The 134,069-nt window shown below is 36.7% G+C and overlaps 1 protein-coding gene across 1 annotated transcript; it reads left to right on the forward strand.

Moving 5' to 3' along the window:
• The first annotated feature begins 24,957 nt into the window (after positions 1-24,957).
• Positions 24,958-101,284, forward strand: LOC149828837 (chaperone protein dnaJ 10-like). Its single transcript, XM_090017755.1, has 10 exons — positions 24,958-25,250; positions 48,363-48,422; positions 91,318-91,400; positions 91,564-91,723; positions 92,661-92,790; positions 99,927-100,085; positions 100,173-100,351; positions 100,435-100,515; positions 100,605-100,769; positions 100,870-101,284. Exons 1-10 carry the CDS (start codon positions 25,164-25,166, stop codon positions 100,975-100,977), a joined length of 1,212 nt encoding a protein of 403 aa, XP_089873881.1. The 5' UTR covers positions 24,958-25,163; the 3' UTR covers positions 100,978-101,284.
• The last annotated feature ends 32,785 nt before the right edge of the window (positions 101,285-134,069 follow it).

The following is a 134,069-nucleotide window of genomic DNA, read 5'->3' on the forward strand; positions in this document are numbered from 1 at the left end:
GATCATGTTGACATGGCCTTCCTATCTAGTTGAAAATCATAATTGCAAGCTATATCAACTTGACTTGACCCCATAGATGTATTCATTGTTGATAATGATTGCATATTGAGTCATGCTTTCTTGATGTAAAAATGACTTTTTATACATCATAAAATTTTGGTATATTATGATAATTAATCTTTTTAATCCATTCAAGGCTTGATTTGATAAATAAACAAATAGAAAAGGTATTTTTGCTAAAATTGTGTTTGAAAGCTTTGGATTTCAACTTCGAGGGGGATCCTTAGTTGTTTTATTGATAGTCCAAGGAAAAATCTACCTATCACCAACCACACATTGGCTATTCTTTGGTTAGTATAACCCTTGAGGTCCACCTACCCATCAAGGATTGCACCCAACTTCAACCTTGTGGCAAGAAACACCACCAATAAGTGTTGAACTTGTGATGTCTGGTCAACTTGGTGACATTCACAACTTTGTCTTATCAAAGGAGTAGAGCCCTTATGGACAATGGGACTAAGGTTTGAGATATGAAAAGTGGCCCTCCCCCACCTCAACCTATTTTTAGACCTAAGGATCTCATCTTTAAACCCTTCATATTTGGGATTGGAATTTCTTGATGTGGAATCCTCATTCCAATAGCCCCATAACTTTATAGGTCCATGCTACATTAGTGTGCCCCATGCCATTTTATAGCCTTGAAGATAGAGATCCAAGGCTTTAAAACAATCTCTAAATGTGGTGTAAAGTTGTCATGAGCAAATGCCCACAAGGGCTTTGCTCATATGGTAGGGGTGACTTACGAATGTTACCAAGTTGACGAGATGTCACAAGTTCAAAATCCATGGGTGGGGTGACGTCCCTTGCCGCATGGTTGAAGTTGGGTATACTCTCCGATGGGTGCGGAGGATCTTAAGGGTTTTACTAACCCGATGCTAGTCAATGTGTGGTCGGAGATGGGCGGGTGTTTCCCCTTGGATTATCCAAAACAAAATGCTATGCATCTGTTTGTGTGTATGAATGCACATGTGCGTGCATGTTTGTGTGTGCATGCCTATTAATTGTTACCATTGTTTATAATTATGGAAGATTTTCAAATACCCCTAAACTTTTTGGTATAATTCATACACGCCAAAAGTTTGAGAGCTTGTAAATTTTCACAATTTTTTTCTTATTTTTTAATCAAAAATTTCCAATCATAGACTAATATTGGGTTGCCCTTGGGCAAGGGCAGAGCAAAAATTTTAAGCTAAAGTGGGCATAAATGCACACTGACTCAGGAATCATCTCATCCACTAGTGACTCGAGACTCGAGTAGGTCAACTCAATGACTCAATTAGGTTTTGTTAACTTTTAATTTTATATAAAAATAATGCATTATTAGTCAACTAAATACAAAAAATTAAAAAATAACATTTCTTCTAAAATACTAAATAAATCAAATAACATCATGCTATGTTACAACTAAGCTACATCTAGTAATTTATTAACAAAAAATCAAAGTATCTAACAACTAAACTAGTGTCTCGAACTATAGATTATGTAACATAGTTCACGTAAGCAGTCTAATAACATCCAAATAACCCATTCTAACTTGGGGTCTTGCTTCGAACATTCATAAATTTATTCAAACACATTTTAATCTGCTCATCAAACATTCAAATATGTAACTTCATAACCTACCATCAATTCATTAAAAAATATAAATTTATTTCAAACATTCAAATTTCAAACACAAACATATATCATTCAAACATGAACATAAATTCCTTTTAGCATTTAAATACAAACTTAAATGCATTCAAACACATTTTAACTTTCCCATCAAATATTCAAACATGTAACTTTAAAACATGCCTATTAATTCATTAAAAAATATGAATTTATTCCATGTTCATAAATTACTTCAAACAGAAACATATATCATTCAAACACAAACATAAATTCCTTTTAACATTTAAATACAAATATAAATGCATTCAAACACATTCTAATTCTGTGTTTTTTAATTAATTACTTCTTTATGTGTATATTCAATATTTTTTAATTAATTGATTCTTTATGTATACATCTAGGTAGTTTGAGATGTATGGCCATATGCGTTCTTACAAAAGAAAGGGATTCAAAGGGGCCTGAGTTTTGAAGAGCAAGAAATAACCCATTGTACATGAGGTATAAGCAATATCCTAAATCAGGCGTGTATATTTAATATTAATCGTATATAATTTATTTTATTGTTAAGAACATGTTAATGAGAAAGAAAAAACTATAGAAAAGAATACCCCAGAGTTGAAATAGTATGAGTTTGGCAAAAAAACTCTCTTGGCAAGTGACATAGGTGTTAGTTTTGCATGTTAATTTGTTTATTTTTTTGTTACGTTTGCTTATAATTTTGTTTGTTCTTTTGTTACCATACTAGATTTACCATGTAACATCTAGCAAGATTCATAAAAATTCTCCAAGTGGCTCACAAGGAGGATAGGAGAAGAGACAACTTGTCGAAGACCCTTTAGCTTACATCATATTTTTGTGTGAGTTATAAAAGCAATGTTTATATTGTTTTACTATCGATTAATAAAAAGTAATTGGTAAACCTTGTCTATTCACAATAAATAGTCACAACTAAAGGGCAGGGAGGTGGGGCAACTAACTGCTTGGAGAGCAATGACTTGCCATATTATTTTCTTGATGCTGACATGGTATGTTTTTACACAACTTTGAATACTTAAAATTATATTTTCACGTGCACAATGACGTTACACTAGATTTATGTTGCAGCTCATAATTCCTTTCATATGGGGCAACATGTACTGAGTTTTTTTAGGAAATGGACATGCAGGAAAATAACTTTAGGCTGTATAATTCTACACCGAACACATATTTAGCATATAAAAACCTCTAACAAATAGTATGATAACATAACTTAATAATATACTCTTTTTTCTGTGTATATTTGTTATCTTTTTTTTGTGTATGTTTGTTATCTTTTTTTTTTTGCATATGTGTTGCAGGTTCATTTTTTTTGCGCAATTTGGATTTGATTTTTATAAAGATTGGACAAAACAGAGGATAGAAGGTATTCCTCAATAAGAGAATGAGTAATTACTTTGCATTTGTTTGTAAACTCATATGTATATATTTTTCACTTGGTATTTTCTTGTTTTACATTATAACTGTTGTATATTTGTTATATAGTATATGCAGTACTTTGGCAAAAATTGGAGATTTAACTTCATGCAGTTATGTGTTTATATATCAGTTGTTCATTAGTTTGAGATATTCATTGTAGTTAGTTGTTTTCTAATAAAGGGCTATTTGCAGCAAGATGTCAAAGATATAAGAAATCGTATTATCAAGTTCTATAAGCACACGAAGGAAAGGGCTTCCAAAGGTGCGAAAGACAATGAATAGGTGAAGACATCAGTTAAAGAGGTGCCAAAAGAGTCTATCTATCTAGTATGCACATTTATAATAGATCAAGTTAAACTTATATTTAATTAGATGGATCAAGTTAAACTTTGTAATTGAATGAATCAAGTTAAACTTTGATTATAACTTTGTAATGAAGCCCATGTATTGAATGTAACTTTATAATTGTTAAACTTCAATTTATTTGATTTCGTGCAAACCAACTATATTTAGTTCAATGTTAATCATATTGTCTTGTCTATACATGGAGAAATAATTTTGCAAAACTATCCAATTTTTGCCAATCAGTAGGATTTTCGCAAATATACTTTATGAGATTTTGGAATGTATATGCGAACAAGTATGATATACACAAATGAGTTAAAAATAGTTGTCAGGAGGGAAGCAGGTTGGGGAGAAAAGGCAAAAAAACCCTTAGATTATGCAAAAATAACTAGGTTTGGAACAACAATGGGTTTATATTAATTCAATAAATTCATAAAAAATAAGAAATGTCACATATTTATCATAGTTTCATAAATATAAAAAGTATGATATTTGTGAGATCTGGAGATTCCCAAATAACTTCATACGAGAGCGTGCAATATATGTAAAAAAATAAGTTATTTACGAAATTAGTGTAAGTGTTTTGCACATAAATTTATGTGATTTTAGGATATATGCAAAACAATGTTATTTGTGAGAGGTGTTTTGCAAATTTTTTATGCAATTTTTTGTATTATATGTGAAAGATTCAGATATTTGCGATTTTGGTAATTTCAGTTTCACCAAAAATTCACAAATAAATTTATGCTAGTTTGTGAGGTCTAAATTCGCATAAAAAAACTTGGGATTCTTGTAACATCCTTAAAAAATCAAACCTTTTAAAACTTTTTCCAAACTCTAAAATTTTGAGAAAATTTAAAAAAATTTGTTTGTTATAAAGTTTTACATGACTACCAAAAGTAATATGTCAACGAGTTTATCTAGGGTCATGTTTCAACTGTTTCAAATACTAGACAACCTGCTTGAGCCCAAGCACGAGCGTATATTCACCTCTCAATATCAGATACATTACAAAACCATCCATAGACACAAGCCAATTGGGTTTATTACTCTAGGAAAATTTATATAACAAAATTCAAAAAACAAAATTTATTTGTGGGTTAAGATATTTGAGGAGCTACGTAAAAGTTGAGATTTTGCAATCATGTTTTAAATTTTGCATATAGGAAAAGAACAACATCCACAAGTTCATATCATTCCAAAATATTTATAAGTCGTTGAAATATTGATGATCAAGAACATAAAGTTTAATATTTATAAGTCTATAAAAGGAATAAAGTCTAGATCCCTCCGGAATCGTAATAGGTAAAAGTGCTCCCTCCAAGTGAGCAACAACCTGTCTTTTGCTTTAATCTTACAGGATGATATATTTAATGTTATAAGGCATTAACAACATGCCCATAAGAAACCCAAAACCAAACTTGAAGAATACAAATCAAGTTTGTAATAGTGCAATCATAGTGTGATATACACTATTTATAAAATATGGCTCAAAGGAATCTAAATCAGAATATGCATTCATTGTATTCATTCAATCATTCACATCCATGACATTCATTAATTCATTCACATAAATGAATAACAATCAAGCATTTCATATGTAAAGTAAATAGGTCAAATTCCATTGACCATGTTCAGCATGAAATACATGCACATGCTTTTTAAACTAGTCAGGACATATGAGTTCCTCACAAATATAACATATGCATTTATAAAAATGACATATAACAAATAGGTCAAAATTGTATTCAACCACTCTTGTATTCCTTACATGCATAAGCTTTTCAAGTAAATAAGACATACAAGTCTATGACAACTAAGGCATTCACATACATTTTTTTAGAAATGCATAAACACGTCTATCTCATGACTATGTTATACATTATTATATTTTATAGGTAATCGATTAATTCTCATGACTACTTATGCACTTATGTATTTTTATCAAATGAGAATAGATACTTTCTTTCGACCTTTCTCGTGTGTTTCACACACACACATGCACCTCGTGCATATTATAATCAAGTCTGTGACTTGAATCATCAAGTCAATTACATGACCTTATATATGTCATTTTCATTACATGTTTACTTCTATATATTTATGCACGAAAGTGATTCAACGAATCTAATGCATTGTTTATCTTGATTATTTAAATTCATATGGTACAATAGAGGGTATAGCCACCCATAAACAACCATAAAAGTATTTATTATGCTATGTATTGTATTTTTTTCTCCTATGGCTTAACTGAGTCAATCTCAGGCAGTCAATCCTACAATGCAGTGACTAAGAGATGGACACAGAGTCCTTATACCAGCCTCTGCCCGCGTATGTCACTCGAGCTAAAAAATAAAGGGAACATCTTTCCTTAATATGCAGAGTTTTTTGCCATACACTATGAATCCTCGAGTAGGCCTATCCCCATAACCTTTGTGGGGGTAGAGATAAGGGACATATAGTCCTCCAACATCATAATACCCTACAAGGCTTGTACCACCTTTATCTCTCCATGGAAGATATGAGATCGAGATGGACCCAACCATCTCATTGAGATTGGGACAGACCTAACCATCTCTGAGAGTCTGGTTTCACCAACATTTCATTTGGACCCATGGCTATCTTTTATTAAAGTCATAGGTCACATTTCATTGCCATTATGTCACAGGATAACTCTCTCATGCTCTTATGCATGATTCATTCACACGTGCTTTCATGCATAATTTATTCAAAGCATATTTTTTGCATGATACGTGTCATATTCAATTCGTATGCATAATTTATTCAAAACATGTTTTTTGCATGATACATGTCATATTCAATTCATGCCCTCATGCATGATACATAACACATTCAACTATGCTTCAATGCATGATACATGCCATAATTCATTCATGCCCACACACATGATTCATTTATTTTACATTCAGATGCATGACATATTTATTGCATACATGGCATATTTTATATACAAACATTCAATTCTAAAATGCATTCACAACATTCATACAACATTCATTTCATGCATGAGCAAACATATACCTGCAAAAGTACTCCATATTTTGCTATCGAAAATCATGTCAAACATGATCTCCTGAACCACAACAAATGAACACTTCTATTTTCATACATTCAAATTATGCTTTGCATGATCTCCAAATTATATTTCAATAATTTGCATAATGCTTTGCATCAATATTACTTACCACGGGTAGTTTACCTGATTTTATAGCATTTGCATTAATTTGAATGCATTTGGCTTATAGTCGCTTGAGATACTAGCATTAGCATTCTTTTGAATGCGCTTTGACTTTTAGCCACTTGCAATACTTAGCATTAAGTATCGTATTAATTATGGTACCTGCATAACAATTCATATATTTGCATGGTATAAACACTTAAGCATAAAATACATGCCTAAATTGAATTAATACATGCATATACGCACACTCAATTGCGAATATAAACAATGCATGAGCACTTGCACAAGGTTAAATTTATAATGTGTGTTAACATAGTTAATTACACACATTTGTGCCTGCTTTCATGCATTTTTATGACTCGTTTTATACATAATCATAACCATAACTCTAATGTGTATAAAACCACTTTAAAATAGAGTTTTAAATACATATGATTGACATTTAAATACTATTTTTGAATCTCATTCAAAACTGCATTTAAATCTAACATTTTCTCTCTCTTAGGCATTTTACCGAACACTTGACATGTGACAATTCCTAATAAATTTTTAAAATTTTAAATATGTAGAACAAAATTAAATAACTAGTTTAATTATTCTAATAATATGTGCATTACACTAATTAATTTAAATTTTACATAATTATCTAATTAGGCATATCAAAAATCTAATTCACTAACATGATACTATGTTACATGCTTAGACTAACATAACGTTAAAACATGCTAGATTGTGACAAAACAAGCATGATAAGTATTCTAGAACTTTACTTAAGAGATCCTACCCTTGTAGATCTGATATATATGTGTGGCAAAATACAAAAATCCAAAGGGTTTCATAAACTCTGCAACAAATTGCTTTTTTGGCAATTCACCAAATACTTGGTGTGTGCATGCAACACCAAGCGAAAACAGTAAAAACGTGTTCAACTGGGGCGCTCTCATGCTGACAAAGAGTGATGCAGGGCTTCATGTGAATTGAGGAGGTGTTGGAAGGTAGATCCACACCTAAATCAACACAAAACAGGAATCAAGTAGGTCAATTTCTTCAAAATCAACACGAACACCACCAAAATTGGCAACAAAGGCTGGTTGACTATGGCTGGGCATCTTCCTCCAACTGCATGCACTTCGAGAACACCCACAATGCGGCTGCACATTTTTTGGGGCATGATTCCCAATGTAGAATCAATTTCCTTGAGAATATCAATCCAAAAGAGGTGGAAATCGAAGAGGAAGGTGGAGAAAATTAAATCCACTCCTATGTCGCTAAAGGAGATGGCACCAATCTGCTGGGATATGATTCCTAAGGCTAAAAATGAGCACAAATTCCAAGAAGCCCTAATTTAGGAAAATTGACTAGGAGAAATGCTCAAAAAGAGGAAAGAAATGAGGAAGATGAAGAAGAGGAAGGAAAAGGAGGAGAAACTCACCTTGTGGCGTCAATGGAGGTTGAAGAGAAGGCACAATTCCCAAGAAGATACTAGTATGGATCCCAATGTGGAGGTCAACTAGGGTGAAGAAGAAGAGAGATGGGTTTCTTTCTCAATCCCAAAAGAGAAAATAAGAGAGATGGGGATGTCGACCATGGTTTGAGAAGAAAAGGAGATAGAGGGGGTCGGGTGCCCTAGTGGGCCCCACCCAGCCTCTCATAAACCCTATGTGTGCTCACCTGAACCAGATCCAATTCGGGTCCGGTTCAGTCCCAAACCCTAAATCGGGTTCTATTAATATATATATATATATATATATATATATATATATTCTATGTAATATTATATCCACATATATCATTTCCATTTCATATTAGAAATAAATATATAAATCTCTTTAACCATTAAAATTCCTAAGAACCCTAATTTGGGTCGACCCATTGGGTCCAAACCCATATGGACTACGGGTCCATATTAAAATCTTTTTCTTTTACTTAAACGAATTCCTAGATTTTTCTAAAACAAAATAAACTATTCTAACTCTAAATAATTTATTATTTTAGCACTTCCTTAATTAATAATTATATTTGATTAAAATATTCACTTAAATTCTTTTTGATCAAAATACCCTTTTGATAAAATTTCTTTCATAAGCCATCAAAATATACTTAGTTAGGCTCAAAACACTTTGATAAGTTAAAGAGACACTTAAATATATAATTTTAATTATTAATTAACTATTTTTAATAGTTAATTGTCTGAAAAAATCTAAAAATACCAATTATACCCTCATTAACTAGAAATGAATAAAAGAACACAAACTTCATCCAAAAATAAAATTTAGAAGCCAGAAACACATTTCTAACTCTATCACAAAGATGCTCACTTTATTTATTTATAGTTCTAAAAAATTACAGATTTTACAATTCTGTATTAAGTGGGAGTTGGATTTAGCTGACGAGCAATATAATTTTATCGCAAAAAAGCTTCAATTCACTGTTGTAAAGGGTAAAAGGGTCCTAACGATGTCGGATATTTCTGATACCCTCATTAACTAGAAATGAATAAAAGAACACAAACTTCATTCAAAAATTGAATTTAAAAGCCAGAAACACATTTCTAACTCGATAACAAAGATGCTCACTTTATTTATTTATAGTTCTAAAAAATCACAGGTTTTACAATTCTGTATTTAAGTGGGAGTTGGACTTAGCTGATGGACAGTACATATTTATCACAAGAAGGCCTAAATTCAGAATTGTAAAGGGTAAAAGGGTCCTAACAATGTCGGATATTTTTTATTTTGGATATCGGGAGAATATAAAAAAATGGTATGGTTTTTAGGAAATTGGGTCAAATTACCCATACAATATGGTCATTTTCCAAAAAGTTAACCAAGTGAAATGATATTCGAAGTCTTGACCTCCTCGAAAAACAAGAAAAAGAAACTTGTTGTTAACCGTTTTTAGAAAAACTTTTTATATAATCCTGCTTAAATCCCACAAAGCCAATCAACCTGACAATTATCTAACATGTTGATACTACAACAGGGTTCTTTTTTGGAAACTTGAAAAATCATATATGGTCTGGTTCAGTTTCTCAATGACTGATGCAATAAATATCCGAACCCAAACTAAATCATCCTAACTAAATGCATCCTCATTTGACCCAGAAGACAGTCTGATTATAGTTGACGAAAGTTCTGCTAATTCAAGATCCAATTAGCTATTGTCATTCAAAAGAGAGAGACAGATTAGGAAGGTGAAAAAATAAAAACTTTCCTAAAAAAATAGGACTCTCTTATGGAAAAGGTATATGAGTAGCACAATAATTTTAACATATATATAGTAGAATTTATTAGAGATAACTAAATTGGGTGTCATTTGATTAACCCAAGTAAAAACTTTATCTGGATTTTGGAAAATTTTCAAATTTTGGTGTGCACTTGAATTAGAACAAAAAGTTTGGGAGTATTTAAAAATTTTCCTATAATTATTGTTATCACTGGTTGACATCAGGCCAAATTGGAGCTCAACTGATTTTTTGCAGCACCACATCTGAACTAATACCTTGTTGGTCTTATTATAATATGAAAAGGCACTAAGCTAACCACGAAGTCTTGTTTATGATGACTATAAGTTTGATTGAGAACACAAGAAAGCAGGAATGTTTATTAAATTTATGAAAGATTTCAATGGAAATTCAAACTACTATAAATTCATAAAAACAAAATTCATCACACACTAAAATTCACTTTTGGATTTTTCTAAAATCTATTCATTGATTTTGTTGTGTGTAAGCTTAATGGTTCATGACATGTAAAGAGTTATAGGGCTTTCTGATAATGCCTTTACAACTAAATTAATTGTTACTAACTTGCTAAGATGGTCTCAAATAATGTCTCTTTAGCTCTTTGAATGTCGACCCGGAGTGACAATTTATTCCTACTCTTGATATTTTCTGAAAATAAAATTGTCGTTTTACTAATGTGCGTTTGGACAGACCCATTTTTCTGGATAATCGAGTTATTGGAAAACAACTAAGTAATAATAAATTTCATATGTTTGGTTAGTAAAATAAATAGAAATAAAACTAGGTAATACACGGTCATATCGACCATAAATCATTGCACGGGTTATATCGATCCAATCAAACCTCAAAGGTGGATTTAACATGGTCAAAATGCTAGGAATGAGCTTTTGAATAATGCATTTTCAAGAAAAAAACACCATTCTATGAGCCAAGAAAATATTAGACATTGTAGATAGGGGTGTCAGTGAGCTTGGTTTACCCAGACCCGACCCGAACCAATATATATGTGTTCTACATGCATGATTTTATTGGAATGCACTCTTGGATCATTTGCTTCTAACACGTGGGTAGATTTTCATAATGTTTGAAAATATATGGTCTATAATTTTTCATAAATATTCAAGCTAAAAAATTCATGCTTTTTTATCGAAAAAATGATCCAAGTGTCATTCTCCATGCGGGGTCAGATTTATGAACCCCGCCCCCCCCAAAATTTTTTTTTCTAGGCTCCTAATTTTGGTAGGCATATTTTCCTTTCTCTCTCTCTATATATTTAGTTATTTATTTATATAGTTAATATTCAAAAAATGACTGTATTGTACGACAAATTTAATGAATTTTCCCAAATGCCCCACAAATTTCAAAATTCGCTTGATGTCCAATTTCGTAGATTCCCAACTTTTTAGGATTTTTTTACCCTTAGCATGAGCTGATCTTCCGATTTTTGTGTGTTACATTGCAACACTCTCTCGATCTTTCTAACTCTCACTAAAAATGAAATCTTCACGATATTTTTGAAAAAATCACAAATTTCACACAATATACAATTAAAAAATGACTATTTTACATCCCAATAAAGTAGATTCACATAATGAACATGCACATCTTCTATGCCTCGCACCCCCCAATGTGAAATTCCTCCTCTCTTCTTTTGAAACCACCACAAGGAATTATGAATTGCACGATACTTCTTGCGAAAATCCTTTTCCTTCAAATTTTGTCAAGAGTTTCATGTTGGTATTTGTGAAAGTCTACTTTTGACACAGAATTCACAGACTTTTTCATACTATCGACTTTAAGAAATATGAGATTCTATTTTAGTATAGAAATTTACTTATATATAAGCACTTGTGTTCATTTTTTTTTCATTTGTATGTCGAAAGAGTGGTAACCCTTTTCCATCTAGAACACTAACCCTTTTCTCTATACCCTTGCGATGATTCCTGTGGAAGTGTTTCGCTCTATTCTAACGTTCATCGACTTCCACGGTTAGTTTTTTTGCTCCATTCTGACGACTACCATTGTTTCTGAGCTTTTTTTATTTTTTTCTAGAGATGAGTAGTTAATAGCCTTTTAGTGTTTTTGTTTGGTTCTTGTTGTGGATGTATTATGTATGTTTCCATGTTGTAGATGTTTTATTTATGTAACCCTCTGTGTGGTTGCGAAATATACTTTGGATGTTAACCTTTATCCACCCCCCCTAAGGGGGTCCCAGTGTCGTAGGTGCCTTTGTCTAGTTGCCACTAGTTGTTCTTAGTTTTTGAGTGTACATCACCTGCTCCCTCACTTGTTGAATAGCATTCTTCGTTACCAGTTATAAGGTCTTGGTGTAATGCCTCAAAATTTTAATCTGAAAATCATGAGATTTTTTTAATACATAAATAAATGTGGGACCTTCACTATGATATTGCCTCAATAGAATGAAGCTTTAAAGAGTCAGCATGCTCATGCACCGACATTTAATAGCTTCTTAGAAATAGATTTAAGAAAAGACTACCATTGAGTTAGGATCCATTTTCAAATACTTTTTTAAAAGTAACAATGAAAATCATTTACGAATAAATTTGGTTAAAGAGATTGGGCAAGTTACAAAATTATCAAACCATACACTGAATTAAATTGAGTTTGCCAATCACATAAAATAGATTAATTCAGTCTCATAAATTTAAAATAATATCAGAGTCCATATAATGTCCCAAATAACAAATTAATGTCTAATCCAAAAGTGCTCGAGCAAGAAAAAGATTTGGCTCTCGACCTACCGCAACATCTTGCCATCACGAGGCATCCTTAATCAGTACCTTATGTAATATTTAGGGTCATACTCATCGAGTGTCAGTAGAGTCTACTAAAACCAACACAAGTAGACTGAATTAATATACACTAAATATGTTTCATTCACTTATAAACATTCCTTTAAGCAGACAACCATTTTACACATGCTTTCAATCACAATTTTATATCACAAATTGATTCAGACACAAATACTAAACTTATGCATGAATGCAATTGCATAACACAAATAAATTCATAAACAAATACTAACTTTATGCATAATCAAATAGATAATACATGCACTTACTAATATAAAACAGGTAGTTTTTTCATGTGTGTGATTTTAACTTTCTTTATTTAAGTTTTATTTGTAAATGATGCATTCCATGACTAAGTTAATGCACACACAATTATTATTTCACTTTTAGCTCTGTACGTACTAGCAAAGGTTTAACTTGAATCAAGGCCACGACTCAAGAGGGGTATATTCAAACAAATTGTGTCTTAACTTTGGATAGACACCAATCACCAATCTTGGGTGAGGGATGAACTTGTCGAGAGAGAGCTCATGTGTTCTTTATCTTCTACCCTGCGACTACAGTAGAGGTTTTTTCTAGCTTCGTGATTGAGAAGAAACAACCTTTTGTGCTTAAAACTTAGTCCCATAGAGCCGAAATATCGTTTATCCTCTCATTGTAAGCATAAATGGAATTAATGTTCATACTTAGTTCTTTTATTATATTAACCCTATTGTCTTTTCATGCACACACATAATAAACTTATCCCAAGGTTTCGTGCTTCTATTTTGAGCACTCTGATGCATAATTTCAATATCATTTTTACATTCATGCCATACATATTAACCTTAAAGCATTAGCATTCAATCATGCATTCAACATTGAATATAAATAACATCATGCATTCACATTGTCTGGTATCATAAACACCAATACACATGCATTTACATATTTCAGTAGTATTAACATTCAATCAGTAGCATGCAATAATAGGGTATTCAAGTGGCATGCTTTATCAAAACTTAGAACATGCATTCGGACAATCTCATAGTGTACAATTGCATATCCTACATTAATTATTATATCACACGTTCATTTTATCATTATTGAAAGCCTATGCTTCACGCAATCAAATCTGGCTCGTACTCGATTAAGGGTCCGGTTAGGTGGGAATTACCTTGATGTGCACATACTGAGTTCAGGGTTCATTTTTTTGTCATGGTTTTTTTTTGTTTGTTGCCTTTCATACCCCCACAAACCTTCGTAAAGACTCCTTGTAGATTGGGAGTTACGATCGATTTCCTGAGTAGTGGTCGGTTCCCAATTAGTACACTTAAATAACCAAAACAAGTAGATGCCTAATAAATAATTTTTTATTTATTTTGCAACTGTCACATGCAGTCATCAAAAACTAATAGAATTTTTTTTGTCTTGTTGAGACTGCAACTGAGCTGCGACAAGTCTGGTCGAGGTGCACCAGCAAGGTCTCACCTTGCTGGCCACCTGCGGACCAGTTAGACGAGTTGGGGTCAGACTCACCCCAGTCTGTTGTAGACCTTCAGGTGCAGCAACTGTTGTGCCTGCTCAACACTAGAATACTTATGCTATGTGCTGCAGGGCACTACAGCCAGTGACATTACAAGCACAGCCGGCTGGGCATCGGCAAACCTCAGCCGGTCTGTGTAAATTTTGTTTTTTTCTTTGTTTTATTTACACCTTCATAATATGTACTGTTTCAGATGCAGAAAAGACAACAACACGTAAACTACATGTAAGACAACGTTACACGAACGACAAATACAAAGAGTGAACAGGTTGACAACGAATGCTATTAGTAAACAACATGATTTAGGTCATGCTAAATTTTTCACAAAACTGAAACCGATTTCAATTTAAACATGAAAGTTACATTTGAATCATGTTAAGCAAAGGTCATGACTGATCCACAAGTGGATCAGTCTTTTCAACTCGTGCTTCCAAAAATGTTGGGAATCACTACTAGCATTTTTCTTTGTTTATTAAACCGATCAGTCCCAGCCCAATTAGGGAATGATCTGAACAGCTCCTGAGCATTGCCAAGAACTGATTCACAAGTGGATCAGTTCTGCACCCGTATTTAAAAAAAAATGCTATCCATACCCGGCATTCATATGGGTAGCATTGTATTCTTCTTTTTCATCTGATCAATCACGGCCCAGTTAGAGACTGATCTAAACTACTTCTAAGCCTTGCTAAGAAATGATCATGAGTGGATCAATTCTCGAATCATATCAACGATGCTAAAAAAAACTTATTTTCATACCGGAATATTTTTACCCATAATGACAATGCATTCATTTTATTACATAAATCATGCATTTAGGTATATTTTATTAGCTTACACTTCATGCTTATGATGTTTTAGGATTAGAGAAGTCATGGTTTAAATCTTGAGAATTTAGAGTTAAAATGAGAAAATTAAGGCCATTTTATGGTTTTGGACCGGATCTCAAGGCAATGTGGATCATGACCCAATCCAAAATTACTTGAATTGGGTCTTGGATCCAATCTTAAATGTCCAGCAAGCATTTGACCCAAACCCATTTAAAAAATTTAGAAAAACCCTCTTTTGAAAATGGTGCCTAGCATAAATTATTATTTTAATCTTTGTTTTAAAAATTAATAAAATTCAGGGCTTTAGTGTAAATTAGTATAAATAACCCACATAGGGTTGGCGTAAAATCATCTTCAGCTATTTTAAGCCTCTCTCTTTTTATCTCCTTTACCTCCTCTTGATCTCCCAAAGAAATCTTAATTGTTCTTGATCCAACTCTTCCTTCGTCCCTCGTTGTTGTTGTTGTTGTTGTTGTTCTTCTTCTTCTTTTTCTCACTTCTGTCTAGCAATGAAGATGACTTTGGGAAACAAATCAGAAGGGTGTGAATAGATCATCTACCATTGAAGATCATTCTTCCTTCACCTTCAATCGTCGAATTCACTGGAAGTGAATTTCTAGTGAGTTTTCTACACCTCCTTGTAAATTTTAGCATAGATAGTTAGTTTTTGTTCTTGCTATTGGATTGATTATCTTAGAGAGTTTCAAATTTTGTACTTCTTATTTTTTCAGAGGTTTGCATTTAGAATCCATTTCATTTTCAAGAAGAAAAATCAATTTCTTAAATAGCTTTTGTGCAATTAAAGAGATCAATTAATCTCATTGCATTAATTTAAGGATTTATCTTTTGAATTTTAGTTTTATTATTGTTTCTTAATTGCAATAAGATCACATCAGATTAGATCCAATCAATGGATCTAAATAAGATTTAGGTTTCTTTTTGTCTTATGGTAAAAAAAAAAAGAGAAATGATCTATGCTTAATTGAGTTCAATTCAATTACAGCCTTAGGTCCATCACTCTCATAGCATAGATTTTAATTTTAGCAAATAACTATTGTTTCTTTCATTTGATTCTGTAATTAGCATAATTAGATATTAGATTTGTGATTAGAGTTTGGATTGATTCATTCTTTGATTCAATCTAATGGATCAAAGAGGAAGAAATCCATAATTCTGAGTTTCTATTTTAGTTTCAAATTGCGTCAGATGTTTATTTTAGGATATCTGGAGAATTCAGAATCCAAATTATAATTCATAAATTAAATTTGATCCGTGTTTGAGTCTAGTTGCTCTCTACGAAAATTCAATACGGTCGGAGTCCGATTGATGGGCCGTTCTGAGTTTTTTCTGGCTGCATATTCCGATATCTTTATTTTCTACAACTTTCATTTCCTACATTTTTCTTAGTTTTTGTTTTTAGATTATCTGGAGTTTTCGGAATCCAAATCCAAATCCGTAAAATGGATTGGATTCATTAATGAGTCTAATTTCTACTATGAAATTTGTATTTATTTTCAATCTATTTTACTAGACTAAATCTATAAAATTTTGAAAATTGTTAGAAGTTCGACAACAATTTTCAGAGTTTTAAAGTTGTTCTTTCATTAATAAATCAAATTTTACTTTGAATTTTTCAATTATGTAAATTGGATTCTCTTCATTTATGTGTTTAGATCATATCTAAAAATATTGAAAAGAATTGTAATCCAATTACCATATGATTCTGTCAAATTACAGAAACATGTTCTGACAAGAATTTCTGCAATAGTCAATGGTAGAATTGTAAATTCAAGTAGAAGTTACATTTAGATTAGATTTTGCATTTTTGTGTGTTTGTTTTTGTGTTTATAGTAAGTGGTGCTATTTTCTGATTAAACATCATATATTTGAGGTGAATTTGAAGTTGAAGCGAAGAAGCAAAGGTGAAAGAGTTGTAATTTTAGTTTTGTTTCGTATTTTCAATTCGTAGTTAATTAGGGCCTTCTTGGCCACATTCAAACTTGTAATTAATTTTAATTTCAGCTATTTGGGGTTTGTAATAATTCTTTAATTTTTAGCTTGTAATTACTCTTAAGTAGTTTAATTTTTCTTTCTAAGGCAATAAATAATTAGTCTTTGTGAAATACTAAGTTTACTTAACCCGTTCCCCGTGTTCGATCTCGGTTCTTACTACTTGTGAGAGTTGTATTTTTAAATTTGGTAACCAACTTTGATAAACATTTTTCATAAAAATACCTTTTAAAAATATACTTCAAAACGATCACACCACATAACGTCTTTATTTTTTTGTTTTAGTATTATTTATTGTTTTTTTGACACATCAGTTCACTCCTAAAGCCCTAAGGACTGATATGGTGCAGTTCATGGGGTGAAATTCTATCAAACCATAGTCTACAAGTTTTTTCCCATTTTGGGGGAAACTTTAGTTCAATACCGAAATCGAAGTCTTTTTCCAAAAAATGATTTTTAGTGTTTGTGAAATCAAAACCTATATAAGTTCCAACAGTGTTAGGACTGATATAAGGTTCCTATATCAACATATTACCCCAAAATATGCTCATGCATACTTACCCTAATCTATGAGTATTGGTTTAGGACCCCTATGTCGAATCGTCAAAACTGTTGTATGGAAACACCAAAGATGTTAGTTCATTGGTTTGAACCGGGTTCTCCTCCGAATTGTAGTTGTACCTCCATGATCAACCGCTCCTCTAATGAAGTTCCAAACCTCCAAAAACATGTGAAAGAAAGAGGCGAAAGAGAGAGAATAGAGATAAGAGGAAAGGGGTTTGGAGAGAAGAGAGAGAATAAGGCAACATAGAAAAGGGGGTTGTGAACCCTCTCTGTTTTATATGTTCATTGGGGTTTCTAACCTCCAATGACATTGTTTTTCCCTCAATCATTTGCAGCCCTAGACTTTCCCCCTTTCCAAAAATCTTTTGGTATCTTAATTTATTTGATATTTAATATACATTTTAAAAACTTTAGTTTTTAAGTCATTTTAATTTATTTGGTATGTTTTAATATATATATATATATATAAAGGCTTGCATCTTGAAGAGGTTCTAGCCAATTTCAAGAAATCCCACTACGTCCCACCCTAGGTATGCCTATTACTAAAATATGAAACTTAGAAAAATACCTAAGTTAGCTATTATGACTTACATAGACTTACTTCTTTGACTTTAGGTTTAACGAGGTTCTCCTAAAAAAAAATTTGTTTTTTTTTTCTCTTTCTTTACAATGTAGGAGATCCATTAGGCTGGGCCCACTTAGGAGGGACGTCCATCCTATTGGACTCCTATAATTTTATTAATTATAGTTTTGTTCCAATTTTATTCCATAAAATTTCTGAATTTAAATCCTAAGAGCTTTTCTATTTTGGATCTCAACCCAACCAAGATCCAAACTCATTTAAGTAAAACTAAATTTAACCAATATCCATGCCCATTTACTAAAACCCATATCTAAATAAAAATTCAAATTCATATGACATTTTTCTCAAATTTAATTAAATTCTGCATGCAATTGAAATCCAATTTAGCTTTGAATTTAAATTCAATTTCAACCCTTGATTAAATTTTGATTCTTTTTAATATATAAATTCAATCTCAAGTTAACTTTAAATAAATTTTTTATTTTTTACCTAATTCAAAATTGTTATTAATTACCAAAAAATCATAATTATTATATCCAAATTAAAATTAAAATTTTAAAATCAATTTCAACAAATATTTAAATTAATATATAATTTAAATTCAAATTTGCATTCCAACTTAATTCTACTTTAGATGAAACTTCGAATCAAATCCAAATCCAATTATAATATCCAAGATCTATTTATTAAATATGAATTAAAAATCTCAAGTTGAAATTCAAATAAAAATTTGATTTCAAATATACACTCAATTCAAATCACAACTAAATTAAAACTCAAATTAAATTCAAAATAAACTCCAAAATTAAATCCAAATTATGTCCAATTTAAATCTAGATTAAATCCAGTCTAAAAATCAAAACCCAATTCAAAATAAATTTATAACTTGACATTCGTCCCAAATCTAAATTGGAGTTCAAATAACAATTAAATCTCAGCTTAGGTTCAAACAATATTTTAACATCAAAGTCATCTTTATTCCTCATAAAAATGTAAAAAACTTCACTAGTTTTACACTTGGCAATCCTTTAAAAATTGTCTATATTTGTTTGATTGTCATGTACTTAATATTTAGTGGTTTTGTCTACCCTATTGAAGATAGGGTTGACTACGTACAAACATTCAATTAGTTAGATGTGGTTGGGGTTGACTCTGCACAAACATTAAATAGGGGTTACAGTGGTTATTAGTTTTTTGAGTGGTGGTTGTTAACTAAATAATACTTTATGTGGATAGTGAAAGAAGTTATGATGACTTATGAAAGGGTAGGGGTATTTTACTATAGCACTGATCAACCGCTTTGGAGATCAATATTGGTCTCTAAAAACAACTATAAGGAATTTATAGTAATGATGTCTCATAAAACTGGATATGTGAAAGAGTCAATGATCTTATGATATAAGTGTTCTCCAAAATTAGATGACCAATATATGTGAATATATATCTCGAATGATAATGTTGTAGAATCAATGTTATATAGTGGTGATGTTTAATTATTTATTAGTAAATCTATAAGTGTTGGTAAAGGTAATCAATAAACCATTGTTTACGAAGTTAAACAAGAAGTTATTGATTGCAAAGTTATACAAGAAGTAGTCAGAAGTGATGCACAAGAAGCAGTCAGAAGCTATGCACAAGAAGTTGTTGATGATAATCTTGTGAATAATAAGCATCTATCTTTGGCACATTTATATATTGAGCTCAGTCCTTTGGAAAACATTTCACTATAACAAACAATTAATGATGAGAGGATCATTGTAAAGGATGCGGAACCATGTGGGCAAACCAGTGTTGGTGGTCTTCATCACAGTAAGTTGGATGACAGCCAACCTTCCAATAAAGATGACAAATCTAGGTAAATGTTGTTGAATTTTCTTATTTATGCTTAAATTTGAGGTGTTATTTTTACTACTAATCTTGAAAGTTAAAAATGCAAGAATGTTGCATGCACAAACGAAAGTAAAGAGAGTGATATATACGCTAAATTTTGATTTAGTATATGCAGTTGATCAGTTCATTTGAGGTAGTAGCAATGATAACCATAATGAAGAATCCGATGATAGCGATAATGATGACTATAGTATGTCGGTTGAGGAATCAGAAAAGATATGAGAAGATCGAGATTGTGATGATATGGGATAAATAATAGCAGGTGAGAACGATGCACGAATGACATTTAGAAAGTCAAATCCTTGGTTTTCGTTCAACGGTTTCTCATTCAATGAAGAACAATTAAAAATCAATAAAATGAAAGCATCTGAGTTGTATAACGAGTTGCACAATAAAAAAACTCAACGATTGCAAATAGTTTTAGTGGTTAACAACATACTCAAACGATGAAGAAAATGCTTGCAGTAAAAGACTTAATGATCTTGAGTAATGTCACAAGTTTTAAGAAATCATGTGATCAAGAATAACTATAAAGTAACACTTGTGAATAGTTATAGCAACAAAATAATTATCGTATGCATGAGAAAGAACCCACAAACTATGATTGATTGCTCCTGAGAGATCCATTATACAAAGATGTGCATAATACCATTCTATCTTTGATCTTGAGCAATGCTGCAAGTTTTAAGAGATCATGTAATCAAGAATAATTATAAAGCAACATTTGTGAATTGTTGTAGTAACAAAGTAACTATCGTATGCATGAGAAAGAACCCACAAACTATGATTGATTGCTCCTAAAATATCCATAGTATAAAGATGTGCATAATACCATTCTTTCTAGTAGGTATGACAGGGAGCATACATGTAGTAAAGCAGTGGGAAACTTTATAATTAAAAAAGTGCATTGCAAGTGGATTTCATGTGTTATTCACGAACACTTGCACGATAATATGAAGATAACTCCAAGAGAAATCATGAATGACATAAGTCACGAGAAAGGTGTTAAGGTTAATTATAAAGAAGCATGACGTGGACGAGAATTGACCAGGGAGGCAATGTATGGTTTATTCAAAGAGTGCTTCAGGATGCTTCTTGCCTATTGTGGTCATTTGATGACTACTTAGGAACGCTAGACATCACCAAAATAGATTTTAGTACATGTTCTTATCTTTCGTTCATGCATCAAAGGTTTTTTAAAAGATGCTCTTCGATTTTTATTGTAGAAAATATATTCTTGAAAGAAAAATATATGGGTATATTGTTGTTGGTTCATGGTATTGATCCTAGAGGCAATATATTTTATTTTCAATTGGCAATGAAAATAAGGTTATGAGAATGAAGAAGGTATGCAACAACGAAAATATAATGAAGTGCTTCTATTCAGAGAAGAAACATGGTTGGTCAGTGAAGTGAGTATATCACATGTTGTTTAGTTGTTTATTTATTATATTTGTATATGAATTCATTTAAATCTAACATGATTGTATCACTTATTTTGATGATGCAATATTTAGAAAGATTTATAAAGAAACTCAAAAAGTATCAAATAGAGAAAATACAAGCAGGATACCGACTATAAAAGACCATTTATTGTACCCCTATATTCTATTTTGATAATAAAAAATATAAATATAATTTTAACAGAATGAATAAAAAACCTGGATGTCATTTGGATATAAAGTTCATTCATGGTTGTATTTTAAAACTTTATTACAATTTTGCATGTAAGGTTGACAAAATTTACAGTTGTTTTGTTTTGTTTGTGAATGAATTTTAGTTTTATATTTCAAAAGTTCTGTTTGTATATATTGTTAAACAAGCGAATTTAGTTTTTAGCAGTAAAATTTTTAAAAAAATATCATATATTTGATAAAATTTCAGACATAAGTAGAAAATTCATATATATATATATATATGAATTTGCAAATAAAATTTACATATATACATGCAAATTTACATAAAGAATTCACATGTTTACATGTAAATTTGCTTAGGAAATTCAAATATTTAGTTAGAAATTCCCAAATTTAGGAGAATTTTGCATGTTTTGCATATGTGTGATATGTTCGGTATATGTGTGAATTTTCCACCCTTTTGCGAAATTTTGCACATAAGGAGAAAATTCGCCTACGTACAAATTTACATAGAAAATTTGCAAATTTAAGAGAAATTCATATCTTTTGTACATGTGTGAATTTCTCATCATTTTACAAACTTTTGCATATAAGAAAAAAATTTGCTGATTTTGGAGGAAACTCGCATGCAAATTTCTCATCCTTTTGCGAAAATGAAGTTGTTCATTCATTTCATTCTTTCACTAAACGAAGTTGTTCATACATTGCATTCATTCCATTCTTTCATAAAATAAAGTCACTCATACATTGCATTTATTTCATTCTTTCACAAAATGAAGTCGCTCAAACATTGCATTTATACTATTATTTTATAAAATGAATAAATGATAATACATTGAATTTATTTTTTTCCCATAAGAAATATTGTTTTTCATTGCTTGTTTCATGGAGAAAGAACATAATATGTATAGAGACACTTCCATCTATTGGGCCTCAAGAATGTTGCATATCACCAAATTTTTTATGAGAAAATAAAATAAATTATATGATCATTGATTCTACAGTCTGCGTTGTTCTCCTGATTTTTCTTATCCCACCCATATCATTTGATTAAATGCTGACTATGAGATACGTCGACTCTGTGTAGATGAGGAGAAAATATAGTATACCATCGATTCTACATCATCATCATCCAACACATCTATCTGCCTATTATAGTTCGTTAAAGCCACAGACACCCCATCAATTCTATATTATCATCGTTCATGTTCTCTATAATGAGAACATGTTTTCAGATAATTAACTATAACACTCACCAACAACTTACAAACTTTCATTTCTTATCCCACCCATACCATAAAATGCGCTTACCAGAAAAACTCACCATCGATAAATTTTTGCAAATGAAAAAAGTATCGAAAATCTTCTTACCATCGATGCTTGGCCATAAAAAAACAAACATAATTTTCCACTAATTGGAGATCACAAAACCCTAGTTTCTGTGAAACCCTAGCATTATTTTTATAATATGCTCATACTAAAATCCACAAATATGAAAGAAAATTATATTGTATTCATCACTATTATTTCCAATATATAAGAAATTTGCAAATCTAAAAAAAAGCCATATATAAAAAGCATATTCGCAATGACACGATTTATAAAGTTAGTGCCTAATTTATAATCATCTTTTCTTAATGCAAAATTAAAAGAAATTCATATCTTATTACTTGCATAGATCCACCATATTTGCAGATCTCCTTGATGATATTCATAAATATTCCATAATATTCACATATATAACTTAAGCATCATAAATATTCTACAACATTCCATAACTTAATATGCAAACTTCCTTTTTAAAAATATTAAATGCGACCCTCCCCACCTACTAGCAGTAAATGTGATGCTTCAATATTTAAGACAGTGCTTCAATATTTACAAAATGATACTTCAATATTTATAAAATGCCAGTTCACATATATTTTATGCAGGCTATGTGAGGTCTTCCTCATAAATATATGGAGACCACATTTCTCCTGTCTTTAATCATCACCTAAACATATATTCACACCTTGTTTTCACACTTGATTCACTCGTGAAAAACAAACTTACTAAAAAAACTATAAGGATTGGCTGAAATAATCACTGATGAAGTGCCACTAATGTGTGTTTCACCAAAAAAAATTGCCAAAATAGTCACAAAAAATAATCGTTAAAAATTTTGTTAGGGAGAAAGAGGTCTAAGGACAATCGATTGGTGACCACAAGAACCTTAGGTTATGCGAAAATAGCCCTAGATTGGGCATAAAAAGTTTTAAGAAACAAAATGTCACTTTTAATACTTGTGAAATTCTCAAATTGTAAAGGAATTTTGCATCTCCTCATGCAAAACTTTATGATTTTCGCAAACCTTTCAGGAATTCCATAAACATTTAAGAAATTTTGCAACCACCAATGTGAAACTCTTTACGAAATTCACATTCTAAAGGCTTATATAAACAGGTAAATTCACATGCCAAAACAAAATCTTGCATCACTTAAAGTGAACATCATAAAGTTCATGAATTTCACAAACTTTTTATGAATTCTGCATCAAAAGTAAACTTTCTTAACAACCAACGCGAAACTCTTGATGAAATTCTTAATAAAGAGATTTTCACAAGAAGTATCACATAATTCATGATTTCAGATGAGGGTTGCGAAAGAAGCGAAAAGGGATTTCACATGGACGTTGCGAGGCAGAGAAGATACATGTGTTCATCATGCCAATCTACTTTATTGGGATGTAAAGTACCCATTGTCACATTGCATATTGTGCAAAATTCATGATTTTTGCAAAAAATACCGTGCAAATTTCGTGAGAGGTAACGTGCAAAAATCGGCAGTTTGTGATGACGATGAAAAGGTCTTAAAAAAGTTCGAACCTCACGTCAAATTCATCGTATAGACTATCATTTTTCGTTAATATTTACTACCCTCGTTAATAAGGAGCTCCGTAGTTAAAAATTACAATATTTTAAGTTTTTTAATGTTTTTCGCACATCTGACCCAGGTTGTCTGGTCTACCGTCAACATGCCTGGGTAGCCGATACGCGTATTTAAGATTTTGCCCGCCAGGGGACCCGTCTATGACACATCTCCACGGAGGTAGACGGCGAACCCACATATAAAATGTGGCCATCTACGTGGAATTGAAACCAAAGCGCGTATAAAACTCTACCCGCCCCCCACCCCGATGACCTCTTTCTCTCTCTCTCTCTCTCCCTTGCTTTTCCTCTTCCACCTTTTGGTTCGCGAAACTCTTCTTCGTCTCTCATCTGCCTCATGTTCTTTATCTCAATCCAGTAATTCCCGGAGGGCGCTTGCTCAGGGCAGTGGTTTTCTCGATCCCAATCAGATCAGATCTGACTGCACACGAACACACGCATACAGACACACATACGCAGAGAATATGGTAAAGGACATGGAATACTACGACGTCTTGGGGATCAGTCCCACAGCCACGGATGCAGAAATTAAGAAAGCTTACTACATCAAGGTGAGACCAACTCCATCTCTCTCTCTCTTCTGCCATTCCGAATGATGAAAGCTTGCTCTTATGTGATCCGACTTGTTATGTGTTTATCATCACCTGCTTTTGGGCTTAGATTCGGTTTGTGGTACGGCCTGTTGAAATGGATCTGTCTTGCTTGTGTATGTATTGCGGAGTGTGACTGTCTCGTTAACTTTTGGGGCAGAGAGGGCAGATTAAAGAACTCACTTCCTTCCAGCTAATAAGCCCTACTGGTAGTTCAATTGGACGTGTTCTCGTAACCCTTTGCTTTCTTGGTTGGGTTTGAGGTATCCCCTGCAAAGCCTGGATCCCCAGTGAAGGACTTTTCTGGGAGGGACATGCTGTCATCGCCTACACCCTATTCTGGATCAGATTGCATTAACAGTTCTCAAGCTGTCATTGTTTCCCATCTCCGTCTTGTGCAGAAAGCCTATTTCATTTCATAGCTGCGGAGATCTGGAACGGAAAAGCACTTCCACGCTTCTCCTGCAACAAACTAGTATTTGTAAAAGGAGAAAAATTCACATGGTATGGAAACCTACTAAGTGGTAACTTCCAAATTCAGAGAAACAAGGCAATCTTGAGCCAAATTTTATATAGAGAGAATAAGGGTTCCTTTTTCTATAAAGTGAGGATTGAAAAAGGATAGGTGCAGAAACTCAATAGAAGCTGTTGCTACAAATATGGTTGAGGGTTGGTAGAAGAAGCTGTCGATTGGAACTCCCGGGAGATGATTGTATGTATTGGAATATCAAATGATTAATCACAACCTCTCCCAAAGGGGGCCTGTAGCAAATAACCAAATATAACACTTGGGATAAGGGCGAGGTAGGTAATTCTTCTTACATCTCTTTGCTAGGGGCCCAGGTATTATATGATATACTCCCAAAATAAAAAACCTTGGACACTATGAGAAAATCATCTAGACTTAACAAGATCTATGACAGACCACGGTTATCAGACTAGGAAGTGGACATGAAAAATGATACAAAAAGCGAAAATGAGAAGTGATGCATTTTAAAATGTATATGAAGCTAGAAACGAGGAAGAAAAAAGCAATATAAGAATTGAATGAGAATCAAAATGGAGCACAAATAAAAACTAAAATAAAAGTGACACTTCTTAAATTTCATGATTTTTTATTGTAAGAATTAAATTTTTAACAAAATTTAAAAATGATGATGGCCAATTTAGAGAAAGCACATGGAAGTGAGTGAGAAGCGTGAGAGAAAACACATGAAAAGTAGAATGAGAGAACATATAAGAAGAACAAATGAAGTGTGTGGAAAGCATAGGCGAAGTGTGGGAGAATCAAGATTCCATCAAGTTTTGGAATCGAGAAGTATCACGCCTCTGAAGCGAGTTTTCATAAAGCAGACTTCCCACCTATCTAAGAAGCTTTAGATAACTCTACTCTCTGACGGATGTAGAAAACACCTTATCATGTTAAGGAGTGAATTGGAGCTTTCCCACCTAGAAAAGATAGGCTTGAATAACCTTTGGAAATGCTTCAGCTCTGTCATTTATCACAAAAATGCAAAGTTCAAATCTTTGTTATCTATTTTAAATAATTATTTTCATGATGGCTCCATTTGAATGCATTTATAAATGTTTTTTGCTATTTATCTTTATTTTAGATAATTATTTTCATGTTTTTTCTGATAATCAAGTTGAGGGATAACCCTCATGGGATTGCAACCTTGATCCCTTGGTTAATGATCGTGTGACATAACCATCCAACTATCTCCTTCGACCCCAATTATTCTCATGTTTGACAGTTTTATTTGTAATTTTTAAACAAATTTTGATAAATAGAAGTACAAATTACCGGTCTCTTAGAAACAAGCGGGCCTATTTTTTTTTCTATTTCTATTTTCTCCCATTTCTCTACCATCACCACCGCCCCTAATTCACTATTACCACTATCACCACCACCACCACCACTCATTCTTTATTGCCGTGACCTCCATCCCTCCAAATTACCACCCTCATAATTACTTCTTCTCATAATCACAAATATTGGTCTCCGCTATATCTTGACAAGGCAATTTCTCGTGATAATATAGGCTTAGTTGATAAATTTCAGAAAAAAAACTCAAAATTTAAACATTTTGAAAAACATAAAGATAGTAGAAATAAGTAAGAAAATTTAGTTGCACATATAATAAATGAAATTAGTTAAAAATATAAAAGAAAGAAGAAAAAACATATTTAAGATATAAAAAAAGTAAAAAGATAAAAATAACTGATAATATCGTGATATATAAATTTTTTATATGTTCAAAATATTGCTAGAATTTGTCTTTATCATTTTATGAATTTACAATGATGTTTTCAAAATATTGCCTAGCTGTGAGTGTTTATTCATCATATCACTACTGCCATCACCACTACCAATCTACCACCATCTATTTTTACCACCATTGCCACCACCACTGACCCCTCCTCTTTATTGCCATGACCATCCCCAACATCACTGTTGTCATCTATGTCACATAGGTGCGGGTCCAGCGATGCGGCACTTTAAAAAAACTTGGGTGCAGGAGGGTATATATATATATAATTCAGTTAATGACAATAACACTAATTTTTAACAGTAATTTTTTTAAGTCTAGATTTGGACATTTATGACCCTGGGTGCGTTGACCACACCCAAGCTCGGCTTGACCGCACCAGATGCCACACCCGCACCCGAGTCACATCACGTCGACACAGGTGCGGCACCCTGCTGGCCGAATTCCTGTGACATATGTTGTCGTTCTTCACTACCACCGTCACTACTACCGGAACCCCTTTTCCATTGCCATCACGACCCCTTCTTTATCTCGATCACCAGCACCATTGTCGCCATTGCCTCTTCTTCATCACCACCACCACCACCACTTCTTTACCACCATCAACACTACTTCATAGCCTCCTATCCACCACCTATCTCTCCGACTCTCTCTATGCTATGTCATTAGGGACTCTTCAATGAGGTGCCGCACCCGATGTGGTCAACCTGACCCTGGGTGCAGTCCACACACCTAGGGTCATTTATGTCCAACTTTTGGACTGTGTATATATATATATATATATATATATATATATATATATATATATATATATATATATATATATATATATATTTGCTGCACCCCCGCACCCAAGTTTTTTGAAAGTGCCGCACTCGCACCCCCACCCATGTGGCATAGTCTCTATGCAATCAAAAGTGCTAGTCAGCTTGTAGCCGGTAGGCCCCTAAAAAGACTAGTTGAGGACTAGGTGTGATTAGTCAATATAAAAAAAACACAAAAAGTATAAAATGAAAATATAATACATACAATACAGTAAATAGCTTAGATTAGTAACATGTATACATACAATAAATAGATCAAATTAAACATTCATTCTTAATTTCCTATGCATGAGTCACATGATCAAATCAATAAATATTAGTGTTATTTTAGGTTTCTCACAAAAAAACGTGAAATCTATATTCTTCACATATTGCTCGCTTTTATTAGTGATTTTTTCAAAATATCACTTAAATTTGATTTATCACAACTATATAATGTTTTTAATAAAACACGACAAAACACTCAAGCATTTCAAACGTCTAGTGCCAAAATTGATTTAAAGTGAATATAGGCTTGAGGAACTTTTATAGGTAGATTGAGATAACTCTTCTCCATGCATGCCCAATATGGGATTGTTCCTCTTCAAACCTGCATAAACATGTTAGAAGCTTAATAGTGAACTTAGCACTTCTCTTTGCCATTATTGGTCACCCTTACCTTCTTTCCATTCTCCAAGTTGGATGTGTTATTACTATCTCCTTTGTGCTAGAGTTTCTTTGACACAGGATTATAACACCCATATCCCTTTTGTCCTTTCGGGTACCTTGTCCTTAAGAAACAACACTTCTTAGTTCTTGAAGACTACTTATCTCTCTGATGAGGAGGTATCAAAACAAAACATGTACTTTCGAAATACTCTTAGATATCCACATGTAGATATCTTATGATACATAGAACTTTTAAAATGGAGAAATTTTCTGAAGAGCACTTGGTGGTATATGGTTAATCAAGTAGACTGCTACACCAACAACTTCTACTCTATATCTTTGTCATACAACTAGTAAATAAGAGAACTCTAGTGTTCTCAAGAATATGCTTATTTTTTTTTCGGCCTCAACTCTGTTTGGGGATATGTACATGACTTTTGTTGCACAATCCTATTTCATGAAAAAATGTTTGGAAGTTATGTCTAATATATTCCCGTCTTGGATTTGAGTGAAGGTTTTTTATTTTAGCAGAGAATTTAGTATCAATGAAAATGCAAAACTTTCTAAAAATTTTAAACAATTCACTTCGATTTTTTATGAAGCATATCCATATAAATCTTATACAATTATCTATGAAGGTAAAAAGGTAGGAAGATACTCTTTATGAACTAATAGGTGAAGGTCCCCATGCATGTGAATGTACAAGATTAAGGGCTCTATCAGATTCAACTTCTCTAGACCCAAATGAGAGAGCGTGAATCTTACTTAACTTGCAACTCTCACAGTATTTAATTTGATCAGATTCCAAAACCCTGACCCACCAAGAACTACTTATGACAATGCATGATGTAGCCTAGAACTAGACACGTGACCCAATAGATGATGTCACAAATTTGAGGTGTCCAAAATTGCAGCACTAAAGCTTGATTTCGAAGTACCTTGAGATTCCAAATTCAAAGAGTTCAAGTAGTAGAGTTGCTCTCTCCTGGAACCAGTCCAACCCTTCTCCCTTAAGACCAATTCTGCATATAAGAATTGTTATGAGTTAAAACAACATTACAATCCTGTTGTGTAATTTGGCCAAAAAAAGTCAAATTGATAGCAAGATAGGATAGGGTACAAGATAGACTTTTGAAATACTTTGCTTGTTTACAAAATTAGAGAGAGGGGTGACAAAACTAATTTTGACACGTTCATGATTGACCCATTTGCAGCACGAAATGCGCCACAACATGGTCTATGATTGGTTAGAATCTATGTCACATGGGTGCGGGTGCGGGCGCGGGTGCGGGTGCGGGTGCGGGGGTTCGGCACTTCCAAAAAACCCGGGTGCGGGGGTGCGGCAGGGGCAAAAATGTCAATATATATATATATATATATATATATATATATATATATATATATATATATATATGGGATCGGGATTCCCCTCCCTTACGAATCTATTTTTTTTTTAAAGCAGCTGTCTGCTGCTTTTTTTAAAAAAAAATAAAGCAGCTGTCTGTCAGCAGCTGACAGACAGCTGCTGTCAGCCAGCTGACAGAGCTGCTTTTTTAAAAAAAGAATCCAGCTGCTGTCAGCCAGCTGACAGAGCTGCTTTTTTAAAAAAAGAATAGCAGCTGACAGCTGCTGTCACAGCTGCTGTCAGCCAGCTGACAGCTGCTGTCACAGCTGCTGTCAGCCAGCTGACAGCTGCTGTCACAGCTGACAGACAGCAGCTGACAGACAGCTGCTGTCAACAGTTTTTTTTTTTTAAAAAATTCGCAGCATAGGTGATAGGGCAATTTTTTTTTAAAAAAAAAATCCAAAAAAAAAATCCAAAAAAAAATGGACTTAAATGATCCTGGGTGCGGTCAACGCACCCATGATCATTTGACCGCACCCGATACCGCACCCGCACCCGCACCCGCACCCGCGTCGAGTCGCGTCGACGCGGGTGCGGCACCCTGCTAGCCGAATCCCTGTGACATAGGTTAGAATAGACTCATTGGCAGTCACTTGATAAGAAGTACTTGAGTCTATCAACCAACCATAATTAATACCTGAATTACCTGCCAAATGTAATGAAATGGTGGTCTTCAACAAAGGCACAAATAACTCACAAACAAGTGTCTATTGGAGACACTACAAGCATGACCCTTGAAAGGGTATAAAAGGAAGAACACTTGAAAAATAAATAACACTTTATTCATGAGCAAAATGCTTAAGAAGCATGGTTATTTACATTGAAGGGGTTCACCCCTATATATACAAAAAGTGGAAGAGAGAGGAGAGCTCATTTTGAGCTCTCCAAAAGAGACGTTGGATTCCAACGTCTCTTAATATAGCTGTTGGACTACAGTCCAACAACATTTATTATTATAGCTGTTGGACTATAGTCCAGCAACATTTATTATAGCTGTTGGACTACAGTCCAACAGCTATTTGCACAGTCAAGTTCCAACATGAACTTGACTGGATCAAATATCTAGTTTCTATTGAACTAGATGCTAAAAAAGAAAATAAAGAAAAATAGAAAAAGAAAATAATAAAAGAAAATATAATAATATTAAATAATATATATATATATATATATATATATATATTACAGTTTACATTTTAACACTCCCCCTCAAACTTACGGTACAATGAACGAAAGTTTGTCTAAGAGGAAGTGAAATCTGGGAGCAGCGAGAGGCTTGGTGAAGAAGTCTGTTAATTGATATTCTGATGTAACATATGGCAGATCAATGGTTCCATGTAAGTATTCCTCTCTGACATAGTGACAGTCCATCTCAATGTGTTTAGTTGTTAAATTATGTATATATAAATATATATACATATACTTATATATATATATATACATTTGTATATATATATAAGTATATATACGTATATATGTATATATACATAATTATATAGCTTTTTCCTGTTTTGTATAAACCAAAAACCCGATAGGGGTGTTTTGGTAATTCCATATGTATTTTTTGTCTTTTTACTTTTCTTTCTTTTTTCCCTTTTTCTTTTTGTTTTTTTATTTTCTGTTTTTGCTTTTTGGAACCGTAAAGGGGCCCCACCCATCTAGTTGTTGGGGCCCCAACAGTCATATTTATGACCGTTGGGGCTCTCAACGACTAGAAGGGAGCCCCCTTTATGGTCCCTCTAAAGTGCCCTCCTCCTCTATAAAAGGAGGAGGTTCCCCCTTGTAAATGTATGGGTTTTTACACCCCTCTCTTCCTTTCTTCAATAAATCCAACTTATGACTTTGAGTCATTTTCTATATTCTTGAGTTTTTGTGTGTGCACATTTGGTGTTTGTGTTATTGGCTCTTGTAGTCACTCTTAAAAGAGTGACTTTTGCCCTATTGGTGCTTCTGTCTCTTTTCATTACATGGTATCAAAGCTCGGTTGGTGATTGGGCTTTTCTTTTGTCATCTTGGAAAGCGTGCCTCTCAAAGTTTTGAAGAAAGGAAGTATATTTGGTGCCGATGGAACGTGACTCTAAAGTGGAGCTCTCTTTCAAACTAAATGGGTCCAACTATCTCATGTGGGCCTCCGCTATGGAAAATCATCTAAGAGGTAAGAAACTTTGGGGCTTTGTTATGGGAACTACTCCCGAACCCTCTCTTGTTCTTACCAAAATTGAAAATAAAGTTGAAAAGGCTTTAGATGGCGATGAGCGCATTAAAGCCATTAATGAACATCAATCCAAAATCGAGGATTGGGAAAGTAACCATGCCAAAATTTTGGCATGGGTTATGAACAATGTAGATCTTAAAAATTGTGCTAATATTGCCAAGTTTAGAAGAGCCAATGAGGCTTGGTTTTTTCTTAAGGGTATGTATACCCAAAAGGATCTTGCTCGGCAATTCTTTTGTCAAGAAAAAATTCGTTCCACCAAACAAATGGATATGAGTGTCCGGGACTATTTTAGCTCTCTAACCCCTCTTTGGGATGAGCTTGCCCTTCTTGAGCCCAAATGGGTTGCTCCACAAGATATTGAACTTAGAAGGGAACAAATTGAAAAGGAGCATTTTTTTCAATTCCTTCATGGACTTCGCCCGGAATTTGAACAAGTGAGGGCATCTCTTCTCCATAGAAGCAAAGCCCTACCTATTGAAGATGCTCTTGCCGAGGTATGTCAAGAAGAAACTGGACTTGGCTTGAGCATTAGGAACGATGAGGTTTTGGCCGTTAATAGGCCCGGATCAAATGTTAAAGCATATAGACCTCCCCACTTTAACAAAAATATCAATGGGCCTAGAAAGGGGATCATATGCCACTATTGTAATGAACCGGGGCACATTAGACCGGTTTGTCCAAAGCTTAAAGGAAAGGTTGCCGCGGTTGGAGAAAATTCTCCAAAGAAGGAAGAAAGTACCAAAGAAGGAGATATCAAAGAAACTCTTAATCATATCTCCGAAGTTCTCCAACACCTTCTCAAGTCTTCTCCTTCAACATCCGGAGCCGCCATCGCCTACTCTTCATCACCTCCAGGTATGTGGATACTAGATTCTGGTGCTTCTTTTCATATGACATCTCATAAAAACTCTCTTTCAAATGTTTTTTCTGAACCCATGTCCTCCTATGTTTCAACGGCCGATGGAACATCATTAAAAATTGAAAGTATTGGAACACTTGACTTCAAAAATTCTCAAAACTTTTTTGTTCCTAAAGTAAGAGTTGTTCCAAAAATTAATTTAAATCTTTTTTCCGTTTCCAAAATCACCGACCATGGATGCCAAGTCTCTTTCTCACCTAAAGATTGCATCGTGGAGGATCTCCAGTCAGGGAAGCTGATTGGGCAAGGCCATAGAAGGGGTGATTTCTATTTTATGGACTTTTTGACGCTTCCATCTAAGTCATCTTGCAATCTTGTTAAAGACAAAAGTATTGGAATTTGGCATGAGAGACTTGGTCATCCAAATTTTGTAAAAATGTCTCTCTTCCCTTTTTTGAACAATACTTGTAAAGACAATCACATGACTTGTAAAGATTGCATTTTTGAGAAATCTAAAGCTACTCCGTTTCCTCAAAGAAGTTATTTTACCACTCGGCCATTTGAACTTGTTCATTCCGATGTGTGGGGACCTTCCCCAATTTTATCTAAAGGAGGTTTTTCGTATTATGAAGTCTTTATTGATGACTTCACTAGATTTACGTGGATATACTTCCTAAGTCGCAAATCTGAAGTTTTCTCTTTCTTTAAGGAGTTTCATGCAATGGTTAAAAATCAATTTTTGGGAAATCTATCTATTCTTAGGTCCGATTCGGGAGGTGAATATATGTCTAATGATTTTCAAAATTACTTGAAAGAAAATGGAATTTGTCATCAACGTTCTTGTCCCAACACTCCGCAACAAAATGGTCTTGCGGAAAGAAAGCATAGGCACATAATAGAAACTACAAGAACATTATTGATTTCAAAAAAAGTCCCAAAATCCTTTTGGGCCGAAGCGGTTATAACTTCAACATATCTCATCAATAGAATCCCTTCATCCTCTTTGAAAAATATTTCTCCATTTGAAAAACTTTACAATATGTCTCCCGATTATAAAAGATTAAGAATTTTTGGATGTAAATGCTTTGTTTTAACTCGCAAAAATGATAAACTTTCTCCTAGGGCTATTGAATGTATTTTTTTGGGATATGGCGAAAAACAAAAAGGATATCGATGTTTTGACATAATTAAGAATAAACTTTATATCTCAAAAGATGTCACATTTCTCGAAGAAGAAAATGGTTTTTTGCATTAACCAAATGAAAATATTGACTATTCCTTTTTATTTGACTTGTTACCTCAAGAAAACATCATAAATGATCATATTGATCTTAATGAACCTCTTAATGAAGATCTTGTTGAACATCCAAATAATGACCAAAACTTAGAAGAAAATGCTTCAAGACAAATACAAGTCTACTCTAGAAGGAATGAAAGAAATCCTCCTTGTGCCCTTGAATGATTTTCTCAAAGTGAGTCGATAGAAGAAACCTCTCAAAGAAGATCAAATCGCATTCCTAAGATTCCAAATAGATTTGTTTCTTATGACTCTTTTTCCCCTAATTATCGAGCATGTCTTCTTGCTCTTCACTCCTTTCATGAACCATCTCATTACAATGATGCTAAACAATATGCTCATTGGAATGAAGCTATGGAGCTTGAACTCAATGCCCTTAAAAATGCACAAACTTGGGAAATCATTGATCCTCCCAATGGCAAGAAACCCATTGGATGTAGATGGGTGTTTAAAGTAAAAACTAAGAGTGATGGTTCATTAGAAAGATATAAGGCTAGGTTGGTAGCCAAAGGTTATGCCCAAGAGTATGGGGTAGACTATGATGAAACTTTTGCCCCAGTTGCTCGAATGACTAGTGTTCGAGCCCTTATTACTATAGCTTCTGTTAAAAAATGGCCCATCTTTCAACTTGATGTTAAAAATGCCTTCTTGAATGGTAATTTAAATGAAGAAGTTTATATGGAACCACCTCTAGGTATGAATTTAAATGGAAAAGTTTTAAAATTAAAAAAGGCTTTATATGGACTTAAGCAAGCTCCTAAAGCTTGGTATGACAAGTTTAGTAATGTTTTAATCAATTTAGGTTTTTCTTCTTGTTATACTGACACTGCTCTTTTTGTCAAAAGGACAGGTGACTCCATTATTATGCTTCTGCTGTATGTTGATGATATGATCATCACAGGGAATGACAAAAAGAGAGTAAATGATGTTAAGTCTATGTTAAAAGATACTTTTGATATGTCTGACCTTGGTTATTTGAGATATTTTTTAGGAATTGAAGTGGCTTATTCAGCGCGTGGGTACATCTTATCTCAAATGAAGTTAGCTGCAGAAATTTGTACCAAATCAGGAATATCTGATGAAAAGAAAGTGGAGACTCCTGAAGTTATCAATGCGAAACTAAGACTTGAAGATGGTGTTCTTCTTGAAGATCCAACCCCCTACCGTCAATTAATTGGATCTCTCACCTATCTATCCATCACACGTCCAGACATAGCTCATGCGGTTCATGCAACGAGCCAATTTCAGCATGCTCCTACTACGGTTCATATGGCGGCCGTAATGAGAATTGTGCGATATATCAAAAATACCATCTCCAAGGGACTCTTCTTATCCTCTTCCTCATCTCTTGAATTGACTGCCTTTACTGATGCTGACTGGGGAGGAAATCCCAATGATCAGATCTCAATTACGGGTCTTTGCATTTTTTTAGGTGAATCTCTTATCTCGTGGAGATGCAATAAGCAGCAGAAGGTCTCCTTATCATCTACTGAAGCTGAATATCGAGCTATGGCAATGACAACTATGAAGATTGTGTGGCTCATAAGTCCTCTTGGTGACATGGGCGTTCACATTTCCACTCCCACCAAGCTCTATTGTGATAACAAGAGTGCGATATACATTGCCAGCAATCACACCTTTCATGAGCGGACCAAGCATATCGAAATGGATTGCCATTATGTTCGAGACGAATATCTCAAAGGGACCATCACATTGCCATATGTCACTTCAGAGCATCAACTAGCTGACTTCTTCACCAAGGCGCTCCCAACTCCACGATTCATGTTTCTTCTTGGCAAACTTTCGGTCTTTTCCCCGTAAAGTTTGAGGGGGCATGTTAAATTATGTATATATAAATATATATATATATACATATACTTATATATATATATATATACATTTGTATATATATATATAAGTATATATACGTATATATGTATATATACATAATTATATAGTTTTTTCCTGTTTTGTATAAACCAAAAACCCGATAGGGGTGTTTTGGTAATTCCATATGTATTTTTTGTCTTTTTACTTTTCTTTCTTTTTTCCCTTTTTCTTTTTGTTTTTTTATTTTCTGTTTTTTGCTTTTTGGAACCATAAAGGGGCCCCACCCATCTAGTCGTTGGGGCCCCAACAGTCATATTTATGACCGTTGGGGCTCCCAACGACTAGAAGGGAGCCCCCTTTATGGTCCCTCTAAAGTGCCCTCCTCCTCTATAAAAGGAGGAGGTTCCCCCTTGTAAATGTATGGGTTTTTACACCCCTCTCTTCCTTTCTTCAATAAATCCAACTTATGACTTTAAGTCATTTTCTATATTCTTGAGTTTTTGTGTGTGCACATTTGGTGTTTGTGTTCTTGGCTCTTGTAGTCACTCTTAAAAGAGTGACTTTTGCCCTATTGGTGCTTCCGCCTTTTTTCATTACATTAGTGCGCTCATGGAATGTTCGGTTGCTTGCAATGTAGATCGCACTTTTGTTGTCACAACACATCTTTGAAGCTTGCGTTGCTTTAGCTCCCATATCCGCTAGCAATCGTCTGAGCCAAACAACCTCCATAGTGGTGGTTGCCATGGCTCTGTATTCAGCTTCGGTAGAGGAAATAGACACTTTCTGCTGCTTCTTGCACCTCTACGAAATTAAGGTTTCACTTAGGAACACACAAAAACCAGTAGTTGAGTGTCTATTATTGGTATCACCTGCCCAATCAGCATCAGTATATGCAATTAAATTTAATGAAGATGAAGCAGACAAGAAGAGTCCTCGTGAAAGAGAGGATTTTAAGTATCTAATAATACTCAAAATCGCTCCCATGTGCACGGAGGTGGGAGCATGCTGAAACTGACTGACTGTATGAACCGCATGAGTTATATCTGGCCTAGTAATGGAAAGATAAAAAAGAGCTCCAACAAGCTGTCTATAAGGAGTAGGATCATCAATTTTCATTTTAACATTGACAACTTCTGGAATGTCTACTTTCTTATCATCTGTAATTCCAGACCTGTAAACGATATCAAGAGCAAATTTAGATTGAGATATCAAATACCCCCGAGGGGAATAAACAACTTCAATGCCTAAAAAATATCTTAATAAACCTAAGTCAGTCATTTCAAAGTGAGTTTTAAGAAGAAATTTGATATTTGCAACTCCCTGTTTGTCGCCTCCGGTGATGATCATATCGTCCACATAGAGAAGAAGAATAATGATGCCTGCATCAGATTTCTTAACAAACAAAGCAGTGTCAGTTAAACAAGATTGAAAACCAATATCAAGCATAACATGACTAAATCGGTCATACCAGGCTTTTGGAGCCTGTTTAAGACCATAAAGAGCTTTTTCTAGACGAAGAGCTTTACCCTTAGGGATACTAATACCAGGTGAGACTTTCATGTATACTTCTTCAGCGAGATTCCCATTCAAGAAAGCATTTTTGACATCTAATTGAAAGATAGGCCATGTTCTAATGGAGGCCAAGGCTATTAAAGTTCTAACAGTGGTCATACGGGCCACGGGAGCAAATGTTTCTTCATAATCGATGCCATACTCTTGGGCATATCCTTTTGCTACTAAACGAGCCTTATATCTTTCCAGGGTCCCATCACTTTTGGTTTTGACTTTGTATACCCACTTACAACCTATAGGTTTCTTACCCGGAGGAATATCTTGTATCGTCCAAGTATTGACCTTTTCTAGTGCATCCAATTCTATTTTCATGGCTTCTATCCATTCTATATGATTTTTTGCTTGAGAATAGGATGATGGTTCAACATATGATTGTATTAATGTAATGGCGGCCCTATACGTGGGTGAAAAAGATTCATAAGACAAATTTTTCTGGAGGTTTAGAGATTCTAGACGTTCTTCTAGGTGAGGCTTCAGAGTATTTTTGTAATGCACATGGAAGATTTTGCTCTCTACGTCTTGAATATTGTAGACTAACATCCTTATGGATTTGCTCTTCATTATCATCATTTTCAACAACAATAGGACTTTGATCATTGTCAAGGTCACATCCAACATCACATTCATTGGATTTTGAAGTTGGATCAATTAAAAAGAAGTATTCAGTGACATCCTTGGATTTTTCAAATTCAAAGAAGCTTTCTTTTTCCAAAAAAAATACATCTCTTGACACATATAATTTGTCATTTTGAAAATCGAAACACCTGTAGCCTTTTTGATTATCAGCATATCCTAAAAAGGCACATGGGATTGCACGAGGAGAGAGTTTGTCATTTCTGTTGGTGAAAACAAAACATTTGCATCCCAAGACTCTTAATCTAGAATAATCTGGAGTTAAATTAACAAGCTTTTCTATTGGAGTTGTATTCTTTAATGAGGAAGATGACATCCTATTAATGAGGTAGGTGGCAGTTAGGATCGCTTCAGCTCCAAAACTTTTTGGAACTTGATTTGCAATTAACAATGTCCTAGTAGTTTCCATAATGTGTCGATGTTTGCGTTCGGCTAGGCCATTCTGTTGTGGAGTGTGTGGACATTATCTTTGATGTGTAATACCATGTAAATTGAGATAGTCTTTGAATTCGTTGGACATAAATTCTCCCCCTGAATCAGTGCGAAAAACAGAAATATCATTTTGAAACTTATTTTTAACCATTTTATGAAATATTTGGAAGTTAGCAAAGACATCCGATTTATGTTTAAGAAAATAAATCCAAGTATGTCTAGAAAAGTCATCAACAAAAATGACATAATATGTATAACCACCTTTGGAAATAACTGGTGCAGGGCCCCAAACATCCGAATGTATTAACTGAAGTGGTCGTGAGGAAACAAAAGTTCTACTAAGAAATGGTAACCTTTTCATTTTGCCAAGAATGCAGTCTTTACAAGAAAATTTTTTAGAATTACAAAATTTTTCCAAACTTGGAAAATATTGAATTTTAGACATATGAGGATGGCCAAGCCTTTTGTGCCATAAATCCAATTCTAATTTCTGAATATTATAACAAAATGCATTCTTGGGTAATTCCAAAAAGTCCATGTAATAAAGTCCTCATTCTCTATGGCCTTCCCCGACTGACGATCCTGTACCCAACAACCATGAGAAAAGAAGGAGATATTACATCCATAATCAGATATTTGCGAGATAGATAAGAGATTCAAATTAAGTTTAGGGATATATCTAACTTCTGGGATAAAAAATCTTTTGGATTTTTGAAGCTTTTTAAAACATCCTATTCCTTTTACTTCAAGAGATGTGCCATCAGCTGTAAAAACCTTTGACACACTTGAGTTATTTTTAAGACATTCAGATAGACTATTAACATTTGGGGTCATATGAAAAGAAGCACCAGAATCTAAAAGCCAAGGAAAGTTACCTGGACCGGAGAAAGATGCAACTGCCGCTCCAGTTGAGGCTTCGGTTGAGAAGGATACCCCTTTGAGAAGAGGTTGAAGGATTTCCATCAGTTGAGCCATAGACACAGGTGCATCTTGATCTTTTGACTCAGATTCAATAGATGCAACTCTTTTTTCTTGTCTTCTTTTTAACTTTGGACATTGAGGCCTATAGTGCCCCAGTTCATGACAATGATGACAAATAACTTTTCTTTTATCAAAGTCGCCATTTTGCCTTCCAAAATGAGGCGACTTGTAAGTACGAGTATGATTCCCTGGTCTAGATATAGCTAAAACGGAGTCATCAACAACTTTTGAAGTACTTTTTTTAAGTCTATTTTCCTCCATAGTGAGCTCTTCTATAGTATCAACAATAGAAGAAATTTTTCCACGATGTAAAAGGGCCGATTTGGTGGATTCAAACTCCGGCCTTAGACCATTCACAAATTGATAGAAATGTTCCATATCGAGTTGCTTTTGACGAAGCTCGATGTCTTCGGCACAATGCCATTTGGGCTCAAGAAGAGCCAACTCTTCCCAAAGTTCGGACAACTCATTATAATATTCTCGAATAGTTTTATCTTTTTGAGTCATTGTCCGAACTTTATCTTGTAAATTGCATACATGTGCAATATCTTTAAGGGAATACATGTTTTTGAGGTATTCCCAAGCCTTATCGGCATGCTCAAACTTAGCTAGACTAGAGCATTTTTTAATGTCTATGCTATTGATGAGCCATGACATAATTTTTGCATGCCCTATCCTCCATTATTTCCATTTCTTTTCATAAGTGGCTAACGCCTTACTCTTCTCTTCTTCCGTTAAAGGAACCTCTTTATCACCCTCTTTCTTGGTAAGAGATAGTTTAGGTTCCAAATCGGAACCATCCACTATACTCCATAAACCTTTTCCCCAAATGTGGTGCTTCATAATCGAAGCCCACATTACATAGTTAGTATCATTTAGCTTCATAGGAATGATGGTGATCTTATCATTGTCATCCATCTTTTACAAGGGTAAGAGAGGAATAAATAGGAGGAGAGAGAGAGAAAAATAAAAAAAAAAGAAAAAGAGTAGACAAAGGAATAAAAGAGGATTAAAAACAAAAAATTTTTTTGTAGCACAAGTTCGCCTTTCTTCAAACAAATCTTCTTGAGCCAAGAACAAGGTGATGAAACACCTTTTGTAAATGTGGCACGGAAATCGAGGCGGAAGCACTTCAAGATCTAAGGATTTCGTAGCTCTGATACCATGTAATGAAATGGTGGTCTTCAACAAATGCACAAATAACTCACAAACAAGTGTCTATTGGAGACACTACAAGCATGACCCTTGAAAGGGTATAAAAGGAAGAACACTTGAAAAATAAATAATACTTTATTCATGAACAAAATGCTTAAGAAGCATGGTTATTTACATTGAAGGGGTTCACCCCTATATATACAAAAAAGTGGAAAAGAGAGGAGAGCTCATTTTGAGCTCTCCAAAAGAGACGTTGGATTCTAACGTCTCTTAATATAGCTGTTGGACTACCGTCCAACAACATTTATTATTATAGCTGTTGGACTATAGTCCAACAACATTTATTATAGCTGTTGGACTACAGTCCAACAACTATTTGCACAGTCAAGTTCCAACATGAACTTGACTGGATAAGTTCCAACATGAACTTGACTGGATCAAATATCTAGTTTCTATTGAACTAGATGCTAAAAAAGAAAATAAAGAAAAATAGAAAAAGAAAATAATAAAAGAAAATATAATAATATTAAATAATATATATATATATATATATATATATATATTACAGTTTACATTTTAACACCAAAGCTGTACCATAAAAAGAGAGGAAGAGGAAACATATAGGGGGGAGGCTGTAAGAGCCATTAGATCTGCTGCATCCACCTGATAACTTAGAATGAACAACCTACTATGAATAAGAAAGAGTTACTGTAGTTGAAGAGGATACATCGTCCTTCCCTGAACTCCTCTCACTCACCGTAGCGCTCGATGCTAAGTAGAGCCAACAGCCATTCCAAAGTTCTTTAAAACTGGTCAAGTATTATTCATCCAACTCCTTACAATGGTGATACCTTGCATTGCTTTATATCACCTATAGGTGCATTATGTGAGATTGACCTTATACTCCCATAGCCCTGCCATAACTGACTCCTCAATTAGATGAGAGCCTAGAGATTCTATCTTAATCTCTTTAGCCATGATCTCAGAAAGAGCTTACCTGCATGTAGGTAGAGTGGCCGTGTCAAGTATCACACTTTTAACATTGTCATATTCTAGGTGTAGAGCTAGAAACACTCGATCACATGTGTTTTTTCTTTTGAATTGCTATCTCCATGCAGGCTCTATAGTTCCTGGACTTTGCACATTTGTTTGTTATCTCTATCAATGTAAGAGCATCCCATATCGGTTGCATCTCAGTATAGAAACTCTAGATAAACTTATTCTCTTGCATGAGTAATCTGAGCTCTTGCACCAACTAATATTGCTTGGCTCAATTCTTTTTCTTATACACTTGTTTAAGAAAGGCCCATGAATCCTTGGTCTCTTGAAATTTAGTAATTGTTTATTACAAACGTTTGCATCGTAGAACCATTTAGGCATTATTTATCCTCCACTTTTTCAATTGCCTCTCATAGTCTTTCACACCAACATTAGGCCTATGATATCGCGACACAGGTCACACGACAGTTTGGCTGCTGTACCCATGTTGACATGGGTACGGGTACCCGGTGCACTGCGGGTACGCCGCTGGTCGGGTCCTGCATTGTGCCGGATCGGGTCTAATGTAGATCCGTACCTCATAAAAAAGAAGCAAAATCGGCCCCTCCCGAAACCTTCGTTTCTCTCTCTCTCTTGAAACCCTCAACTTTTTTTCTCTCTCTCTCTCTTTCCTTGGTCTCGCTCTTCCCCCCATCTTTGGTTCTTGTTTTCCCTTCTTTCTCTCTCTCTCTCTCGACGATTGCAAGGTCACTTGAGAGAAAGAGGTAAACCAGAGGGGTTGGGGGAAGAGGAAACGCGAGAGAGGCGGGGTGGTAAACCAAAGGGGTTAGAGAGAGAGAGAGAGAGAGAGAGAGAGAGAGAGTAATACCCAAATTTTTTAATAATTAATAAATTCTGAAGAAAATTCAAGTTTTTGGTTATGATCTATTCTGGATATGAGTTCTAGTTTTAAAACCTGTATTTCCGAGGTAATTATTGATCAAAATGAAGACTTGGACTTATAGTTGAAATCTTAAAAAAATTAAGTAGAGGATTGCTCAAAAACCGAAATTAAGGAACATTTTTGTAATTAATCAAATTATCAAGGGCAGAATGGTAATTCACCAATCCAGTGGCATTCGTCGGTAAAATCCCCAGTTATATAGGAGTAAAATAGTATTTTTTTATTTTGGAAGACATGTTCAAGGAATTAATAAATTTGTTAGGAGTAAAATGGTAATTTGTCACCCCCAATGGCAGGCCCAACAATTTTTCTGAACTGCAGAAGGGTAATAAAGTAACTTCCAAATTTCCATATAGCATTTCTGAAAGATGGGATTTGATCAAGGGTAGTCTGGGTATAAAAAGTAGAAAATCAAATCAAATATAATATTTTATATTATTTTATTCAAGAGACCATGGTTTTGGAAAACCATTGGCCTAAAACCATGGGCAACTATGGTTTTCCAAAAACCATGAGCTGACATGTGTCACCTCACAATGAGGAGGTGACACCCAATCTTCTCCTCTCGACAAATGTCAGAAAAAAATAATAAAATAATAAAAACATGACAAGTGTTATTAAAAATTAATTTTTTATTCAACCCAAATGACATTTGTCACTTGAGTGGGCCCCACCTCCTCTCTCCCCTATAAATACCCCCTCACCCCCTTTCTCTCCTCAAGTTCTGAATCCCCTTCTCTCTCTAAGTCCTCTCTCTCTCTCCTACTTTCTCTCTCTAGCTTTTAAGCCCAAACCTCCGTTGAATCTCAGATTTTTTTTGACAAACCCCTTCCCTTCTAGCCTCTTCCCTCTCTCCTTAGAAGAGGTCCGTTCCTTCGTAGGAGTTTCGACGAGTTAGATTCAGCCCCGGGAGTGCTAACTGCAAGAGTTATGCTAAATTTAGTAGAAAAATCAAATTTGGACGGCGGAAGCGTTGCCAAAAATTTCTAAAATCAGGTCACTATCCGAATCCTTCTTTTAAAACCGATTTCATAATTTTAGGACTTCCTATTCTCCGTCTGAACTCTAGGACTTCTCTCAATGAATTTAAATTTTGATAATTTTTTCAAAATTTAATCCAACGCTTGCCTCTACACAAGGGAGTTTTGTTAAATTTTTTCTAAATATTTTTAAGTATTCAAAACTACTGTAGCAGTAGTTCAGGCAAAATTCTTCTAAATGATTTTCGAAAAATAGAGTTTTTATAGCAGAAATTTTGGCAAAATCTTTTCTAAAGGTTTTTGAAAAGTAGAACTAGTATAGCAGTAGTTCTGGCAAATTTTTCTAAATAATTTCTAAAATTTTAATTATTTTAATCAAAATTCTGACATTTTTTTTCCAGATATTTTAGAAATTTTGAGTTTATTTAGTAGAAATTATGTTAAAAATTTTCTATTTTTTTTTAAAAAATTTGATTTTTATAAAAGAAATTTTGTCAAAAAATTTCAAAATCCCTTTTAAATACCTGAGTTAAATTTTTTAAAAAACCTTTATAAAATTATTTGTAATACAAAGTCATGTTCAAATTTTTACAACTCAAATTCGAGTTCGAACCCTCTTTCGAACATTTGAGTTATTACAGGGGAAACTCTGTGAAATTTTTTATAAATTTTTTAAAGTTTATTTTTAAATAATTTTTAGATTTTTAGTAATTCCTTAAAAAGAACTTCCTTAAAATTTTTGGGCAAATACTGCCCAAAATTCAATAAAAAATCATTTCATAATAAAATAAATTTTACCCGATTAAATCAAAACACGAGTGCTTTATCTTGTTCTCCTTCGTTTTATCAGAAATCAAGGTAAGTTATTCTATCAAAATCTTATAATTTTTATATTAGACATATTTTTAATGCATACATGATTATTTAAATTTGATTTATGATCAAATGCATATTTTAATATCTGCATAAATACTTGTTTTGAATGACAAGATTTCAAAATTTATGAGTTTGAACTAAAACTGTTCAAATTTTTATAAATACTATGGTTAAGGCTTAGATGATTTTTGATTTTGATAAAAAGAGGAATTATGTAGCATGTTGGTTTTTGAAAGATTTTATTGTGCGGACTTTCTAAACCAAAAAGGTGCAATTAGACACCCATTTGTTGTATGAGTCATGTCTACACACAAACTTAAATTATTCCTTCTTAACCGGCGAGTGCTCGTTTTTATAAAGCAAATGTTGAATGGGCTGGGTACATATGACCTTAGTGTTTATTCTAAATGAATATTTGGGCTATTGAGCATAGTTTTGAAAATATTAAGTCCTATAAAAGAATCTTTCTGGCATATTCAGGTCTTAACCTACCTTGAAAGGGGTAGTGGTACAACAAGGAGTGACATTGTTATGATGATGATTTTTGAGAGCGATAGATTTTCCGAGGTCTCCTATTACTCGGGTTGAGGAGGCCGAGGCCATCAGACCTCAGACTGCCGCAATCAGTACATGCATCCGATTCTCTTTGTTTGCTCACCATTTGCAAGTCACTTGCCGGCCATTGACCGCTTGCTTGAGAGTCCGTTTCAGTCAGGTATCCGGGTAATTCACATTAAAATAATATACCCTCAGAATGCTTAGTCTGAGATGTGAGTGTCCCCTACCGTACAAAGAGGACGGTTAAATATTGAAACAAAGACTTTATCTTTCACAGAATTTGATATGAAAATATGTCCTGTTAATATTACATATAATCATGTTTTAAATTGTTTTAAATTGCATAATTGTTCTTTAATATATGTATTTCGATTTGAATTTTTAAAATCATGCTTAATATTTGAATTGTCTGATTTTGATTAATAACTTACCTGGCTGTCATAAGTCTAACCCCGTCTTATGGGGATTACAGGTTCAAATATGAAATAGACTATAATGCACTGGATGTTGGATAGAAGTATCGAAGAACTCAGATTCTCAAGATCTTGAGATTAATTTAGGATTTATTTTAAGTTTAATCATAAATATTTATTTTCTGAACCTTGTGAAAAAGGCTATGTATATAATGTTGGTGTAAATTTAATGTTGTTCTTATTGTGGTTTGTGAAATGTGACGTGCCCGATGGTTTAAAGCCGAAAGTCAAAAACGGTTTTCGCTGTTTATTTGAAAAAAAAAGAAAATTTTAAATTTTTTACGCAATTTTAAAGGTTTTAAAAACCTTGGGGCGTTACAGAGAGAGAGAGATGAATGGCCCGTACCTGCTGCCTCCACCTCTTCCTTCTCCATGATCTTTCCTTCTCCATGATCTTGTTCATCCTTGTGGAGAGAGAGAGAGAGAGAGAGAGAGAGAGAGAGAGAGAGAGAGAGAGAGAGAGACCCACATTTTTCGAACTTGCCGTGTCGTACCCTCCGCACCCATACCCAGGTGACATAGCATTGGGCTTGATACTAGAATTTGGAAAAAAAGAACATCCATATTTTGTATTCATTTGTTCCCTCCTATATGCATTGCATAAAACTTTTATTGTCTTTGACTCGTCACATCCATCTTTTCCTTTGTGACTGTAAAGGGAAATATTAATTGCAGTAGTTCTGTAGTCATTCTCTAATTTGCATCATCTTATTCTTTTTTATTCGTTTATCTAAAGCTTCATTAACATCCGACATGCCCTAATGCCATGGCCATCAATTTTCAACAAATGAGATTTAACTCTTGTTGGAACTCAATGAATAAAACATTGCATTTGTTACAGCAGAAAACATTGTTGCCACCACTTCCCAGTGCTTTTCCCAACTTTGTCGCATGGCTGCGTAGTTGTTGATAAACATCAAATACAGCCGAACTTACACTAGTACTGGAGCTTGAAGTTGGAACAGAAGCAATTACTTTTCCTTTCCCTGTATCAAGATCGCTGGACATTGCTAGAAGTAGTCACAGAGGGTGTTGGTCGAACCCTTGAATGTCGACCCCCCTTGTACCTGGGGCATAGGAAAAATAGACTATATGGACTTGATGTACTTTAACCACACCTGAACCCTTTTGATTGCACCCTGCCACACTGGGTGCCACATCCGCACCCCCACTTGTGTCACATTGTGTCGACATGACTGCATCTAGAGAAGCACCTATGTATCATAGTTTCTCCATTCTCTGTCTTTATGCCTAAGAATAGTGAGACTATATGCAGTCAGCTGTGTTTCATGGACGCTCCTAGCCAATTATGTTTGTAATTGACACTCAACATAATTGAAATCGGCAGTGAAACATCTATACACTCTGGAAACTCCTTTTATTTGATTAAATGTTCAATTCTTTTTAAACAGCTTGTCAAAAAGAAATTTCTCCTTTAACAATAGTTTTAGGCTTTCATGATTTTAGACTCAGACATGCTTTTCATGTTTTTTCTCTTTTTTTTTTGTTTAAAATTAGAAGTGTCGAGATAACTTCTTATTATGCCATACCTTCATGATTTTATTTGATCATATAAAAGGAATTATAGAATAAAATATTAGTATTTCATTGGCCTTTGCATTACGTTACTAGTTTTCCACACTCACTCTTTGTAATTCAATGTTCATACATGTTTTACATTCTTTGTTGTTCAAAGCCAGAGCCATCTTACATTACATATAGTGTCATTTAGTATCATTTTGCTTCTTTAGTCATAATGTGTGCATTCTGGGCACATTTGCTTTTGGGTCACAGGTAGGATGAGCCGTCACACTTGAAAAAGTTGGTCACAGGTTCAGCCTTGTGACCAACTTTCTCAAGTTTCAAGAGGAGCATTCTAAAGCGAGAATCACTTGCATTGAGAAAGTGTTCTGATTGTGATTTGCATTCACAGAATCTTCAGAAAATTTAATGTTTTCCCAGGACATTGCAAATGTGCCCTCTATGTGTGATTTTCATCTTTTTTGCTGTCTATCAAGTATTTTTTTTAAAGTTTGTATTATGTACTATTTCGGCCATAGAAACTATTTGCATGCTTGGATGTGAAGATTACATGTACTTTATGTTTGATGTCTGTATTGCAGGCTAGGCAGGTCCATCCTGATAAAAATCCAAATGATCCTCTTGCAGCACAGAATTTCCAGGCAAGCCTTGTTATCTTTGATGAGCCAAAGTCAGTGTTTAACATGATTAGAATAATTCTTGTCTTTCTTTTGCACCAACTAGGGGTATTGTGCTTTCTTCTTCTTGTCGGTTTTGCTTAAGGGTGTTGGTCTTATACTCTTATTGCTCTACAATCTCTTTGCGATGGGAACCAAATGATGATAGTATCATAGTATTATCACATTTTGTTTAATGAGTGGCATTTTCTTAATTTGCCAATAGTGACCGACTACCCACTCATACATGCTTCCCCTCTTTATGGATGTTGAGTCCTTTTATAATTTTAAAGTCTCCCTTTCATTAGAAATATGAAAGACAATTTTAGTACCATATCACGAAAGAAGAAGTTAAGGGGCCTCACTTCCATATAAGGTGAGAGCGGGTGAGACCTCTACCACCATATGAAGGTAATAGTAGGGCATTAAAAATGTCCACTTTACCTTGGTAAAAAAAAATATTTACTATTTCTGTTGCAAATTACAATTATACAAATAGATAAGACTCGGATAGCTTGGCTGAGTTAGTTTTTAACCGGGTTATATTGATGTTTGAGGTTTAGAGCTGATGCAGGATAACTTGCTGACTCATGAGTTGAATCATCAGGTTTGCCATCTGTCTTAGAAGATCTATGCTTCCATGCTCATGCTCAACTCGTGTAGGGTATCTAGCTTGGGCTTACCATGAGCTTGAGCTGAGTAGCTTGGGTTCAGCTACTTACGAGCTCTAGCTTTGCTTGAACTGGCTTGTTCTATTGAAAAGAAATATATTAAGTGGGGTTGTACATAAAACCTCATTTATGCTAACCAGGCACCTCAATCACTTGAGCTAGATTGTTTTACATGTCACTAGTTGATGGGCCCTATCCAAAAATTAGGAAATCCTGGAATGAGTAGGGGTTGCAGCCAAGTTTGTTGTGCGCGATGCAGGGAAACCGGTTATGCCGCGATAGCTATGCGGTGTGGATGATTTGGGCGAGGTCTATAAAAGTCTTTGGAGCTCGGTTGAGGATGTCAAAAATGCATTTTTGCATAGCAGTCTAAAAGAAGAAGGGTATATGGAGCAGCCCCCTGGTTATGCAGAACGCAACCCCAACACTCATGTTTGTAAATTACGAAGAGCTATCTATGGACTAAAGCAGGCCTCTCGTTCTTGGTTCGATAGCTTCTCTGTCGAAGTTCAACGACATGGATTCATTCGATCTTACCTCGATCATTCATTATTCATTTTTCGAGATCGTCAGGTCAGTACTTTACTCCTCATATATGTAGATGATATTATTATCACCGAGAATTCTGATGAACATATAGAAACTACAAAGGCTCTCTTGAGTCAAAAGTTTAAGATGAAAGATTTGGGGGTTTTGCGTTATTTCTTGGGAGTTGAAGTAGACTAGCGAGATAGATATTAACTCAACACAAATATATTTACTGGATAAGGCAGGTATGAAGGACTGTAAACCTCTGTCTACTCCTAGTGTATTGAATCATAAGCTCAGTGCCCTAGATGGGGAGGCATATAGAGATCCCAGTCAATATCGAAGCCTCGTCGGTATGCTTCAATATCTCACTTTCACTAGACCAGATATTGTGTATGCAGTGAATCAAGTCTCACAATTCATGCATGATCCATACACAAAACATATGAATGCTGTCAAGAGAATTCTTCGGTATTTGAAGGGAACACTTGGGGATGACTTAGTTTATCATCAATCTAAGACTAAAGGAGAGTAACATAGACTAATTGTGTATGCAAATGTCGATTGGGTTGGAGATCCATATGACAGAAGGTCAGTGTCTGACTATTGTGTTTTTATTGATGAAAACTTAATAGCATGGAGTAGCAAGAAACAACGTGCAATTGCACGATCCAGTACTGGGGATGAGTATAGGTCCATGGCAGCAACTACAACAGAGGTTACATGGCTGAGACATCTTTTGGTAGAATTAGGAGAAACCATTCTACCCACTACTCTTTTGTGTGATAATCAGAGTGCCATCCAGATTTCCTTCAATCCCATTCATCACAGCCGTATAAAGCATATAGAGATTGATCAACATTTTATTCGGCAAAAGGTAGAAGATAGGGAAGTTGAACCTGCTTATATTCGGACGGCTGATCAGGTGGTGGATTTGTTCACTAAAGGTCTTACCAGCATACAATTTTGGTTCTTGAAGAGCAAGTTGTCCATGGTACATGACCATGCACAACTTGAGGGAGTATATTAAGACTGACTGGATCATTGTACTCATTACGGGTTTGGGTCTGGACTCGAAACCCATGTATTTATCCCAAAGTCATTGCACTATTTGTATTGGGTATGGATCTAATGTAACATCATGTAATATCCAGACCCAAAATGAATTTCTTTTTTGGTTCATATCGCTGACCCCAATTGTTTTGGGATGAAGGCGTAGTTGTTGTTGTTGTTGTATATAGGTAGGGCATGATCCTGGTCGTTGAGGATCGTACCTTTCATTGCTGCAGCCTCTCCCTCCCTCTCTCTCTCTCAGGCGTCTTCTCCCTCCTTAGCATCAACCCAACGTCGGTGGACACATTCTTACATCGAGGACGGGGGCGAGGGGGACAAGGGCGAAATGGACACGGAGGCCGTGGATTTCTTCCTACTCCAAATATGTTGACCCATGCTCAGGGACAACAAAGATCTATCCCCACTTGCTTTCTTTGTAACAAAAGGGGGCATATCAAGGCGAATTGTTGGCACAATTCTGAAAATAAAGGAAAGACTCCATAGTCAGAACAAAAAAGAAAGTCCAGCAATATCAGAGACAGTGGAGAGCTTAGAGATCTGTTGATATCCGCCTTGTCAGAATTGAATTTAAAGCAGAATGATCAAAGAACTTGGTTCGTTGACTCAGGGGCAGCAACTCATGTGACTGGCGATGCAGATAAACTTTCTAAACCTATTCTTTATTTTGGCAAAAATAAGATTGTCACTGAAGATGGATCCTACCATTCTGTTTCTCATGTTGGAAAATCTGTCATTCCCATGTCACATTATATTCTTGAACTTTCTGATGTCTTTCATGCTCCAAATATCAAAAAAAATATTGTCACTGTTTCTAAACTTGTTGATGATAATCATGCTTCAGTCGAATTCACTCCCTTCTCTGTGCAGGTCAAGGACCTTCGCACGAGGAAAACATTCGCTGAAGGAAAGAGACAAGACAATATGTATGTCTTTCAAGAAGATCCATGTCACCCCGTCCGCCCTACTCATCTGGATTCGAAGCCTTCATTAGAGTTATGTTATTTCTCTTCAGCAAATGTTTTTAATATTTCTGAATATAATAAGCCTTACCTATGGCACAGTTGGTTAGGACATTGTGGGAGTCATTTTATTGAGAAACTTGTTTCTAATAATCTCATTCCAAAAGAAAGTCTCAATATGGATGAGAAAAGTCAGCAGTGTTCCAGTTGTCTTTTATGCAAAAGTCATGTATTGCCTTTTCATTCTGTTAATAAGAGAGCTTCAAAGCCTTTTGAGATAATATGTTCTGATGTATGGAGACCTGCCCCAGTTGTCTTTGGATCTGGAATCAGATACTACTTAATTTTTGTTGATAGCTACTCTCGATACACCTGGATATATTTCATAAAAAATAAGTCGTAAGTTTTCCTTTTGTTTCAAATCTTCCTTTCCTTAATAAAAAATCAATTCTCTGAGTCCATTCAATTCTTCCAATGTGATGAAGGTGGGGAGTTCTCATCTAGTGACTTTATTTCTTTTCTTCAAAATAATGGGATAGGAAGAAGGGTGTCCTGTCCACACACACCTCAACAAAATGGGATTGCTGAGCGAAAATACAGGCATATCGTTGAAAGTGACATGAATATGCTCCATAACAGTAATCTCTCGATTAATCTATGGACAAAAGCTTTTCATTCTGCCGTACATGTGATAAATAGATTGCCTATGGTTGTTTTGAAAAATAAGTCTTCTTATTACTGTCTTTTTGGGGTTCATCCTAGTTATCATGATTTACGTGCCTTCGGATGTGTTTGTTATGTGCACATTGATCGGTCCCTGAGAAACAAGTTTCAGGACAAGGCTCATAAGTGTAGATTTGTGGGATATGCAGATGACTACAAAGGATATAGGTGTTATGATCCCGCCAATAGACGTATCAGAATCTCAAGAAATGTTGCCTTTGATGAACAAAATTTTGATCACCAAGCTGGCACAACGGATATGTCCCCTACCACAACCGAAGTCTATTATCCTTGGTTGAATTCAAAACTTTTTGCTAGTTCCAATGAAGTCTGTCCTCTAAATTGTGTGCAGCAGGATGAAGAAATGTTCGAGACTATTGGCATATCGGGAGCACAGAATGGGGAAGAAGTACCTATTAGACAGGGTTCTTGTTTTGTATTTAAGTTTGGATCCGGATTCGGATCCAAACTACTTTTGTGTATCATGTCCAACATATAATGGACATACTTGTAAATACCCTCAACTTATCAGGGTCATACTGAAGACCGTGTATTAGGTTTTTGTCTATATATTAAAGAAAGTGGTCACGTTTTTTCATTATGAAAACCGTGACTCATTGCAGCCTCACTCTTTCTTCCTCCTCTTAGTTTCTTGTTCGCAGGTTCTGGAGAAAACTCACATGGTATCAAGCCATGAATGAAGAGATGAAAGCTTTGTATCAATGTCAAACATGGACAATTGTTCATCGACCTCCAGATAAGAATGTTATTGGGTCACGATGGGTCTACAAGATCAAATATAAACCGGACGGGAGTGTTGAGCGATATAAAGCTCGTCTCGTAGCAAAAGGTTTTACCCAAGAATTTGGACAAGATTATGATGAAACTTTTAGTCCAGTCGTGAAAATGGGCACAATTCACATTGTTCTTTCATTAGCTGTAGATTATGGTTGGAGAATAAGTCAGCTAGATGTGAAGAATGCTTTTCTTCATGGGGACTTAAAGAAAAAAGTTTACATGGAACAACCGCCAGGATATACAGAAGGAGATTCAAAAGAGTATGTATGCAGATTAAATCGAGCACTCTATGGCCTGAAACAAGCGTCTCGATCTTGGTTTGAGAGTTTTTCCCTAGAAATTCAAAGACATGGTTTTTATCGGTCATAATTGGATCATTCCCTTTTTATTCTTTGAGGTAATAAGTTTACTACTTTCCTGTTGATATATGTTGATGATATAATTATTACAGGTAGTAGTGAGAACTGTGTTCAAGAAACTAAAGATCTATTAAGCCAAAGATTCAAAATGAAGGACCTTGGAAATCTTCGGTACTTTTTTGGAGTAGAAGTGGATAATCAAGTAAATAAGCTTATTTTGACCCAGCATAAATACACCTTGGATCTGTTAGAAAAGGGTGGAATGAAGGATTGTAAACCTCTTGCTACTCCTAGTGTACTTAACCAGAAATTGTGCGCAAGACAGAGACTTGTATCATGATCCCATCAAATATCAGTGTTTAGTTGGGATGCTTCAGTATCTTACATTTACTAGGCCCGATATCACATACTCAGTCAATCAAGTTTCTCAATTTATGCATGAGCCAAGAACATGACACATGGATGCAGTAAAAAAGATACTAAGATACTTGAAGAGTACCGTTGAAGATGGACTTTTGTACACCAAAAGCAGATCCATAAATACTGCTCATGACATCATTGCTTATTCAGATGCAGATTGGGCCGGAGATCCTGATGATCGAAAGTCAATTTCAGGGTATGGCGTTTTCATTGGTGCCAATCTTATTTCCTAAAGTAGTAGAAAACAGAAAGCATCGGCTAGATCTAGCACATAAGCAGAATACGGGGCGATGGCTGCTGCTACGGCAGAAGTAACATGGACTAGACATTTGTTAACAAAGCTAAAGGAGCTGATTGCGAGTTGCTTTCTCTTTTGTGACAACCAAAGTGCTATTCAAATATCTCTTAATCCCATCCATCACAACAAGATCAAGAACATTGAGATTGATAAACATTTTATCAGGCAGAAGATTGAAGAAAAAGAGATTGAGCCTCATTATATTAGAACAAAAGACCAAGTGGCTGATTTGTTCACTAAAGGACTCACAAAGTGCCATTTTTGGTTCCTAAAGAGCAAATTGTCCATGATCCAAAATCATGCACAACTTGAGGGAGACTATTAGACAGAGTTCTTGTTTTGTATTTAAGTTTGGATCCGGATTCGGATCCAGATCCAAACTACTTGTGTGTATCATGTCCAACATATAATGGACATACTTGTAAATACCCTCAACTTATCAGGGTCATAGTGAAGACCATGTATTAGGTTTTTGTCTATATATTAAAGAAAGAGGTCATAGTTTTTCATTATGAAAACTGTGACTCGTTGCAGCCTCACTCTCTCTTCCTCCTCTTAGTTTGTCGTTCGCAGGTTCCGGAGAAAACTCACAGTACCATCATCGGTACCGGGCAGATACAAGGGCATTTCCTATACTAGACAGAGAACGACAACGTCAGGCCTTTTAAATCGCGCCCTAGCAGCTGCACCTACTTCATCTCATACTCTTGAGGTCAGAAGATCCAATCACATGCGATATCCTTGTGATAGGTGGGTCATCTATAACAACTTCTTAGATTTTCAGCTTTTTTTAACTGCCCTCAATAAGGAAGATGAACCTATCATGTACTATCAGGCATCCACTTCTACCAAATGGGTAGAAGCCATGAATGATGAAATGCAAGCCTTACATAAATGTGGAACTTGGGAAATTGTCCCCAGACCAACAACAACAACAACAACTACGCCTTCATCCCAAAACAATTGGGGTCGGCGATATGAACCAAAAAAGAAAATCATTCTGGGTCTTCCACATGAATTCTTCTCCTCCAATCATTTCTATCCAATGCCATGTCCTCGGTGAGGTTCGAAGCATTCATATCCTTTCCTATCATCTCCATCCATGTCTTCTTAGGCCTACCCCGACCTCTTTTAACTAATATATTTTCCCAGACCACCTGATAAAAATATTGTCGGATGCAAATGGGTCTACAAAATAAAGTATAAACTAGATGGAACCATTGAACGATACAAGGCAAGACTGGTGGCAAAAGGGTTCACCCAAAAAGCAGGACAAGACTATGATGAGACCTTCAACCTAGTGGTGAGAATGAGAACGATTCGAATCATTCTTTCCTTTGCTGTTGAACGTGGATGGAAGCTAAGTCAACTTGATGTAAAAAATGCATTCTTGCATAGGGATTTGAAAGAGGAAGTCTACATGGAACAACCCCCTGGATATCCCGAGCAAATTTGTAAAACACGTGTGCAGGCTAAAAAGAGCTATCTATGACCTAAAACAAGCATCTCGCTCTTGGTTTGACAACTTTTCACTTTAGATTCAAAAGCATGGATTTTCACGCTCTCTACTGGATCACTCATTATTCATTTTTAGAAGTAAGAATGTGACCACCCTATTATTAATTTATGTTGATGATATTGTCATCACAGGAAACTTCGAAGATCATATCCAAGAAGTGAAAAACCTATTGGGTCAGAGGTTCAAAATGAAAGATCTTGGTGCCTTGCGCTATTTTCTTGGTGTAGAAGTTGATAGCCAGACTCATGGCTTGACTCTCACTCAACACAAGTATACGATAGATGTTCTCAGCAAGGCAGGTGTGAAAGACTGCAAGCCTCTAGGAATTCCAAGTGTGCTCTACCAAAAACTAAGTGCTCATGATGGAGACCTGTGTGAGGATCCCACCATGTATCACAGTCTAATAGGGATGTTACAGTATCTCACATTCACTCGACCTGATATTGTTTATTCAGTCAAAGTGTCTTAGTTTATGCATGCGCCACGTACCGACCATATGGAGGCGGTTAAGAGGATACTCAGATATCTGAAAGGGACCATTGAAGATGGGTTAATATATTATCTACAGTCATCTGGCAAGGATGTGCGTGAACTTACTGTATATTGTGATGCAGACTGGACAGGGGACCCTGATGAACGAAGGTCTACATCAGGATATTGTGTCTTTATTGGAAGAAACTTAGTCTCTTAGAGTAGTAGAAAACAAAAGGCTGTCGCTATATCAAACACTGAGGCTGAGTATAGATCCATGGTTGCTGCTACTGCCGAAGTCGCATGGGTCAGACATTTACTAACTGAAGTGGGAGAAACGATCTCTCGTTCTACCTTGTTGTGCGACAATCAAAGTGCTCTCAACATGTCATTCAATCCAGTACATCACAGTCGTGCTAAGCATATTGAGATCGACCAACATTTTGTAAGACAAAAAGTTGAAGAAAAAGAGATCGAGCCTGAATTTATTAATACTGAAAAACAAGTTGCAAACATATTTACAAAGGGCTTGACAAAAGATCGTTTTTGGATGCTTGAAGGCAAGTTGTTCATGGTTCAAGACCATGATCAACTTGAGGGGAGGTGAAAAAGTAGGGTTCATTGTAGTTTGGGTCTGGACATTATACCTGACCCGTGTCCATGTTGTGTATAATATATATTGTATTCTGGGTCTGGATATTATACCAGACCCGGACCCATATTGTATAGCAAAACAATACAAATACATGTTTTAGGTCACAATTTCATTATTGAAATCGTGACAGTTGCAACCCTTATTCTCCTTTTGCTTTCTCTTTCTCATAGACAGGTTCTAGGGAAGAATCTCACACGCACCTCCTAGATGCATTGATAGGTCTCTGCCTTCTTTCACCCTAGCCTCTTATATTCTTAAATAGGCCTTATTCTTAGCTTAACGTGTAACGCCCCAAAATCCTGCACTTGTAACTTTTTAGGAAAGATTAAAGGCTTTGCAATCAATCATTTTTCAAAGTTTAAAATGACAGTTCAGTTTGAAATAACAAGTCAATGGACCTTAGGCACATTACAGGCGAACTTTCTTTTATACAATAAATTTGTATCTCCATATAAGCATTGAAACCACATAAGATTCAAAACAAAGTTTTTAATAATCAAAGTTTATACAAAAGAGAAATTTCAAAAGAAATCTTTATACAAAATTACAAAACATGCTCAGGAGCGAAACAATAGAAAAAGAGTGGAATCTTGATATCATCACGTCATCGCTTCATCGTCTGCCGTACCGACCTAATCATTACCTGTACCTCATAAAACGGGCCAAACTTATAAAAATTTGATAGGTGTATAGATATCAAAATTCGAAACAAGACTAACATATGCATTGTTCCTTTCGTGATGTGCAGTTCAAAATAAGTAAAATGAATATGATAATCTTGTTTCGATATTAACTGTCCTGAGGGTACGCACAGGAAAAACATAGAAACAATTGAGACTGCTTGTGGTTTGTTATTCTATGTATTTTGATACCTTGGACAACTAGCTGAGTCCGCTCCTAAGAGGACAACCAATGATCGAGAGAGAATTTCCCAAAGGCTACTTGTTCAAGGGGATGCATCCAAATTTTTACAGAAGCCAATGAGAACTACCACCTAGGATAATTTTTGGTAGCATCCCCTAACTCCGATGACTGGGGACATTGAGTCATTGCCACTTAAGGAGCGTAGTTGTTAACAACTTGTTCATCAGAGTTTTTGTACCATCCCATCTTCTCTCTTGACATAACCAAATAGACGTATTAGGTTCTATTTTAACTGACGACCCATTTTACATGCTCTAGTCTTTTAAACCAAATCGAGCATCTTGCCTGTGAAGGTGATCATCACCATTTATGTGATTTTCTTTTAATCATCGTGCATTTTTATACTACGAGGTTACTATAACCTCCTGTCCTATCATCACAGTACTAACATGCCGTGCATGTATGATAGTACAACTACGATGGGAGGGGTATCAATTTCTCAAAAAGAAAACCTAACATTTATTTAGAAATTTCAAAGTCCTATGCTTTAGATCAGAGAATATCTGAGTCATTTCGGATACCAAGGAGGAGGATCAGACGTACGTACCACCTAGGGCTACGTAGTTGATGCCTTTCTGTTACGCAAGTTTAAGGAAAAAACTCGATTGCGAATATGCAAACGCCAAATACTTGTTTTGTTTATGTGAGCTTGAATTTTCGTATGTGAAATCCTTTTAAAAATAGAGACTTGGCGATGTTGCGTAAATCTACGTATTTAAATGCATGCGTAAATCTAAAGTAGGCAGAAGTACGCAAAACTACGTACTTTATAAAGCTATATATATACAATACATATATATTAAAAGCATAAGTCTCTGCACATTGCACCGCAGCGGCAAGGTAAATGATATAAAGCAAGGTCTGATGTGCGAAACCACACATCGAGCTTAATAAATTGCGTAAGAGATGCCCGATGTACGAAACCGTACATTGGCTAAATAAATTACGTAAGTGGTACACGATGTACAAAACCGTACATCGGCTAAATAAATTGCATAAGCAGGAGCCTATGCACATCACATCGCGACGATAAAGTAAATGACATAATTTAAGTAGACAAGAATACGAAAAACTGCATTCTTGAGTTAAAAGCATATATATATATATATGTATATATATATGTATGTATATATATGATATAATACGTATAAATTAGAAGTATTCCATCATTTGTTATCGTATACAACTTTTCTCTACTTCAGAGATGGTCTGACTCGATGACGATTCCGAGCATAGGTTTTTAAAGGCTTGTGCCTTGGTAAGCGTGTCTCATTCGTTGCGTCTGTAGAATGATGTACCGAACCCTGGTTAGAGAGAGAGAGAGAGAGAGAGAGAGAGAGAGAGAGAGAGAGAGAGAGAGAGAGAGAGAGAGAGAGAGAGAGAGCACATGAAGAGAAACTCGATGTATTGACATTAGGGCTCTCTCTATGTTAAATAGAGAGAGTCCAAAATAATAAATTACATCTAAGTCCAATATTTAATAAACTTTTCAAATAACCTCCAAACTAAGAAGGTTTAACCTTAAACCACCTACTCTCAACACTCCCCCTCAAGCTGGAGCATAAATATCAATCATGTTCAGCTTGTCACAACATTTTGAGAAATTTGGTCTAGCAAGGGGTTTTGTAAACATATCTGCAACTTGATCTTCTGACTTAAGATATTTGGTATTGATATGTCCAGCTTGAACCATATCTCTTACATAGTGACAATCAACCTCAATGTGCTTTGTTCTCTCATGAAAGACAGGATTGTTTGCTATATATGTTGCAGCCTTGTTATCACACATCATGGTCATAGGAGAGGAAACCTTCACCTGAAGATCATGAAGAACAGTACGAACCCACATCAATTCAGCAACTGTTTGGGCCATAGCCCGATATTCTGATTCTGCACTTGACCTAGAAACCACATTTTGTTTCTTACTTCTCCAAGAAATCAAGTTGTCTCCCAGAAACACACAGAATCCTGTGGTAGATTTTCTATCCACTACAGATCCTGCATAGTCATCATCAGAATAGGCCACTATCTCTAGAGTTCCACCTTTCCTGAACAATAACCCCTTTCCAGGAGATGATTTTAGATATCTGAGAATCATAATAGCTGCATTCCAGTGTACCTCAGTTGGTTTGTCCATAAACTGGCTAACTTTGCTTACTGCTAAAGCAATATCCGGTCTGGTCACAGTCACATACAGTAGCTTCCCTACTAGGGAGCGATAGCTTTTGCTATCAACCGTTTTTGACGCTTCTTCAAACAACTGAACTTTATGGTCCATGGGAATATTTGCTGGTTTGGCTCCCAACATTCCCGTTTCCTTTAATAAGTCAAGAACATACTTCCGTTTAGACAAAACCATCCCTTCACGGCTCCTGGCAACTTCTATACCCAGAAAATACCTAAGTGAACCAAGGTCTTTTGTAACAAAGTGTTTTTGAAGATGAGCCTTTGTGGCTTCAATGGCTTTCACATCATCTCCTGTAAGAGTAATGTCATCCACATATACCACCATAACAACTATGCCAGAGCTAGTTTTCTTGATAAATAGTGTATGATCGACTGCTGACCTATTAAAGCCAAAGCGTGACATCACTTCAAACAACTTTTGAAACCATGCGCGAGGACTTTGTTTCAAGCCATAAATCGCCTTTCTCAATCTACACACCTTCTGACACTCCCCCTCAACCTCGAATCCTGGAGGTTGTTGCATGTAAACAGTCTCAGATAGATCCCCATATAGAAACACATTCTTCACATCTAATTGGTACAAACTCCAGCCATGCTGAACAACTACTGAGAGAACAAGACGAATCGTACCCATTCGTGCAACAAGAGAAAAGGTTTCAAAGAAATCAATTCCATATGTCTGAGTATACCCTTTTGCTACTAATCTGGCCTTGTACCTTTCAATAGAACCATGAGATTTGTACTTTATTGTATATACCCATTTACATCCAACAATATCAGCATCTGCTGGGGAATCAACTAGATCCCATGTATGCTGAGATACTAAAGCATCCATTTCTTCTTGCATAGCCAGCTTCCAGCGAGTATCAAGTTTTGCCTGTTGATAGTTAAGTGGAATAGTTTCAGCAGATAAGGCTGAAAGAAAAGACTTCATCTGATTTCCAATTCTGACATCAGAGACAAAATGAGATATGGGATATAAGGTACATTGTCGTGTCCCCTTTCGTAGAGCAATAGGCCTGTTATCATCATCATGAAGATCACTATTGTCAGTAAAACTTACCTCAGGAGAAGAAGAAGATGAAGGCTCTTGCGGAGATGGAGCTCTACGCACATATACCAATGGAAGATTATTAAATCTGGAAGAGGATGAAGTTTGGTTCGGTAATGAGGGCACAGATTCCAACGGAAAAGGAGGTATAGGTAATGAAAAAGACTCAGCTGGATCAACCTGCAGTGGGGAACCGGTACTGGAGTAATATGGAGTGGATTCCAAGAAAGATACATCCGCACTGACATACTCTCTGCGAGAAATAGGATCATAACATCAATATCCCTTTTGATTTTTTGGATAACCTATAAATATGCATTTTGGAGCTTGAGCAACTAATTTATCACGGTCAGGGCCAAGTTTGTGTACAAAACAAACACATCCAAATATTTTGGGTGAGAAAGAAAAGAGTGGGGCATTAGGTTTTAGGACATGTAATGGAATTTGATCACCCACAGAAGACGAAGGCATGCGGTTGATCAGATAGCAAGCAGTGGTAATCGCATCACCCCAGTATAACCCAGGAACATTGGATTGAATCATAATGGTCCTGGCTACATCAAGCAAGTGTCGATGTTTGCGCTCAGCCACCCCATTTTGTTGAGAAGAATAGGCACAGGAAGTTTGGGGTTGAATGCCATTATCTTGGTAAAATTGTAATAGACCTTTTGATTTAAACTCGAGAGCATTATCAGTGCGAACAATCTTGACAATAGATTCAAACTGAGTTTTTATTTCAAGAATTAAGGATTTAATAATACTTGGAACTTCAGATCGTTCCTTTATTAAAAACACCCATGACAACTTAGAGAAATCATCAATAATAACAAGATAGTAATGACACTGAGTCCTAGTAGGAATCTTACTAGGACCCCATACATCTGCATGAAGAAGTTCAAAAACTTTATTACTAGACTGACTCTGACTTGAAGGGAACGAGCTTCGATGATGCTTGCCCAATTGACATGCTTCACACTGAAATGATGTGGTGGAAGGAATTTGAGGAAAGACTGAACGAAGCTTTGACAATGAAGGATGACCAAGACGACAATGCCACTGAACAGGACTGGATGAATGTTCCACGACAGCATGAACATTACCCATTGGATGATGTAGTTAGTAAACTCCATTTGCTTCATAGCCTCCACCAATCTTCTTCCCCGTCAGCAAATCCTGAAAATGACAACCCATCGGATCAAATATTACTCTACAGTTTTGTTCTTTTATAAGGCAACTAACAGAAAGTAAACTTTGAGGAAAGTTTGGAGCATGAAGAACATTTTGCAACTGTAATAAGGAGGATATAAAAATATTTCCCTGACCAACAATGGGGGAGGAACTCCCATCGGCTAATGAGACTCCTCTATGAGCATTAATATCCTTTAGATATGAAAAAACAAGAGAATTTCCACACAAATGTTTGGATGCACCGGAGTCAATAATCCACTTACTGTCAGTTGGATGTAGATGATGTCCTGTTGAATAGGCAACACCAGCTACAGGAGGGGTGGAACTCACAGAACGAAGGGCTATCAGCTCATCATATTCAGCACGACTGAGGGTGATACTACTGTCACTAGCAGAGATATTTTCCTGTACCTTTGTTGCCTCGACAGTAGTAACATTTGCTTTAGGAGCATATGAATTTGATGAAGAAGAGGTTGGCCGACCATGTTTATCCCAGCACCGATCTTCTAAATGTCCAGATTTTCCACAGAATGTGCATTGAAGCTTTCCTCTGCCTCCCATACCTCGTCCACGACCTTGTCCTCTGATATTCTGAATATTTCCATGCCTATAACCAGAGGAGACAACTAGAGCAGATGACTGGGTCACAGGCTGTGATTGTGGAAGAGATATCGCAAGTCTACTCAGGCGATTATATGCATCAGCAAGAGTAGGTACATCTGATCCAATCAACATTTGGACTTTTGCAACAGAGAATTCTGAAGATAAACCTGTAAGAAATCTAACAACCATAGTCTGTTCTTGATGATCTTTCTGCTTCGAACAACAAAGAGGCCTGTGAGCATTGAGTCTTTCAAACGCAGCTTTTACTGATGCATAATACTGGGCCAAGGTCTGATCTCCCTGCTGTAAATTATATATCTCCTGTTCGACTTGCAGGATACGACTCACATTAGTCTCTTGTGAATACGTATCTCTAAGATTGTCCCACATCTGTTTAGCTGTATTATAATAAATTAAACCATCTGCAATATGGGTTTCGACACTATTCATGATCCATGACATAACTATGTCATTATCTTCATCCCAGGTAGCATATTTTCCCAATTTTTCAATGGGTTCTTCTTTCAACAAGATATGTTTTCTACGATGTCCAGATACTGACATCATGAACGTTCTGGACCACCTTGCATAGTTAGTTTCATTCAACCTTACAGAAGATCCGTACGAAAAGGGATTTGCAAATGCCTTATACTCTCCAACATGTTCCAATTTGGAATCACATTTCAAACTTTCAGTCATACTGAAGATATACTTCTGTTTCAGCAAAAAAAAATTGGAGAGACTTCAACCAATACAGGGAATAGCGCGTGTTACATTCACACGACAACCAACAGCTGTTCACACACACAAAACCACGACAATAAGAAACAGCAGCCCACAACAAGTGTAATTTCCCAGCACAACAGAAAATCAAGCCTGCAGTTTCCACGACAGTAGTGAACAACAGCCCTTACACATGAATAATAGTTCCAAAATATATTTTTTTCAGCACAGCAGGAAGTCACGACCAACATAACTCTGTATATGCATAAATTGAATCATACCAGAGGCTGCTCCCAGACATATAGAGCTCGACAGTCATATCTTAATCACCAGCACAACACAACAAGTGCGATTGTTGTTTCTCCCAAATAGCAGGAAGTCACGACAAGAAATAAGCAAATCTCGACAAGAAGATTGTTGTTGTGCCCAAACATCAGGGTATTACGACAATAAGAACTTGGCAATCAAAAGCAAATCACGACAGGACATCTAGAAAATCACGGCAACAGAAAAACACGGCACCAGGAAATCACGGCAACAGTAATCACAGCAACAGAGAATCACAGAGAGAAAAAAAAACAGGAAACTAGAGGCCCGCATCCTGTTCCTTAGATCTGATGACAGATCTGGGCCATGACCTTGGTCAAATCCCAGATCTGTTATCAGATCTTACACCGAAACACAAACAGCTAACCTGAAAAAAAAATATTTCTTCGTTGGTGTAGGGAGAAACTCGACAACAATTTGATCACGATCGAGTAAGTTCCCACGATCGATGCTTTGATACCATGTAGAATGATGTACCGAACCCTGGTTAGAGAGAGAGAGAGAGACGGCAGCACATGAAGAGAAACTCGATGTATTGACATTAGGGCTCTCTCTATGTTAAATTGAGAGAGTCCAAAATAATAAATTACATCTAAGTCCAATATTTAATAAACTTTTCAAATAACCTCCAAACTAAGAAGGTTTAACCTTAAACCACCTACTCTCAACAACGTCAATGTGGTGCGTTAAAAGATATTTTATCGTGTTGCGAAAAGAACGATGCAACAAACTTAATTTAACAAAATAAGCAACGTTTGTGTCGCAGGGGTCGAACCCGAACCTAGTTCGAGCTAACCAGACCGAGCCAAGCTCAGTGCATGCTGATCTCAGCTTGGCAACACCTGACCAGGCAGGCAGGGCTGACTGGTTGACAAGGTAAAATCAAGTTAACCTCGGTGCACACGAGTCAGCTCGGGGTACGGGGCTGACTCGGGCTGCACTCAATGGTAGCCGAGCTTGGCTAGACTCGAGACATCAACAACACTAGAAGTTGATGTTGCTCGAGTGCAGCAAAAAGGATGGGGGAAACAGAGGGTTCAGCTATTAGATCGAGCTGGGTCTGGCCCTTAAACAAGACAGGACCGAGCCTAGGCTCTGTTCTCCTACTGAGAGAATCGGACTGGGCTCGGTTTAAACCGATCTCAGCTCGGTAGGCCAACCCAGGGGACAGTTGTAGCAAGATGTTGCTACCCTCACCAAAAAAGAGGAGGGTCGGCTGCCGCGACTCCCGTGGCTGCCGAGAGCTGAATGCCTCTGCCCGCCATTGGTGGCGCGATAGAGTGGCGAAATAGAGTGGTGGGTGTTGGGTAGAGATGGCTCGGCCTTCCACCCGACCAACCCAGCGAGAGGGGGAGAGACAGACGGGGGGGGGGGGGGGGGGGTGTTGCCTAACCCCGCCTGTCTTTCTAGAAAAAAGGAGGCATGCATAGGAGACACTTGCACTCTATTTGGTCAGAGGGGCAGGAGGGAGAGGCATCAAGCCCTCCCTCCGGCTGCCCCTTCTCGAAAAAATGACAACAACCTCAGTTTCGCCATAGAGGAGGAAGGAGAGGGTGCTTGGCATCCTCTCTCCTGGCGAGCTAGTGCCACCGCCGCTAGTGGCTCTGGGTTGCCCACGAGAAAGGGAAACAAAGAGGAAAGTGGGTGGTGGCGTCAATAGCCCCACCTGGTTGGCCACTCAAAGGCCATAATAGTAGCTGCATTGACTGCTGCTGTCCTATGAGAAAACAGAAGGAGAAGAGGGGAACGAGCGAGAGATTGAGAAAGAGAGGGACTTACAGGGAAGGGGGCTTTCGGCTCGGTGGTCCCGGCGAGGGATGCTATGGAGGGTGGAGAGGGAGCTCACAGAGGAAAGGCGACTCCAGGGAGGTATGTCATGGTCCGGACACGACGGGGCTCCGACGTGAAAGTGGTGTGTGTGTGGGTGGGGGGGGGGAGAGGGAGTCGTTGTGAGAGAGAGGGAGACGAGGGGAGAGAGGTTCGTAGAGGGAGGAGAGAGAGTCGGGGTTGGAGAACTCTGGCGAGCAAAGATCTCGACGGGGGGTTAGGGTGAGAGAAAGTCGAGGAGAGGGATGAGAGGGGAGAGGGCTCAGGCTGCATTTAAAAAGAACCCCCCCTCCGATCCGGGTTGGATTCGGTCGGATTTGGGTTTGATCTGGTCGGATCCAATATAGATCCAAAACCCTCTTTTTTTTAAAGCACGGGTCTTACATAACGTATCCATAGTTACCTTAACAACCTCCATTTTTAGTCTTGCACCCTATGTCATATAGGTACGAGTATGAGCACTGATGCAAGGTACAATGTGGGAATTTCTACAAGTATGGGTATGAGAGTATGACTAATATATATATATATATATGTATCTCTCTCTCTCTCTCTCAGAGAGAGAGAGAGAGAGAGAGAGGTTATGCATGCATTCATGTGTAGACACACACACATATACAAGAATGGATAGAAGCAACCCCTTATGCATTGTACAATGGATGAAAATAGGTAATTGATTGGGTCATATCCAAAACCTGGCCCATACTCAATGAAGTACCAGTACTAGTATCCATGTCGACATGGGCTGACAAGGATACACATCCTACTTGAAGTATAGCTTACACCAAAATAGGTGCATTCTTATAGCTTCCAAAGCTACCTTGGAGTTCCCCATGTGCTTTTATAATTCTTCCCATGAACACGTCCTTCTAGGTCCAACTATGGATCCAGATCTAATCCAGTTCCTGGCTATTTGATCCAAATCCAAACCCATTACAAATTGGATCCTTGATTTAGACCAATTTACAAAATGAATCACATATGTGATCTAATGCCCAATTACAAAATGGATCCTTTCAATCACCTTGGAGTTCTCCATGTGCTTTTATAATTCTTCCCATGAACATGTCCTCCTAGGTCCAACCATGGATCCAGATCTAATCCTGTTCCTGGCTATTTGATCCAAATCCAAACCCATTACAAATTGGATCCTTGATCTAGACCAATTTACAAAGCGAATCACTTATGTGATCTTATACCCAATTACAAAATGGATCCTCTCAAAGATTCAATTTCCAATCTAGTCCCAATTTCCAAAGCTGGATATTCACTTGAATTGGTTGCCCTGGAGTTCCCCAATATTGATGCAAATTTGTTCGCCTCTGTCTTCGACCTGTTTGGATCCTACTATCATATGAAACCTCCCAAATATACATTGGATCCCCTAGGTCTGTTTAACCCTTAATTGCATCACAGCCTTTATAAAAGGGTTATCATAAACTGGTTCAACCCCGAACAACAAATGGATTCTATTATCCGGTTTAATCCCTAATTGTAAAGAATTAGTCCTAATTTCTTAATTGGATTCCTAAATCTGAGTTAAGGTGCAGATTTATGAGAGTCCTGATAGCTTGATCTGCTCCGTTACAGCTGGGTCCATAACAACACCATGCTTCTGTACACACCTTGTTTCCATGGTGTTCCTTTCCTACCTTTTTCCTTAAAAAAGTAGTCACAGCTAGTAACTTGTATAATGGAATGACCGTCAGAGTCATCTTTGAACGTCTAACATTGCTTTTATGCTTGTTGAGTTTACTGATCTTGAAATTCATCGAAGTGCGGGTTGTCTTTTGATTGTGTGGTTTCTCAACATCTTGCCCTTGTTCGCTAGTCTTTGAATGAGCATCAATGCCCATGTCGATAACCACTGGTGTGGCTGTATGTTACGGGGGCAACCGAGGTTGAAGGGTGACTCATGTATCGTCTCTTGCAGGTGATAGTAGGCCTGTGGGCTAAATATATCTGGTCTATGAGGACAAACGAAACTTGCAAGGGTCTTCTATCTTATCCTTTCCCTTGTAGCAGAGTCAACATTGGCATAACTAGTGGTCGCTCCCACTTTTACATAGACTATGGGTCGGATTGCCGCGTTAGGTCCATTGATATTCCCATTTGAGGTGGTGGTCCCTCCCTATCCCCATTGTGGGAATTGGTTGGCAGGACTACATTCGTTTTCACATTCCAATAGTGTAGCCAAGCTTTGGGTTCGTTAAGTCCCTTCTCCATGATTGAGTATATGAATCTTGTCTTTTCTATTCACCTTTAACCTTGCTATGCTTGTTGTGCCAGCATATAAGTTCTAATTGAATACTTTTGACAAGGAACTTGGGCTACTACAGTTTGGCAGCCTAGTCATTTGTGATCAGACAAGGCCTAGGGTGCACTATGCATACCCATAGCATAGTCGACCTTCGATGTGTTGGGAGTGAGCCAGCATGGTGGATGAAATATGGCTTGGAAGTCTCACCATGACTCTCATAATCTACTAGCTTTAAGCGGCTCCTTTGCATACGACATTGGTGCTGGTGGCACTTATGCTTGTCTTCAAGTTTGGCTATTGGCATATGATGGTTGTAAGGTCCTGTCTGTTAAAATATGATGTATTTATATATATATATATATATATCTATATATATATAGATTACGACACATACACATATATATAATATATATATGTCTATGTGTCTATCTATATATATAAATATATATATATATATATATATATTTATTTTGTAAAACCCGATAGGGGTATTTCTGTCATTTCACCTGTACACGCATATCATTGATATGCTTTCTTTTCTTTCTTTTTCCTTTACTCTTTTTTTTTTTTTGCTTTTTTAGTTTTTCTTTTTTATTCATTTGAGAGGGGTCCACATAGAGTCGTTGGACCCCTCCAACGGTCATAAATATGACCATTGGAGGGGCTCCAACGACTCTATGGGAGCCCCTCTATGGGTCCCTTGCTGTGTATAAATAAGGGGCACAGCCCCATGTATTTCTTAAGCTTCTTGTGAAGCATTCTATGAAGTGAAATATATTTTTTTCTTCTTTTTGTGCTTGACCACTTTTGTGGTTTATTTTGCCCCCTTTGTGGCCTCTTGTGTATGTGCGTGCTTCCGTGCTTTCGCTTGGAGACTTTGCCCTTTTCATTTGGCATTTCATTACATGGTATCAGGGCTCGGTTAAGAAAGCTTCATCGAATCCTCCCTTGACAAGTAATACCTCTCCTCTCTCTTGTCTTATAAATTCTTTGTCTATAAATGGCCAACAAAGATGCAAAAATCGATCTCTCATTCAAATTGGATGGGACCAATTACCGCATGTGGGCGGCCGCTATGGAGAATAATCTCAAAGGTAAAAAGCTTTGGGGTTACGTATGTGAAACCATTCCGGAACCACAATTGAAGTTAACTAAATTTGAAGGAGTTGAGGAAAAAGCTTTGAACGAAGAAGAAAATGAAAAGGCTATTCTTGATTATTCTTCTAAAATGGAAGATTGGGAAAGTGAACATGCTAAAATCTTAGCATGGTTCATGAATAATATCGAATTGAAGATTTGTGCAAACCTTGCAAAATTCAAAAAGGCTAATGAAGCATGGTTTTTTATGAAAAGCATGTACACCCAAAGAGACCTTGCTAGGCATTTTTTTCTATAAGAGAAGGTAAGAGCTACCAAGCAAGGTGATATGAGCATTAGGGACTACTATAGTGCCCTATCCTCTTTATGGGATGAACTTGTCATTCTCGAACCGCAATGGGAAGGAAGTGCTATTGCTATGAGACAAGATCAAATGGAAAAAGAGAGGTTCTTTCAATTTATTCATGGGCTTCGTCCCGAATTTGAACAACTTAGAGGATCTCTACTTCATAGGGCATCTACTCCTCTAAGCGATATTTTGGCCGATTTATGTCAAGAAGAAACCCGTTTGGCCTTGAAAAGAGATGTTGATGAAGTGCATGCCGTGTCTAGACCCGGCAACAATGTAAGATCATATAAACCACCACACTTTTGGAAGAATAATGGTGGTGGAGGAAGAAAAATCATTTGTCATAATTGTAATGAACCGGGCCATATTCGTCCCGATTGCCCTAGATTAAAAAAGAAGGTGGCTTCCGTGGGGGAATCTCCTCCAATCATCAATGAAGATTCAAAGAAGGATGGTGACATAAAGGAGTCCATCGCTCATCTAACCAAAACTCTTCAACAATTTATAAAGATGAACGCCTCTACATCATCCTGTTCACCTTCCACTTCCGGTGCTGCCATCTCTTTTCCAGGTATGACTTCTTGAATTCTTGACTCGGGTGCCTCTTTCCATATGACTCCAAATGCATCACTTTTATCAAAACCAAGTCTCAATAAATTTAAATCATATGTATCCACCGCCGATGGAACATCTTTAAATGTTGAAGGCATTGGAAACCTTGAGAAAACTTATGACCAAAACAAAGAATTTTTTGTTCCCAAAATCCGAATTATTCCAAAACTTAATCTAAATCTTTTTTCCGTCTCTTAAATTACCGATTTTGAATGTAATGTCTCGTTTTCACCAACCCATTGCTATGTGCAGGATCTCCGGTCCGGGAAGCGGATTGGGCAAGGCCATAGAAGAGAGGACCTTTACTATATGGATTTTTTGTCTTTGCCATCCAAATCATTTTGTAATCATGTTCAATCCAAAGATATTGAGACTTGGCATAAGAGACTTGGACACCCTAGTATTTCCAAGTTGTACCTTTTTCCGTTTTTGGAAAAATTTTGTAATACAAATACATTTACATGCAATGATTGTATTCTTGGGAAAATTCACTCTCTTCCATATTCTCATAGCAATTTTGTGTCAAAAAGGCCTTTTGAACTTGTGCATTCCGATGTATGGGGACCGACACCCGTTATGTCCAAAGGGGGCTTCTCTTACTATGTTTCTTTTATTGATGATTTTACTAGATACACATGGGTTTACATTATCAAGAATAAATCCGATGTCTTCACTAATTTTAAAGAGTTTCACGCTCTTGTTCAAAATCAATTCCAACACAATATAGCCACTTTTAGATCCGACTCAAGAGGAGAGTACATGTCTAAAGATTTTCAAAATTATTTTAAAACAAATGGAATTTTGCACCAACGATCTTGTCCTAAAACTCCGCAACAAAATGGTCTTGCAGAAAGGAAACATAAACATTTAATCGAAACCACAAGAACTCTTCTTGTGTCTAAAAATGTTCCTAAAAACTTTTGGGCCGAAGCTCTTCTTACCGCAACATATCTTGTGAATCGTATGCCCTCTTCTTCTTTAAAAAATGTTTCGCCCTTTGAAAAATTATTTAAAATTACTCCAAATTTTAATAGACTAAGAATCTTTGGATGCAAATGTTTTGTACTTAATCTAGGACAAGATAAGTTGTCACCTAAAGCTATTGAATGTGTGTTCATTGGCTATGGTGAGAATAAAAAAGGCTATAGATGCTATGATATTCGAAACAATAAATTATATGTGTCGAGAAATGTAAACTTTATTGAAGAACAAAATGGTTTCGATATCCACACATCTAAGGAAGACATCGATTATTCTTTTCTATTCGACTTAGCTCCTAGAATTTAGTCCCCTGAGGCAATTACTTGTGATACTAGTTGTGATGGAATTCTACATTATAATGATATACCACAACATGATAATACTTCTCAAAATGAAAACCGTAATGATATAAATGTATATACCCGGCGGATAGGAGATGAACATCAACCTGCTATTGACAGATACTCTCAAGACTTCTCTTTAGAAGAATCTATTGATAACAATCCACCTAAGAGATCTTCTCGTACTAGTAGGCCACCACAAAAATTTGTGTCTTATGAATCTTTTTCTCCGAATTATAGGGCCTGTCTCATGTTAATACATTCGTATCATGAGCCTACCTCATTCAAGGAAGCTAAAGACCACCCACATTGGATTGAAGCTATGAAAATCGAATTAGAGACTCTTAACAAGGCCCAAATCTGGAGCATTATTCCTCAACCTTTAGGAAAAAAATCAATTGGGTGTAGATGGGTATATAAAGTCAAAACCAAATGTGATGGGTCTCTTGAAAGATACAAAGCTCGTTTGGTTGTAAAAGGCTACGCCCAAGAATATGGGATTGATTATGAAGAAACCTTTGCTCCTGTAGCCAGAATGACTAGTCTACGAACCCTAATTGCTTTAGCATCCATCAAACAATGGCCAATATATCAACTTGATGTTAAAAATGCGTTTTTAAATGGAACTCTGTGTGAAGTTCTTATGGATCCTCCGCCGGATCTTGAAATTGGGAAAGGTAATATTCTAAAATTAAACAAAGTTCTCTATGGTTTAAAACAAACACCTAAAGCTTGGTATGATTTTTTTAGCAAAGTAGTTCTTGATAATGGTTTCTCCTCATGTTACACTGATACTGCTTTGTTTGTTAAATCTTCTAATGAATACATAACAATTTTGCTATTATATGTTGATGACATGATTATCACAGGTAATGATAAGAAAGGTATTGATCTTATTAAAAATATTCTTAAGAAAAATTTTGATATGTCTGATCTGGGTTTTCTAAGGTATTTCTTAGGAATTGAAGTTGCATACTCCCCCAAGGGGTATGTCCTATCTCAGATGAAGCTCGCCTCTGACATTATTGCTAGGTCTGGGCTGACAGATGACAAAAGGGTGGAGACTCCAGAAGTGATCAATGCCAAGATGAGAGCCAATGATGACACTCCTTTAGCAGACCCCACGCCTTATCGTCAATTAATTGGATCCTTAACATAATAGTGCAAGCCAATTTCAGACTGCTCCTACCACTACTCACATGGCAGCAGTAATGAGGATTATCAGATATTTAAAAAATTCCATAAGGGAGTATTCTTATCCTCTTCTTCACCTCTTACTTTACTTGCGTATACTGACTCTGATTGGGGGGGGGTAACCCCGATGATCGTATTTTTACCACAGGTTATTGTGTGTTTCTTGGGGAGTCGCTTATCTCCTGGAGGTGTAAGAAGCAGCGTAAAGTTTCTCTCTCGTCTACCGAAGCAGAATATCGTGCGATGGCCACTACCACAACTGAGATTATATGGTTAAGAAGCCTACTTAAAGATATGGGTGTCTCATTCTCAACTCCTTCAAAGCTGTGTTGTGACAACAAGAGCTCCATTTATATTGCTAGCAATCACACTTTTCATGAACGAACGAAGCCTATTGAGATGGACTGCCATTATGTTCGAGATGAGTTCCTACGAGGCACCATTCAACTCCCATATGTTCCTACCGAATATCAGTTGGCGGACTTCTTCACCAAAGCTTTGCCTTCGCCTCGCTTCTACTTCCTCCTTAGCAAACTCTCGGTGATTTCACCATGTGTTTGAAGGGGGGTGTTAAAATATAATGTATTTATATATATATATCTATATATAGATTACGACACATACACATATATATAATATATATATGTCTATGTGTCTATCTATATATATATATATATATATATATATATATATTTATTTATTTTGTAAAACCCGATAGGGGTATTTCTGTCATTTCACCTGTACACGCATATCATTGATATGCTTTCTTTTCTTTATTTTTCCTTTACTCATTTTCTTTTTTTGCTTTTTTAGTTTTTCTTTTTTATTCATTTGAGAGTGGTCCACATAGAGTCGTTGGACCCCTCCAACGGTCATAAATATGACCGTTGGAGGGACTCCAACGACTCTATGGGAGCCCCTCCTTGGGTCCCTTGCTGTGTATAAATAAGGGGCACAGCCCCATGTATTTCTTAAGCTTCTTGTGAAGCATTCTATGAAGTGAAATATATTTTTTTCTTCTTTTTGTGCTTGACCACTTTTGTGGTTTATTTTGCCCCCTTTGTGGCCTCTTGTGTATGTGCGTGCTTCCGTGCTTTCGCTTGGAGACTTTGCCCTTTTCATTTGGCACTTCATTACACTGTCTGCTGCACACGTGACACCTCTAGAGAGATGTGTGTGTTCCATTGGGGCAGGTAGCTTCTCATGTTGCTCATCCTCTTAGCACTTGATCAGCACTTGGCTTAGTTTTTGGGGCCATCAATTTTTCATCAGAATCTTCATGGATTGCTGGCACTTTGTTGATGATCTTGGAGATCTTGTCAGTCAGAGTAAGGCGACCATACTCAATTTGTGCTATTTCGGTGTCTCATTTTGCTTGTGGCTCTGGTTTGAGCAGTGTCTCCTGAAGATTATCTAGGATGATTATTATGGTGTCTAGGCTCTTGGCCTCTCAGAATTTGACAGTTTTGTAGTGGCACTGTCATGGAAATCCAAAATTTTTTGAGGACGGTTTTGACCTTCTCAACATCTGCTTTTGAACTCTTTTTGATCAGTTCAGATAGCAGACCATAGAAAACCATCAATGTAACACCCCAAAAATTTAACCCAGATTTTTGAGGATTTATATATACACACATATATATATATATATATATATATATATATATATATATATATATATATATATATATATATATATATATATATATATACAACGGAAACAACTAATAATTCCAGGGTTAAGCACTTCAGAACGATACAGGAAGGTAAAAGCAAACCACGCCATTTATTTTCATTTCAATAATAATAGAATCAAACATCAAAGTTTTCATATTATGAGTCTCAAAACAAAGATTTCAATCTGAAAGAAAGTAGGACCGCCAGGGAACAAGTAGATCAAGTCATGGTCAGCGCCTCATCCCGTGTCGCTCGTAGGTTTACTCTTTACATGTAAATGATAAAAATTATAGGAAGAAGCTTATTAGACTGTAGCCTATTCAATTTTCCCATAATATCATGCATACAACTTGTATAAGATTACACATGATCACATGTACTCAGATCTGATAAAAGCCAACATAACTACTTGAAGTCAATGCTGATGATGGGAATTAAAATAACTTTGAACTCAAGTCTAATAATAGGTAGTAAAAGAACTCGAAATTAAGCATGATAATAGGTAATGAAACATATGTATTCAAATTTGATATCAGTTATTACACCAACATTGAAACAGATTTGATATAGTCAGTAAAATGACATATAGTTATCTTGGATATCAATCAATATAATAATATAAGAAAAATCAGATTTGGTGTTAGAACGCAACAAGATATCATATAATCAACTATAATCACCGTCAACAAACTATTAGGAAATCAGATTTGATAAAATCCACAAGATAACATATTACTCAAGTATTAAAACTGTCAAAATAATATAACATCTTTAGACTATCACGCATTTCTGATTAACTGTGTTAATATGTCAACCACGCAAACTCACAATTTACTGTTTAAACATATTACAAATTCTGATCAGCCGTTTCAACCTTGAAAACAGGCAACCAGATTTTAAATTTTTCTTGAAAGCTATGCAGCATTTCCGCATAACCACAATCTGTGTTTTATTATCTGACCATTCACAAATATATTGGTAAACATAACAGAACCATAAATTGTGTGGATCCGATGCAACTCTGAACATTTTCAAACAACCAGTATAGCAGTCAATCATTGTATGTGTCAAATGCTAAGGATTTGACTTACTTCAACTTGTGATACATACACGCATTGAACCAAATGGGACTGCATGTATTATCTACTAACCAATGATATTTCATGCAAAAGTTTCCTCGTTAAGCAATTGAATCCCAATATGCTCGTAATATTAACAGAAGGAACTCATAAAGAAAACAATCTATAGGCATCAACTCATCTGGTCGCATGTTCAACAAAATAACTTAATGCACACAACAATTATCTAACTTTATTAACATAGTAAAGAAAGGTGAGTGACAACAAATTTTAAATGGTACCTCTAATAGTGATTTTCCATTTAGAAATATAAGTTTAGACAAGGAGAACTAGACATGCTTCGGTTCACAAACCCCCTTAACAGAAATCAAACTTTCTTGGCAAAGATCGAAAATAAACCCTTAACTGAAAACAACCCTTTTTTTTTCATAGCAGTGGGAACCCCCAAATCGGTTGATTTGGGTTTTCCGACAACCCTCATATCCTTCTTTCATCCCCTTCATAAAAAAAAAATCCGAAACCCCCAAATCAAAGATTTGGGGTTTTCGGCATGAGATTTACTGAAATCCCCCAACTGTCACAAAACCCCCTCCTGATTTGGGGATTTTCGATCCCCCACTCACACACCCCGAGCACGCGAGCTACCTACGGAGAAGAAAAACAGTAACCTACCATTTTCTGGTGAAGGGGTTGCGACAACCACGAGGGAAAGTCGGCCTTGACAACACCACCACTGGAGGAGAGGGCGGCGTCTCCGACGAGGGCTTCGATCAGCAGGCCGCAGCTCAGAGGGTGATCCGAAAGATAGAGATGCAGAGGAGAGTGAGAGAGGGAAAAGAGATAGAGAGAGTGGGAGGAAGAGGGGTTCGGAGTCCCCATTTGTAGGAGGGTGGCCTCCCGAAAAGGAAGGAACCCCCCCCCCCCCCCCCCCTCGGCGGCTCCGCTGTGCTCCCCCACCCTCAACGTGTCAGGGTTCAAATGAACCCTAACAGACGATTTATCGGGGGAGGGGGTTTTCCCCTTCTTATTTTTATCGAGCAACCCATATCGGGTTGCCCTTTTTAACCCCCACTTCATTTCCTTTTGCAGGGTGTGGGCCGAATCCGGGTCCGAACTGCGACCCGCGATGCTGGATCCGATCACGATTTGGATCCGGATGTTTAAAACGTGGATCCGGGTCGCGTGAATAACAATGGATCCATGGGTTGGATCCACTTGGGTCCAACGGTGGATTTGACAAGTTTATAACAATAAATCTTAGTTATTTATTTATTTAGTATTATTACTATATAAATTACTTTAATACACATATATATCTTCCTTTTGGATCCGGGTAACGGATCCTAGGCCCAAATCACGTTAATTATAAAATATATATATAAATATAATTTCTATGTACTGCATGAAATTTGCGGTTATTACATCCTTTCCTCCTAAAAAGAATTTCGTCCTCGAAATTTACCTGTAGGTGCTTATTTGAAAAGATTGGGGTACTTCTCCCGCATATTAGCCTCTGGTTCCCACGTGCTTTCATCATTGCCATGGTGTTGCCATCTCACCTTGACGAGAGGAATGGTCTTTGATCTCAAGACTTGCTCGCTTCTTTCCAATATCTCCACTGGTTTTTCTTCCATTGTTAGGTCTTCCCTTATATCTAAGTCCTCATACTGAATGACATGTGATGGAAAGATATTTTCTTAACATAGATACATGGAATACGTTATGTATCTGTGCATACTGGGTAGGTAGGGCTATTCGATAGGCCGTTTCTCCAATCCGTTCCAAAATCTCAAAAGGTCCGACATATCTGGGACTTAATTTTCCTTTCTTACCAAAATGAAACACACTTTTGGTGGGTGATATCTTCACAAAAACCCGATCCCCTACATCAAAAGTGAGCTCCCTGCGCCTCTGATCTGCATAACTCTTTTGTCGACTCTGGGCTGTGAGCAATCTATCTCTTATCATCTTGATCTGTTGGATATAATGTTGTAACACGATTGGTGATTCTACCGACCGTTCATCAATCACATCCAGGGTTACAGGAAGCGCCTAGCTAAAAGGGGAAGCGCGCTTCGGAGGCGCGAAACGTCGCGCTTCCGAAGCGTGGGGGGAAGCGTCCCCCTTTTTTGGGAAGCGCGTTTCCCTTTAATGGGGGACGCGTTTCCCTTTAACGGGGGACGCGCTTCCCTTTAATGGGAAGCACGCTTCCCATCACGCTTCCCCCACGCTTCCCCCTCGCTTCCCTCACGCTTCCCCCTCGCTTTCCCTGTTTTTTTCAATTTTTTGTATTTTTTATTTTTATTTTTTTCGCTTCCCCTCGCTTTCGAGACGCTTCCTAGGTCGCTTCCGAGACGCTTCCTAGGTCGCTTCCGAGACACTTCCCGAATCGGTCCTAAGTGGTCCCACGCTTCCCCGCTTCCTAAATTTTTGAAAGTGCCTCGCTTCCCGCTCCCGCTTCCCGTATCGCTTCCCGCTCCCGCTTCCTCAACTGGCAACCATGATCACATCCCAATACACAGGTGATCTATAGGGTCTTTCGTACAGAGCTTCGAAAGGAGCCATGCCGATACTCGCATGGTAACTATTATTGTAAGCATATTCGGCTAAAACCACATGCTTGTCCCACTCACCTTTCCAATCCAGCATACATGCTTGCAGCATATCTTCTAGCGTCTGGATAGTCCTTTCTGATTGTCCGTCGGTCTGGGGATAAAAAGCGGTACTCAGCTTCAGTCTTGTACCCAAGGCCTGTTGCAACTGCCCCCCAAACCGAGAAGTAAACCGAGGATCTCGATCTGATATAATAGAGACTGGTACTCCATGCAGTCTAACAATCTCTCTGATGTATAAGTCTGCTAAGCTCTCGAGGGATTGATTTATTCGTATGGGTAGAAAGTGAGCCGATTTGGTCAGTCGATCCACTATTACCCATATAGCGTCATGTTGTTTCCGTGTTTTGGGCAAACCCACCACGAAGTCCATGGTGATTTCTTCCCATTTCCATTGTGGAATCTCCATTTGCTGCATCATACCGCCAGGCTTCTGATGTTCCACCTTGACTTGCTGACAAGTCAAGCGCTTCGAGACATAACTTGCGACCTCACACTTCATTCCATTCCACCAATACCCTCGTTGTAAATCTTTAAACATTTTTGTACCCCTTGGTGTATGGTGTACTTGGACCTATGTGATTCACCCAATAGTTCTTTCAACTTGGGATCACTAGGGACCCAAAGTCGCTTTTGCATCCAGATACTGCCATCTTCTTTGAGTGAGAAGTGTGAATTTTCTTGTTGGGCTAGTGACTTTAGTTTATCATACTGGGGATCCTCCTTTTAACCCTCAATAATCTTTGTAAGGATCTTCGGTTGGGTAGATAAATTAGATAACTTGATACTTCCCACGACATCTGCGAACGGTTTCCAATCAATGAATTCCTCCACCAAATTCCACCCTTTTGTCAATAGACCGGACACACTGCAACCAACTTTACGACTGAGAGAGTCAGCTAGTACATTTGCTTTTCCTCGATGATAGGAAATGGTAAAGTCGTAATCCTTTATAAACTCCAACCATCGTCGTTGTCGCATATTCAACTCTTTCTGGGAGAACAGGTACTTGAGACTTTTATGATCCGTAAATATCTCAAACTGTTCCCCATACAGGTAATGTCGCCATATTTTCAAAGCGAACACTACGGCTGCCAATTCGAGATCATGAGTTGGATAGTTTCGCTCATGAATCTTTAATTGGCGAGAGACATATGCTATCACCTTACCATTTTGCATTAAAACACATCCCAACCCAGTACCTGATGCGTCTGAGTAGACCACGAAACCACCATGACCTCAAGGTAAAGCCAACACTGGTGCGGTGGTAAGCTTTTTTAAGATTTGAAAACTCTCCTCGCACTTATCCGTCCGTTCGAACTTAATTCCTTTCCTCAAAACCTTGGTCATGGGCATGGCAATCCGTGAAAAGTCCTGAATGAATCTTCTATAATAGCCTGCTAATCCTAGAAAACTCCTGATATCACCGATATTTTTCGGTTGATCCCAATTTAATATAGCTTCAACCTTAGCCGGGTCCACAGTGACTCCGTCTCGCGATATGACATGGACCAAGAACATGACGTTCTCGAGCCAGAATTCGCACTTGGAGAATTTGGCGAACAACTGGTGTTCCTTGAGAGTCCCCAATACAATCCTCAAATATTCTCGATGTTGTTCTATGCTTTCAGAGTATATAAGTATATCATCAATAAAGACAATCACAAAGGTATCCAAGTACACTCTAAATACCCGATTCATCAAATCCATGAATGCGGCGGGAGCATTTGTCAGTCCGAATGGCATAACTACGAACTCGTAGTGACCGTACCTTGTTCTGAAGGCTGCCTTGGGAATATCATCGTCCTTGATCCGAAGTTGGTGGTATCCAGATCAGAGATCGATTTTTGAAAACACCTTCGCCTTTTGCAGTTGATCGAACAAGTCTTTAATACGAGGTAGGGGATATTTATTTTTGACGGTCGCCTGATTTAGCATCCGATAGTCTATACACAACCTCATAGAACCATCTTTCTTTTTTACAAAAAAAACTGGTGCTCCCCACGGCGACACACTAGGCCTAATGAAGCCTTGCTCCATCAACTCCTGGAGTTGTTTCTTTAGCTCCTCCAACTCTACTGGGGCCATACGATAGGGCGCTTTTGAGATCGGTGCCGTCCCAGGCACTAACTCGATATGAAAATCCACCTCACGTTGTGGAGGTAGTCCAGGCAACTCATCCAGAAACACTTCCGGTAATTCACGAACCACTTCAAGTTCTTCTAATGGTGTGACCTTCGGCTCGCAGGAAGATACATTCACTAGGAATGCTCGACACCCTTGTCGCATATACTTATGAACCTTTAGTACCGATACCATTCGGGCTTTTACCGTAGGTCTGGAGAGTCGAAACTCAACCTTTGGTAATCCTGGTCGGGACAAGACAACTTTCCCTTGGCGACAGAGAACATTTGCATAATGTTCATATAACCAATCCATCCCCAATATGACATCATATTCTGTCATATCGAGTAGGATCAAGTTGGTTGGTAAATTCTGCCCCTCCAACATAATTGCTACATTAGGGGTGTAGTTTACACATATTGAATTATATCCTATAGGATTATATACCTCTAATTCATGTTTCAGAGATTCAGTATGTGCACCTAGTAATTTTGCAAACTTTATGGATATGAACGAATGTTAGCACCACAGTAAAAAAGGACAAGTGCATAATGGCCATTAACAAGTATTGTACCATGTACCAGATTTTCCTTTTCCATCTCTTCTGTAGTGGTAGCATATACTCGTCCCTGCACCCTCTTTTGTGTATTATGCCGCGGTACCTGCTGTGGCAGAGGTGGTTGTTGCTGCTGATATCCTCCTCCGACATTCCCCTTCTGCATATCCGCTATCTTCTTATGGCACTAACGAGCATAATGACCCATCTTGCCACAGTAGAGACATGCACCGGTGTCCCTGGGGCAAGGTTGCCCGTAGTGGGACCGGTTGCACTTCTAGCAATCCCGATTTTGTCCCTGTTGCTGCCGAGGACGAGCATCGCCATTGTACCTCTGCTTATGAGGAGACTGGTTTTTCTTGCTACCCTGGTGCTGCTGCGGACCGGCTCCCCGCTTCCACGGTGTGTTCTTCTGACCCTTCCTTGATCGCTCCCATTCTTCGTTCAGCAATGTAGCCACTTCAATGGCTTGTGTGAGGGTGGATGGCAGATTAATCATCACTCGTGGTCGTAATCCATCCTTGAGTCCGCGGACATACCTAGTTGCCCTGACTTTATCATTCGCGAATAAATTTGGGCAATAACGCTCCAAGGTCCGAAATTTGGTAGTGTATTCTACCAAATTCATATTTCCTTGAGTAAGCTCCAGGAACTTCTGATGCTTGCGATCACGAGCGTACTGGAGAAAATGTCTCTAAGAACGTCTCCTTGAATGCTTTCCATGGAATAGGATCCATTCCGGCAAAGTGGATGGTTCAGGCTGTGTCCCACCACTTCTATGCATCTTCCGTCAAGCGGTAGGTGCCGAAGTCTGTTTGCTTATCATCAGAAATAGACAAAACCCGAAAAGCTCGTTCTGTCTCTGCAATCCAACTCTCGGCTAGTTCTGGATCAGCCTTGTCTGAGAAAGTGGGCAAATTCAACTTCAAGAACTTCTCATATGTGATTATGCTGGTATTATGCCTTTCACTTGTGGCTGCGGCTAACTCCGCCTGGTTGCGCATTTGAGTGTCCATTGTCTGAGCCAGATTACCGAGAGTTTCCATCACGAAACCCCTTTGTTCCTGCCATTCATTTGTCGTGCTCGAACTAGCTTGGGATCGGCGATACATCTAATAATCATTTTAATACACAATTTTACTATTTTTGAATTGCAGTGTTTCTAATGTATATATCTATACTTATACCGAAAAACAATGCAATTATCATGATTAATAAAGAATTTATTCTTACAGAGCGCTTGCAGGGTGTGGCACGACCGTGATCCTTGATTTATTGTTCCGAGGCTCTGATACCATAACTGTAACGCCCCAAAATTTTAACCCAGATTTTTGAGGATTATATATATATATATATATATATATATATATATATATATATATATATATATATATATATATATATATATATATAGCGGAAACAACTAATAATTCCAGGGTTAAGCACTTCAGAACGATACAGGAAGGTAAAAACAAACCACACCATTTATTTTTATTTCAATAATAATAGAATCAAACATCAGAGTTTTCACATTATGAGTTTCAAAACAAAGATTTTAATCTGAAAGAAAGTAGGACCGCCAGGGAACAAGTAGATCAAGTTATGGCCAGCGCCTCATCCCGCGTCGCTCGTCGATTTACTCTTTACCTGTAAACGATAAAAAATATAGGAAGAAGCTTATTAGACTGTAGCCTATTCAATTTTTCCACAATATCATGCATACAACTTGTATAAGATTACACATGATCACATGTACTCAGATCTGATCAAAGCCAAGATAACCACTTGAAGTCAATGCTGATGATGGGAATTAAAATAACTTTGAACTCAAGTTTAATAATACGTAGTAAAAGAACTCGAAATTAAGCATGATAATAGGTAATGAAAACATATGTATTCAGATTTGATATCAGTTATTACACCAACATTGAAACAAATTTGATATAGTCAGTAAAATGACATATAGTTATCTTGGATATCAATCAATATAATAATATAAGAAAAATCAGATTTGGTGTTCGAACGCAACAAGATATCATATAATCAACTATAATCACCGTCAACAAACTATTAGGAAATCAGATTTGATAAAATACACAAGATAACATATTACTCAAGTATTAAAACTGTCAAAATAATATAACATCTTTAGACTATCACGCATTTCTGATTAACTGTGTTAATATGTCAACCACACAAACTCACAATTTACTGTTTAAACATATTACAAATTCTGATCAGCCGTTTCAACCTTGAAAACAGGCAACCAGATTTTAAATTTTTCTTGAAAGCCATGCAACATTTCCGAATAACCACAATCTGTGTTTTATTATCTGACCATTCACAAATATATTGGTAAACATAACAGAACCATAAACTGTGTGGATCCGATGCAACTCTGAACATTCTCAAACAACCAGTATAGCAGTCAATCATTGTATGTGTCAAATGCTAAGGATTTGACTTACTTCAACTTGTGATACATACACGCATTGAACCAAATGGGACTGCACGTATTATCTACTAACCAATGATATTTCATACAAAAGTTTCCTCGTTAAGCAATTGAATCCCAATATGCTCGTAATATTAACAGAAGGAACTAATAAAGAAAACAATCGATAGGCACCAACTCATCCGGTCGCATGTTCAACAAAATAACTTAATGCACACAACAATTATCTAACTTTATTAACATAGTAAAGAAAGGTGAGTGACAGAACAAATTTTAAATGGTACCTCTAATAGTGATTTTCCATTTAGAGATATAAGTTTAGACAAGGAGAACTAGACATGCTTCGGTTCACAAACCTCACACCCAAATACACGACATGCTAAGCCCCCTTAACAAAAATCGAACTTTCTTGGCAAAGATCGAAAATAAACCCTTAACTGAAAACAACCCTTTTTTTTTTCATAGCAGTGGGAACCCCCAAATCGGTTGATTTGGGTTTTCTGACAACCCTCATATCCTTCTCTCATCCCCTTCATAAACATCGGTTGATTTGGGTTTTCGGAGTGGGATTTACTGAAATCCCCCAACTGTCACAAAACCCCCTCCTGATTTGGGGATTTTCGATCCCTCACTCACACACCCCGAGCACGCGAGCTACCTACGGAGAAGAAAAACAGTAACCTACCATTCTCTGGCGAAGGGGTTGCGGCAACCACGAGGGAAAGTCGGCCTTGACACCACCACCACTGGAGGAGAGGGCGGCGTCTCCGACGAGGGCTTCGATCAGCAGGCCGCAGCTCGGAGGGCGATCCGAAAGATAGAGAGGCAGAGGAGAGTGAGAGAGGGAAAAGCGATAGAGAGAGAGTGGGAGGAAGAGGGGTTCGGGGTCCCCATTTGTAGGAGGGTGGCCTCCCGAAAAGGAAGGAACCCCCCCCTCGGCGGCTGCGCTGTGCTCCCCCACCCTCAACGTGTCAGGGTTCAAATGAAGCCTAACAGACGATTTATCGGGGGAGGGGGTTTTCCCCTTCTTATTTTTATCGGGCAACCCATATCGGGTTGCCCTTTTTAACCCCCACTTCATTTCCTTTTGCAGGGTGTGGGCCGAATCCGGGTCCGAACTGCCACCCGCGATACTGGATCTGATCGCGATTTGGATCCGGATGTTTAAAACGTGGATCCGGGTCGCGTGAATAACAATGGATCTATGGGTTGGATCCACTTGGGTCCAACGGTGGATTTGACAAGGTTATAACAATAAATCTTAGTTATTTATTTATTTAATATTATTATTATATAAATACTTTAATACACATATATATCTTCCTTTTGGATCCGGGTAACGGATCCTAGGCCCAAATCACGTTAATTATAAAATATATATAAATATAATTTCTATATACTGCATGAAATTTGCAGTTATTACAATCAATCTCCCTGAATTTAGTGAGGAGCTATGGTTTCTGGATTTCCAGCCCTGCTCGACATCTTTAGGGGCAATCAACAACCTTTCTGTATGGATTGAAGCCAGAACAACCATTTAATTAAGCTCTGGCATTTTTGCATGGTTTTGGTATCAACTCTATCAGGATGGGGTCCTTGTGCTGCATACTTGTTGGCTTGGTTGGTTAGCAAGTGATGTGGATGTATAGTGACAAAGTGTTAGTTTGGCACAAGGTTCGATTGCTTGGTCCATTATTCACCATATAGTCAATCCTTCAATATCTGGAGAATGATATCGACATGTGTGTTAACCGCTTGCCTTTAGCTTGCAGCTGTTGACTATAATATTCCAAAAGACATGGTGGGGATCTAAGGAACATAGAACTTTGATACCACTTTGAACAATCCTTGGTCCATATCTGGTTTTGATTTGAGATTCACATTTGATTGCGGGTGCAATTCTCATACAAGTCACTCTCAACATCAGGTTTGATTACGTGCTCAGGCCATGCAACTTGATGATAATCTCAGCCAGCACCGACTCAAGTGCTTTGCTTGAGGGTATTAAATTTCAGAGTTAAGGATTGAGTTGTCCACAGTGAAACTTGGTGCCAAACTTAACAGTTGGCCTGAGGGCACAACTTACCCTTTATGCTCCTTAAGGATAACACAAAAAGCAAGACTTGATGTGTGGATTTTTGACGGACTTGTGCCTGATTTTTACATATCTAAGATGCCAAGAGGTTGAAGCGGAAGGGTTGGCTAGTGGTGATTTGGTGGCTCAAGCCTTGACCTATTGCTTGAGTAGCCAAGGAGAGGAGAGATGGTAGGTGGGGGATGCAGGTCAGGTTGAGAGAGAGAGAGAGAGAGAGAGAGAGAGAGAGAGAGAGAGAGAGAGAGAGAGAGAGAGAGAGAGAGAGACTAGGCCAGCAGTGTTGTGAAAAGCATTGAGGCGTAGCGAGGCGCTCTACCAAAAACTGAGGCGAGGCATAAAGGGTAAGCCTCAAATTTTTTTTTGAAAGCTTAAAAAAAATTATAAAAAAATATCTAAAAATACAAATAAATAAAGAAATGCTTTATTGATGAAGTAACAACCAATAAGAAATAGGAAATCTCAAATCAGTACTAAAAAATATGAGATTAACATATAAAACTAACTAAGAAACTGATACATAACTAGAAAACTAATTATATAATTGAAAAATATAATGTGTTATAAAGCAACAACCAATAAGCAATAGAAAATCTCAAATAAGTACTAAAAAATCTGAGATTAACATATAAAAAGTAAAATAAACTAATTTAAAACTAATTAAAAGCTTAGTAATTACAAATAAAAGTAAAATAAACTTCTTCTTCTTCTTGAGCTAATGTGAGTTTGAGGGTGGAATGAATTGGTTAAGGGGGTAGTGAGTGAGAGTAGGGACAATGAATAAGGGGTGAATGGAAGAGGTCAGGAGAGAGAGATGTGCCGGGTTAGGGAAGGGGTTGGGGGTTGGGAGGAACCTTTTTTAGTTCCAATTTCAAATCACCTGCACAAGAGGGGCGTAGCCTTACTTGACCTGGCCTCAAGCTGCCCGATCCTAAACTTGGCATGGGTTGATAAGGGTGCACAAACTCCAAGGTGCAATAATAAATCTCTACCATCTTTTAACTTAGACTCTTCTATTCTTAGGTAGGCCTTAACTATTCAAAGCTTAGCCTATCTATACTTAGCTTAAGAACCCCTTTTAGTCTCGCACATTAATAGGTCTATGCTTGTGTTGGTTTGGAGTTTCCTAGGTGTTGTTATAATTCTCCCCATCTACACATCCTCCTAGATCGGATTATGCATTCAAATCTAATCCAGCTCTTAACTATTTAATCTAAATCTAGGCTCATTAGTACTAGATCTCTAATCCAAACCCATTTACAGAACAAATCATAGATCTGATCCAATATCCAATTATAAAATAAAAAATGACCATATTGTATGGATAATTTAACACGTTTTCTGAAATGCTCTATAATTTTTGATATTCTCCCCATGTCTAAAATCACAAATAGCCAGCTTTAGAATGTCCTTTTATGCTTCAGATACGTAGAACTCATGAAGTTTCCGCGAAATGTCACTTCGTTTGTCGGGTGCTGTAAATTTCCACTTAAAATGACTGCACATTTTTTTTTTCTGACTTCACGAAGCTTGCGTAATAATATTTGTGAACATCTTGTCAAACTCGAACAAAATGAGGAAGTCCAGATATATTTTATGCAGACTTCCTCATTCTTCAAGTCTGCATAAAATATATGCAGACTGCCTTATGTCTACATAAAATATATGTGGACTTCCTCAAGTTCGCGTATATTTTATGCGGACTTGAGAAAGTTCGCATATATTTTATGTAAACTTGAGGAAGTTCGCATATACTTTATGCAGACTTGTGGAAGTCTGCATATATTTTATGTGGACTTCTTCATCTTCGCCTATGTACGTTGTTTGCATGTTTAGGAAGAACAATCTATTTTCGGGGAATGTTTCTCTCTAACCGCTTATCAGATCAAGGTAATCTTTGTGAGCTAATGTCCTGATCTGTTTCTTTGCTTTTTTCTATTTTTCTGAATTTTTGGTGTAAGGGCCAGAAAGTAGCATAAAACAAACAGAAAATATGCAATTGTTTGCATGTTTAGGAAGAACAATCTATTTTCGGGGAATGTTTCTCTCTAACCGCTTATCAGATCAAGGTAATCTTTGTGAGCTAATGTCCTGATCTGTTTCTTTGCTTTTTTCTATTTTTCTGAATTTTTGGTGTAAGGGCCAGAAAGTAGCATAAAACAAACAGAAAATATGCAACCACACTTGTTCATCTCATGTTTTTGGAACACTGTCGGGGCTGTATCTCAGCGCCTTTTCGTCATTAGTATTTTTGTCTAGTTTCTTTATTCTTTTATGTGTTTTTTTGGAATCCTTCATTTTCTCAGTTGAAACGTCAAATATAGATTATTCGATTGTTTTAGTCTAGCGAGCATGTTTCTATTCCAGTTTTGAAACTCATAAACGGGAATCCTAGAGGGGTTTTCAGTTCTGACTCAAAATATAAAAGCCTATGTCACCTAGGTACGGGTGTAGGTACGAGCACGATTACAGAGGACAACACGACAATTCCAAAAAATGTGGGTACGGCAACACGGCTAAATATATATTGAAAAATATATATTATGTATCTAAAATATATATTATATATCTAAAATATATAATAAAAATATAATATATATCTAAAATATATATTATATATTGAAAATATATACTAAAAATGTAATATATATCTAAAATATGTAGGACACGACCTATGTCACATGGGTGCGGGTGCGGGTGCGACACGGGTGCGGCGCAATTTCAAAAATTTTGGACATGGGGACTCGGCTATATATATATTAAAAAAAAAAAAAAATATATATATATATATATATATATATATATATATATATATATATATATATATATATATATATATATATATATATATAAGACTCGGTCAAAGTTGTGCCCATTAGGGGACAGGTGATGAGTTGTGAAGGCATTCTGTACACTTTCTTCATACAGGAATAATTCACTTTTGGGCACTTTCTTCATACACTGTAATAATTCACTTTCTTCATACAGGAAAAAACCACAAAAACTTGAGTTGTGCTCATTCTATACTTAAAACTTGAAAGTGTACAGGTTTTTTAGTTGTGATGGGTTTTTTTCCTTACAGCTGTAGCCCAGAAAATTAAAAAAAAAAAAGTTCAAATTTTTTTTTTCCAAAAAATGGACCAAAATGACCCTGGGTGCGTTGACCACACACAGGGTCGGGTTGACCGAGTCCGAGCCGCACCCGTGTCGGTGCGTGTCGACACGGGTGCGGCGACCTTGGAGCCGAGTCCGTGTGACATAGGACACGACAAATGCCGTGTCCAGGTGCCAGTACCCGTGTCGACACGGGTACGACACCTAAAGTGCCATGTCCCAGTTACATAGACGAAAGTTATAGGCCTCTCAGCTTTCCAAAAACTGTAATAACACAAATTTTTGACGTCGGATTAGAGAGATACAAATCTAAGAATAGAGGCTGTTATGCAAAAAACAATCACATATTTGAGAGAAAGTTTGCATATATAGGAGGAAATTCACATGTGTGAAGGGTAAAAAGGTCTTTTTAAATCCAAATATTTGCGATTTTGGACATGGGGAGAATATAAAAAATTGTAGGTTTTTTAAGGAACATGTCAAATTAGCCGTTAAGTATGATCGTTTTTCGATTATAAAATAGATCTTCTCAAAGATCCAAATCCCAATCTAGCCCCAATTTCCCAAAACTATTTCTACCTTCCTAGTCCGCCCTAAAATGGACTCTATAGCTTCAACTGGATCTTAGTAGCCACTCTATAACACTTAGACATAGGGCTGGTAAACAAGCCGAACAGGGCATGTTCGGGCTCTGCTCGTTTACTAGTGGATTGAGCTCGTGGCTCGGCTCGTGTTCATGTTTACGAGCTGAACACGAGCAGACTCATGTAAAAACATTTCATGTTATTTATACATAGTACATGCATTTTTATATATTATACTTGAAAATATATATAACTTTTTATAAATTATACTTAATACTCCATATTTTATGTATATATTTTTTATTCATCCTTCTTTTTTATATATATTTTATGTATTATTTCTTTTATATATTGCACAAAATATATATTATCCATAAATATATATATATATAAATATATATATAAATATATATATATATATATATATATACGAGCACTATCGAGCCGAGCTGAACACCTTGTGTTCGGACTCGACTCATTTAAGCTAAATGAGCTGCTCGTGGCTCGGCTTGCCAACTATATGAACCGATCACGAACGAGTTCGTGATGAGCCGAACCGAGCCGAGTCAAGAGCTGCTCTGTTTGTTTTCCAGCCCTACTTAGACATTATCTTGAGAACATCTTTACTTGCTTCGGCTACTTCTGGAGCTCTCCAAAGTTGGTCTGAATATATTTGCCTTCACCTTTGACCTATTTGGAACCTACTGTCCTATGAAACCTTTCAAATCTCTCACATCTGTTTAACGATTAAGTGGATCATAGCCTTTACAAAATGGATGATCTGGTTCAACCCTGGATTACTTGGATTACAACACAGATTACGCTATCCTATTTAAGCCCCAAATACAAAGAATCAAGTCCTAATTTCTTATTTGGATCCTTAAATACGAGTTGAGGTTCAGATATGTGTATTTTTGGTAGCTCAATCCGCTCCATTATGGTTAAGTCTGTTACACAAATTTAGCCGAGTAATGAGTGGTTTGATTCTTTTATTAGCGCTATGTCTGTTGTAAGCATATGAAACAAAATAGGATGGAGTGGTTTTGTATCATTCACCACTTCTCTCAAACAGTCTATTAGGGAAGATTCTGGCATGTTTTCCATTTTCCAGGGTCGCACTAGTAGTTTTTCTTGATTTTTAATTTCTATTTTTCTTTTTATTTCTTTTTCTTGCAGCTGTTAGGCATAGTTAACTATTATTAACCTTATGTGGAGAAAAAAGTACCTTATGTGGAGAAAAACTAGCCCTAGAATTTTTGATGTTTGTTAAAATTGAGAGAAATCAATTTTATGGTTGTCTGAAGGAATTGACATCAAATCATAAGACAGGGCTCCAACCATATTTTCCACCAGAAAACTGGTGCTAATTTCTTTCGAATCATATGAAATAAACTGTCACATAGGTGCAGGTACGGGTGCGGATGCAGCGATGCAACACTTTAAAAAAACTTGGGTGCGGGGGTGCGGGGAGGGTATATATATATATAATTTTTAACAGTTTTAAGTTAACACTACGTGTAGGTGTGTGCATATATATATATATATATGTCACAGGGATTCGGCTAGCAGGGTGCCGCACCCGCGTCGACGCGACTCGACGCGGGTGCGGGTGCGGCACCGGGTGCGGTCAACCCGACCCTGGGTGCGTTGACCGCACCCAGGGTCATTTTTGTCCATTTTTTTGGATTTTTTGCCCCCTGGATCCCCCTTCCTGCAAGGGCAAAAACAATGACCATAAAATACACCCTTTAAGTTTAAAAATGACTTGGCGGTTCGATGCATTAATGGACACCAGTAGCTATTTTTGCAATTTTGTGTAAAAATAAGTTACACACTTATTAGCTGTGCATTCAAAATGCACAATTATTAATATGTTTTCCTAATAAAAATTACTAAAATGTCCATAATTGTGACAATTAATACACCTAATCACCATATCAATTTTTAAATTTGTTAGGGGCATAAAATTGTGGTGAACTTGCTAACATGCATAAATGTCATGGACCTTAACAGCTACCAGCCTACCATACATTCATACTTATACACTATATATATTTTACATTTTTGCCCCTGCCGCACCCCCGCACCCGGGTTTTTTGGAAGTGCCGAATCCCCGCACCCGCACCCATGTGACATAGTATATATATATAATATAGATAAAAATGAACTTGATTAGGGTTAACTGAATCTACTTTTGGATAAAAATGGACCTCAGTGTGGTGGACTTCACCTAACACAAAGGGAGCTGTGTCCAAGTGTCGCACCGGCCTGGGTGCGGGTGCGACGCAGGTGCGGTACCCTGTTAGAAGAGTCCGTGTGACATGGGAAATAAATTGCAATGAACAGCTGGTTTATTCAGTTCTCAAAACTTAACACCTAGCATTTGAGCAGTTTTAATTTTGTCATTGTCCTTAAGGGTATGGCTACTAAGTTGCTTCTGTTGTCAGGTTCTGGGAGAGGCTTACCAAGTTCTAAGTGACCCAGCACAACGAGTTTCTTATGATGCCTGTGGAAAAGCTGGAGTTTCAACGTCAGTTTTCTGCTTTACTTTTTATTGTTGATGAAGTATTTAAAAACTGAACTAAATTTACCTGCTGGAAACAAATTGATGAGATATGCTAAGTTGTTCACATACGTTTTTCCTCCTTTCTAGAAAGGGGAGTGACATTTGGTAACCGTCTTCCTTTACTCAGGGAGGCTATTATTGATCCTGCGGCAATTTTTGCTATGCTTTTTGGGAGTGAGCTTTTTGAAGATTACATAGGCCAGCTTGCAATGGCTTCCATGGCTTCACTTGACATTTTCACAGAAGGCGAACCATTGGATTCAAAGAAATTGCAAGAGAAAATGAGGGTAAAGTTTGCTACATTTTAACCTGTGAATATACTGTGTGATGCATCACTGAGTATGCGTAAATGAATAATTGAGAATTTCAGTTTGTCTATTAAATATATATTACCCGTTTAATCTTTTTGACATCAGTTCTTATTATACTAGATATGTGCTTTTCAAAACAATTTTTGTTTGTCATTTCTAACCATCATTTTCAGTTAACTGATTCCTCATTATTGTGTAACAGCACTATTTGGGGGTTCACAATTTGTACTTTTTATTACAGACCATTCGCATTTATCTTTGCGATTCACACCTCATGATCTATATAGGGCTATGTCATTACATGGTTCTTCTCCAGCAAAGTTGGATGTTATCATGGGCCAAGCTACCCTAGAGAGTCATGGTTAGCTGTCCCATGACAGGGGCAGCCTTGTCCAGCGGAAGCCATGCTGGTGAAATTTTCTTGTAACTAATCCCAACCCAATAAAAAACTTTTGGCAGGCCCACCAACCTGTTAAGGCATAGTCTCTCTCTCTCTCTCTATATATATATGATTACATGGTTCTTCTCTAGCAAAGTTAGATGTTATCATGGGCCGAGCTACCTTAGAGAGTCATGGTTAAACTGTCCCGTGACAGGGCAAACTTGTTCAGCGGAAGCCATGCCGGTGAGATTTTCTTGAAACTAATCCCAACCCAACAAAAAACTTTTGTCAGGCCCACCAACCTGTTATGGCATAGTCTCTCTCTCTATCTCTCCTTTAATTATGACAAATTATGACAATGGGCTTTCCTTGAATTGGTAGTTACTTCAGGGTCTGAGTTTAGGACTAACATTGAGCTGAAATAAACTCATTCATAATCTTTAGTAAAGACTATTTTGAGATAAGAGATATTGGCTTAGGCCCTGATTTATGTAAGCCATTTTTTATGGACCAGTTCACTCTTTAGTGCAGATTGTGCAGAAGGAGAGAGAAGAAAAGCTTGCACAGGCATTAATATGCCGGCTCAATGAGTATGTCCAGGGAGACAAAGATGGATTTATTAGTCATTTCAAAGATGAAGCTTCAGGGCTCTCAAACGCAGGTTATTTATTCCTGCTTTGTTCTGTTGCTTTAAGCATTAAACTAGTTTGTACTGTTGGTAGATGATTGGATGTAGAAAATACAAACCTTGTATCGTTTAAGGGATGCTTCAGTTTTTAACAATATTCAATTCAATAGTTGACTACTTTTGTTCAATGGGGAAAACGTAATTTCAGGTAACCGTGATGGATTCACCTTGCTCTAGGCAGTCTGTTTTGCATTCTTCCATGCGCTTCATGATAAAGGAGAAATAGTTGAGCTGTATTCAATTATCTTCAGATCATAATCCTGTTACCTATCATTCACCATGATAAAATTTTTGTCATCACAAGTTCCACGCTCTCTGGAAGTTATTTCACCTGGTTTTGAGCTTCTTCCCTTATTTAGGAGAAAAGATGTAACATATTGGAACCTTTGTCACATGGGTATGCCAAATCACCCCTTGACAACATGGCAGGGTACGGCTGTGGGTTCTTGGTGTATACCCAATGCATTTTGGGCTTGGCTTCATCAAACCTGACCCCGACTTGACCGAGGAACCAGTTTTTTTTTTTTTTGAGGTTTTTTTTTTTTTCTGCTTTTGTAAGCCTTGACTGGGTCAAAGGGATCCACCACTACTAGTGGCAAAAGGAGGAGGGAGGAGGGAGGAGCAAGGGAGAAAGAGAGAAGAGAAAGAAGAGGGAAAAATTAGGGAGGGTTAAAGAAAGAAGGGAAGAAGAGAAAGAAGAATTAGGAGAGAGAAGAGGGAAAAAGGAGGAAGGGTTAAAGAAAAAAGGGAAGAGAAAGAAAGAAGAATTAGGGGAGAGAGAGTTGGTTGCCCTTCTCACCTGTTTTTCTTTTAATGAAATAAAAAATCTCATTTAGGCCTCTACTTATTTTTTTATTTTTAAAAAGTTTCCTTTTACCCTTTCCTGTATTCAAAATATCACCTTCTTCCTCTGTTTTTCTTAAAAATAACAGATATGAGATATGGATCCTGACCTGATACAGATCTTTAAAACCAAACTTTAAATAAATAAGTGTATATTGTTGTACCCTCATACCAACATTTTAAAAGATTGCTGTGTCTTACCACCCACAAAACCCACACCCACAGCTGTACCCATACCTATGTGACATAAGTTGAACATATTGTAGTTTCTGTACTAAATATGCTGCTGTTTCATCTCTAGTTCACTACCTGTGTGGCAGTCTATGTCACAATGATACGGGTACGGAAGCTTACGTGACAGGGGTTCAGAAAAATTTTCAAAAGATACTGCAAGACATATATATATATATATATGTATGAAATATTTTGTATTGTTTCTTTAAAAAGTTTTTTTTTTTATTTAAAACTTATTAAAGCATGTTGATATTAATAATATAATTAATATAAATATTTTATATCACCCACCTAAAGGGATTTTTTGTAATATTTATTGAGATGTCTCTCTCTCTCATAAATCATAATATAATCATGTGATTGATAAAAAATAGGGATATTCCATTTAGGGGCCACCTTTTGACCCTAATTCCAAATATGGGCCAAACTTTCCCTGAAAACTGCCAACCAAGGGCCTGCATTTAATATTATCCTTTAACTCAGGTTATATCACAAGCCAAATTACTACAATGACCTTCATTAATGAGAGTTCAAACTAATTACTTTTTCTCTTTTTAAGAGGATGAATGAGTACTTTTCAATTTTCAAAGGATGTTACAAGAAATAAAAAAGGAATCACGTTTTTCAAGATGACATGTCATCTCTCTCTCTCTCCGGACCAAGGTTGTAAGTATCTATCGTTACTTGTATTAGTTGGGCTCAAATTAAGACCATATCGTATCGTATTGTAAAATATTGTAAAATTTTAATTAAAGATTTATAAAAAATTCAAAAAAATAAAGAAAAATAAAAAAATGAGCACAAATTTTAAAAAAATCATCACATGAAACAATGATGAATTGCACAAAATAAGACATCATAAAACATAAAATAATATATAATCATAGATAATATTTCATACATGTCTCACAAGAACAATGAAAATATTAAATATCTTGCAATTAAGAACATGCCACGAGACTCATACTTTCATATTACATAAAAAAAAACAAAATAACCAAGTTTATAAACAATTAAGTGTTAAATAACCAAGTTTTTTTTAAAACATATTATATAAAACCTCAATAATCATAGTCATCTTCATTATCATTATCTTCTTCTTCTTCTCCTCCTTCGACATCCACATTGTCCCCAAGATACGTGGGGTCTTCATTATTTACATTCTCCTTCCACGTTGATCTACTGAATGTCCTCTTTATTAAAAAAGTCCCTGCCTCTTGTTTAACTCATGTATTCAATTCATAAAAAATGTTCCAAACTGATGGGATCAAATTGCTCTTTGTGCCTCCTTGATGATAGCTTTTCGATTTTCCTAAAAAGATGTCACGAAAAAATTAAAATTAGTTGAGTTTTGAATTATTTATTTATTTTTTAGATAAATACATGAAAATAACAAATGAACTTTAGAATTTTATATACCTATACCACATTCGTAAGTTGTAGCGAATGTAGACGAGGTCATTAAGCATTTTGTGGTCCGATCTGTTTCTTTTTATATGGATTTGCTCAAAGACACTCTAATTTCTCTCGCATTCACTTGCACTACACATTTGACTAAGAATGCGAATGACAAAAGCTCTCAAATTTGGAACATCACTTCAAAACCTAGGCCACCACATGTATGAAAAAAAAAGAAAATGAGAAATCAGTAAGACAATAATAGATACAATCATACAAAACATTATAACTAAATAACAATATAAAATTAAAATTGAAATAAACAAAATAAATTACCTAGACGCATTATGACACTGTTTCGTAGTGCTGTAGGTCTCCCCATATCATATAATGTATTATCATAAGTTTCCATTTCCTTATGAATTTGATTTTGAATGCTATACTCATGGTTCAACATTTCGTTGCAATCCACAAGTCATTTTTTGACTTTCCTGTCCATTTTAAACGTAGGAGAGTATCTAAATATAAGATTTAAATAATATGCTGCAACATAAAGATGTTGATGAAGTTACCTAGTCCACTATGGTGAATGATGTTCTATATAGGTATGTACATTTTTTTCTTTTCCTTAAAATTATCTTTAATGACCTCTTTTACCTTATCCATAGCCTCATATAGATAACCCATAGCTGGTCTGTCTTCACTGTTAACCAATCGAAGCAACTTCACTAAAAGTATAGTTATTCTCAAAAACTTCACGCATGAATTCAAGAATTCACTTATGAATACATTATCTACAATTTCTCTGGGCGTTCTTTTTTGTGCATGAGGATATGCATTTTTCTCATCTAATGAAAACAAAATTTTTAGTGCAACTCTATTCTTTAATAGACTTTGCACTGTAAAAAAAACCGTAGCAAATCTAGTAAATGCAATATGAATCGACTTCGCACCACTAGTGTACTTTTTGATTAGGCTCAAAACTCATTCATGATTGTAAATAAATTTAATAATTTCAACTTAGCACCACCAGTGTACTTTCTGATTAGACTCAAAACCCATGCATGATTGTAAACAAATTTAGTAATTTCTTGGTAGCATTTAACTGTCTACTTTATCTCATCTATGCTGTCGTTGTCTTTAAGCATGAGGTCTATGCAATGGGTAGCACATAAGGTCCAACATAATGACTCAAATTTTTTTGTCAATTGTTTTTCTGTTGCTTTATAATTTGCTGCATTATCAATAATAAATTATATAATATTTTGAGGTTAAACCTCTTCCACAACCTGATCAACAACTCCAAGCAATACGTTCGCTGTCTTGGGCATATTAGACATATCAATTGACGTAAAAAACATAGTTACTTTGGGACAATAGACAAAAAAATTTATTAATGTCCTTGACTTTCTGTCTGTTCACCCATCTCCCATGAAGCTACACCCAGTTTCTCTTCATAACTGCCTCATCTAATCACAATATGACTTTACTTCTTTCACATTAGTATCTAAAACTTTTTCTCTCAAAGCATCATATGAAGGCATAATTATATCTAGACTTGATATTGGTTATGACATCTGCCATTACCTGAAAATAAAAAAAATTTGCCGCATTGAAAGGAATACAGGCATCATAGAACCATTTCTCAACCGCGACATTGGCCTGCTTGACTAAATGTTGAGTAGTTATAGCAGGACGAATGTCGGGTTGCGCCCCAAGGGCACTCCTAGAAGGGAAAAATCTCCAAACAAAGCCTCTAGATCTACCTCCTTTTGAATAACTCTCTCATCTTCTTATTTCTCCTCCTCATCTTCTTTTTGTGCTCGCGATGACATTATTATTGGCATTGGCTATACCTTTCTCCTTCGCTGCAAAACTTTCTATTTCTGATCCTATGCTAGGGGTTGTAAGATCAGAAGTAGAGAGCTCATCTTCATCATATACATCCTCTCAGAGCTCCACATACCCTATTTGTGCCTCATTCATCTCTTTTTCTTGTCTTTTTCTTCTCAGGCCATCAAGTAATTGCCGACATTACCATTTCACAACATCCGACAATTTCCTTGACGTGCATGCAACAACATTAAGATGTGTCACAGCTAAATGATGCTTCAATTGAGAGACATTACTCGAAAAAGTATTTTGGTAATAGTTGCACTTGATTTTAAATCATTTTTCACTCATTACTTGAGTGCTCTATTACCATGCCGGATACTCTGATACCATCTTTTTCCAAAAAAACTCAATAAGAAGCAAATAATAGGGATTTTTTATATTAACCCACTTGAGTGAAAAAATAGTAGAAATGCACTCTTATTCGAGCCAATCACAAAAATCCTCTCTAGCGCACAAATCGGTCCCTAAATCTCTCTCACGGCTCATAGGGTGCATGAGTTCCCCTCTAATGGCCAAATGAGGGAGTTGGCCCTCAAAAAGTATGTAAAACCCAGAAGTTAAAAAGTTTCAACCCCTTAAGTGTGTCGATACCGTATTGAGCGATACAAGGGTGTATCGTACTTATCGAAAACCTCAATAGTAATGATACATATCGTACCGTATCGTACGATACAACACAATACTTACAACACTGCCCTGGACAAGTATCTGCAATGTCTGAGACATGGAGTTGGACACGTTTTGGAGCGTGTCACCAACGTGTCGCACTTCGTTCCGAGCGTGTCATCTGTGACACAAGCTCATTTGGGAGTGCCATTGTGACATAGGTGGCAGTGCTTTAAGAGGTGTAAGTCTCAAGTTATTGAAATGAAACGATACAAATACAATAGAATGCTACTAAGGGTTACAAGAGAGCACAATTACAATAGGGCTACTAATGGTCTAATCACAATCTCAACAAAAGAGAGAATCACCAAACACAAGTCACTATAAAATGTATTGAACCAGAACAATGCTTAGAAAAACACATATTCATACAAGGGAGAGCTCTATTTATAGAGCCAAAGAGGAGAGAAAAAGGGAGGCAGTCCAGCTAGTAGTTGGACTGCTTCCAACAGTCTACTAGCCTGTCCCTATTACATGATGTGAAATGACAAAAAATCCCCTGATATATATATATATATATATATATAATAGAAGGAGAAAAGAAAATAAAAAAAGGAAAAAAAGAAATGAAGAAGAAAAATGAGGGGAGAAAAAAAGGAAAGAGCGAAAATGAGGACCCTGACTCCTAGTTGCCTAGGCCTAGGCAATGGGCCTCAACTAGCCAACTAAGCACCTAGTCAATGCGCTTGACTACATAGGGTGCAATTCAGTATTTGTCCATTATGAGGTCTAATATTGCATTTAACATGGGATCAAGTATACCATTATTGCATTTAACATGGGATCAAGTATACCAGTTTATGCACTCTCCGGTAGTGGGTAATGTGGGAGCACTTAAAGGTACTATGAGGTATGCCAAGGCCACTCTGAATCAAGGGTTAATTCATTTCAGAATGATCCCAAGGATATGCATATACATCAAATGGTTGGTTTTTCTGATGCAGATTGAGCTAGAGATCATGATCAAGGAGATCAATTTCAGGCCATGTGTGTTTCTTGATAAGAATTTGATTTCCTAGAAAAGTAACAAGCAAAAAAGTGTGGTAAGATTGAGTACTGAAGCTAAGTAAAGAGCTCTCGTAGATTTGGTGGCTGAGATTATGTAAATAACGGGTCTTATGAATGTTTTAAATATCAGCAAGAGTGACCTAGCATTAATATACAATCCGGTTTTACATGACAGAAGCAGGCACTTTCAGATTGATTATCACTTTGTTCAAGAACAAGTGGAGCTCGGCAAACTAAAATTGAAATTTGTGGCCTCACAACATCAAATTTCTGACATATTCACAAGATGATTATATAAAGAAAGGCATGATATGCTGAAGAACAAGTTATGCATGTTCAATAACCATGCACAACTTCAGGGGAGGTGTTAACGTGAAGATTATATTTCACAAGGGAATTTTTGGCATTTTATTTATTCTTTATTTGGGTCTTCGTATGGACTTGTATGCAATTTTATTTGGGTCATGTTTGTATGGCATATGTTGTAATTTCTTTTAAGTTTTAATCATTGCTTGTATTCTGTCCTGTTAGGGAATCATTATATTAATGAAATATGATTAGGTGCCACCTCTCACCTTGAGAAGCAGATGGGTTTTCTGTTCCTTAAGACATTGCAGTTGCATGGTATCCAATCTCCATGAAATATAGTAGCTAACTTGAACACAAGGAATCCATAAGCTGCTACTGTAACCTGTTGGCTGTTACACAATCGAAAAGTACACAGATACATTAAAAATAGAATGGTTAAAATTCTAATTTCACTCGACAGTTTCCATTCAAGATTTGGACGTAGGCTGACTTAGGCACTTATTTGAGGCATTTCATAAAAGGTTAAGTGTGTCATTTCAAAATTTTGAAATGTCAGGTGGTCAGGCGTTCATATGTAAATTACCCCTCTAAAAACGCATGCACATGATTTGCATGAAATGGACTATGTTAAATCCATTTGTGCAGTCTGATCTACTTGAAAATGCATGAACAGGTGAGATTCCACTCGTTGACGCATTTTTTCCAATTTCAGTTTGTCTAGTTTTTCTGTTACTTAGACATGTATTTTTGAACAGCTATTGGAGTTGGTATGTTGAACACTATCGGCTACATATATGTAAGACAGGCTGCAAAACAGCTAGGAAAGACGGTAAAATATCTGGGGGTTCCATTCATTGCTGAATGGTTCAGAAATAAAGGCCACTTCATCAAATCTCAAGTGACAGCTGCAACTGGTAAGGGCTTTTTTGAACTCTTTTAGATATTGCCATATCCAACACGTGGAAACTGCCAGTTTAATTTATTTTTTTCTCCCATTTCAGGTGCAATTGCTCTGATCCAGCTGCAAGAAGACATGAAGCGTCAATTGAATGCAGAGGGAAACTATACAGAAGAAGAGCTTGAAGGGTACCTACAGGCGCACAAAAAAGTTATGATAGATTCTCTGTGGAAGCTTAATGTGGCCGACATAGAAGCAACACTTTCTCGTGTCTGTCAAATGGTGTGTTCTATTTTATTTTTTTGTGCTTAATGAAATGGCCCTGTATTTGTTTGCTGAAATTGGCCATCTATGTTTAAGAACAGGTGCTTCAGGACAACTCTGTTAAGAAAGAAGAGCTTCGAGCTCGTGCAAAGGGTTTGAAAGCTCTTGGAAAAATATTTCAGGTGGTTTCTTATGGTATCTGTTAGTAGGAATTACAATTAGATTAAGGCAAATTCTTCCATTACCAACATCTGGATCTGTTGCTTTGCAGTCTGCAAAATCAGCCAATTGCAGGGATCCTGATGATACATTGAACTTTGGACGACAGAGATTGAATGAAAATGAGCAGAACAATGATTCAAGTTTTCCAGATTCATCACCCAAGGCTTCATATTCAGAATATCCATCTTATATGGCTGCTTCAGCCTCCTCTCAGGTGCACTTGAGATCTATCTCTAATCTTTAGTGCTCTTAGAAATTCTGGGAGCATCCTCTGCATAGTTTGTATTCATAATGTACTGTTTTGTTGGTAACAGAGCCCGTATGTGAAAAGCCCACTTGCTTTTGAATCCCAGAATAGTTTCCCAATACCGGCTGCACCTCCTGGTGCTCAGAGGCAGCCTTTGTTAACAAGGAGGGAGTGAGTGTGCTTTCTGTATTATTTCTTACTGTACATCTTGCCTCGTTTCAGTGGAAAGATTAGTCTGTAAAATGGAAGGGTATTAGGGTAGTCGATTGTGGAGAGGTAGGTGGTGGACAGGTATAAGCAATTTTAGTAGTGACCTTATGGCCCTGCATGTATCTCTTGTTTGTTAATGAGTGAGATCTCTCCTTTCTTCATCAGGGTTGAAATTGGCATCGTGCGTCCAACTTATCGATGATTTTCTTCATCTATTTGTAATATTTATTATCTGCATGTGTTTTATAGAAGAATTCTTCATTTCTTTTTTCTGCACTGATTATTATGTTGCCCTTGGGACTATATACGTATCTGAACAGCTGGTCAGCGTAAAACCAACATTTGAGCTAGCAATTTTTATTTTTTGGGACTTGCCTTGGATAAAGTTGTTTGTGGACATTTTGATTTGAATTAGGGGGAATTGCAATTCTTCATGATCAACTCACGCACCAAAAGGAAAGAGAAACAACTTTTGATTTTTTCACCCTTGAAGATGCTTGGACGGATGAATTTTTTGGCTATGGGTGTGAATATCTTGGACCTCAGATAAATGAATTTAATCTGTCGTGGGCTCATACTTGGGTTTGAGATAAACACACTTTATCTTAGAACTAACCCAAAATAACGTATGAGATTCACATTTTAGTTAAGTTACATGTATCTCTGCCCCGGGTTGAGAGAGAGAGAGAGAGAGAGAGAGAGAGAGAGAGAGAGAGAGAGAGAGCTAAACCTCAGTTTTCTTTATTTTTTGTTATTTCTTAAAAACTCTAGTATCAAATTGTAAAAAGTCTTAGCAATCATAGGCTGCCGATAGTTTAGTTAAACAGACATTTCGGTCTAGTGCAATCTGAGCTTGAGCTCGTATGAACCCTTGCCGGACGAGCCTACTCGTTTTAAAAAATACCTTTCTTTTTAAGTTCACATTGAGATTTGAACTCCTGACTTCATTCTTGCTTACACAACCATCCAACCAGTTGAATTCTTGACCCTCAAGTTATACATTGTGTTTGAACATGATGTTTGGAGTCTGGACTACATTGTGTTTGAAAAATGACCGTATCTTGCAAAATGACACATTTTTTGCCTCACAGTTTGCCGAAATCTTTATATCCAAAATCATTGATTTTTGAATTTTTAAGGACATTTTTGTTAATTTGCAAATATGGTACAATCATCACAAATCATTTTTGCAATGTCAATTAAAATGTATGAACCACAAATATGGTATGACCTTTGCAACTCATGTTTGTGAATGTTATTCAAAATATGTGAATTTTCTTTAACTAAATGTTCTCAATGTACGTCTGCAACTACAATATGACTTTCACAAATTATGTTTGTGAATATCACAAAAAATCTGCAAACCTTTAACTATATTTTTCAACGTACGCCTGCAAATATAGTTACGACATGTGCAAATCATATTCGCTAATGTCTTCAAAATGTGCAAACCTCTTTTAATTAAATACTCTAAATGTATGTTTACAAATATAATATGACCTTCACAAACCATTCTCAATGTCATTTTGTGAATGTTCTTATATTCACATATTTTTTAATTCATATATAAAGTCATTACAATTATTTTTATTTTATTTTTTATGTATGTTTCTTGTAAGAAACCTAACCCTTTTTCTTCTTTCCTTTACAATGATTCCTATAAAATTCCTCTTACAGGATTCTCACGATGTTGTGACATCCTTTTGGTTAACTTCTCTGTCTTTCGGTCAACTCTAGCAACCTAGTCTAAATGTGAGTTTAATCTGTTTTCTTACATGCTTAAGGTTTTTGTTTTGTAAATATATATATTTAATAGCCTTATTTGTATTTATATTTGGTTGTTGTCGTGGATAATTTATGTTTGTTTGTCCATGTTTTATTTATGAAAAAGATCGTACTATATGATAAAAATGGCACATTTTCGTAAAAATCACATAATTTGCCAAAATCTGCCCGATGACCAAAATTGTAAATAGTCAACTTCGTTAGAACCCTTTTACCATTCACATGTGTGAAACTCATAAAATTTGCATAATATATTGTTCTGCTTATTGGGTATCACAAACTCCCACTTGAAAGGAGGTTCACACATTCATTTTCTGTTAAGAAGCACATAAAATTATGTTATTTATGCGGTCTTCTTTGTTAATCGTAAAATCGCAAATACCTCAGTAAAATCATATAATTTATTCCAAAGTCGTAGGATAATGTGCACAGCTCCTTTATCCTTTCTCTAATCGTCACTCAAATGTATCTTCACACCTATTTTCTTGTGGTCTTCAGGAAGCATATAAAAACAAGTTTTGCACACCTCCTTATGATCGTAACTTTATAAATACCTTAGTAAAATCACATATATCTTGTACCTATAGAATGCAATGTTCTTTCATGTTTGCATTTTTCAAAAATTTTGGCAACTATTTCTGACCACTATATATATATATGCATATTGTTTTATTTTCATTAGAAACTTTTTTTTTTGTAGAAATGAGCATCATCCAGGCCTATGCGTATTTGTGTGTGATTGTTTGCATGTCTTGTGTTTTATTTAATATTTCCACATGATTTACTATTTAGGGTTTACTATGTTTATAGTTTTTAAATATATTTATATATATAAATATATATTTGTGTTGTAGATGATTTATGTATGTTTGCTTGTCATTTATTTATTTTTTGGTGTTTCTATTTTGGTGTAATGGGGCCAAGGTTGACTGTGTTGGTATAATGCATATTTGTTTTCTGCGTAAGTAGTTAATGATGACCTCTGTATTTGTTAAATTACACTACCGTCTCACTGATGATCGTATCTAGAGTTTCTTAGTGGTCCAAAAAAATATTAGTTTTTGTCAAACTTTATGAATTTTCAAACTTTAAGGATGTAAATTATGATTTTCATCATTGTTCTTTAAATATTTTAGGTTTAATATTTCGTAAATTTTGGATGTTTAAAGTCATAGAAAATTAGCATAATTAGGTTAAAATCACATATATTCATTATTATTCATAAATTTGTATTAATGGTTTACGAAAATATAAACAACTGAAAGAAGGAAGCACAAATAACAATATGTTAGAGTACTAATGGTTTGAAAAATGTGTATTCGTTAGAAGTTGTTTAATGAATTAATTCTTCGTATTTATGTAGTCTTTTTTACTAAATTGCTCCAATATCTTATGTCTTCTATGTATATCTTAGGTAGTTCACGAAGAGTACTTATAAACCAAAAAGAAAATGTGACAGCAGAAAGTTGTTCAAATCCCTAGCCCCAAGCAAGGAATCAATTGTAGTGCCCAAGGTAATGGTGAGGAAAGTCAAAATGAAATGAAAGGGTATGAATTTTACGAAGATACTTTGATGATAAGTGACGTAAGTGTTAAGTTTGCACATCCGTTTGTTTATTCTTTTTGTTATGTTTGTATGTATACTCAAATGAATTTAAAATGAATGTACCACATATGCAACATTTAACAAGATTCATAAAAAGACTAAAAAAACCCACAATCAAGACATGAAAAAAGAAAAGAATCTGCCAAGGACCCTTTACCTTACTCATTATTTCTTTGTGAGTATGAAAACTGATGTTTTTGTTGTTTTACTACCGACTAACAAAAACTAACTTGCAAACATTGACTAATCACAACTAAAGGGCAGCAAGAGGGAGCCTGTGGATGCTTGAATGTTGACAATATGCTGTCTTTGGTTTTATGCTGACAAGGTATATGTTGGACAATATTGTGTATGTAGCAAACATAATTTTGGGGTACCCAAAGCGACCTTAAACTTGATTTATGTTACATATCTTATTTCCTTATAACCGATGCAACAAACATTGGGTTTTTGGAAAATGAACCTGAAGAAGAAGAAGAAGAAGAAGAAGTTCAAGCTATACAATTCAATTCGTAGCACAACTTGCACAGATAAGAACATCAACAATATAGTAAGTTAAGATTACTTATTTAAACATGATCTTATTGCTCTTTCAAACTTGGTAGGTTTAATATTTTGTTGCAGGCTAGTTTTTTTGCAGCATGGATGTGCTATGACTGTTACTCAAAGTGGATGGTCTCATTTGTGGATGATATTTCTCAACAAGAAAATGCATAATTACTTTGCTTATATGTTTGTTAATTTGATTAATGTTTTGTACATGTTGTTGACTTAGAATATGATTGTTACAAGTATGATTGTGGTATATTTGTCATTTCGTACATATAATACTTGGGCAAAAATGAAGAATTGACCTTCACCCATGTATGTGGCTTGTCCATATTTATAATATTTATGAGAGATAAGTTATATTAGTTTTTTACTAATAATTCTTTTTTTAGAATGATGTCACAAAGTGCAGAAATTGTATGATCTTATTCTATAAGAAAATGAGAAAGGCCGCTGATAAGGAGGTAAAGAAAAAAAAGACCATAATAAAAAACAACAGAGACCAAATTCACCTCGAAATATATATATATATATATATATATATATATATATATATATATATATATATACATATATATTTTCAAAATAAAGTGAATAACGTTAGGACTGATCTATGGTTCTGCTCCAACCAAATTAAAATCTAGGAGGTCAACTTATATGCAAGCATTAGTGTTCAATATCCCACTAGAACTCAGTTCTTGAAAGAAACACTATAGACAAGATTCTTTTGTTAAAACAAAAATGAAATACACCTTTTTTTTTAATGAGAAAAATATTCCACAGATTTGGGGCACATTACAGATTCATATCCACCATACCAACTATCCATTTCAAAACATAATTTAAAATAAAATAATTCAAACCATAGTTAATCTTAATAAACTTTAACTTTACACAGTTTAAATCAATCTCAAATGTTTAGAACTCATAAACCAATCATAAATCACATAATATCTAGTAAGCCAATTCAACTATCGAGCCACTCAGTTAAGTTTGAGCCTCACCATATGAAAAATGTTAAATAACGGGTGAAAACTCACAGTTCTTATATGAAATTTTACATTACCAATAGTAAGGAATAAAACATAAATCTACCAAACGTCAAGTTCAAAAAATATTTATGCATACATAATAATTTAGATATGCTTGCAACATAAACCAATTCAATCATACTTACAATATTACATGATATAAGAATTAATGCATATATGATTTTTATACTAATACATATACGATGTATGAACCAAAGCAAATATGATGCATGGATAGCTTTTATCTCCTTATTGACAGTTGCTTTTGAATGCATGTACATGTTTAATGCAAACCAATATAAGTTTTCATCTCAACCACTACCCGCAAATACTGACACGAGTAAACATTTTTGAGGTCTAAGGTAGATCCCAACTATATTTTAATTTCACATAATAATATTTTATTATGCACTAGGATCCCACACATATTCCTCGATCGACTTTGAGCATCTTCACCTAACATCAAAACACCGGGCATAATCACCCAACAATAAGACGACAAGGCCTATACATCCTTCGAAGCCACTTTACTTGGTATACCAATATGCTACAAATGAACCAACATCACCATCTTCTATAACCATGGCTATGAATACGAACCTTCATATCAGGTTCTTGGGTTAAACAATGCCCATGACGTTTAGTATCCTCACAGTCCCTCATGACCACCATCCAAGGATCCCACCATAATGAGCAGACAACCAAGGAATCAAATTATTAATACACTGTTCAGGTCTTTTATACCTCTTTTAAATTATCATATGTTCTTTCCACAAGAATAACAATGGATCCACACATCCATAACATGTACATCACCATGCATAATTTGATTGGGCTACTACCCCACTCGGTCATAACAGTATAACATTGTATGCCAGCAAGTAAAATTAATCATATGCATCATATTACAATATAAACAATGTATTCACATGATCACTACAATAATACTGCACCATCATATTGCCTTAATAAGCCCTATATAGCTCAACCATAAGCCACAATACAATCCGGTTTACCTCTAGAACCATCTCATGCATTCAAGTAAGCATTACACATTATGCAACTTATCAAATTCACAATCCACATACCATAATAACATGCTATACATAATTATCATAAGTACATATAATATCATATTATACTAAACATTATCATCATGCTACACATAATGTACCTAGTTCAAACATGAAATCATCACATGCATGCAATTCAACACATCACATGCAAACATGCCAAAACAATTTACATGCAAAATTCTAAAAAAAATATTTCTTTCTATCAGTGTAAATTTTGTCATACTTCCAACTAAATGAAATAATTTTTAGGATTTTTTATGTAGATTTATATACATGTTAGCTGTCTATAGGAAAAAACCATAATCTAAACTCATTCTGGATCAGAAAATAAAAATTTTGAAACCACCGACTGTTTTTTGTTCACAAAATAGTCTTACATGTTTATATTTTTTCAAAGATATAGCATCCAACAATTTTATAGAACAAAATAAATTATGAATTTTTTACTGTAGTTAGCTAGGTGTGTCAAACACAAGCTAAAAAAATCAGAACTAAACTCCTTCTCATAAGAGAATTAAAATTCAAACAATACAGGTTATTTATGTTCTTTGATAAACTTTTTTTCAAAAATTATAGGTTCTAGAATGGTTTCCAAACCATAATGAATCAATACAAAAGATCTTTATCATGTGTTCTTCAATATACAAACTAACACACATAAAAATCTCAATCATAAATCATGAATATATTGGGAGCTCTAGATTTTACAAAAATATGCAGCATACTCAGATTTTTTGTCAAGACAATCATGTCAATTTGTAGAGGTCGTATCTCCTAACTTGTAACTCAATTGAGTCCAATTGTTTTTTGGGATTGCTTCTATATGTCTGAAACATCTTCATATTTTTTTAGGATTTATGGGTTCATCGATTTGGAGAACTAGATTTATTTTTAAGGCTAATCCAAAAACAAATATAAAACATGTAATTTTCAAGAAAACACATCATGGACTTTATATTTTTTATCAAAAACTCTAAGAACATACATACAATAATTTTGATTCATAAAAACTGCAACATATTTATGCATATACACATTTAAGTATGCTATAAATACAGAAGTAAACACAAGATCCAATTTTTTTACTTAAGATAATGCATTTTTCTTAAAAACGATTTTTGAAAAAGGATTTTGGGTTTATGAAAACCTCTAAACAAACTTCTAACCCATGAAAACCATATTAACTTCATGCTTAGATATATTCAACATGCTTTAAATATTAAACCTAACTTATAACATAAATTTAAACACAAATCTAAATCATTTTTCACCAAAAAATGGGCTAAATCGCTCCTACGAATTAAAACAAATATTAGAAAAGTGAAATTAAATATTAATACAACCTAAATCGAACCATAGAAACATGATTCCATACTTGAATTGACCTATACTAATATTAAATATGTTGAACAATGTAAAATCCTGTACCTTGTTGCGAATATGAGTGAATAAAATACTGAACACATGAACAAAAACTGAAGTGCAACAAAGAGCTCTTGATCCATCGATGAAACATGAAAGAGATCCGAAATCTCTTCGCTAAAGCAAAGTTATTTTCCAAGGTGTTATCATCGCAAAAATTTTCCCCCTCTCTTGCGAGAGAGAAATGAATTTCGCGAGTCAAACTCGACCAAAGTTTTGAAAATGTTTTGCAAATTAACTCGCCTCCGATTTGAAAATTTGTGGGAAAATTCCGTGGAATGGGATCCGCCTGTCGGTACGAGGTTCAACTGTTCCTGGCGCCTTCACCAGGGGTAATTGAACCAAGAATCAATTATGTGCTTTAACTTAACTCAAATATCTAAATTATGCTCTATTTTTCCTAGAATGCACAGAGAATCAGGCTTGTGTTATGAAATTTTGAAAATAATGCAAGTTTGAGAAAATATGATGTTTGTTTGAAAAATTGAAATATGCTTGAAAAATGATTGAAAAAGTGCTTGAAAATGGAATTCCTGGGAAAATCATTGAATTTCATTGGAAATCAGAAATTGGATTGGAAAATGAATTCTCATGAAAACTTGAATATTGGGAAAATCGATTTTTGAGATTTGGAATTGCTTTTCTGAGAAAATGGATTTGAGAATTCTGAGAAAATCAAGAAAGCTCATTGGAAAATGATTTTTGAAATGGAAAATGGATTCTGAGGAAAATGGGAACTCTGAGAAAATCGATTTCTGAAAACTTGGGTTTTTTAAATTTGAGAATCTTAAAATATTGAAAAATCTTGATCTGAACTTAGGAAATGATTTGAAATGTCATTTAAAAACTTAGAATTCTGAGAAAACCAAATCCTGAGAAAGACTTGGTAAAACCTTGAGAAAATTGATTTTTCTGAAATTGAAATTGGAAAATGAACTTGAAAATAATGAAATTTGAATGATATGAATGAATGAATATGAATTTGAAAAGGGAATTTCAATTAAGGAATTGAGAAATCCTTTAGAAATTTTGAGAAATGCAGTGCATTTTTGAAGTAAGCCTAATAGTGTAGGTTGAATGTGGCTAATATGAAGATCATAAATCTTGATTTTCTTCGTATTCTGACTATGACCATAAATACGAATCCCACCGAGTTTATAAACTCCATAAGAACTTGTGCACGTGTCATTCGTGTCAACCATAGTGAATTTGAAAAAATGTGCATGAATGATACATCAAATACTGAAAATTGCTGAAATTAAACTATATGCAATGCAGTCCTATTCTAAGCAGAAAAGTAACTCTTATTCCAAATCATTACATTTGATGTTACATTGAATTGAAATAAAAGAATAAAACTAAGTCTTCTTCTCGAATATTTCTGCAAAACTAGAAAACAATGTTAGCACAAAAATGTAGGTTTTTCTGAATTTATCCGAAAATATTGGAAATTATCAAATATTATTCATATATAAACCCAAAATCATACCCCCTTTGATATAAACATAATAAATAATGAATAAATTTCAAAAATAAACTTGAAAATCCAAAATTGGGGTTAAAATGACCAAAATACCCCTGATGACCTTGCAATCAGGTTTTTCTGAAAGAAATTTTATAAATTTCAAAATTTTTGAAAATCAAATGAAATAAATCAAATACAATATGATAATATGCATGAAAATTTATGAAATTAAAGATTGAAATTTTGAAATTTAGGTCAGAATGACCAAAATACCCATGATAACAAGACTATGGCCTTGAAACTAGGGTTTTCTGAAATAAATTTCGTAAAATTGAAAAATATGAAATACAAATGAGATTAAAATTAACCCTAATATGATTATACATGCTAATTTACATGAATAAAACCCTAAAATGGTGAAAATATCATAAAATATCAAATTTAACCTGATTTTCGCCTGATTTTCATTTCTGAATTTAAAGATAAACTAACATGTAACTCAAATGAACTTGTAATTAATCCAAATTTGGCATAGACACCTAAAATAACCCTAAAAACAGAATGGAGCTCGAAAATCTAATTTTTTGTATTTTTAAATATGAAATTCAAATAAAAGCCCTAACTTTTGTGATTTTTGCCTAAAATATTGATTCTAAATGGAATTTCGGATATCAAACTTCCATAAAAATTTCTCACATTTTATGGGGTGACATAAGACAGTTAGGCAAAGATTTTTGCCTTTTACACTTTCTGGTTTTGACCTATGGTCGGAGCTGTACCACTCCGGCAAGTCGGATCGGAATCCGACGACTCTAGGATTTGGGGGAAACAGACAGATTTCTATAGAAAATGTAAGAAAATAGTAAACATATGAGAAAAAGGCTGAAATTGTGGGAAAATGTTCCCGACAAACATAGGAAAATTTGATCTTTTTACATCATTAGGATTTGTGTTACGGTTTGGAAAAGGGCAGACTGTTATCAGAGACCCCAATCTCTGAAATTTCGGGATATTGAAATCTGTTAGACAGAAAATAAAATTTTGGTAAAAATACTTAGACAGTTCTAAAAATCCCTAAATTTTGGGAAATGACAGAAAAATATGTTAGGAACAACTTTTGTGTTAAACGTTTTTGCAGACGAGCTACGGATTGAGCGGACTCGGTGCATTAAGGTCTCTCTACACCCTGACAAAGGAAAATCGATATTTTCCCAGAGGTCTGGGAAATCTGATTTTTGACAAAGATCAAAACTACTTAAAAAAACCTCAAAATTTCCAGATCATTAGTAGATTTAATTATAAATCCACTGTGATTTTTGAAGGACAGTCCGAATCTCCCACATAGGTGGTGCCGAAGGTTCTTGTCTGCTAAAGCGCAAACTGGAAGTTCAAAAAGGTAGAAAACTCGATGTAGGGTTTGATCAGTTTAGGTGGGTTCTAAAATCCGAACGAACTTGGGTTTTTGACAGAATATCACAGACACATAACTACAACTATAATAATATTTTTAGGATTTTTGAACAGAAAATTAAATATGAAATTATAATTGAACACCACACATGAATTTAAATTTATAAACTATCAATGGAACTTCAATAAGACAACTAACTAAATAAAATGAATAAAAAGCGAACTAAACATGCTGTTTAAAACATGAAAGTTATACGAGAAATAATAAGAAAACAGAAAATAATCGGGGAAGCATGCTTGAAATTTGCTTTAGCTATTCAGAATGAGGGGCTTCATCCATTGAACGAATGAACCACCTCATTCGTATAGCCCTAAGTCCATGTAAAACATAAAAAAAGGAAGCTTGTTACCTTGGCTTGGGGAAGGATGCTACACCGATAGACGGTTTGAAATCGTCGAAGGTGCTGGCATGTTGGGTATGATGATAGAGCTTGAACTGCTGGGCGTGGAGGCTTCAAAGAGGAGTTGCTGATGGCTTGAACCGGCTGGGCGTGAAGGCTAGTGGCTGGGCTCTTGCTGCCACCAAGGAAGGCTGTGATGAAGGAGGCTGCAACTGTTTATTGATGGAGAAAGGGTGCTGTGGGGCTGTAGCAGCAAAGGAGAGAGAGAGAGAGAGAGAGAGAGAGAGAGAGAGAGAGAGAGAGAGAGAGAGAGAGAGAGAGAGAGAGAGAGAGAGAGAGGCAGTCGTATAGCCTCTTCTCCCTTTTTCCTTTTCTTTTTCCAACTTAGGTCCTAATTCCTAATTCATTTCCTACTTAGGATTTAATGAGAAGGGAATGAGAGGGAAAGAAGCCTCTAGGTGAATGGCCGGGCAAGAGGGAAAGGAAGGAACGAAGAAAGGGAAGAAGGAAAGAAAGGGAAGAGAAGAAAGGAAAGAAAGAAGAAAAAGAAAAGGAAAGAAGGGAAGAAGAAAATGAAAAGAGAAAGGGAAAAAGAAAAAGGAAAGAAAGGAAGAGAGAAGGGGCTGGAGGGTTGAGCGACCACCTTGTGGGTCTCGTCTCTCTAAAATAAAATAAATAAAAATCAATAAAAACAAAAATAAACGAATAAAAAGAAACATCTTTTTTTTTTAATAAAATAGAAATGTAAATGAATGAGCCATCTCAGAGCGGGTCCAAATTCCACTTTTGAAATTCATTTTGATGATTAAAGAGGTAAAATAGTCTTTTTAGAAAATTTCCAAACGAAACGAGCTATTTTTGGCAGTTTTTGAAACGAGCTCGAATTTTGAAGTTCAATACCTCGTTGCGAAGCAAATCCAGTGTAGAATTTGAAAATTTAATTTTGAAAGAAATCCATATTGTTTTTCTCGAGAAAAATTTTCCAAATTTAGAATCCTAGGTGGTAAAAATGTCAATTTTGAAAAACTCGGGGTTTGAAATTGATTTATGAAAGCTTTTGAAGCTTGATCTGGATTGAAATTTATAAAACTGGAGTTCTGGACTTTGAAAATAAAATAAAATGTGATGAAATGCTAAGAAATGATATGAAACGATGAGAAATGACATGCGAATTGCAAACCCTGAATGAAGAATTTTGGATTTTAAACCCTGATTGACAGCTGTACCAGTTTAAAAAGCATTAAAATTGATAAAATTTGCAAAATAACTCAAGAAATGGTTTTCAGGACTCTACTGGGTTAGAGTGACACTGAAAATTGGGATTTGAGTTGGATTGAACTGAGATGAGCTCGATTGAGCTGAATTCTAGAGTTTCAGAACTTAAATGAACTGACCAGACACTGACTCAACTGACCTTTCCGACTAAATTTTCAAGAAAAGCTATCATTTTTTAGAGAAATGGTATGAAATGGTCACTGAAGCGAAGTGAATTACGAACCTGAGCTGGGTTTGAGCTAGAACAAAGGTCAGTAATACTGACATGAACTAAAATCGAAGCTCGAACACTAGCTGAATTGACTGAACTCAGCTCAATTTCAGTTGAAAGAACTGAAATGGACTAAAATGGGCTCTTGGACACTTAGAAATTGTTTTAAACTGAAACTGAAGCACTCGAAATCCTGGTGAGCTCAAGTTAGATTTTGGGAAATATGACTGACTCTGAATGACTGACTCAAAGACAATCAGTTTGGATTTGAGTGAGAAATAAGCTCATTTATAAAGAAATGATCCCATTTTGGCAGGAATGGTCAAAAATGAAAATGGTCTGTTCATTGTGAGCTCAAATGAGCTTAAAATGATTGATATTCTAAATGTTCTGAACAGACCAGTGAGCTTTGTTGACTCCAACTGGTTGGGGTTCAGGATGACCTAAGGGTAAAATGGTAATTTCCTAATGAAAGTTGGTAAAATAGTAATTTTCTAAAACTGACTCGAGGTTTGACTCCTACACTGACCTAACAAGGTTGGCACTGCCTGAGGAGGGTGGTTTGAGAATGGATGTGAAAAATTTGGGGTGTTTACAGATGCCCCTCTTTGCTACTAAGCCGGCTTGAAGACAAACTTAGTGGCAAAGAAAAACACAAAAAATTTGGGTTATAAAAATGCCCCAGTTAGAAGGATCTGACTGGTTATGAAGATTAGCCCTGATAAAAATGGTAGATATGAAATAGAGAATGAAGAAGAAAAATTTACTTCAAAAGAAGTGAGATTCAGGTTTTGCCCTTAACCTGAATGGGACGGAAAATACCTCGTGTAGAAACGAAGCTCAGGTTTAACCCTTAACCTGACCGGGAATGAAATACCTCATCAGAATGAGGTTCAGATTTAACCCTTAACCTGACCGGGAATGAAATACCTCATCAAAATGAGGCTCAGATTTAACCCCTTAACCTGACCGAGAAATGAAAATGATGAGATTCTCGAAAGAACTCATGATGGAACCTTCGGACTTCCGCACAATGAATCCAATAAGGGTTTTGCAAAAGGATGAAATTGGGGTCCCTAAAGCTTGAAAAGAAGTTTGATTTTGGGCGCCTCATTGCTGAGACTAAAATAACTTTTAAAATTGGTGACCTTTTGCGAGAAAATGATTGGTGGCTTAACCTCAAGCCGAAATTGGACTGTCTATGGTGGGACAGTGGGGACACAGGGAAGTGTGCGAATCTGAGAGCCCATGCGCTCAGATCATACCAAAGAAGGGAATGAATCTTGAAAACTCCCGTTATCAAGTCCTAAAAGGGATAACAACTGATGTCAGGATACGCCAAAGATGAACCTCAAGCTCTCGCTTCATGCCAGGATAGCTAGAAAATATTTATCAAAATGTTGAAAATGGTTGTTGAATCAAAATAATTGAAAATGGTTGTTGAATCAAAATAATTGAAAATGATGCATATTGTTTTGAAAATATTCCATCTTTTCTACCTGAAGTATTACCTCCGACCGGGCTTAACTTCGTAGAATCAAGATTCGAATTCAAATTGCTTGCGATTGACTTTCTTTCAAGAAAGCTATCAATTTCCTTGATATGAACAGAAAAGAAAGTAGTTTTGATATTGTGAAAGCAATTGGTGAAAAAATATTGATAATAGAATTTCACAAAATTTAAAGAGGATTCTTGGCAGTTTGATATCCTGGGATTCTTCTCTCATGATGATCTTTCTACCCATTTTTTTTTATTGACAGAATTAGAGCTCTCTTGGGTTTTTGGGGATTGCATCATCCTTCATTTTGGAGATGTCCTGACTTTTCGTAAGCGTTGCACGATGTACGAAACCGTACATCGGCTAAATAAATTACGTAAGTGGTACACGATGTACAAAACCGTACATCGGCTAAATAAATTGCATAAGCAAGAGCCTGTGCACATCACATCACGATGATAAAGTAAATGACATAATTTAAATGGACAAGAATACGAAAAACTGCATTTTTGAGTTAAAAGCATATATATATATATATATATATATATATATATATATATATATATATATAATACATATAAATTAGAAGTATTCCATCATTTGTTATCGTATGCAACTTTTCTCTACTTCGGAGATGGTCTGACTCGCTGACGATTCCGAGCATAGTTTTTTAAAGGCTTGTGCCTTGGTAAGCGTGTCTCATTCGTTGCGTCAATGTGGTGCGTTAAAATATATTTTATCGTGTTGCGAAAAGAACGATGCAACAAACTTAATTTAACAAAATAAGCAACATTTGTGTCGCATGGGTCGAACCCAAACCTAGTTCGAGCTAACCAGACCGAGCCAAGCTCAGTGCATGCTGATCTCAGCTTGGCAACACCTGACCAGGCAAGCAGGACTGACTGGTTGACAAGGTAAAATCAAGTTAACCTCGGCGCACAAGAGTCAGCTCGGGGTACGGGGCTGACTCAGGCTGCACTCAACGGTAGCCGAGCTCGGCTAGACTCGAGACATCAACAAGACTAGAAGTTGCTGTTGCTCGAGTGCAGCAAAAAGGATGGGGGAAACAGAGGGTTCAGCTATTAGATCGAGCTGGGTCTGGCCCTCAAACAAGACAGGACCGAGCCTAGGCTCAGTTCTCCTACTGAGAGAATCGGACTGGGCTCGGTTTAAACCGATCTCAGCTCGGTAGGCCAACCCAGGGGACAGTTGTAGCAAGATGTTGCTACCCTCACCAAAAAAAAGGAGGGTCGGCTGCCGCGACTCCCGTGGCTGCCGAGAGCTGAATGCCTCTGCCCGCCATTGGTGGCGCGACAGAGTGGCGAAATAGAGTGGTGGGTGTTGGGTGGAGATGGCTCGGCCTTCCACCCGACCAACCCAGCGAGAGGGGGAGAGACAGACGGAGGGGGGGGGGGGGTTGCCTAACCCCGCCTGTCTTTCCAGAAAAAAGGAGGCAGGCGTAGGAGACGCTTGCACTCTATTTGGTCAGAGGGGCAGGAGGGAGAGGCATCAAGCCCTCCCTCCGGCTGCCCCTTCTCGAAAAAATGACAACAACCTCAGTTTCGCCAGAGAGGAGGAAGGAGAGGGTGCTTGGCATCCTCTCTCCTGGCGAGCTAGTGCCACCGCCGCTAGTGGCTCTGGGTTGCCCACGAGAAAGGGAAACAAAGAGGAAAGTGGGTGGTTGCGTCAACAGCCCCACCTGGTTGGCCACTCAAAGGCCATAGTAGTAGCCGCACTGACTGCTGCTGTCGTCTGAGAAAACAAAAGGAGAAGAGGGGAACGAGCGAGAGTCGTAGAGGGAAGAGAGAGAGTCGGGGTTGGGGAACTCTGGCGAGCAGAGATCTCGACGGGGGGTTAGGGTGAGAGAAAGTCGAGGAGAGGGATGAGAGGGGAGAGGGCTCAGGCTGCATTTAAAAAGAACCCCCCTCCGATCCGGGTTGGATTCGGTCGGATTTGGGTTGGATCTGGTCAGATCCAATCTAGATCCAAAACCCTCTTTTTTTTAAAGCACGGGTCTTACATAACGTATCCATAGTTACCTTAACAACCTCCATTTTTAGTCTTGCACCCTATGTCATATAGGTACGAGTATGAGCACTGATGCAAGGTACACTGTGGGAATTTCTACAAGTATGGGTATGAGAGTATGACTAATATATATATATATATATATATATATATATATATATATATATATATATATATATATATATATATATATATATATATATATATATATATATATATATATATATATATATATATATATATATATATATCTCGAGAGAGAGGTTATGCATGCATTCATGTGTAGACACACACATATACAAGAATGGATAGAAGCAACCCCTTATGCATTGTACAATGGATGAAAATAGGTAATTGATTGGGTCATATCCAAAACCTGGCCCATACTCAATGAAGTACCAGTACGAGTATCCATGTCGACATGGGCTGACAAGGATACACATCCTACTTAAAGTATAGCTTACACCAAAATAGGTGCTTTCTTATACCTTCCAAAGCTACCTTGGAGTTCCCCATGTGCTTTTATAATTCTTCCCATGAACACGTCCTTCTAGGTCCAACTATGGATCCAGATCTAATCCAGTTCCTGGCTATTTGATCCAAATCCAAACCCATTACAAATTGGATCCTTGATTTAGACCAATTTACAAAATGAATCACATATGTGATCTAATGCCCAATTACAAAATGGATCCTTTCAATCACCTTGGAGTTCTCCATGTGCTTTTATAATTCTTCCCATGAACATGTCCTCCTAGGTCCAACCATGGATCCAGATCTAATCCTGTTCCTGGCTATTTGATCCAAATCCAAACCCATTACAAATTGGATCCTTGATCTAGACCAATTTACAAAGCGAATCACTTATGTGATCTAATACCCAATTACAAAATGGATCCTCTCAAAGATTCAATTTCCAATCTAGTCCCAATTTCCAAAGCTGGATATTCACTTGAATTGGTTGCCCTGGAGTTCCCCAATATTGATGCAAATTTGTTCGCCTCTGTCTTAGACCTGTTTGGATCCTACTATCATATGAAACCTCCCAAATATACATTGGATCCCCTAGGTCTGTTTAACCCTTAATTGCATCACAGCCTTTATAAAAGGGTTATCATAAACTGGTTCAACCCCGAACAACAAATGGAATCTTTTATCCGGTTTAATCCCTAATTGTAAAGAATTAGTCCTAATTTCTTAATTGGATTCCTAAATCTGAGTTAAGGTGCAAATTTATGAGAGTCCTGATAGCTTGATCTGCTCCGTTACAGTTGGGTCCATAACAACACCATGCTTCTGTACACACCTTGTTTCCATGGTGTTCCTTTCCTACCTTTTTCCTTAAAAAAGTAGTCACAGCTGAGAGGGTGGTGTATGTTCGCCCCCGATGATTCACTGAATCCCACGTCTGTGTTCGGGGGATCGAATGAGCGCCACGTATTCATGCACATGGGGCTCGTATTCCCGTGTATGTTGACATAACTTTGCATCGGACTCTGGTGCTGTTGCAAAGACTTAATCACCCTTACTTGCTTTTCCTGCCCTGAAATGACGGTTCGAGGAAATGACAAAAATATCCTCCATTCAAAAGTTGTGAAACGACGGGTCGATAAAAAGACAAAAAAGTCCTCCATCCAGAAAGTTTGATGTTAACCATTTAAAGTGGAGACGTTCCCTATTCATTAAACTCCTGCGCCATCTGCTGTAACAGTTGCTCCCATTATCAACCAAAACTTTGCCTTCGTCTCCAGTCTAGCTTTCCGCCTTGTTTTTTATCCTGTTGTACAACACACTGTCGCCTTCTCGTGCCTGCCTTGCGTTACAAAACATTCCAGTGTCTTCTCTTCATTTTTGCTGTCGTTAGGCATCATGGTAGAAAGCAATGATTCACAAACATTCTTTCCAGTGCCATTAAGGCAGCGTGAGTAGCTTTTCATCTCATCATGCGATCGATGAAGAAGGCATGTCGTCTTGTGTGCCATTAAGGCATTGTTTGGTTATTGCAGGTAGATCTTGTTCTTACGAAGGTTGGAAACTTATCGATATTTGTAAGATGCTGGGACCTATTGACAAGAATGCTTGTTTGCAGATGCTAGGAAGGGCCTCTACCCCATCAGGTATCCTATATTCATTCATCGTATGCATTGTATCTCAAACCGCTGTATTAGTAACAGACTCCCGTTTTTGTGAGATACATTTTTGTTAGTTAATATCGATTTGTTTGCTATTATGCTCAAGTTCTTCCTTATCGATTTGTAATTTATTGTGCGATATATTTATCGACCTTTTAGATAGTATGGTTTTGTATCGTCGAGTTGTAAGTTATTATGCTGAACTGCCGTATCGATTTTCAATATCTTACAAATCGCTATACATACGATATTTGTAAGACGCTGTGACCTATTGACAAGAATGCTTGTTTGCAGATGCTAGAAAGGGCCTCTACCCCATCAGGTATCCTACATTCATTCATCGTATGCATTGTATCTCAAACCGCTATATTAGTAACAAACTCCCGTTTTTATGAGATACATTTTTGTTAGTTAATATCGATTTGTTTGTTATTATGCTCAAGTTCTTCCTTATCGATTTGTAATTTATTGTGCGATATATTTATCGACCTTTTAGATAGTATGGTTTTGTATCATCGAGTTGTAAGTTATTATGCTGAACTGCCGCACCGATTTTCAATATCTTACAAATCGCTATACATACATATCGTTTGTGTAAGATATTATATTTCATGTAATATGTATTTGTAAGATATTTGTACATAGACTTTGAAAACATGTGGATGCAGAAAAACATCGTTACACGAATGGCGGGTCGATTTTCGCATGCATATCGCTGCTCTCTCAGCGACTTCTATTGAACTCGCTTTAGAGCCTCGTGGATATTATGAGAGCGTTATCGTCAACACACATGTACGACATGTGTATTTTTTTGGCATGGTAAGCGATAAGTCGATGCTTAGTATAAGCAAACATCAAAATGCACTTGATTTGATACTGTCATGCATTAAATCGTTGCTTTGACTTGCTTAACCCTAGTGGTATCCGTTGTTATATGCATCCTGATTAAATCGTAGTAAAGCTATGCCGCTTGCTAACGCAAATTGATATATTGCTTACAAAACATTCCACTGTCTTATTTTATTTGTCGTTGTTGTTAGGCATTATCGAAGAAAACAATGATGCACAAACATTCCAACCAGTGCCATTAAGGCAGCGTGAGTAGCTTTTCATCTCATCATGCGATCGTTGAAGAAGGCATGTCGTCTTGTGTGCCATTAATGCATTGTTTGGTTATTGCAGGTAGATCTTGTTCTTACGAAGGTTGGAAACTTATCGATATTTGTAAGACGCTGGGACCTATTGACAAGAATGCTTGTTTGCAGATGCTAGGAAGGGCCTCTACCCCATCAGGTATCCTACATTCATTCATCGTATACATTGTATCTCAAACCGCTGTATTAGGAACAAACTCCCGTTTTGTTAGTTTATATCGATTTGTTTGCTATTTTGCTGCAAAACACAAATTGATATATTGCTTAAAACATTGTTGAGCTTATCATCAGGTTGTAATAAAGACGATGTAGCTGAATCCATCGAAAGATCTAGAGAATTGAATATCTATACTTATGACGCAACTGAAGTATTGAACATCTGCACTAACAATGCACATGAAAAGAAGGGTGCAGGCATTAGACCCACTCTTGACTTGAATGTTCCAGCGGAAGAAATGCAATTCAATGATGAGTTAGACTACCATGACAGTGCACATAATAAAAGTGTAGGCCCCGGGAATGTACACAGAAGTACACTTGACTTGAATGTTCCAGGAGAAGAAATGCAATTCAATAATGAGCTAGATTTTGATGACAGTGCACATAATAAAAGTGTAGGCCCCGGGAATGTACACGGAAGTACACTTGACTTGAATGTTCCACGAGAAGAAATGCAATTCAATAATGAGGTAGATTTTGATGACAGTGCACATAATAAAAGTGTAGGCCCCGGGAATGTACACGGAAGTACACTTGACTTGAATGTTCCACGAGAAGAAATGCAATTCAATAATGAGGTAGATTTTGATACCGTAGGAACTGGGAATGTAAATGGAATTACACATGACTATGTTCCTGTAGAAGAAATGCAGTTTAATAACGAGGAAGATGCATATAAGTTTTACAATGATTATGCCTTAAAAGTTGGCTTCAGTGTGAGAAGGTTTTCTTGGTCAAAAAATGCACAGGGTGTCTTGGTTAGAAAGACATATGTCTGTTCCAAGCAAGGTTGGAAGAAATCAATGGGAAATCCAACAAGGAGCATGCCAGAATCAAGATGTGGATGTCAGGCGAGATTGGTTTTGAGAAGACATCTGAATGAGAAATTTGTCGTGCGTACTTTAATCAGTGATCATAATCATGATTTATCTGCATCATTTATGACTGCTATGCTAAGGTCACATCGTAAAGTAACTGTAGCGCATGCTGCAATGGCTGAAATAGCTGATAGCGCCGGCATTACACCAAGGAAGACATACAATTTGTTTACCCGCATAGATGGTGGTCGCGAAAATATGCCATTCACTCCTTTGGATCTAAGAAACCACTTGAGAAGGAAGATGACAGATAACATGAAGAACGGAGAAATATGTTGTTTGGTTCGCTACTTACAGAATAAATCAAGCAATGAACATGGTTTCTTTAGTGCAATGCAAGTGGACGAAGATGGATATGCTGTGAATATGTTTTGGGCAGATTCAAAGTCTAGAGTAGATTATGAATGCTTCAATGATGTGCTTGTGTTTGATACTACAGTAAAGATTAATACTGAACAGTGGCCATTTGCGCAGTTTGTGGGAGTGAACCATCACGCACAGAGTTGTATATTAGGCGGTGCTTTTGTGTATGACCAGACCAAGGAAAGCTTTGAGTGGTTGTTTAGAGTATTTACACAGACAATGAACGGGAAGCATCCTGAAACTGTACTTACAAATGGTGATCACGCAATTGCGGCTGCAGTGCTTCATGTGTGGCCAGATGCACATCATCGCCTATGTTTGTGGCATATCTTTCAAAATGCAGCAAAGAACATAAGACACATATTTAATCAGAATACATGGTTTGACAAAACGTTTACAAGGTGTGTACTTCATAGCGTAGACGATGTCACTTTTAAGTCAGATTGAGACAAAATGATTAAGACATACGACCTTACTGACTGTCTGTGGTTACAAAATTTATATGCAGAAAAAGCGAAGTGGGCATTGGCATATGGAAGACAATACTTTTGTGCAGGTATGATAAGCACACAAAGAGCCGAATCTATGCATGCCACCCTGAAGAAAACTCTGTATTCATGTTTAACAATGTTTCGTTTCATGGAATAATATGAATTATTTGTAGACGGTCTAAAACAAAATGAGCTTGAACAAGACGTGAAATGCTTCGATACACGACCTCAAACTTTTGGCATGGAAATATTGATGCGACCTGCAACTCTGTATACACTAACTGTATTTGAATGGATCAAGAAAGAGGTGTTGCATGTCATGAATTGCAAAATAGAAGGACTCGTGCAAACCGAGAATATGCACAAATACCATATTTTTTGTCAGGGCGAAAAGCATCAGGAAAGGCAAGAAGCACATGTCACGTACAATGTTGACAACGAAAGGGTAGAATGTTCGTGCAAAATGTATGAATTCAAAGGCATTCTATGCTGTTATGCATTAAAGGCACTCAATCAAGAGAAGATACAAGAAATACCTGAGTCTTACGTAATGCGAAGATGGACCAGACGCGCGAAGATTGAAATGCTCGTTATGGACAATGCGAGTAAATCTGGTGTTGACGAGAAGTGCCACATAGCCTCCCGTTACCAACAACTGTGTAGGTCATTCATGCATGTTGCTGATTTGGCATCGAGAAGTGAAGAAGGCTATGCATGTGTGAGAAAAGCTGCAATGGAGTTACTTGAAAACGTGGAGTTAATTCACATTAAGTCCGTTGCAGCGAATGAATACCAGACGAAGATAATGGGATCGAAAAACGTAGGTCAAAATCATGTTTCGCTTGACACTCCTGAGAAGTTGCACCGAAGCGTAAACATTATCTTCAACAAGTCAGTAGTGAACGTTGTTGATTATGATGGACATATTCATGAAGCGAAGGGTATCAAAAGAAAACCTGCCTCTGATCGCAGTCGTCGGAGGGCAAAGGGTGCAGTAGAATTGGTTGGCAAGAAGAGGATTAAGAAACAACCTACCTGTAATAAAAAACAACAAGGCCTTGCAATGAACATGTATGTAAAACATTATATTGCTTCCCATTGCGTGAAGCATGTCAAATAGCTAACTCGTGTAATGTCCATCATGCAGCAATACCATGCCGAAGTACCACCAAACGTTTAAACCTACATTCCTCCCGACCAGATTTCCGGCAACGATCGCTACAGTTTTACAAGTCTTTTGGTATATAATCAATGTTGCGAGGAGGTATGCATTTCTTGTGAAACTTAATTCAGTGTCTAATATTTTCTCTTTCATGACAGACTCTGATGCATTCGACAGATAGGTATGGGACATAGGAATCTCGTGTAGGCTATTAATTTAGTTGTCATGCCTCTTTGCATGCCCCGATCTCCATAATGCCAGATTTTTTTTTTGCGTTAATAGTCATTTGTCACTGACGACTTGCGGTCCGTGGTTGGATTTGCTTAAATCGATATATAGCAATTTTTTGCTTATGCAGGAAGTCGATCGATGACATCACTGTATGGCGATTTGTGATTATCGTTGATTAGCGATATGTGGCATCGCAGCGTAGTGATTTGAGTGTATTGTTCGAATGTCGATCAAAGCGGGATGACAAATGTTGTTCAAGTAAGCTTTTTTCGGCCAATGAGTAAGGTTGCGTTCCATTTTATGATCTAAGTATGCTATCACCTGCGCGGTTAAAAGCCTACTTGGATCATAAAATGAAGCGCAACCTTGGTCAATGCCCCAAAAAAACTTACTTGAACAACCTTTGTCATCGCGCTTAGATCGACAGTCGAACAATACCCTCAAATCGCTATGCTGCGATGCCACATATCACTAATCAACGATAACCACAAAGCGTCATACAGTGATGTCATCAATCAACTTCATGCAGAAGCAAAAAAATGCTATCTATCGATTTAAGCAAATCCAACCACGGACCGCAAGTCGTCAGTGACAAATGACTATAAACGCAAAAACAAATCCGACATTGTGGAGATCGGGGCATGCAAAGAGGCATGACAACTAAATTAATAGCCCACACAAGATTCCTGTGACACCTCCAATTGCCTTTTGAAATCATTATTGTTATCCTGTGAAATGTTGTATCCATATATTATAAATAAAAGGCTACTCAATGTGTCTTTTCTCTTCCTCACTTCATTTCTTAAGAGGTAAGTCGACCTCTTGATCTGGTACAGGGGGAACTTTGTTCGCTTTAACAGTGGAAGTGCAAGTGTGAGTGGTACTCCACAATTTCTCACAATCGCTATGTGGTTCAACCTGTGGGTTTTTTTTTAGATCCGTGGGGTTATTATGAACAAACGTTCATTATCAATTTATACTAGTATCGTTTAACACCGCAAATCGGCGTTGACTAACACCCTTTACAAAGGCCGAGTATTGCTGCACAAATTGCTATTCAACGATAACCACAAATTGCCATGCAGCGAATATGAAGTCGAATTACTCAGTTACAACGGATAACAATAAATGTTTGATTTGTCGTACATTATTCATTGATCATGTTGGTTGAGCAGTACATCTTTTAGGTCATAAATAGTCGCACGAGTACTAGAAGCTGTGTTTGTCTTCTACTTCGTGAACCAGCAATAATCAAACCGACGGTTCCTTCATAAACCAGGTGATTCATCCTCCAACATGCAAACTTACACAGACGAAGACAGCTACACGACCAACAATGGCAAATCATGGGTATATTGTCTATACATCGTCTACATTTTCATCAAAATCCGTCTGTTTCATGCCGTTTTTTGCGATTTGTGTTTCGTGTACTGTATAATGTAATTTCAATATCGTTCGTTGCAATGTCCACATTCATTTCAGTCGAATATCCACCGACGAAGTTGGGCGAAAACTTAGTCAATCACTCCTGGAGGACATCAACAGAATGCAGAGTGAATTCGCACAATACAACATGATCAATAATTTTGTTAGTATGAAACTAGTAGCAGTTGTCTATATACGTAAGCCATGTGTACGTCCGTTAACAACAACATATTTGCTGCAAACAGACTATATCCGATTTCGTCAGTTATATTAAAAGCAGCGCACCAAGCCAGACTGTAAGCCCGTATTTCATGGTATATCAGTTTTATTTTATGTTGTTTTCTGCTATTGATTTAATCCAATTGATTCGTATGTTATCGTTAGTGTTAGCGATGTTTGGGTTTGCAGACTATCTTACGCCGTTTGCCATACTCTAGTGGATTTCAAGACGGCATACCTTATTGGGTTAACGGTAATCACTGCAGAGACCTTTTGTCAAGTGAAAAGGTAAGCAAACAAACCTAGAGTGCAATATTACAGCATAACAAGTGCTAACATCATTTTTTCGATCTATTTGCAGATATTGATTCCTACACTATGGCAATCTGAAAAGCATTGAGTCTTATACGTGATGGATTTACGCGAAAAACAACTATGATGTTACAATTCGTTGGAAGTTGACAGTGGTTTACGGCTAGACATTTCCCATCTCGTAAGTTTCAATATCTATGTGAGAAACAAGTCGTGTACTGGGGTCATGAATTTACTGTCGGTCACATTATTCTCAGATCGGTTTCCTCAAAGCCATTTTGGGAGTCGATGCTAGCGAGTGGATCTATCGCACGACATACAATGCTCCTTTACAAGATAATGGCGTTGATTGCGGGGTATTTGTAATGAAGTACATTGAAGCAATATACAATGGTGCAGAACCCTTTTTTGATGCTGTATGCCATTTCTTCGCTTCTGTTATTGGAAATTAAGTGCATGTCTATTGCTTCTACTTTACAATCTGTTTTTGCAGGTTGATATACCCAGATTCCGCGAAGAACTCTGCAAAAATTGACGTCCTTTCTAATTGCGGAGGAGAAAGTGAAGGAGGCCTCGCGAGCATGTAAAAGGCTTGTAATTGATAAAAGATGTGCGCTCAACCGGCGTGGTTGACAGTCGCTGAGTGAGACTGCGATGTATTTTAATGAACAAAGACTTCTAATGTTCGAAATGATAATATTCAACATCGCTATGAAATGTTGTATGCTTAAACATCGCTTTATTGCTGGCATATGAAAAAAGTGGTGAATAAGGGCCATTAATGTAGCTTTCGTATTTTACGAATAGTACAAAGCGATACGCTTAGTGGTCTACCGTCAACTACACTGCTACCACCATGAAAACTTGTGAAAGAATTTGAAAATTTCTTGAATTTTAAATGACGTTTCCTTCAATTATGATCTTGCAGACATATGAAAAAAGTATAAATGGATACGACAACTGCGTCAAAGTCGCCTATACGCAGGAATTATCGATTTGTCGGTTCCTTATTCGTGAAACAAAGTGGAAGTGTGTGTTGTGTCATTCAAATATTAATGAAACGTCCTATCACCCTCCGTCAGTTTTCAAGTATATACGTCAGTTTCATTAAACCAAAAGCAAATCTTCAGTAAAAAAGCACTCCGCATTAATGAAATTGAACAATGTGGGGGCTATTCCAAATATTAATCAATGCGATTGGACTGAATTTTTCGATCTCAAATAAATCCAAAAGTACGTCCACACGCATTCCAAGAAATCGACTTAAGCGTACCTTACCGTAGGTTCAGCAATACAGCGATTTCTGAGAACAAACCTTTCTTATTGATAAGGTCACGGAATGCGATTTTTAGAAAGATATTTCGTCGTACAGTATTTTTCATTACTGAAGAACAACTTTTACCAGCATTGGTTATGCATATACAACAATGGTGGAACTCCTGCTAGCCATCCCCAGCGCGACTACATCGACTGGGTTGCTGTCGAGGAGGAGGGCGAGAACGGTGATGGCAGAGCTCGTTAGGTTGTACAGAAAGAGCAATCTATAGGTTTCACTTTACATATTTTGTCTGCCGTTCTTTTTAAACTCAATCAATTGTTGGTATATTTCGTAGCGTATTTCCGGCATATGATCCTGCAACAAAACATGTAATGTGAAACCAATATATAACATGAATAAACAATAACATCGGATACAAAGCTCATACAACGTGAAAACACGGTTCTTCTCCATTGTATATTGCTTCAATATGCTTCATTACGAAGATGCCACAATCGACCCCATTACTTTGTAAAGGTGCATCGTCAGCATAGAGCAACATCCACTCGGCAATGTCGACACCAAGCCCGTTAAGGAATCCCGCCTGTGATAAAGGGATAATATATTACAGTCCGGTCCACCTCGAAAAGCTAAGATTCACCTATGGGCACAAGCATACCAAATGCATAGCGTCGCGTTCTACGCCAATGTGGCAGTCCAATGAGTTGTAGCACCATAGTTGTTTTTCCAGAAAATTCATCTCGTATAGGACCCAATGGGCGGGATTTTGCCAGAGTGTAGGAAGTAAAATCTGCGAATCAATAAAATAATTTTTCATGTTTCGCAGACATATTGTGATGGGGATGTTACGACTAAACCTTGGAGAAGAGGTTTGTTCAATTACCTTTCCAAATTTTGAAATGTCTAGGCACTCATCATCACTGTTCCAACAAGGTAGTGCATCTCTGAATCCAATGCTGTATGGCTTTTGACGGACGTACATCTGTTGCACGAAATAGTAAGATTTAACCACCAAGAAACGTGAGTACGTCATAAAAGCAAACAAAAAAATAACGGACCAGACATACCATGAAATAAGGGTTGATGATGCGAACTGTATTGCTCTTTAGGTTGCTCTGGATGTAATTGACAAAATCACACATTGTCTGGTTGCACAAATTTACGAACTTCAAAACATACAAACCGGAACGACCTAGAAATTGATAGTGGTTAAATACTTACAAAATTACTGATAGTGTTCCCAACTGCAAATTCATCTTGCATCTGCTCGATGTCATCTACGCACTCGTCAGGGCGTTGCCGCCCAACCTTGCCTGTAGATGTTGAACTGTGTACACCATGAGCGTGGTATTCAGGATTCGACATTGAAATTATTGTCTACAGTAAACAACAATAGTCCAAATACGACATGAAAAGGCAAATGTTGACTAAACCGCTCAGGCGTTTCAAAAAATATACGTCTTAAGCGCTAATGCTGGTACTGTGGATGTGGTTGTCTTCTCCGTTGGCATCGTGCCTGACCGTTTTGCTCCCATCGTCCTCTCCGTTGGCGCCGTGCCTAGTCGTTTTGCTCCCATCGTCCTCTCCGTTGGCGCCGTGCCTGGTCGTTTTGCTCCCATCATCCTCTCCGTTGGAGCCGTGCATGATCGTTTTGCTCCCACCGTCCTCTCCGTTGCCCCCGTGCCCGGTCGTAGTGCTCCCATCATTTTTGGCACCGTGCCGGGTCGTATTGGCCCCGTAGTCGTCTTCTTGGACGCCATGGCTAGTCGTACTGCTCCGATTGTCCCCTTCTTCGGCGCTATGCCTGAACGGAGTTATCGATGGCACCTTTACAACTCATATACAGAAACGCCGTTCTCAGTCAAATACAAAGGTAAAGTCCTTTAACGTCCCGCCCTTTTTCGAAAACCCTTTTTCGAAAACAACCCGCTAATTAAATGATTGCGTTTTAAATAAATAAAAATATGTCGTTTCGCATGCCGCCCTTTTTTCGATAGCCGCCGCCAAATTAAATGATTGCTTTCAAAGTATTTAAAAATACGTCTTTCCACAAATTGCCCTTTTTTCGATAGAAATAATTACAAATACGTCATCTCACATGCCAGACATTTTCGGAAAACAGCCCGCTAATTAAATGATTGCATTTTAAATAAATAAAAATACGTCTTTTCGCAAGCCGCCCTATTTTCGATAGCCGCAGCCAAATCAAATGATTGCTTTCGAAAAATTTAAAAATACGTCTTTCCACAAACCGCCCTTTTTTTGATAGAAATAATTAAAAATACGTCGTCTCACATGCCGGACTTCTTCGGAAACACCCTGAAAATTTAATTATTCACTTTTAAATAATAAAAAACTCGTCGTTTGTCGGTCGCATTATAACAAGCTTTTAGGTATGAATAATCTTTCACGATTATTCTATTGATTATCGTATATGGATACATCGATATATTCATGCAACGGCAAACCCTTTTCTTATCGCTATTGACTGTTATCATTTACGCCGTCAGAACTCGTTAAATTATTGTTCATGGCTTACATCGCCAATCCTTATTGTGATATTCTTTCGAGGCGGAGACAAATACAACGATTGCTAAACAGAAATGATATATCTTAGCGATGCCAGAGAGGTTAGGCAATGCTACGATTTTTGAACAAACATCTATTTTCGATTAAAGTTTATTTATTACCGAGATCCACAGACGAAAAGATGTAATAATAAAGAATTAAACAATAAAAGAATGTCACGTTACTATAACTCATTACACAATTACAACAAAAACCTAGCGTGATAAAAATGAAAAACTACGATTTATTCCGAGGCACTTGACGAATCAGATGAAATATCAAAGACTTGTCTCTCACTTTTTATTTGTGCACTGTCTATCCTGCGTGGCATCTTCGTTGCGAGACCTTTATTAAGAAAACTGGTCATCATCTCTACCACTGAGTTCAATTGAATCCCCATAGTGCTTACTTCTGCCCTTAATTTCTTATTCTCCCTCTCCATAACTTCGAACCTTGCAGCAGAGACAATGTTCTCTTTTAGTGCAAGTGTTCGCTCTTCCTCGCGCTTTGTTACTGAGGGACCAGTCGTAGTAATCAGAGAGAGACGACGTTTTGGTTGTAGAGGCTGGGCTGCAACATGAGAAGGGGCAGTTGGGAGGCATGGGTTCACAATTTTTTCAATCTTCAGATTTCGCCGCATTGGTTCCCAATACCTTTCGAAATAGAAGGGATCAAATTGTCGTCCTTCACGTGGTTTCGAAATAGAAGGGGATCAAACCACCTGAGTTCCAATTTAATAATTCGTCCATGTAGCGATCGGGCCAATTCACGTTCCTGCCCCCACCACTATTCATCTTCCTTCTCACTTCCAAAGGCTTATTTGGGATAGACTGCCCCAAGCCAGATTGTAGAAGAACTCGACTACCTTGTTGCAACTTGGCTTCAAAATTGCAAAATAGCCACAAATCGCGGTAAGACAATCTAGCAGCCTCCGCAACAACGTCTTCATCATCGTCCTCCCCATCTCCATAAGGTCTCCACAAAACCTGTACATTGGTAATTCTTTTTAATAACGAATGACAAATATATTAACATTTATTTACGCATGATATGACAACAACGATATGTACTACGAAAGACAATCCTGCAGCGATGGATACTTAAGAATGCTGAATATTACAACGATTTATAATACTCAATGGTAAATGCTGACGCGATTGTAAACAATTTTAGAACGTTTACCTCGTTTAGTTGCAGCCCATCTAAAATGGACTTAGCATTATAAACTGCGACGTTTATTCTAGCCCAACGACCGATCTTTGGAAAACCACAAATCGGAGGGCCACAACGAGGACGCAATGGGATAATATGTTTCAACGCCCAAGCCTAACAAAAACAATATTATTAGTAACACCACAACCTGCAATGAGATTGTTCTACAATTACTAACTAAGTATGCAATCAACAAATACCTGAACAAATGGCCAAAATCCACCAACTGTTTTCGTACCGTTACTCGCACGGTGGAGTTGACTGTACAAGTGTGCGAGCATAGCGGCACCCCAGGCATAGTTGTCGACTTCGTCTAAGTCTGCCAGGTACTGCAGCCACATGAAACTTATTCTCGAACCAGAACAATCGGAAAATAATGTAAGACCAAAAAAATATAGAAGGAAGCCGCACAACTCTTGGTCAGCTATTTCAGATGCACAAGTAGCGAAGTGGCCTTCCCATTTATTACGAAAAAATGAGACCTTTATTGATGTGAAATTTATTTCACCAGAAATACATTGACTCCATTCGTCCATCAACATTCCTAACAGGGCCGTGCATTTCTCCCTTGCGTTATAGTTTGAATGCCGTAACAGGACAATACTGCCATCGCACTTAACGCCAGTGATCCTCGCCATATCTTCTAGAGTCATGGTGATCTCAAAAGAATCAAACTGGAATGTGTTCGTCTTATCATTCCATTTATTTACCAGGTGGGTCATGGTATTCCAACAAGTTTCAAAATATTGCTGGTCCAAAAGGCCACCGAAGTGCATATTTCATAATCGGTCCTTCTGATATGCACTCAGCTGACCATACCACGACAGAACTACAGGCCATTGACACCGACCTCCGAGCTTTTCACCTGGTGCTCTACTTCTCCTGTGAACTCCCTGTAACACAAAATAACATATTATTCCTACCAATTGTAATTTAGTTCCATTTGTACTTATAAATACTATTCTACTAACCACTATAAATAATATTGGTTGCAGACAGACTATCACAGTAGTCGCTATACATATTAATACCTAACACAGTAATCGCTATACCAAAATCGCTAAACATGTTATTAAATCTTCACAGAAAGAACTGATATATTTACCTTGGTTGCTATTTTCTCATATTCTCCCTCCAACCTGAGACTTTCTGGTGGGTCCACTGCCACCAATTGACTTTCAATCTCCATCTCTACCGGCTCCACCATCGCATGCCTTTCTCTCGCCTTCCTTTTCTCGGCCTCCTTCTCCATCCTTTCTCTATCCTTCATTTTCTCATCCTCCTTCTCCTTTCTTTCTCTCTCCCTTTTCTCATCCTCCTTCTTCTGTTTCCTTTCTCTCTCCCTATTCTCCTCCTCCTCCTTCTCCTTCTTTTCTCTCTCCCTTTTCTCCTCTTCCTTCCTCTGCTTCCTTTCTCTCTCCCTTTTCTGCTCCTGCAGCCTTTCTCTCTCCTTTTTCGCCTCCTCCTCCTCCTTCCTTTCTCTCTGCTTTTTCTCCTCATCCTTCTGCTTCCTTTCTCTCTGTTTTTTCCTTAACCTTTCCTGCACTTCCTCCTCCTGCTTCTTCCTTTCCCTTTCCATTTCTTCCTCCTCCTTCCGCCGCCTTTCTTTCTCTTCCAGTTCTTGTTTCCTTCTTTCCTGGAATTCTTCCTCCTGTTTCTTCCTTTCTCTTTTCTTTTCTTCTTCCTCCGCCTTCTCCTTCCATTGCCTTTTCTTCTTTTCCTCATTCTCCTTCTCCTGCCTTTGCATTTCCTTAGCTTCCCTAAACTCCTTCTCCCTAATTCGCCTTTCCTTTTCTTCCTCAAACTGAGGAATATTCTGTTCCTTCTCTTCCTCCTCCTTATTCATTTGCCTTCGCCTCTCCTCCTCCTTCTTCAGTAGCCATGCCTTGTTAAACATTGCACTGCACTCCAAGTCTCTCCTCTTACATTGTGCCACAGTTTCATCCACTAAATAGCTAACATAACTTTGAAACTCCTCCGTATTCTTCTTCATCTTTTCCCTCTCCTATGCGTTAATCCTCCGCCTTCTATTTATATTCTCGTCAATATTTCTTGCCTTTGTCTTCTCTTCGTCATCCTTGTTCTGCATCTTTCGTTCTTCAGAGTTCTTTCTTTGGTCCGCAGCCTCAATATCTGATGGATAATCCTCTGCATAATACGATTCCAAGGCTTTTTCCTTGTCTTTATCGTTCTCAATCTTAAGTATATTTTGGTATATTTCAAAAACCTTAGATAGATGGGACTGGCAGATCACTTCTCTAATAGACAACCCATAGAACGACGGGGTATCTCTAATCTGATGAGGCGCAGACATTGCTAACCTGCACAACACATTACACGATCATCATGATTATAAATCGTCGGAATATTTGGGTTCATAAGAAACAAATCGTTGTATAAGAAGCAATCTTCAGATTGAAGAAAGAAACCTTACACGAAACTCACCGAAACGATGAGAATTTGGATATTCTAACTGTAGAGTAAGCAGTGGTAACAACTAATACGCAACAGAAGGTGGTTATTATGTTGCGGTTGCGCGTAAGACGAAAACAGATGCTCTGGAACAAAGGGAAAGGATGCTTCGACGAATCCAGATGAAAGCAAAGAATCTCCAGTAGAGTGCTTAGAGCAAGAATGGATTGTTTTGAACTATTTGAATCCTACAACATAACGCTTGCTACATACGCAAACTCTGCGGAACATTTTGGTGCGATAATGATGGAGGGCAGTTTTGTCCTTTTCACGAATCGACGGTTCAGTTTTCTAGAAGGAGGGCATTTATGTCCGTTCGAGGAAGATGAAGCGAATGGCGGTAAAGGGTACTTAAGTCTTTGTTGCGGCACCAAATTACGATGGAGTATGATGCGGACGGTCATCGGGAACCATGCCGGTCTCGATCATATACGTGGCGCTATTTGGAAGCCCCGAACATGAGATCTCAGTACCGGCTCTGTTCGGGGGGGGGGGGGGGGGGACATATAACCTGCTTTGGTCACAGCTAGTAACTTGTATAATGGAATGACCGTCAGAGTCATCTTTGAATGTCTAACATTGCTTTTATGCTTGTTGAGTTTACTGATCTTGAAATTCATCGAAGTGCGGGTTGTCTTTTGATTGTGTGGTTTCTCAACATCTTGCCCTTGATCGCTAGTCTTTGAATGAGCATCAATGGCCATGTCGATAACCACTAGTGTGGCTGTATGTTACGGGGGCAACCGAGATTGAAGGGTGACTCATGTATCGTCTCTTGCAGGTGATAGTAGGCCTGTGGGCTAAATATATCTGGTCTATGAGACCAAACGAAACTTGCAAGGGTCTTCTATCTTATCCTTTCCCTTGTAGCAGAGTCAACATTGGCATAACTAGTGGTCGCTCTCACTTTTACATAGACTATGGGTCGGATTGCCGCGTTAGGTCCATTGATATTCCCATTTGAGGTGGTGGTCCCGCCCTATCCCCATTGTGGGAATTGGTTGGCAGGACTACATTCGTTTTCACATTCCAATAGTGTAGCCAAGCTTTGGGTTTGTTAAGTCCCTACTCCATGATTGAGTATATGAATCTTGTCTTTTCTATTCACCTTTAACCTTGCTATGCTTGTTGTGCCAGCATATAAGTTCTAATTGAATACTTTTGACAAGGAACTTGGGCTACT

This window comes from Nuphar pumila, chromosome 9, assembly GCF_984573655.1.
Source record: "Nuphar pumila chromosome 9, dmNupPumi1.hap1.1, whole genome shotgun sequence".
NCBI lineage: Eukaryota > Viridiplantae > Streptophyta > Magnoliopsida > Nymphaeales > Nymphaeaceae > Nuphar > Nuphar pumila.

What these genes read in the sequence shown, in the direction of transcription:
- LOC149828837 (XM_090017755.1), top strand. Translation starts at nt 25,164, where the DNA reads ATGGTAAAGGACATGGAATACTACGACGTCTTGGGGATCAGTCCCACA. An exon ending in AGAAAGCTTACTACATCAAG is followed by an intron (nt 25,251 to 48,362) that starts GTGAGACCAACT and finishes TCTGTATTGCAG; the next exon opens with GCTAGGCAGGTCCATCCTGA. An exon ending in CTGCTTCAGCCTCCTCTCAG is followed by an intron (nt 100,770 to 100,869) that starts GTGCACTTGAGA and finishes TGTTGGTAACAG; the next exon opens with AGCCCGTATGTGAAAAGCCC.